Raw genomic sequence first — 144,179 nt, 5'->3', positions numbered from 1 at the left:
ATCCGTCCGTGGACTCTGCAGATGTTACCGCAACACATTGAAATAATTACGTGGAAACAATTTGCAAACATTTACACGGTCGTTCATAAAGACCAGGGGAATTTGCGACAAATCGCTCATTGTCACAGAGAACTCGTGGAGTGGAAAATCAGGTATATCAAAGTTTGCCGTTGTCGAGCAATTTTGTTTGAAATTTCTGCTTCGACGGCTGTTCGACACGATCATCTCACACCCTGCGCATTCGAATCATTCCTGCTCATGTTCATTGCATGTACTTGGGCGGCCTTTTTGGCGCACACTAGAACATGACATCCGGGCGGTGTTCTACCTTGAGGGTTGCGACGATCGCGCGCAGATTAAAGTGTTGTGTAACAGTGACGTAGCTAGGATTTTACTAGTGGGAGGCACAAGGGGGCACCAGCATCTTATGGGGAGGTACTAACTTTCACTGGTGTGCTTTTTTTAGGCGGGACAAGTTTTTGTTAGCCTTATTCAATATCCATTCCTCTGTTCTATTTATTTATTTTTTTGGGGGGGGGGGAAGTGCCCCCTGGCCCTATTGTGGCTACGCTGCTGTTGTATAAAGGCAACTTTGGGAAAGGGCCGTACATTGTGACTAGCTTCAAGATATTTTGTATAGAGGACCTCGTTACGAGCCGGGGGGGGGTTGAAAAGTAGAGTAATACTCTAATAAAAGATAACGCACATCCCTCAATAAGGGCCACGCTTGATCAATGTCCGTGACCCTTCAATTTTGGACAATCCCCCCTTGTCAGTGGCCTTTGATGTTGTCCCGACCTTAACGCCTGCTTTTCGTTAATGGTGACAATGGATGAGTTCCACTTGGACGTCTCACACCAATAAGAATCGGGCTTTTCTCGCTAAACGCCTGGACTGTTCCCGTTTGCGTGGTAACCGTTGACGACGCGCGCACGAAGAGGTCTTGAAGCAAGGTTGTACATCACGCGGAATCTCATCCCATTGAGATTGGTATCGTAGGCGTCTTGACGAAAAAAAGCACGCAAACAAGACCACTTTATATTCCAGACCCATCATCGGGCTCTCAGTCATCGCTCGAGGCCTAATACAGACCCGCTGATTAATATAAACTCCTCTGCACACGCCCCAACATAATTGGAAATGTTTACCGTGGGGAAATGTGAACACCTCTTCCTGTATCACAACAGCTATCCGCCCCTATACGCTAACCCGTGGGCTGAATCCTTTTTGGAAGACGTCAATATTGTTTTCCATACCTTTTTTTCTTGTTTTCACCGATGCATCTCATTTCCATCAAGTTAACTAATTGTCCATTCTGAACGGTGTGCTGTGAAAGGTTTCGTTTTATATTATCAAATTGCAAAGATCTACCGGTCAATTAATTGCCTTTTTCAATGGTGAATTTAGGTCCTTGATTTTCATCCCTTGGATTCTGAACTGTGATTGCGTCAGTGAGCATTGTTTGCAGGGCATTTTAAAGAGAAGCACATGAGAAATAGGGCCCTGCCTTCTGTGTCATTCTTGATAATAAGATTAGTTTAAATGTTTGTTTATTTAGTTACTCCTCAACATCTTGTACTTAAGTGTGTTTTTATCAACTGTATTATAACAAAAGTCATCTTCATTTAGATTAGGAATACAGTGTATGTAGCTGGGCACAGATGTGCGTTCACTTTCAAAAACTTTGATCGACCCTTTCAAATTCTTCTTTCCATTAGAGAGCCCCTCTGTGAAAGTGTAGCGAACAACTAAATCCTTTCTAAACACAGCAACCACAGTGATAAATCTGGCCGGGCTCACGGTCTTTTCAATTCTCCAGACATGCAATTTTGACAGGCCCTATATATTCTTTCAGAACCATACCGCACAAGACAAAACCCTCCATGGGCGTCGCAGGGGAGGGGAGACACTTGTCCTTACCATGGAAGAATATGAAAAAAAGAGCAAAGGGAAAAAGAAAGAAATTAAAAAAAAGTTAAAATAAATGGGAATGAAATCACCATTTTGCTTGAAAGACCTCCAAATGGGCCCCACCGGATGTGAATGGTTTATCAGTTGTAACTCATGAGTGATCTGCCCCCCATACTCACCCCTTGGAAATTTTACCTCGTGGAAAAACGTGGTTTGCCACCCGGGAAACAAGCTTGGTCACGCCCATGATCCCCGTGAGCATGTTAGCACAGCGATTTGTTCCCAGCATGGCTCATATCAAGGCAGTAACTTTTAAACGTTTACTAATAAAAAAAGAAACTTTCACTCAAATTTCTCCTAAATGTTTGAACAGAACCCTGTTTTAAAGGTCTGGCAATATCTCTGGCTACAGTAGTGCTTTGACAACGTTCGTTTTGATGGGTGTATGGTTAATTTTGACAAATGATTTTTACCTTTTCTTAAGTAAAGGTAGGTAAATGCTCCTATGCGTACAGTTACCACCAGTCTCGAATCCATTTAAGGATTTCTGATTATCAAAAACAGATGAACGAGCACACTGTTGCTTGACTTATACAAAACGATCTTCAAAAAGATGATTAAAACTTGTTTGTTTGACGATAACAAACGGTACTGCTGAGGTGGTCACAAGTTTACACATTGTAACTACATCATGCTTCGTGATATACGATGCTGACACTGGTTGGTATCTTTTAAATCGATTACAACAACGGGGAGGTGTACTTATCCCACTACAGTCCTTCATCATCTTCATACCTGAGAGACCTAGGGTACACAGAATAAAACGATCATTTACGGCTAAAGAATCGATACTTGGACGAACCCTAGGGAAGAAAGACACGCAGTTGCGTGACACGGGGCTATTCAAGACTCTATCCAACAATCATGACCTACAGATCAAAACCGACGTAAAGACTATCACTATGCTAAGTTACCATAAGGTTCAAAGAACAATATAGATTTCGTTATGTATGAAATGAAATACCCCAATCACGATATGCACGTGGATACAGAGGTTGGGTTCCCTGGAGGCAGTGCATTGGCAACGCATTTTCTATTCTACAGATACCATACATGATTTGCCTCATTGATCCCTTTGACGATGTAAACAGTCGGAACCTGGTGGACTCAAATTAAACGAACATTGGCCCTTTCAAGGTACATGCGCCCTAAGAGGTAATGACCAAGGTTGCAGTAAAATCACCTCCAAGGCAGACACCCAACCTGGATTCGAATGCTAACCCTCATCAATCAGCGAACTATACGAGGGAATACCATGACCACTATGAGTCTTTTCAAACGGATAGTGATGTAAGTTACTATGGACATGTGATGACAAAGACCCATTTAAAGACACAAAGAGTGGAACCCCACGATGCTTAGCCAACGCCACGAAAAGTACAGCCCAATTTATTTTGGCTTCCAATCTTGAACATAATTCACTGACAACTCATTCGTTGAAACTGAATAAACTCTTACGAGATCTGAACTCAAGCACGTTTACAGAATTTCGCTTACCCTCTACAAAGACAATGCAATACGTTGGCTTTGTGGATTAGTGCTGGAATTTCCACCAACCCAGACCCACTTTTGTCAGTTTAAACTACTCTGTTAAAATCATTGACAACTATTTGGCTCCCTCTTCATGGTCTTATTGCCATGAAAGAATTAACAACAGTGCTGATGAAGGCACACTTGTTTTACGTATGTGCTTTTCCAATGGTGCTCAGTGGACTGTGGGCCCCCACTGGCTCCACAGGAAAATGCACACATGTAAACAAAGTGTGACGTCATTAGTACATAAGCCTATTTTCGGACTGCTGAATGAAAATCTAGTTGCTTGAAATGTCCCTCGATCTGAAAGACTTGAGAAGTTTGCGGGAAGGAAGAACAAAATCCACAAATGGAGCAGGAATTCGACCCGACGTCTCCCCAGGATAAAGGCTGAGTTTATCACGGCTGTTAGCCTAAATAACAAAACGAAAAAGCCACAGCGAGCGCAATACTGACTGTCGGGGCAGCCATTTGTCATTTTCTGTCCTGGATCAAACTGTCAAGTGGTCGATCTCCACAGGAACGCCTGGGCTATTATTGATGGGCAGCTTTTGAGTTGAGGTATAGGTACTCGGCTCCACCATTTTGTTTCTCCCCGTGAGCTCGATGGGAAAGACCATCCTACGTGCGCGTTCTCGTGGGAGGCGGCTCCCCCTTCCTTACGTCAACACCTGAATAGCATGGTCAGACGGTGCATTACGTGCAAAAGAGCTGATTCTAAAGTGTAGGATGATTCTCACGCACAGACACTAGAGACAGTTAACATATATTGATAAATAACATCGAGCATTATGAGCATATTTGCGTTTTGATACCCATCAGAGGTGAGAGTTCAACCACTCTGTGTTTTTGAATTTTATAGAATCCACTTGGTAAAGTTCGCGATAGGTCCTGAAATTCGACCTCTTCCTCAAAGGGTATCAACATTTGCCTTAATTACGATTTCATGTTAAAAGAATGACTAATTTGAGATGATGAACGGCGCAGAATAAAATAACTGAGCTCCAGACACTGAAGTCATTTTGGAATGAATAACGCTGCGATAAATTTCGTCATAATGGTCCTATTCGTTGATAACATGCATAATCCATTAATAATGGTATCTGCGCTGCAACAACAGTTTAACGATCCAATTTGTCACGAATGTCACCATTACGCAAATGAACCAAACAGACTACTATCAACTGTCAGTGAGTGAATTCATTTTTGATCATGTTGTCGACGGTCTCTTGAGGAGCAGTTTCAAGAATATTTACGACTATATAGACAACACTCCAACACTTCCTAATACCAACGTTTGTCAACTTAATTCCTTGAGGATTCGGTTAAAGAACCCTTTAATAAAGAAGTGAATGGGTCCAAAATGTAGGCCTATACAATGCCCCGCTCCATGAAGACAATTGGTATGTATAAATGTACCTGTGCGTCGAATCTTAGCAACATTTATGGAGAAGTTATACACGTGTGTAAGCGATTTACAGATATACCATTAGGCAAAATACGACCCCACTTTGTCAATTTTGGAATGAGGGAGCTGTGCAGGCTTTCAAGAATAGAACTTATCTTTTTTAACATTACAGGGAGAAAACGATGACTTTCAATGCCATTGCTTGAAAATTCTTGCAGTTGGAATAAACAGAGTTTATTGCTTTAAGCTATAATCATCCGTCTCATAACGACATAATGATTCCATGATGGAACCGTCAGTGAGCCAAATGGACGCGTCTGCATAAATTCTTTAAGACTCCCGTACTTATATCTTAATCCTCTAATGATCCATTGCCCATCTTGTGGTAGCCTCGACTCAAGCCTGAATCATCCGATATGCGGGAAAGAAGAAATGATGGATAACAAAAAGAGGACACACTTGACACTAGTCTACCCCTGTACACAGCATAAATGACACGATAGCCACTTACGAAATAAAGTGCAAGAGTTGATCATTTGGGCAGCGACCAAATGAAAACGTTGTTCCACAACAAACGAACTCGGTGGCATAAGCATGGGGACCCTATCGGGAATCGAACCACCCGATGCGACTACCCACCGCTCTCAACAAATGAGGCATTTGACGAGAGTGCCCTTATTGGAACAGGGCCAAAATATAGTCAGGTTGGCCTAGTGATTCTTTCCTCGCCTAGCACCTCTGCGGTCCGGGTTCACTTCCCGACTCGGTCCACATGTGGATTGGGCTTCAGTCCCCACCCTAATTTCGTGGGTTTTACTCAGAATATTCCTCCGGAGTTTCTCTCCCACCTCTAAAACTCTAACTGGTTCTCATTGTCTCCTCTCTACAGGTTTCTTCAGGCTTGCAAGCTACAGTACCTATAGGGCACTTTTGAGGAATCCATAGTGTCATTACCAGAAATAAATAAAAATATGATATTACCTCAATTACTCATCGGTTTCTGCGTCATTAGCTGGGGTCGTGGACATAAAAGAAAGGAAAAAGAAGTTTGGTGGAGCTGGCTTGCGCAGTGGGCGAGGAAAAGGATTAGTGCTGTGGTTGTTCTTGGTTCGTATCCATGAGGGTATTTCAAGTTTGAAATGTTATTGTATTAACTGCCCAAATTGCAGCCTTGAAGTTTATTTTATTTAAGGACAAAAGCTCCCTCAAGGCGTTCTTGATCAAGTAATGCCCTAACAATATTTCGGCTCGGCTTCGAGCAAATGCATTTCTCTGTAGGCTATAAAAGCCTAGTCTGTTATGCAGCAGTGGGTTGTTGGACCGGGTAGTGGCAGCATCGGTCCAGGAGACTGAGTTGCGTCTTGCGCATACAGCTTCAGTCACACTGTTGCTGAACGGGGCTGGTTCCCTGTCGATCGTGTACGAGTGTTGTAGGCTATAATCAGCGTCCAGACTGCTCGTATGTGATTTGAAAGATCGCGCTCAATGAACGGGTGTTTGATGGCTGCGCTATCCCTCAGGAAATTAAGAGGACTAGCACACGACCTTTATCTGGTCTTTTAGCCGAGGCCAAGGCATGTATAAGGACTCCTCAATAGGGCTCCATTCATTCACAATTGCTTAAAGAAGAAAGTGCATTCACCTGGATTATGACTAGCGAGTCTTTTTAATATCAATGCCAAGTCAGACAAGCATTTTATAAGTATGGTGACTTTTCTTATCTCAAGGAATACAATTATAATAGAACAACCCTTCATATTGCACCCTTGGGTTTCAATTAACTTTATATTCAATTTGTGTTCTGCTATTTTAAACTGGTAATATTGGACTCTTCTTAATTAACATACTGACGCGAATGTGCATATTTATAAACAAACTGTCATCCCAGGTACTGGACCTATATTTTGTACTGGTTTGTACTAAAAAAGATGCTAAAAATTTTGATATTTTGCCGTCGCATATTTCTAATTAATCTGGGGAATTTATTGTTGTGTAAGTACACCGGTAAGCAACCTTTTATCGGAATTTTTTTTTTAAAGAGCGAGTTTGAACGTGAAAATATGTAAACTGAAAAGTGTCGTCTCTGATTCACATCCCAGCAACAGCGCCCTCACTTCGACGATTTCTAACGTTTAAGACGTTCAACACACGTAACTCCAGAGGAGTTCAAACAATTTTCATATATTGAAAGTGTATACAGATGCACACATCGATGACACATCGAAGATCAACAAAGCATACGGCAATGGTTAAGAAGTACTGGTTTTGGAAATCTTATATCGATGCGTGTAATAGTGGTATCGTGGCATGTAAATGTGTGAGAAAGGAGGCGAGAAGGGATTTGATAAACTGCTTCACAAAAGGGCCAATTATTGAGGCTGGTCCTGTAAAAATTCATATGTACTTCCTAGACACTGACTTCTTTTCCTGACGGCATCGATCAATATTTAGTGTTTGTCGCTCAACAGCAGCCACGTTTACCCAGTTTGTCAACTTTCTTCCGCGAAGCCTTCAGTGGCCACATGAACAACACGACCAGCGTTAGACACGTAGTCGCTTCCCGTTGAAAGTAGCCCGTGTTTTCGCGGTTGCAGCTATTTCAAATTATGGGTCTTTTATGGCCACCTTTCTCAGAGATGGCCACCTGTTAGTGGCAGCCACTTCTTCAGGCAGCGATCGCATTTCACCATCATTGTTTACGGTGGTGGAATTTTAATTTCATCCTCGTCATTTGAAAATAGCGCCAATCAATAACTGCCTATACTACAAGGCGTAAAGGGCTGACACGATCAGCTTATGGAAACTCTTTGAGTTTTTGAAGGTCGCCTCAATAATTGTACTATTCATGAGGACCTCTCGCCTCCACTGTGTTCTGCTAAATTACATTACTGCAGTGGTGATTACAGGTCCAGTGACTGTTGAAATTTATGGCGTCGTTAAATCGACGACCTTCTGGCATTATGAAATTTTTATGCTGTTTTCTTCAGGCTCATTTTCTTATTACGGCTCATGGTGGATTGTTCTTGCAGTTCGTTGGCTGTACACGCAACCACAGTCTTTGCTTAAAATAACGCACATGCGGTCAGTGCCAATTTCGCTTTCCATCTCCGTTCCCAGAGATTTTTCGAGATCTCCTTTCCCCCCTGCCTTCTTTTGGTTTACTGCGAGACATAGATCCAACGGAGACACTCTCAATGATTTTTTTAAAATTCGTTAATTCTCTTCTTTCATTCCTGATTTCAATTCGCAACCCTTGTAAAACCGCCTTCTGGGTTCTGGTGGCGCTACAATAGCCTACCTTCTCTCCCCCCGTTGCTTACCAATACAACTCCATCATTGTTCAGTAATGGGTACGATTAGCCTACCGCTCGCACGCTGTATCAGTCCCTGGGTGTTTTCATCCTTCTTTCTTGCCGTGTACATTTTGCAGCTTTCCTGCCTGACCGACCTGCATACATCGACTCCCGACGGACGTAACTTATCGTCGGCTATTCTCATTAGCAATGGGCTCATATCCTATTTTGACACGCTCTGTCGAGTTTTTCAACACCTTTCTCATTCCCGGGCAGAGTGATATATAATTTCATTGGACATTTCGTGTCCCATTTCTAATCGGCCAATGAGGGTTCGTCTTGGCGCCTGGCGAAACAGACACGAGCAGACGACTCAACCCCTGTCAAGTTTGCTAAATTTGGCAAGTGGGCTCATACTGCATGGGGTCTTTATTCGGCGTTGCATTAAATCGAATGCTGGAATTATTGAGCCTAGGTCTGAATGAAACATCCATATTTAAAATGTTTACTAAGAAATACATATATTTTACGACCTCCTGTCCGGATCAATGCTCTTAAAAAAAATTGGAAAGCCTGACATAGAAGGACATTTCTGGCGATCTATAACCTAATTAGTATATGGTTAAAGCTTGAAACTTTACTAGAAACATATCTCTTGCTTGATTCTACGCCTAGAATGTAATCATCTCTTTGTGGAAAGGCTTGTTGCGTAGGACTATTAGTTTCATTTTCTTTTACAATTTCTTACAAATTTTTGACAAATCTAGAATGTTTTAACAAACAGTGCTTCAACCGTTCAATTACGCATCGGATACACTCTAATTTCAAGGGGAAAACTAAAACGACAGCTCTCTTTTCGAGTTGCCCCTCTGGGATTTTATCGAATGGCGACGATTAGTTTCAAGCTTAGCTACCCCTAATTCAGCGAGACGGTTCAATGACATCACTGTAGAGATGTGGAGCAATGTGTATTGGACGGCCCCAGGACACATTGGGCTTTTGACAAACGACGCACATGGGACGGCACCACACGCTCAAGCCGCGATCCCAAGATTTAATTGTCTCAGCACAATTCATAACCGCGCCTGCGCTAAACATGCTCATTTATTTCATCCGCCTCTCCCCCGCGTTAGAGCAGAAAATAAACCACCACTACTTAATAAGCTGGACCTCTTTCCATCAGCGTCTTGCGCTAAAAATCTCCGACATCTTATGAAATTGCATAAAGTTAGTCAGATGGTACTGAACTTGATTGTTATGAACTACAAAGCGAGGACGCAAGGACGCCATTTGTTACGGAAACATAAATACACGTATCCTTTTGTGTTTCTAAGCATGTGATATTTGGCGAGAACTGTACATGTGCAAAGACTAAATATACTTGTTAAGGCTCGGCATGGAGATTTTTGTTTCGATTTTCGTTAAAAATGAAACTTTAGTGGAAGCTTAGAGATAAATTCGCTTTGATTGCAACATCCAAGTCACACGACCGTGTCACGACCACCCAACCCTGATTGATACTGCCTCCCTGCGCTACACATCGATTTTAGAAAGAAAACAAGATTGATTTTGGTAAGATGGCCGCGCGGACAATTGTATTGATTCTAGTTTAATGCGGAGTATCGTCTTCCATAAAATTCCCGAGACCAGATGAATGGCTTGAAAGTTCAACGATTTAGTTCCCAAACTGTCCAATTGTGTTCGCCTTTTGTGCTCAGTAGGGCTATGAATCAGGGGTTATCACGTTGGGAGTTTGCAAGACATATCATTTTCAGTGTCTTGGATCTACGGCGGTGATTTTGTCAGTGGGCTGTAAATTCTTTCTCGAATGGATGTTGACGCAGACTGCGGGCCAAACAGGAAATCCTAAAGGCAGGACGATGAAGCAATTCCCCTCTCCAAATATACCCCTCAGTTTTGAGACAGCGACAAAAAAATACGGATTTGATAACCATGCAGCAAGTCCTCTTAGAAGGAGGCAGACTATGCAATAGATTCAGACTCGATAGTTCACGTGCCGCCATTGTGAAAATCAAACTTGCCTGTGAAAATGGGGCAGTAAATCACCGTAAAAATGTTCTCAGTACTGCCAAAAGTGCATTTCTGATGCCCTGTTTCACTCAATCTGCGGAAATTAATCACCTTCTACGAACTGTTGTTCATATAACTTGAGGCCTGAGATACGAGAAACATCACCGACCTTAATTATCCCCTATGATTCATACTCATGTTGCGTTCCGTTACATTTTACGTACCTCTTAATCCAATTTGTTCCTTGCATGTCCACTATCCGACATTTCATATCAAGCAGAAAGTAAACAGCGCGATCAATACTGCGGGAAAAGGTGGAATCATTCTTGAACTTTCCACCTTGGTACAGTCTTCCAAACACTACAGTCTACTGTAGGTTTATTTCAAATCATAGCAAACCAAAAGCTCATGCATCTGTTGAAATTGATCTGTCTTCTGGATCTACTGATGTAGCCTATGCATTTTGGAAATCACAACATGATGTAGAGGATGATGGGATGAAACTCAACTATGGAAAATCTTTATTTCAAAACTAACGGTCCAACAAGATCTACAAACGAACCCTCTCCAAACTTTTAGGTTTATTGACTGAGTACCGCCTTTTCTCATTCTTAAAAGGCCATCGATGTTGACCTTGGTTATGATCGGCAGAAAACAACTTATTTATAATAAAACTGAATTATTCATGATATTTGCGATTAACAAAAATTATACCTCTTAAGTGTTACAGTAGAAATTGCGTCTGCTATCCACCAAGCGCACGCATTTAAATTTACGGGAGGAAAAATCTTTGCCTATTACCGATGTTACTTTGTCTTTCGGTCCAGGCATTACCTTCTCTCGCCGAACGCAATTTTCTAACCAACCGCGCTCCTCTGTTGAAACCACTCTAGCCCTAAACCAGGCTTCGATCCCAAGCCACTTCCTAATTTTGCTTATGATCAAAGTCTTCAAGCAGGGACTTATGGATAATCTGAAGTTGGAACGGCTGCGAGCCAGACGAGCCTTGACGTAAATTAAATTGATTTCTTATTTTTTCAGTCACCCTGGCTTTATACAGAGAGGTGCACGCTCGTCAATTAGAGCACAGCTTCAACAGGCTCCAATCAACCCAGCTTACTCAAGGTCCAGTCCAATTAATGAACGGGTCTTTCATTCCCGCCACAACCGCTTGCTAACAGGGTTACAGTTTGTAAAGTTGACAATAATCGAGGGGCTACCTTTGCCCCATCTTCTAAAGGGAATTGGGGCCAACACGTCCTTTCGTTGGGCAGATGTGCACGTGTTGTCTAATTAAACTCTGCGCCGGGTATGTCCCCTTATCAAGCACCAGGCAGACCCTTCTGATCGCAAGAGCAATTTTAATGAGGGATTTTGCCCTGGGTGAGTTCACTGCACTAAATCTTGAGATATAAATTACCTGCATTTTTCGTTGCCCGGTTTGGAATCGATTTCCGTATATCTAAATCTAAAATGTCTCAATTCGGAAATTATTTTGTCATCTTAGCCGCCAGCCAAATGTCATGTAGCAACCTAGCAAGATTTAAAAAGACGGTGCAAAAGCTACATTGCGTTACGTGTGTTTGACAAGGCTGCCTATACAATCTTCTGCTTTTCAACCACACAAAAGCCACCAGGCCACAAGAGTACTTCCGAAACTATGTAAATTCCGTGAATAATCATATCTCCACAATGGTAATCTACTTTAATGCTGACGCTGTGAAAGGCAGCTTACAACGTTTCCCGTTCATTCGTTCAGTTCAGTTTCAGTTAGAAGGTTGAATAATTTCACTCGATTAGATTGCACCTTGCATTTTGAACACCACCGCCAAAGCAACAAAGCTTTCCCCGGAGAGGCTTGGACAACACTTACCCGAAATTGGTTGCACTACCTCTGATCTGCTGTTGATGAACTACCTGAGCCGTTGGTTAATGTGTGTCCACTCTTAAAGCATTCGCTGCACGATCTGCCGACTTGCCTCCTAGCGATTACCAAGAGAGAAGTGAGTCCCCGTTTGTTCTACGTTAGTGTCGTGTCTCGTTACGCTCACACACTTTTAACCTATCAGTGGTGACAGCGTCGGGTTTTATAGCATATCCGCGCCAAGATCGTGCGGGCGGGCTGCCGCATGCGCATGGCTGGTGATGATAATGATGTAATTACTCTCACGATTGGCTCTGGGTAATTGGCTGTCCAGCAGGGGAACCGGGTGAACGATGAAGACTGTATTGTTTCGGCAAAGTGGCGGAACGGAACACACGGTATCAAGACTCGTGATGTGTACAGCGGACGCGGTTCATCCGCATTATGGAAGTAGCACTCTTTGCCCGCACACGGGCACTCTGCCGAGCGCCGTCGCACATCTTGCTTTCTCATTGGCTGATTGCCGATTCGGGGTCAAAAGTCACGTGCAGTTTTTGGAACAACAAGGGCGGCGATGATGAATGGCCCAGACTTGTGTTACTGGATATCGCATTACCGACCTTTACGAAGGTTTTCCCGGAAATATTGCTGGCGGGCAGAGACTTTTTGCCAAGACTGCTGCTTGTGGCGTTTGAAAATTTTTTTTTTAAATCAAAGGATAGGGTGGGGGAGGGCTCGGTCAGAATGCTCACTTGTTATTGGTTACTTCAAACAAACAATTTTCGTAGTAGTAAACCGGATGTATTTTGGTAACCATTCCTATTCACAACAGGTGATGCCTACACAGCCCCCTCCTTGGAAAGTGGAGGAGGGAGGCAATAAGTCGTTTGGCGATTTGTCATTTTCTGAGCGTTGGAATTATTGATCCAGATTTCGATAAACATCAAAATCGAAGCTTCCAGTAAATGTTGAATGGAGTGCTAAACCTTGATGTCATCATCATCTTGTGGATCCTGAAGGTACAGGGTGCACCCACCTGTTTGCGTCAATTTGTGGAACTTTAAACCAAAGTTCAAAGGGGAAGTGAACCTCCACAACCCAAGCAGATGGAGAAAGTATGATCCCACTCAATCCGCGGGGGCCAACTCTTTTATGGCACTACAACTAAGTTCAGTGTTGGTTCACTCTCAACATGACAAGGGGGAGGGTCGAAGGAGCAATCTAATTTGGCGAGGACTAAAAATAAAAACAAACTGATAGTTCATTTGCTAGTACATTTCCATGGAAACAGACAATCTCAAACTACATCCACAACCTACACAAAATTTGAACATTGTCCTACCTGCCTCTGAGTAATTCTTTCTTTGGGGGGAATTTTGTTTGGATGATGTCAAGCCTAGGCTGTCTTTTTCTCCAGGGAGATGAGTGCTCCTACCGAACTCCAATGGAGATATACCTGCGACAGTTTTTACCGCAAAGTTGATTTGAAGCAATAGGCCTATCCATCGTCCGACAGACAACTGGGCCCTTCCCATTCCATTCAAGGAGTGTAATGGAATGGTCTTGCCTGATAGGTAAGATTTTCCATAATATTAAAATTATTCGACCGCATTTAGAATTCTTTGTATCACTGGTCAGTATTGTTTGCATTGCCTTTCCCCCTTTTTATTATGGAAGAAACATAGCTTTACTTTGGAATATTTTCATGTCAATGTAATTTCAATTTTAGTTTTGAATTTAATGATTATTAGTATTGTTCTGGCTCCGTTTTTCTAACCAGTAATGAAGACAAATATAGCTTACGTATAGTGCGGTGACGGTTACATTTATAATAAAATGCGCAATGTTTTGTCATCTTTATTATAACTATTTCATCTGGTAAACTATGGTGTATAGTACACCGTTAAAACGACGCTTAGAGTTTAAATACATTTTCTAACCACTTTTTGGTACCAGTTTTTTGACGTGCTTAGACGCGACATGTTTACTGTTAAGCATTTAGGAATGTGTTGAAATGCTAAGCGGATTTCCAAAAGCTAAACATGTACCACGAAAAAGCATTTAGCGTTTAAATACATTCCTAAACACATTTTAATAAACATGCCATAAATTGAACGCGTGGAAAAGGTGGATAAAATGGTGTTAAAATTCTAAGCGTTGTGTTTACAGTGTATTTGTGATGTATATGTAAAACAGTTATATAAGTCCAGTACGGTACCATGAATAGTAAGATATTTCATCAAGGTGACTTATTAATATGTCTACATTGATTACATTTTGTAATGTCGTCGCTTTCAAAATATTCACTAGAGCAAGGTTACTGTGGGTCAGTGATTTTCCCGCCAAAAGATCTTTCACTAATTAGACGGTATCTTTGTGAATGTACGGTATGAGCTATAACCTTTCGACGGCTTGCCAAACTGTCGAATGAAAAAAAAGACAAATAAGGAATCACTTAATAATCAGAAATCTGACAATCGGCCACAGGTCTTGTTTGAAGGAAAATTGAGGTAGGCCTATGCATTGCTTCGAGATTTCGCTTTACAGGGATGTTTATGAATAACGACGACTTGTCAGGACTGTCTAATCATCCTTACAAAATAATACCTTTATGGTGTGTGCTCTGTATGTATTTGTGATCCATATTGTGAATTTTCTTCGCGATTGGTTTATTGTCAGCAAACACCTTAAATTATAGCACAAATACAACGTGCCACGCAAGAATATGTGTTCCCTCTAAGGTCATTGTTTACAGGTCATTACTCGAACTGATTCCCAGACAGTGACAGTTCTGGACATTGTGTTTACATTAAGCGAAAAAAAAAACCACTCCAGGCGACAGTTCGTACATACAATTACCTCCAGTGTGAGTCATTTTGGTGGAATTTGACCATGTGTATGCAGTTGACAATAACTGAATCGATTCCGGCCACACGACTATTGCAACTATCGTCAAAATTTTGGACTGTTATTCTCAAAATTTAAACAAAACCTCTGTATGTACAATACTCTGCAAGCCAGATCCGAGGCCGATTGCTTGAAGCTGTTGAACACAAATATACGATAAACAGAAATACGTGTTAGCAAAATACCAAACAAAATGTGTGGACATCTATCGGACATTTTGATTCAGTTGTTTGAATTCCATTTTGTTCCTACTTATTCCCATGGAGGGGCTCAGCAAATGGATGACATAACCTATTATGCTCTATTTTGACCGTTAGTGGTGGTATTTCTGGTCACTTAATATTCCACAACTCCCATATGAGAAAACGTAATCAGCTTTGATGTTATCATCTTCCAATATTGCCGGGTTCTCACGAGCGCGCGGCTGGGACCGACTATGAAAATACGCAGGCACGGCGATCCTAGCAGCTGGACCCCCGATACGCCACGTAATCAACCTGGGTTGGATACGGCTTTGTTTTGCTGGGAGAGAACGGTAATACCTTCTGTTATTCCACACGGCAACTCCGTGCCCGAAATGGAATTGATCTGGAAGCAGCTTTTTAAACCTCGGTATTAAGACTTTAATTCTATTGAAATGCCCACTGGTCTGTTTACATAACTTACTAAAGATCTAGAGGATAATAGCGAAACTTGGAGTCATTCACAAATGCTATCTTACATAAATTCTTAGAAATATCGATTCCCATTTAACTGCTCCGCATTTAACCACAACGCCTCGTTTGTTCAAATTTATTTTAATGCTTCGCTTTTCAGGGATCTTTTCACGTTCCTTTTTTTTTAGAACTTCAAAAATATGTTTGCTTTGGAGAGAGATTTAGCTTGGATCACAACGTCGAAGAGTATTTTTATTTAGAATTTAGAAACATGTATTTAGTTCTTTGTTAGCTGTGTGAGATTTCAAACAGTTTGTAAGTCGCTTTCGTACTGATGGACTGCCATAGTTTATCGATCACTAACGAGCAAAACCCATGATTGTGATTTTAGAAGAGAAGACTATAATCCAGAATAACGTGATAGTGTGCTTTTGTCGTCTGACACAATGACGTCAAAATAGGCTTTCTGAGAATAAGGCGATTGATCAAGTGTTTGGTTTCCACTCCAAATGCTACTCTTGTCTATAATAATACAGCTTTCTTGGTCAAACACATATGACTTTTGTAAATTTGTGAAAATTCCAGCGGTAATAGGCCAAAGAAAAGCCTTGATCACATCTACACCAGTTGAGGTCTTACCAGAAGAAACTGGACCACTTGACTTTTGACAGGTAGAAAATTGACCGAAGTGGGTAAAAAAAAATGATTGATGCGCTGTACTTTAGCTTCGTAGCGAACAACTAAGTCGGTCAGACGTGTGCTGGTGATGGAAGACCGACACGAGACCTGTCAGAGACTGATCGTAGGATCGATTCTTTCAGATTATTTGTTGGATGCGACGTCTCCAAAATATGCTTGTTTTGATTCCACATTTCATTCCAAGGTTACCTCAGGTATGCTTTTCCTGATGATTGGCTTTCCTCAAACCCGTTCTACAAACTGGACCATTCAACCGGTTTATTTCAAAAACGGTCATTCAAAATAGCTTTGTCTTTCTTACTGTGATTTCCCCCTTTTCGTAGGACAATTATAATTCTTCAAATTGAAAGGTTAATTATCATATCTTATAGTTGAAAAACTTTGAATGCGAAATATGGACTATACAATTTAATTTATCTGAATCATGAAGTAACATTTATGAAAAAGGTCGCTCCGCTGAAAGGTTTCAACCGTAATTGTGATAGATTGTAAATTTTCAATCTTTGAACACGTGGTCCAGTAGACATTGAATATAAATTCCTAAATACATGAAAATGCGCTATAGTTATATGCTTCGCTATAGGTATGTGCTTACTGAGACACAGCCATATTTGGAGTTTTTTCTGTTACTATTTGTTCACGAAAGCTTTTTTACTCTCAGTCAGACTTTTAAAAGCGGTCGAATCGCACACAGCGGTGCCTCAGTAAGAACTCTGACTGAATCAGAAAATATGAGGCCTTATTAACCAAAGTTATCTCTTTTCCAAAGGCAGTATCGTTTTCCATAGAAACAATGCTCATTATAGGATTACGCAACACCCTGTCAAAAGAGTAGCATCTCTTTGAAATGATATCCACAGGACAATGCCGATTTTAATGAGGTCTTAGACAGTGGGTGTTTATTTTCGATCCTTTGTTCCGGTTTTAATCAGCAGAGAGTGTCGAAACCATAATTTATGGACCATAACGTTAAGCCGCCGGCCGTCTGTTGTAAAGTGGATGTTAATAACCGAACATGTGTTCTCTTTACTTTTTCTAGCTTCAAGGTAAAAACGACTCGGCTATTATGAGGCTCCGTCTTGAGGGTAGGCCTACATCTTGAGGCTGCAAGAGAGCCCAAGAGAATAGACTGTCTAGATTAAAATATGAAATTGCCATGGGGAATGGACATATTAAAAAAGTTACCAGGCAGAGATCACGTGAGGTTTATAGCTTCATATGATTGGCTATCTTATAATTTTGGCTCAGATCTTGATGGTTGAACAAATTAAGGTGCATTTACTGTCCATTTAAATGCGTCATTGTTTTTAAATTACTGATATTTTTCTGTTTGTAATGTTTTTCCTGTTGGTTTTCTTACAAGGAAGAGTGTTTCAGATCAACACTTCTTTCTTTTAGGCTCAATTACTTATTCTGAAAATAGTTCCAGGAATGCTTCATTTCTATTCATGGTGTTTATTTTTGTATATATCCACATTTTTATATTTGCAATGCACGACAAAGAAGTTTCCCTTAAACCCGGACGAAGGTGCGGATAACGCCATCAAAGGATTAACTTTCCAGACAAAACCATCGCACGGGAGAGAAGAGTTTGGACGTTCGACATCAATATGTTGTCGTCAGAGGCGGGATATCATTTCTTTTCTTCGCTGACGGACTGGCTCAGCGCTTTCCCGCTACTCTCCATACATACAAAGATTCAGTGACGTGTGTCGACGATAGACTGTCCAAGTTCATGACGACAGGGGGTTTATGGCGCGTAAAACCAGTGCTGACAATATTGAGCAGTTGTTCAGCATTGCGATGTCAAATAGACGATCATGTTTGCATAGAATGCCACCATTATTGACAATGTAGCGAAATTGATGGTTCCCCTTATTCAAAGCTAGATCGTTGGTGCAGAATATTTTTTGCGACTGTACCTACCGACATCAAACAACATTTTAAAAATTCTCCGAAATGAATTAGACATATACTTATTTCTTAGACTGAGGATTGTTGAGTTGTTTTTTATCGTTGCAAATCCTGTGACGTTATAGAAATGAAAAACATGTTCTTTTGACCTTTTCAGGACCCCCATTTTACAAGATTGGAGGTACCGGTAGTCTTACCACAAAATAACAAAAGTCAATGCAGTGACATACCTCTGAAAAACTCAGAATTCACTCAGAAACATTCCTTTGAATAACTGCAATGTTACAAAAACAATATTTTTGACACAACAAGTTTGTTCTTTGTTCCGCGCTCTAGGTTGGACGGCATAAATAGGCTACGTTCAAGAAGTACACTGAATAAAAAACCCTTTTTATCGTAGATTTTAGTGTCCAGCCCTTCAAAACGTTTCCCAGCAAGACGTGGAGTGTCGATATAGCCTCATTGGTACTTTTTAACACGAAATGAAGTTCACTCACTCGATCCGTGCAATATGAGGCCAAGTTAGACAAATTGCAACTAACTTCTGGATTGAAAGTGACTGACGAAGCGACATTTGTTAGCGAACATCTGCATCATCTGGCTCTGAATGAATTCTGTGTTTAGTTCGAAATGCTGTCACACGTAGGCCTAAACCTCGGTAGGTGAAACATTGTAATTCATTTAAAAGTCATTTTAAAAAATCGATAGAAAGGAGACTGTGCAGCATTAATTATAAGATCAAAGCTTGAGACGGTATATCCGTTGAATTTTCGGTCAGACAAACTGCAGCTTGTTTTTGATGGAGATCGCACTACATCAGGACAAAATCAGTTGCCAGTATTTCTAAACCTACGGTTTCTCAAGGTCTTCTCTTCCCTGCGTCCTCCCCTCCCTCTGTCTTGCTAGAGTGCTTTCTGTTCCTCTAATTTGATTTTCATCATCAAAATATGGGTCAGAAAATTATGACGCTTTTGAAAATCGTTTTAATTGAGGCGCAATGGAAGCCCTCGTGCACCATTAGGCCGGCTGCCAAAGGAAGATGTGTCCTCAAGAGGCATTGAATTGCAGTTTGAAAATAGAATAAATACCAAAGTCGGTGTCGTCCATATTTTATCACTCATCCTTCATATTTTACCAGCGCGCCAGTATCCATTGTAAATGCTGAAGGTATGTGAAAATGTTGTATATAATGAACTAGAAATTTTTATTTTTCGTAGCCGGACGGAATATAATTATATTTTGATTATTTAAGAACGTTAAAGAACATCCACGTCTGAAAAAATTCAAGACCCAAATGATGTAATTTGGCATGACGGTTACTTTACATTTTAATGAAAGGTTTGCCAAAATAAAACCTTCCCCAGATTTCTGAAATGTGTTTTCTGATGTACGATCAGCAAATTATCGAGTATCCATAACAATGTTTTCTTTTTGACAAAACAAAAATCGACTTCATGGGCTTGTTCACATGGAGAATGTGAATTTGAATAAAATGGACAACAATTTTTTTCTTTCAATGATTTTCGTTAAATGGAAAATTGAGGAGACAACAGAATATCCTTGTGATGTGTATGAAATTATCAAAAGTATAATCCTTGTTCAAAATACTTGGAAACTATTTGTAAGAAGACAGTATCTACGCAACGTTTCTCGCAAAAACTTTTTTCCCTGTGGCATTTTCCTGAGGCCATTTCTTTTGTGGAAAAAACATTATTGAAACTTAAGGTAAGCTAATACCCCCACATTTTGAAATGTTAGCCATTTTAATTTATCAGCATTTCAAGAATATTGCTTCATGGTACAAGCATTTTGGCAACAGGAGGCTTCTTTCCAGCACTTTGGCAAAAGACAAATCGCACAGATATTCCAGGGATCTGAAGTATGAAAAGTGCCTGCTGCAACAAACTCATAGCAGGGGATTGCGCTTGCATTTTCCATTATTGACTGAAATATCACTTACCATTCTACCTTTGTACTTTAAAATAAACATCTTTAATAAAAAGCTTAATAAATCTCAGAAATTAGTAAAAGCAAATCTCATTGTGAAGATTGAAATCTAAAATAAAGTGCTGGGGGTTAATGTGCATTTTTACAAGAATTACTCAAGGTTTCATGCTGTCTCCAAAGAATTAAATAATTTCTTTTCACTCGAGATTGGCATGTTACTCTTAATTTACATACAATAAGTAGTTCCAACATTAGGAGGAAACTAGTGATTTGATGAAAATATTTCCAGTGTGGGTTCCTTGTATTTCATTACTGATACCTTAGCTTCATGTTCCAAGCACAAATCTAAACGAGAAATGCATCACATAGGGTCATGGACATTTCCAATAACCACAATAAACAGAAGTTGAAATGTTTAGGCCTTCAATCTATTGAAGCTTTTATGACATCCGTCCTCCACTGGGTCCATTTCAAAGTAATGTTTGTGTGTATCTTCAAAGTGAGGCCTAGGGTTTGTGAGCCACGCACGGATAGCACGTACACATGCCTCTATACGTCAACAACCTACAATAAATAATTACTAGTCTCACCAATTTGGCGCCAAAATACCTCCGAACGAAATTGAATATTAATTGCTAACGCTACATGGGGTTCATTAGTATATTCCCTGTGTACTTCTCCTTGTAGTGCGCAACATTTCCCCTAGCGCTGATCGTTTTTCATGTACCTGTTCCGGAGTTTGATCCCAAATTTGAAGTGAAAGTATTAAAACGGGTAATTCAGAACACGAATTCCCATGGATATTCTCCTCTCTAAACATTTATTATATATACGCAATGATAATAACATACTATTTTAAGGCTAATAGTATCTTAGAATATCTGTCATTTGTCAAGGCACTGATATACTGCTTTTTCAAAGGGGAAAGTGATGTCCGACCAGTTTGTCGACGTTTCAACCCATTAGTAAGTGTTCGCAAAAATGCTAAAGATCATATTTTAAGCCTGAGATATTTGGTTCTGTTTAGCCAAGTACGTTTAATTTCACGGTGAGATGTAATGCCTTTCTGTCTTTTTGCCTGCCTTGGTCGATGACTATTACTGCTTAAAATTTCAATGAACCGTCCGTTACTGACAGCCACAAGCACAACCGATGCCTTGCATCCGAAAATGAGTTATTGGCAATGCAATTAGAAGTTAAAGTTAAAGGGGGGAGGTTGCGTTCTTTCATTCCTAATTAGCCAAGGATACTGGGGTGGTGCTCATCAGGCCTAGTATGATACTGGTGTTAAGTGAATGCAAATGACTGTCTTATGCTGTGCTGCCCGGTGTAGATAGTGTTGTTCAGTGCTGTTCATACACAAACCCCTGCGCTGACCAGTGTAGGGTGTGTTGGTTAATCATACTTTCTAGATATAAACTGCATCTCAGCGTTATTTGATAACATTAACAGAGTGTGTCCTTATGACGTGAATTCAAACCTCACACGACTTTAAGGTGGGATTCATACAAATGCCTGCTTTAGCATACTGTGTAAATAGGCTAGAGGTGGTGGGAAATTTTTACTTCGTGCACTGAAAAAGACCTATGGAGTGTGTGTATTGGATCCTGTGGGTACCAGAACGATAGGAAGTACCCTACAAGTCTCTTAAGCGGTACCCGAAAAAACTTTCCGAAATAGTTAATTAGCATTTCCTCCTGGGGAAATTTTCTTAAGTTATCTCATGTTTCATGAAATATTTTAAGGAAAGGATATGTTTGTCAACTCAGAAAATTGATTCAGGTTCAACTGGGAATGAGGTGAATACAGCACGTCGCACATTTATGCTTTTGGTACACGAGGAAAAACAGGGAAATAGAAAGGATAGAAAGCCCCGTCTCTGTGTATACACTGTGTAGCTCACCCGTGTGATGAGAGAATTTCGAAATAAGGAAGTCTAGATTTCCACTTTCACACGAGCTTGGTGTGGAAGTCAGTGATGTCGCAGTTCCTTTATACCAAAAGGGATAGTCCTTTCACATTGTCCGCCATATTTCACTTCAGTACCTCCGAGGCTTTTTTTTGCCATAAATCAATAATACTCCCTTTTCGCCACCACAAACCTTTCATTCACCATTCATCCAACATTCAAGGTCTCTCTCGTTAAAAGCGTGAAATGTTGATGGAATATTTATCAGAGGTATATAGAATTCGTGTAATAGGAAATTTATGACAAACGCGTAGTAGTAAAAAGAATTATGGTGTTATAAATCAAACGGTTTAAAGGGCCATGACTAAGACTTTACTTGGCAACATATTGTTAGCAACTTAATATTTATTTGACAGATATGCCTATAAGGACCCTTTGACATCCTTTTAACCTGATTGAAGTGTGCCGTTTTGAAAATTTCAACTTTCCATGTCGTTTCCATTTTCTGACGAATGAGATCGTTGCTTCTGTGATGTCATTTTGTGATGTCATTTTGAACTAAAAAATTTGCTCATCGAAAATATTTGTGAGAAAACTATGCACAATTTAGCCTACTTTTAAATTCCGTCCAGATATAAGGATAAAACGCCTGTAACATTGAGGATTTTCCGGAAATTGCATCATTTTCCTCATGTTCAACTTATTCATATTCGCCTGCATAAAATTGCCCCCAAATGCCCTTAAAATAGCCAAATAAAAATTCCAAAAATGGTTGATGGAACACAGATGTGAATATAGACAAGAAATGGATTTAACATAATACTACCCATCACAAGCAATGCACACTGCAACACGAGGGTCGTCTTCAGCAGCGGCCGAAAGAGAACCAGTACACACGAACGGGGCCCCCAGTAAGAGCAATAAAATGTCCTATCACAATGGCAATTTCTTTTCACTTTAAGAGGAGAAACACTTCTTCCCCTCACTCACTAATAATTGTTTTGTGCACGATTTCATACCTCCAGTACACCCTGCATACAAAAAAGCGTGAAGAAACTGCCGGCAAACTCAACACAACCTTTTCAGAATTCCCTCAGCTTGTGAAATATTACACTCCAATCCATGAAGATACACTTATGGACACCGATTATTGAAATGGACGGTGGGCTTCCATGAATGTACCCAAAGAGCCGCGGGAATATTAAGTACACTTTGCCAGTGGATTACATTTCGTGTAATCTGGGGACGAAGGCGGATATACTTTTGGCTGGCCTGGAGAGCAACACTCGGGTCGAAATTTATCTTCAACCTGCAGGAGGGCTTTGGCTGTGTTGTAATAACTTAGTCGCTGGTTTATGAGTTAAAGGATTTTTTTATATTTCTGGATTTTATAGACACATCAATATAATGTATAGGCCGAGACAACATATGCGTAATTCGGTAACACAACTGCAAGACAGCCTTAATTACTACTTTTTAATATAAATATTAACATAGATAGGGATTTTTTTAAATAACAACCGTAACGTTTTTACTAAATTTTGTTCCAAAGCCACGGTACACAACAGCAAACCTGTGCGCATTCAGAAATATTGCCAATTTTTTCCTAATTCTCCACACGTTTTTCTTTTTACTTTACCTTTTAATGCTCCGTTTCACATTTAAAGTTCCGATTATTTATTGAAACTCAATCATGCATTAAGCAATGAAAAATATGCGTAAAACAACTTGTCCGATTCCCACGAAGCCACGAATGTCCTTTCCAGAGTAATCATCCCTATTCTTCAAACGGCGAGAAATTTCAAAGAAGGTGGATAACTGAGAGGGTTAACTTTAGGGACAAACGTTGCTCATAGTTGAAGAACTTCTCATCATCTCAAAATGGAAACACGAAGACTTAGAAAGGTGCAAATGCAACGGAATCGGTCAGTGCACGAAAACGTAACTTCAACATGCTTGTTGCAAGAGCTTTGTCACTATCATACAAAAGCTGTTTATCACAAACGAGAGAGAAACGTCGTTAATAACAACCCTTGAACATTAAATTAAGCTGCAAAATTCTCAGTTTAATGGAAACAATTACGTAGCACTCAGTGATGACACTGAAGGTGCATAAGCCTTGTCGAGTCATTTATTTACTGCCTTATATGTGGCGAGGAACTATTTTTGATGACCTCACTTGGCAAATCATTCCTAGAGGTGAAGATTGGTCGATAATTTGACTGCCGACAATAAGATTGTGACACTGATAGTTAACTGGAGTACGTGTTATGTATATCTTCTTGAAATCGTATTTTCATCAGGAAAATGATTTTAATGCATTTTTTCGTAGCTGTTGCCATAATAGACGCTGGAAGATACAACTCTAGCAGTGCGTTACAAATTTATGTAATAGCTTGAGTGTACCAAAGAAACCAATCACATGTTACAATAATTGAAAATAAACTGCAAGGTGGCGCTGTTCGAGGCTCTAATGGTAGGAAAATCTCCAATCACCTTTCCCAAGGTTAAATGTGATTTGCCGTGTATCATTTATAAAAAGGTATCTGTGGATAGCTAATAAATAATTATGCTCATACCAGTTACTCGTCAATGTGTTTTGAGCAACTTCTGATGGTGTCAGAAAACGTCTCTTGCTTTGGTCCGATATTTTCACCGAGGCGCGCTTGATTGTTAGCTGCCATAATGAAAGTGCTTTGGGAAACTAGCTACTCTACGCTGTGTATGTAAGGCACACGTGAAGAAATGAGTTAGTGGCCATAATTATTCGCAAACAGAGGCTCAATTAATTCATGACCGATGGTACTACATGTTAGCAAAAGTAATTTGGAACATCCTGACACATATAGCACAAAATGTCAACTGCCACCTCACAACTAAAGATCTCAGGGAATTCATTTCAAAATTCACTCAGAGTTCAGAAAATTCAATTCTTCCCCAAAGCATGCACAGAACTGTGGTTAATGGCAAAAATGTCCGGGGTTTCAAAGTCGGTGCAAACGGTGACTGCTGTGCAAATTCGCCCCTCGCACTTTACGTCAGTCCCGGTCAAAGAGCGTGTTTTTTTTGAGGGATGCATCCCCCATCCCAGGAGATTTACGCCCTTACCTACGCCCCCTGTGTTAAAACTACATTCATAGCTTTTTGAGAATCAAATTTACACGGATTTTCTCAGCCAATATAGAACCGGTACTTTGCAATTCTTAACAGATATCAAACTCAAGAGAACTTTTTTTTTAAACATGCTTTTGTGGAAAACAAAATCTTGTTTCTCTCGCTGAAATCTTCCTGCATATTAACTCCCGTTACAAAAACTGATACATAGAGAAAAAGAAATAAACACCTTAGTGTGCAAATAAGTCCCCAAACAGTATACATTGACATAATTTGATAGCAAAGACACTCTTAACTTGCACATACATTTTATCTTTGAAGCGGGTGCGTCGTATTTCATTACTGTAAAGATGATTTTGTTTTTATCAGTAAGGGACAGTCGCCCTGTGTGGGAGCATTCTGTTGAGATTGCTGATTGTATAGATTGATCACCGCTGCAGTTGTGGCTAGTGGATGCAGAGACGTGAACAGAAATCCCAACAAGACGGTTAGGTATTTTGCTCAAAGCGTTCCCTGCAATTTCGTCACCCTGGGATCTTTGCCTTGGCTAGTAGTACGCATCAGTGTCTGTCAGCCGACCCATTTTCAGATGGGACAGGCTTGGCAGACTGAACAGGTAGGGTGCTTTTGTCGCTATTTCTGTAACAGTTAAAAAATGAAATCGAGGCTGTGCACGGTTAAAAGCAAATTACTTGATGTACCGCTGTAACATTTCGTTACAAATGTACAGGTGTTCGATATGCTTCTTTGGTCTAATGTTGAATATCAGTGACGGCTTTTCATTTATCAATAATTTAGCTCCTAGAGGATTTGGCTTCTTTCGTCATCAATTTAAACTGTTAAATTGTTTCTTGTCTCACAGCTCTGCAATATGCGTTAGGTGTTGTGTGTGTCTTTCAAAGGGCCAGTTCAATTAAAACTTGTGAACTTTTACAGGTTTTCAAGAGATTCCAAAGGCATAAATGAAACCACGGTGGAGTTATCACCAGGTGGTACTCATAATATAGGGCCATTAGTGTATCCCAACATGGGTGTTAATCTAACACTACAGATGTTGCACTGCACCATGGTCTCATGTCTCACGCTTAGGGATTATATTTATAAGCGGCTTTTTTTCCTTTTCCGTGTAACTACTATGCTAAAGATTAGTGTGGTTTACTGTCTGTCATTTCAGGTTGCAAGTTGTCGAGAAACCCCCCCCCAACATTTTCCCTTATTCTTTGATCTTATTTTTGAAAGCTTTCAGTTTTAAAATGAAAAGGGAAAAGAGGTTGAGCCAAGCCCCTTGGCTTTGATATTTACCCACCCTCTTGACGTTTGCCAAGCAAGTCGAATGGACTAATACCAGTCAAACTAGGGCGCTTGTAAAGCTCCAGATCTGCCACTTCTGAAAGTCAGAAACGAAAATATATGCCATAATTCACCCCCATGGTTCAAGGATAAAGCAACGAAGTCAAGTGCACAGAAGTTAGTTTTGAAATTTGTAGAACCCCTTCTGCTTTTTTTTAGTGACGTTAACAGAAAACAAATTATTTCATGATTTGAAAAATACTTATTTTCCATAAACAGCGGTGACATTCATGCAATAAATAACGATTTGAATAAATTTTATTTAATAAAAACAATTGTAAACCACCAATTTGCAGTGGCTGCAATTTATGGGTAACGAGTGGCTGCAATGAACAGGGTGTCCAGCCTTCTCAATTGATGCTTAAATCAGGTGTGCGAAGTTTAACGATTAAGACTGAAGCCAGTTCTATAAACTATAAACTAAACTACAGCTCTGTTTTCTTACCGTCTTCCCTTTTCCCAATCAAATCAAACGGGCTGATTCCGGTCAGTCGAGCTCTCTTAAAACTGTCTGTTTGTGGAAATGTGAAAAATAAAACTCTTAATGTATTCAGTACATATCCACATATACGAATAGGTAGCAGCAGTTTACATTCGACTTGCCACATTCAAAACACTTTGGAACAATATACTTTCAGAAAGAGCTACTTCTGAAGACCCCTTTCTCTTTCATTCCTTTGTCCAAATCCTTTGTATGACAAGGTTCTTGTAATCACATAGTAAATTAGTTAGTCAATGCAACCCTGTAATAATTTGAGTTTACTGCTTTTACTGCTTTTGCTTGCGCAGGACAGATGAACGTATATTTGATACTCATGATTTCGGTTAAAGGTCGAAAGGTATGTAAACATAACCTTTTGAATGTATTTGTAATTAATCATTTCAACTGCCCCCTTCCCATCAGTTCTCTTTCAAATGCATGTAAGCGGGCTAAATCAAAAGGGATTACCCTGTCATTTCAGCCAACTTACCTGCAACTGGGATAAATATAAAAGTAGTTTCAATAGTCAAGAGTTTTTTTCGGAAAATAAAAAAAAGCAACAGAGAAAAGATTCCCGTGACAAGCAAGATATGCAATGGAATGATATACCACAATAAGTGAATCCGAATGTGTCACAGTTCAGTGATTGAGTAAAGCCAGAAACACGGACAAACCAAAAACAAACCCAAGCAAAACACAAAACAAAACCAAAACAAAAAAGAGGTTAACCTTACCTTCAGCTCTCTTGCCAATTAAATCAAACGGGCTTATCCCTGTCAGCCTGGCCCGCTTCAGAACATCTGCTTTACAAGAAGCACATAAATAAATCCAACTGAAACAGGTGGCCAAAGAATAACTTTGACTCAGTTTTTCAAATTTAATGTTAAAATTTCCAAACGTTTATGTCAGTGCCTCACCTTCGTCCCTTTTGCCGATCAAGTCGAACGGACTTATCCCAGTCAGTCGAGCTCGCTTCAAATAGTCTCCTTTCAAGAAATTCCAATATGAAATGAATAGTGATGAACATGGTATTTATCGGTCTTCTTGTTTGCAGCTGTCAATTTAATCTACTGACTCTGACGAGCTTTGATTGGAATTCATCAGCATGAATATACATCAACTTCATTTGCATTATTTAAATTTATCCCAGATTTTGTTTGGTAACTAGGGTCTCCTCTGTGAACTGAGAAGCGAAGAGAGAGCAACATTTCTTCTGTTCCCTTAATTTTAAAAACATGTATATCGTACCATATGCTCTCTTGCCGATGAGATCGAAGGGCGAAATCCCTGTCAGCCGAGCTCGCTTTACAAATGCGTCTACGTTGTAAAAGTAAAGAAAAACCTTGTTGAGTGGTCACAAAGAAACCAAGATTATAGGTCAAAGAACAGACAGGCGTTCTAAAATTTGTCGGGGGAGGGCTGGCTTGAAGACACACAAAGGGACAAGGTGCGGCGGTTGACCTAAGAAAAATGAGGGGGCTTGTAAATTACAGCACAACACTCTGAAAACAGCTCTTTTATTTGAGAAAAGGGGAAACTGAAACTGGGATTGCGAGGATGTTGAGATGGCTACAAAGCCTTACGCCCCCTCCCCAACCACATCAAGGGTGGAGCAGATTTTCAGTGGTGGACCAAACAGGGTTGAATGATCTTATTTCTAAGGAGTTAAGGTTACTCAGAGCCTATTGAAATAAGGCATTAGAGGATTTCGTAAGAAAAAAAAAGTTCTGTTCGATAAAATGAAACCATGCCAAGTGAAAACGGATCGAGGCTGTTTTGACTGACTTATTTTGACTGAAATTTGTCGGGTCCCCAGTTTTTGTCAGAGTGAACTTTCTCTCTCGAAATAAGAGCGAAAGTCATAAGACCACAACATGGTTTTTAACGGGATGAAATATACCCCAAACACATAAAAAGACATAAAATTAAAAAAAAAAAACACTGACGGAGGTGCCTGGAGATTTATTTTTACCACTTTTCTGAGGACATCAACAGCTGGCATTTTTTCAGTGAAGCTCTTTTCATGAAAACGTCTAGGACGATATAAACTTAAATAAGGCAGAGAAAAATACATGCATTCCCCCCGTTAGTTTCGAGTTGAGATGTTTGAGATCAAAACCAATATTCGGCTGGTAAGAATAATGAGAATTTCATCAGCATGAAATTCAAGAGCGTCGAGTCTTTAGAATGCTTCAAAGGTAACACAATAAATTAAAGTGTTACATTTGGGTATAAAATCCACACCGCATAATTCTATCAATCGTAAATAACACAGAGTCTTATTTTAACTTTTATGAAGTTGAAAGCAACAAAAGTTTGTAGAGATATACCTTCGTCTCGCTTCCCTATAAGGTCAAATGGCGAGATACCTGTAAGCCGTGCTCGTTTAGCATCATCTGATACAGAAAATAACGTCAAAATGGATCTTAAACAATAATTATTAAATAACTTGTTCCGGCTCTTGTGAAATTTTGATGATCATGGCTTGAGTTTGAATGGTACTTCATGAGTGTTGATCTAACTCAAGTCTAGCATCATAGGTTCGCAGTATGAGGGAAGTCCCTCTATAAGCTTCATGATTGGCAGAGAATAACAACTGAGAAATTTTTGTAATCTTCTCCAAAGAGTTAGTTTATCAGGGAACTCAACATGTAAATACACGTAATTTCATGACTCATTCAGACACGTTTGATTTTGCATTTGAATAGCATTGTGGGCCAACAGAAAAGACATTTTGATGTTCACACCCCCGCTTAGTACGCTCAAATATACAAAGTATTCTTGAGACCATAAGCTCCTCAGTCAGTGGTGAAATAGTACAGGTTCTACAAACAATAAGTTGCAATAGGAGATAACAGGTGAACTTCATTTCTGTTTCCTGAGTAGGATGCATGCCTTCTCAAAGAAAAGCAAACTTACAATTACTCCGCTTTCCAATTAGGTCAAACGGTGAAATACCCGTTAACCGAGCCCTCTTGAATTGTGCTCCTGCGGGGACCAAAGAAATAGATGACTTGGTTCAAGATCTGTAGGTGTGTGTTCGAAAGTTTTGTCTTCTTTTTAAATACAATAGCCAAAGCAAAACTGCAGTCGCTGTGACAACTGTTTCCTCATAAGGGGACCTTTGCTGACCCCAGCTACTAATCCACTTTAGCTGTGAAGAGACTGGCAGGTACAAAAAAAAAAGTCGATTGTTTTAACGATGCAGAAGAAAATAATGACACGCAGAAATGTCACCAATCTTTAGAACGGATATGGGGCAATGATGCTGTATGACAGCGTGACAGCCGTGAACAGTTGTACTATTCTCTTTATTCCGTCAGTGAGTACCCGGTAAAATGATACCTGGGTTTGAGACAAACATAACCTACACATGGGTTGAACAATGCCATTATGAAAAAGGAGTCAACAGATCAGTGGTCGCAAATTGTGGTCACACGCCCTGCGGTGCAACATTTGTGTATCCAACCTTTTTGACAACTATTTTGGACAGCGGCTTTGCAATTCTCTCCTTCCATGACTTCTGATATTTTAGCTTGGCATTTCACAAGTCAGCATGGTTGAATTGGCCAGCAACAGGTTTTACAGAGTCATAAACTGTAAGAGATTCTTAAACAATTCGACTCCCATCGTCCCTTCAAACCACGGCGATTTGGTAGAAGACAAAGATCTGAAAGTGAGAACACCTGATCGATAAAAAGAATCAAAGATACAGGTGTCCTTAGGGAGTGAGAAATTAATCGGTGTTCAGAAATCACAAATGAAGTCTGACAAGTTGCAGGAACAGTAAACAAGGTCCCTGGAATGAGGAACAAAGCCGAGCCGGGATAGCACGAACCAAAGCCGGAACCGGAACAGAAGAAGAAAACACCTCTACACAAAAAGGCGCGAAATTGAACCGTCCTTTTGTCGAAAGAAGTTGCCGATACGGTGTAAAGCGTGCGTCAAGTTTAAGGTTGTAATGGGTGTACTGAAACGTTTGCTTAACCACAAAGGGGTCCAACGCCTTCCTCACCAATACCAAGTACGGTGAGCCTTTCAAAGACGCAACAATTACATGGAAAATTTTGGAAGCATCCACTTAAAATGACATTGGCATTCGTCCAACAAATATCAAAGTCACTCCTATGGAATAACGCATGCGTCAATTTTGCGCGCTTCCTTGCTCAAGAGAGAAAGATGAGCATTGGCTGGTCACCCACTGCTACAAATAGCCTACTGATAAATAATGTGGTGAACCGCCTTTCACATAAGAACAATGTACTCAATGCACTGATTTCGCATGTGGGTTTTTAATTTCTAAAGTCTTGCGAAACCCAGTGTCGGAAGTTTCGGAAGGCTACAGTTAGCGCTCCCTGTTATATAAAAGATGGATGAAGAAAAAACAAAAACAGGACAATAATCTCAAATACACGAATGCATGATAAACGCGCGTAGAACATAATCCTGCACCATGTAATGCACCATGTATTACAATTTGCAGCTACACGGAAGTCAAATGTTCAGTAATTTTGTTACACCGCTGCAACTCGTAGGCCGAAAAGATGCAAAAACCTGGCCTCAGTTTTAACTGAAAGTGGTGGACATAATCCTTTCGATTGTGTGTTTACATGGGAACAGCTTCAATACGCTAAAACAGAAAGTCCAATCGGGGGAAGTAAGCAAGACTTGCACTATTGATAACTGAAGCGGTTGTAACAGTATTGTGTTTTTCGACTTCCAACGAAATGAGCAGCGCCTTAATGTCTTCTTGAAGTGTAATTTATCTTTCCATACAGGAAGTCCGCAGGTTTGATGCAAAGATTCTGTTACATGTATGTTGTGAAAACACGATCAGGAGTTTTCTTAACAGAAATTGATTTATTTAACGTGAGTTTCATATAGAGGACATTTAATTAAACAACAAGAGCATGTATGAGGAATCTTTGCATCACTAGAGCCCTTGTGTTTATCAGGAGTTTATGGAGATGGAAAATGAAAGTTTTTTTTTCAGATATTTAAATTTTAATATATACTTAGGCTGCATCCGAATCTCTTGTCTAGAGCTAGGTCTAGGTCTTCACTCCATTAGAAATGCGTGGAGGTGCGTAGACAATAGACCTAGCCATAGATCTGGAAGCCCGTTTTGGACACGGCTTTAGGCTTTCCCAGTAGCTTTACAAATCAATCCTCACACCTTACCTTGAAGTGGAGCGAACTCGAAATGTGCTGTGTTTTGGACTGGCCAATCAGGAGACGTATTACCCTCGTCTTCGTCGGCGTTATCCAATGGCGCGGCAGGGCACATAGTGAATAAAATGCTCAAGACAAGGGAACCGATAAGACGAAAGCGAGTGATGGCCATTTTCAATGCCTAAGGATAATCAAAGTTTTCAAATTAATCGTAAACTTTTTTCAAAATAATGAACAGGATTTAGTGAATTTATCTATATTTTCTAAATGTCGAAAAAATTGCAGATAAATTTGGTTTCTCAGTCAGATATCTGAGTTTACATTGCTAAGGAAGAAAACCAAAGGACAAACTCACCGTTGAGGAGTCCAGTCCGTTGGTTATTTTGTGAAAGGCACCGACCGTAGTACAACTGGATCGAATTCTGAATCGGGTTCTGAATTGTCCCGTCCTTTTATAAACCCTCTTAAAAACCAGCATCAGAATTTCCAATCTCTGGATCGTGACTGATAATTCCTCTAGATCCGTGTGCAATCATTTGCCCAACCTGCCCCAAATCACGACAAATGTAAGCTGTTTTTGAACGTGGATATCATCTCATTTGTTATTTTCGTGACTCGTTGGTTTATTCCCCTGGGTCATTATCCTTGCAGCGTATACAACTCCTACCCATACGTCATTAAAAAAATCGTTTGTGTAGATGTTTGTTTAAAAAAGCGCCAAATGGCAAGTTTCGAGTTTTTATTTGTTCCTATGTGCGAAGAGGTCGCTTGGGTTAATTATTGTAACGAGGTAACATGAAGGGAACTCCTCTCTTTCAAATAACTGTTAAAAAAATTCTAAAATTTCCAGGTGACTGATTGACGGGGAAAGCAAATTTTGTTATATGATTAGCTTTAAGAAAACACCGAGGATATACAGTCACTATTAGGAGCAAAAGAGCTCGTCGCATTTTCGGAATAATAACCTTAATTACAGAAATTAGACTAGATATCTTGCAAATTGACAAGGTACAGGTGGATTGCTTATGAAGAGGTGTCAAAGTAGAAAATAATTATCGCATGACAATCGTTAATTCCGAGGAAACACCGGACTGGCTTTAGGCAGGATCAATTTCAGAAATGAGGTTGAAATGCCTCCGAGGGACCAGCCAGTGATGCGGCTCAAGCAAGCGGGGCCCGGATTAGAAAAGAAGGGACTAGGGACAATGACAGACGGCTGGATTAATTGCCGCGATATGGTCGGGCTGTTGCGCTGTTCATCAATCACAGCCATCTCCTCACTCAAGGTAGGCAGATGATATTGAAAGGATCGACTGTCCTGAATACGGCGGAGCAGATAGGAATGCAAATTTCATCAGCTCAATTCAAATCAATTAAATTAAGCTTAGTTTGATTCGATTTAATATTGCTACAACATATAAAGGCGCCCATCCTGTATTGTCCCATAAGGCTACCAGGGTGATTTACACAATTTAACATCACACTCTTTTACAAGCAGCTCCACAACAGTGTGTCTTTTCCTCCTTCTGTTCCCCATCTATTATTTTTGAGCAGTCGTTTTGCTCCCCTAGTTTCATTGCCAGCATTATGGAGGTCCATGTACAGAGGCCTATGGAACAAAAACCATACCGATTTCAAAATGTAGAGCCAAAATACTGAAAAAGAAGTAATCCAAATTCTCTACACCTCCCCTATACTTCCAAAGAACTAAAAAGTCCCATTTTCAGCGATTTTCTTAACAGGATTTCCTACTTAATCAGGCTTAAACGAAGTGTCACGACGTTCAAGTGATTTTTACGAGAAACATACGTCAGTTCAGGACGCAAATTCAAACAGGAGGCTTTGGGAAAATATGGCTCGTTTTGGGGGAGTTTAAAGACAGCAAGCATTGTACCAGATAACTGGAGCATATCTACATGATTATTCAGTCAAAGCGCAGTCATTACATGTATTTGTTGTGTAGCTACTCGTCACTCAAAAAACGAATGATCGGATAATTAGACCTTCTGAGATTCCAATGTGTTTTTCGAATAGTCAAACGTCAAAGTTGAGTCCAAATTTGCGACATTTCTCCCTTCTTAGACCTGAAACATGTAATCCAGAATGCTCAATCCATGTCGACCAGTTTCATTCTTGATTGAACGTCTCCAAGGAGGGTTTTTCTCACACGTCTGGATTCAGACAGATTTAGAAAAGTTTTCGTTAAACTTTAAAACATCTGGGGATAACATCTTTTATGCATTTACTATGGTAATTCAATGGGAATTAAGAAAGTGATTCAACAGAAAAGCTTAAAGAAAGGGTAATCACGAATTCGCTCTGACTGAAAGATTTATGGTGCGTTCTGACAGCATGAGATCAGTGCCTCTTATACATCTTTGAATCACGAATTTTTACTTTCTTTTGTTTCAATTTCACAAGTACCCTTCCGGTGGAGAACGACTGTGACAATCGTGATTTGAGGCTTACAGGAGTTAAATGCACCGAGATTATTTACTACAGAGGACTGACCGGGTGCAGCGAACAAAATCACGGTCGCTTGCAGTTGGTGTTGTTCATTGCCGGCGCCAATATGGTATTGACAAGGAGGAGCTTTATCTTCTGTGTTGATTCTTGTTGAGTAGGTTTTAATTATTCACGATTTTCGGCCGGCGTGTCCAGTTTTTGTTTTCAGTTGACCTTTAGCAACGTAAACAAACATGAAACGCAGAGTAGGCAATAAGATTAATACGTAAGCATATCACTCTCTGCGCTTTCCATCCCATTAGACCGAACCATGGGTCAAGTCTCTTTACCTCCAGCAGAGACGTGTTCCCCCGTGGGTTGGCTGTTACATTTCATGCCTCGCAGTTCCCTTGCCGGAGTTCTCACGTCCTGATTTGCGATTCCAGTCAACCTTGACATACTCGTGCCGGAGGGCTCCCCTTTGGCCTGGACCAGTGGGCGCCCATCCATTTTTTCTTTGTCGCTACAGGGAATGGAACGGGGATAAAATCATTATAGATATCACTGCAAGCAGGGTGTCTGCTTCGGTTATCAAGCAGACAATATTTCTGGCGGGAGGAGAAGGTGTTTGTTGCTGGGATAGGGTAAAGGCATCGGCTGCAGTGGACCATGGTCTCATAAGAATTTCATAAAAAGCTCCCAGACATTCTGTGATCCATAAAAATCAAGCACAAGAGGTAGAATTCCCCAGATCTTTCCGGTCCCAGAGACACACCTTTAAAGGCCTTAGTTCAGAATGCCGGCCAGTGTGACTTAATCTACGTAAATATCGACTCTTACAAAGAAGGCGCCCAGAGTCGAGGTAGTTATTATTCGACCAATTTTCTTAAAATTTACTTCCTGAATAAAATTTTTCATATTTTACAGTGTTCCTTGGGAAATTCATCCGATATCCTTTAAAGAATTTAATGAGGAACAAATGCCCCAGACGCCAATTTTGTTCTTTCAAGTTCTTCAGTCGATGCAAAAAGGAAAAACCTTCAGATACGGTTGTCTCATTTCATGCCGGCTTCCGTCTTCATCTGAAAATGCAAGGACGGGTAAATTACGGCAGACAGCAAGGGCACGAGGTGGATCGCAACTCTTTCACGAAACCAATTTATTTCTTGACCAACAACCATGCCATGTGAGACACGGGAAAAACTCATTATTAGCGTAGATTGGAAATAAGTCCATTTCACATGTGGGCCATGCTCCATGCTCATTTGAAACAAAGCTACGTGATCGGACTGACGTGCCTCTGATTGGGCTCTGTCTATCTTCGACCCCAATTCCATTAACCTCCCCCAGCTAGTTTATTTTCTGCAGCTGATTATCCTTCACAAACGGCGGTATATATAGATTTTGCTCGTCCCAACTGTCCTTGCAGGGCGCTGGGAAGGGCTTACACCCTTCGTAGAATTTAGGGACGGAAAAATGTCACAGCTATAGGATTGCAAAGTTGTCCTGATCAACGCCTGTACAATCAAAGCACAACTGTCTCGCAGCGCAAAAAGTCAAGTTGACCACGTTATTTATCGAATGATTTCTATTCAGTTTGTGCTAAATTACTTCATGTATCCTGAAATGGCTGCCTCTCGCAGTGCAGTCGCCCGTCAGAGCGATTCAAACGAATGAATACACTGACAGATATAAACGGTGAACAACACACGTACGCAAGCGCAATGCCCTCATACGCTTGTTTCTAGGTTACAGAACGCCCTCTTCTGTCAAATCAATCTCAGATGGGCATAGTCTGGTTCCCTGCCCAAGGATTCCCTGATGACTCTTGATAAAAAATCTTAGGTCAGGCATCGCCCACGGATATGTCGCAAGGGTCAGGGGTCAGAGATTGAGAACCCGGGTGTTTTCGATTTGTGGCAACATCTCAAAAAATGAGGCTTTTCCCATATCCAGTTGGCAATACTGCAAGTGTATCCCCACTAAGAGCATGTTTCAGGTGCAAAGCCTGCATTGGTTGAAGAAAGTTCGATTTAGGCCCTACATGTATAAAGGCAAATATTTGTAGGATGAACAGCTGCCATTAGGATACAGGAGTTTACGTTCAACAGCTAGCCTACCTACCCGACCGGGAATTACCGAACATCAACGGTACCATTCGAACATGCCGAATTTAAACTGGACGACTTCGGAATATTTCGGCTATTTCCGGAAAACTGGAGGAATTCCTCAGGTCTAACTGGTCACGTGAACGTTGGATGATACCAGACCCTTGATACGTAGAGTATTCAGAATCATCGGGTCTGGTATCGAGACTAAGATGGGCATCACTGTAGCACCCTCTCGCATGAATTATGACAGATGGCTAAACAACGGATAAATCTCCAACAATCAGAAAAAGCAACAGCTTTGATGTATTAACTAGACAGATAAAGCTGTTGACTGCTTAAAAGTGGCACGTAAACAAACACGGCAATTTACTTTTTTATGCAGAAACCGGACGTACATTGTATGGCTGACGTCACCATCTAAAACAGACACTTTTTTTCTTCCAAAATCTGCAAACTAATTACGCAGCCATTACGTGTGTCTTAGCAACCAGTTTCGGTCAATTTCATGGGCAAAGAGGTGGTTAATGATGAAGACGCTGTCACGGTGACGTCAAAGGAGACACGATCCTTTAAATAAAAAATAAAGCCAGGCGCTTCACTGAGTGGACGAAATAAATCTGGAACATTTTTGCACGCGCAGACGTTTGGCACAAAAGGAAAACGAAATGAAAAAAGCAACCTTACCCCTGAAAGCAATTCTAGAACCATTTTTAAGAAGTGGCCTTTACTGTCAGGGACATAGTAAAAATGATAGAGAAATGCTCAAACCTTAATTGCATTTCACTTCTTGTAGAACTACTGAGGACTGCATCCATTAAGTCAAGTTAACTATAAAGGAACAATATTTGTGCAGCTATTAGTCAACTTCAGAGTCAACTGTAGGTGCATAATGCATTTTAGCATGGCAAATTCTGCCATTGGAGTTAGCGTGCCCTTTGTTGTACCTTCTTCCTAATGGAATCCATTAAATGGTAGATGTACATTCACTATCAGAATAATGAGCTCGCTACAATGCTTTAAAATGTGGCAACATTATTCTTTTCTTCTACAAACCGGCGTCAATTTAATTCACGTTTTGTCCAGTTTTCTCAAGCCGTGCCCCAGAGCCTCTGCAAAAAACTGTTATTGCTCATGCTCAGAATGGAAATTGAAAGGCTACGAACCAAAGAAAAAAGAAATTAAAGAAAAGCTGTCACCTGAAAATGATCGTGGCTCCAGACATCAAGAGGAATGACTTTACTTGTATAAACAGACTGGACAATCTCTGCCCTGCAATTACTGTTCATAGGAGAGACAGGTGTATTTGCCAATGCGTGTTGTCAACATGATTTGTAAAGTAAACGTTGTCCCCATTAACGTTTCCCTTCTTCGATCTTTTTTTCCAACTGAAACGTTTTATTTTGTTTTAACGTAACCCTTTTCCAGCTTTCACAAGATTATTGTGGCCTTAATACTATTTGACGTAAATCGATAACAAGGCCCTCTTCGATTGACAAGCTACCGATTCGCGCGAGTCATGCATCCTTATATCGACAGATGGTTTAACCAAGCGAAAGAGCGATACAAGAGATATTCACCGTAGGAGCTTGGGGAACCAGGGGCGTAGCGAGGGCATTTTCCTTGGGGAAGGGGGGTACCAGATTTAACATTTCGACTTGTAACTTGTAAATCCGTACTGTAAAAACAATTGTTAATGTTTTCACGCTTTTTAAACGCCTTCCCGGTAACACTTTATCAACGTGTTGTGGTGTTAATTATCCGGAGTTAAACACGTTGTGGTGTTTATTTTAAAGGCTTGTTGGTGCGTTACTAAATTTGGACGCAAAGACACATTTGTATGTAAATAACAAGACACAAAAACGCGTTTAACGGGTGGTATAACTTTCTGAACACTGAAGCTTGCTTATTTCCAAAAAAGGTGTTAAATTTTAAACGGTTGAAACGGATTACAATTGATACAAAGACGTGTAAGTAATGGCCGTTGTTGTTGTTGTTTTTTTTTTTGCAGTGCATGGTACACTATATTTCATGCTTCAGGGGAAATGCCGACGGTCAACGTATATCGTTTTGGGACCAATTTTGGATTCGTTTGCTGACGGAAGCTTATTTGCCGACTGGAATTAATTAGGGGGGTACCACACCTCCCACACCCCTAGCGATACGCCCCTGTTTGGGAGCTAAGACGTTTTCACAAAAGGAACTCAACCCCCTCTACAAAACAAGGTTGAGGAAAGCCACGTTAGTTTGTATTGTATGAGTATGTTTGTATTGTTTTGTTGGAAGAAAGCTTTAATAAGGATATTAAAGCTTGTTTGCAGGACAATTTCGCCAGTAACAACAATGAACATTTCTTGGCAACATGTGCCCCAATTTTGCATTGGGCAACTTTTTATCTAGGCAGGCGTGAAAGTGACATAGGCGAGGCGGCATACAGACAGCTTGAAGGCAGGGGAGAGGACTGAAGGGGTGGCGCGCCCGGGAAGTAGGTTGGGGTAGGGTGGGGTTGGGGTAGGGAAGTTATCAAGTCAGCAAGACAAAACAGGAAATGACGCCAGGCTTCTAGACCAGATGGGACCAAGGTGGGGACACGCATCACCACCACCTTCAAACTCCGCTGTCCATGAACACCAGCAGGAATCGAAACGACCGTGGACTGTCCATGAACATATACAGGTACAATTTCGCTGCGGTTGACGTTCCCTGAATATGCGCTAATGGGGTTTGCCTGATAATGTCACGATCGCTTAATTAACGATACTGAAGGGCAATTGAGACTTTTCACGGAAGCAAAAACCTTGTAATTACTTTCCTGTGATTTATATTTTAAGTAAAATGGATGTTTATGAATAGCATGGTGCATTAAGTAAATGAGCACAGACGATACGGAGACTTATCTCATTAAAACCACCTTTGAATCATAGGTCCTACACATACCAGAGCTATGTCTACGTCTGTTGTCAACATGCCCCAACGTATTTGTAGGCGCCAAAGACATAGACTTAGCCCAAGAAACAAAATTCGGACTCTGTCTTACACTTTTCCCATAATACTTTTAGTCGATTGTAGGAAAAAAGGACGTCATATTTGAATTTACCTTTGATCTGTACTGACTAAAGCTAAGCTACTTTTTCGAGAAGTCGTGTCCCTTTTATCGGTATGACGTCATAGCAGGTTTTGACGTCAAATCAAGTCACACGTCACTCAAACAGACAATCCAGTTGTCACACCTGATTGGTATTACGTCGCACCGGTCATCCCCGCCAACGCTTTACAATGCAGATTTCTTTTTACGCCCAATTTCTTATCACGACTCCAGAGGTCACAGACACAACTTGCATACCGCCGTCCATATAAAATGCCACAGTCCTTGTGAAGATGTAATATCGATGGTCCAACGGAAATATTTGCTGTTGAAAAGCAGAATCGACATCCAAATTATAGGCCTGAGTAGAATGCATAACTCCGTATAACCTATCAGTCAAACCATAAATTCATTGATAAATGGTGTTTGTAAAGTTGTTTCAAGTGATCAACGCGCATTCCATTTGGACTTTATTAATATAAATGTCAACAGTTCGTTTTCACGTTCAGAAACCCAAACATAGGCCTACCTCGTTTAATTTAGTACGCACACTTAGACCTGCAAATTTTTCATTCAAGAGAGGGCGGTATTTGACAAATGTGCGCCAATGGTTATCAGTCGTTCGACTTCCCCCCCCCCCTTACTCGTGTGGTGTAGTCATGGGCTTAGACGAGCATGCCCAATTATATGGTACATGTTACTCGAAGTGGCCCAATAATAACTTCATGGTCCCGATCTATGTTCATGGCGTTCATTATCAAATAGCGCGTGCGCAAGATTTGCACTTAACGGCATAGCAGCATGCTATGTCTAATTTGGCGCGCTCTGGTTGCAAAATAAAAAAAAAAAAAATGAATGCAAATCATGAATCACATTAACCATTTTAGTTTTCAGTAGCATTGATTTTGTGCCTTGCCTCCAAAAAGTAATGAAAATGTGATTAAAAAACCCAAAAATTATTTTATTTTTCACCTGAAAAAATTGAGTGTTGCCAAATTTGACCAATATCTATAAAAAACAATAGTTTTCCTGGTTATAAAAACTAGATTCATATAAACTAAAATAATCGAATGCACTCAAAAACTGGGAATCTGCTGGATACAAAATTAATGTAAAATGAGTTTGAAGTTGAACCAAATTTTCATGCCAAATCATGTGAATCCAGACATTTTGTAATGGAAAAATACGTCACACATCTTATCTAAAAAATTTATGTTCTTATAAAACTTAATTATTCGTGTCAGGAATTGTTGCTTTGTCAAATTTTTGACGAAAAAGAGGATACCCTTACACCATACTCTGGTAAGGGCAATTTTTTAAGTGACGTTCTTGTAGCGGCGAATCACGGATCAAAGTGCAGTCGTGTGTGTGTGTTTACCAGTGTACACTTGGCATGTACATGTTCATGCACATGTGCTTGGGCGGACGCGACGACTTTGACGTCTAGGTACCGCATTGGTCAGTGTCCACAGCAGCGGATGTGATGAACAGGAAATGTTACTAATTAATTTTACGATTCTACCTTATGAAATGGTACGGTATTACTCAGTTCTAACGAAATCGGTACAGTCTAACAGAAAGTCATCATCCTCGTGTTGGATTTACCATTTTGGTAAAAATGGATACAAAATGGATTTGAATTTTCGAGCACCTTTGATCGATACGATTTTGCGGTGATTCCAAATGACGTGATTATTAAAAATTTTATCAGGTGGATTCAAAATAAATGCCTGAAATCAATGCATAAAGGGTGAATCTTTAATTTGGTGCTAGATTTCTGTCTCAGAAAACTTATTTTTTATTAAAAATTAATTGATGAAATTAGTGCAAAATTTTACATTTTTCGATTTTTGTTGTTGTTAGAAAGGGTTCGTAAAATCCACTTTTTTTTTTACTGTTTTGAGATTTACCGTTATTCAAAAATCTTACAAATGGAGGAAGATTGTGTGTTGTTCGTGGTGTTTAGATCCTCCCGAAATTTATTTATGATTCTACACTTTGGTATTTTACAAGATCAGTGGTTGACAAATTCCGCGCTATGACATCATATGCTGGCACGAAAAACCGTCTGCTTGAAAATAAAGTGCGCATGCGCGCTTGTATCGAAGGTTGTCTCTATGGGCATAAACAGTCGTGATCAGCAGGTCAAAATGTCACACATCGGTTCCACTCACAACATAAGTCCAAACCGTCAAAGCAACAGACATACAAACAAACAAACACGTCTGACCTTTTTTGGGGGAGGGGATTTTTCGCTGAATTATTAACAATAGTCTCAACTTTCATTTGGCATTTTCGACTACGCTGCCATGTTTTCGTTTGTGCAATCCTTCTCCACGTAAGGAGACTACATTTTTTTAAATTACAAACTGTTTGAAGATAAACCATGTACCTTCCCACGGGAAAGTTGTTCTATTTGCCTTGAGCAGAAGCACCACCTCGTAAGTTTTATATTTGTGCTGGTAGCGACGCGATCGTAACGAGTGCATTTCGTAATCGTTCGTGAACCAGCTAAGTGCAGTTCCGACCAAAGGAGCATCTGCTGCTCGGAAAAGTGTGTCCTTTCTTGGTCAAGCTCGGGTCTCAATATATGCCAGCCATGAGAAGACTCCTTATCACGCCTCGTGGAAGATTCCCATGTTTTGTCGGACTTTACTTCCTTAAAAAAAATTTTCCAGAGCGATGATTATAGCCTTTATTCAAGTCGAGTTTCCAGCATGTTAGCATGTTGTTAAAAAAATTGCAATCGGGCTGGCAGTTCGATGACTTGCGCAGGGTCCGAGGAAGCACAAGAATCGACCTTTTCATAAATAAATTCATAATTATGCACGCATGCGCAGTTTTTTTGCGCACAAATGGCTTTGGCCGCCAAGAAGTGTGAGCGGGCCGTTGAAAAGGTACAGAGGAGCTATCTTGACCATTTTCTCTCAGGTTTTCTGGCTTTGTTCATTTTTGTCTTCAGAAAATCCCATTATTTTTGCCATTAGTTTCTAATCTAAGCGGGATATTTAGTGCTCTGCAAAAAGACTTTACAATCGTGATTTTTCCTGAGCGCGCAAGTTTGCCGTATCTAAACCATCTCCTTTCGTGCTGTTTTATAGCGAAAACGATTTAGTGGGATTTTTAGAAGAAAATACTGAACAAAGCCAGAAAAAATGAGAGAAAATTATCAAAATCGCACCCCTGTACGTTTTCAATGGCCCGCTCACAATTCTTGCCACCAAGGCCATCTGTAGGCATGCGTGCATAATTATGAATTTATTAGTGAAAAGGTATACTCAAAGGTGTGTCAAATCAAAAGCAGTTGCGTTTGCTCAAGTAACGTAAGGGAAATAATAAAACGCAATTGTGAGTATGAGAAACGCTCATGGCGCTGACGTCGATCGCGACAATAGCGGGCGCTGTTAACAAATATTATGAATGCTCAGCAGACGTTTTCTTTCTCCGTGTTCAACCAACCAAAAAGTTGTTGTCAGAACTGACGGTTATAGTTATAGTACATGTATGCGTGTAACAAAGCAAGCGCCCATTAATTAAGCTATTAATCTTGAATCCTGTTGTATTTTCACACCTTCACTTCTCTCATACGTATGAAAAACAGTTTGGCTGAGTTCGGACCACCAAAACAAGACAAGGAAGGACAAAGTGTTGCTTTCATGCCATTATTGGATGTGGGTAGAGCACAAACGCCTCTGGATTAGGACAATGTAATACGTAGGGGATAAGGATATGCCTCCAAAATGGAGCACGATCTTGGTGATTAGAAGGCCCCGAACCGCCATAATTATCTATCGACCCGCTTTCGACTTAAGACTGTCGACTTTTGATATCCTTGAGCGCTGCCTCTTTGGCTACTGTCTAGGTGGGATACTGTGGACTATAGCCGGCTTTGCCAGTATCAGTTAGACGAATCTTCTGTTTTCTGTCAGCTGTGAGGGAAGGCTTCTTGGAGGGCGAGTACAGGAGTTTCCAAATCGGTCTCCCATGATAGCGCTGTTTCAACTTTGCTGATTACGGGACCGGAATTAGGCAACGTTACAAGGCTTGGTCAAGACTGTTGCTTCCAGGTTCCATTTCAGTTCTTGAACGGAAGTCTATTGATCGCTGGGGTTGAAGGTCAAATTGAATGTGGCGACGAACTATTCTTTGAATTCGTAAAAAAACAGATAAGAATCATGCTCGCTGGAGGTTGACATAATCATAATTGGAAAAGTCGTATTCGGTGATACTACAATTGGTTCAGTGGTAGCCTCAGTGTAAGTGCTAACCTTGAAGAGATTAGAGACTATAGATGAAGAGATTATACTTCTATAAGGAGATGCTTGACTGATAAACACAGGCAATCCACGAGGTTGTTGATCCATAGAAATACGTATGCAAATTGTCTCGCTAGAATTGTGGACCAAAACTAAATAAATGTGAAGCCATGGATCTACCTGCGTCCGTAGGAACAATAAAAAAAATCTCACATAAAACAAATCATGACGCAAGATGGCGGCAGACACTTAGCAACTTGGACTGGACCCGTCCCTATTGTACAGGGACCGGTAGCTAGTTGCGGTTTAACGTGTGCCCTGTCAATTTGAATGCTAAAATATTTAATTTTCTGTAAGGCCAATAGCAATGTTTTAGCATGAAATACATTTCAGCAGGGACGCCAATAAAATACAAATACCTATCCTTGCCAAGCCTCCGTTGATCATCGTATGCTAATTTGTTTTTTAATGATTATCATCAATAAATTTTTTGCGGCAATTTCTTTCAAATCAGTGGTAATTGTATTCATTAATTATTATTAGATAATTAAACAATTTACGGTGAAGTGATTTTCTGTAACAAAGCAAAATATTCCTTCAGCTTCTGCTTGATTTGTGCATTGAGTGGGCATCGTTTCCTCATTTACACCTGGCAGGATTCTGCCGGATTCATTACCCGGTACCGGTCCCTACGCTCGGAGGACGTCTCTAAGACGTCCGGAGACTAGGTACGGGACGGGAACCATTCTATATTTGCAACCGGTTTTACGACTCAAGAGGTTGCACTGCATCAAATACTCGCCCACAAAAAAACACTGCAAAATCGGACCAAAATAGCGCCATCTGTTGACTCTTGGGAAGAAGTTGGCCTTCAGTTTTTCACTGGAAATTCAAGATTATGGCCAGAACTTTACTTTCGTTTCAATTTTATCGGGGTTAGCCGCGGTTTTTTTTTAATTCCCCGTTCACCGAACGTACAGGTTTGTGCTTTTGGGGAAAGAAATACTCGGTACTCCGAATTATAAACTACTAGTCCAAAATTCGCGATTTATAGAAGTCTCTCGGTGACCCCTCCAGATTATGGCATGTCTTATTGTAGAAACCCCATCGGATAACAAAATATTAATGAGCATGCGCGCAGAAATACGGCCATTTGGTGGAATGCACCCTTTAATATCACCTTGAGGGGCGGTTTAGCAGTAAAAATGGCTCAAAACCAATTCCTAAAAAGGAAATATACTTTCTTGTGTTTCTGAAGAAGGATGATACAGTTTGTCTGTTGCCGTTGTCTGTTGCAGTGTTTTCTGCGCAGTGACAATCATATTCAGTAAACGAATGGAACACTGAGACAAAAAACTACCAGAAAGAGGACAATAGGATGGAATTTTTGATTCCAACTCTCTTTTTTTCCTTTCCCCTGCGCCTGGGGGGGGGTGTTCTAAGAAAAATGGGTGAATTTCAGGCCCTGTTCCAGTTACTTTAGGACGGAATTTTAATAACCTCCTCCAAAGAGGCACACTGTGCATTTCTTTGGGTTTTTTTAATCTTTACTGTTTGGACAACTTTCAAAGACAAAAATGCTTATTTTTTCCGCCTGGATTTAAAAAAAAGCACTAAACAAGGGACAGGGCGCCCCCTTTTGGTCTGTACATAAGCACCGCCATCTTGTCTTTACAGGTTCCACTGCACCGAATACGAGCCCATAGAGAAGAGTGCAAAATCGGACCGCCTGTTGACTCTCGGGAAGAGGTTGGCCTCAGGTTTTTCACTGGAAATTCAACATTATGGCCAGAAGTTCACCTTTCGTTTCAATTTTATCAGTGTTAGTCACGTGATTTTTTATTCACCTTTCACCGAAGATACTCCTAAATAGTAATTAAAACTATGCGCTCAGCTCTGAATGTAGCCACCCGCCACTATCCAAAATAGGCCCACAGGTTAGGGCTTTTTGTGAAAGAAATACCCCAAATTAGAAACTACCAGTCCCATGTTGTTAAATATTTCTATGATCCTTCCTGATTAAAGCATGGTTTATTGTAAAAGCCCTGTTGGATCACAAAATATTGATGAGCTCGCACGCAGAAATTCAACGATTTGGTGGAATGAGGTCTGGATACCAGACCCGATGATTCTGACCACTCTATACCCAGCAAGAAATGAGACCGAGGGGTACCCCCCAACATGTCCAATCCCTATACACATTTCAGACTACTGTTACTTAACACATCCCCCCAAGATGTCTGAAAGGAATTCCCCAGATTCCTGCGAGACAATGACCGACACAAAGCAGGGGGGGGGGTTCTTTCCGTCTCATACCTTGCTGCATATGCCGGAAATAGCCGATATATTCCGAAGGCGTCCCGTCTAAATATTCGGCGTGTTCGGATGGTGCAATTGATGTTTGGTTATTCCTGGCCAGGCAGGTGAGCTAAGCCTAGCTGTTGAGCGTAAACTCCCGTATCCAAATGGCAACAGTTGATCCCTACAAATACAACAATATGTGACTTAACGCTGGGATCGAATGTCGCCTTGGCCAAAATCAGTGCCAGGCGAAATGAAGAATATAACTTTATTCGACCAGTGCAGGTTTTGCGCCTGAAAGATGCTCTCAGTGGGGATACACTTGCAGTATTGCCCACTGAATACGGGAAATGCCTCATTTTTGAGATGTTGCCACTGATTAAATCGAAAACACCTGGGCTCTCAACTTGTGACCCCTGACCCTTGCGTCATATCTATTTATATGCGTGGGTGATGCCTGACCTAAGACTTTTTATCTGGAGTCATCAGGGAATCTTTGGGCAGGGAACCGGACTAGGTTGAATGCACCCATAAATGAAGGACTCGTAGATGGACAATGAGGGCGCACTGCCAGATTTACCAATCAAGATTCCAGTTAGATTTTTAGCAGAATACAGTGCAGAAATGAAAATCTGTACTTATCTGCCCTGGCAACGTCGTTAAAAGATCGTATGTTTCCTTGATTGGGTCCCCAGGCAGACTACTGATGCACGGCTTGGGACCCATATAGACGTAGCCATTTGGACATCATCGAACGTGTCCAAGATCAGTGCATCAAATATATGTGCAGAGATTGGGACTCAAGTTATTATTCATTACTCTCCCGACTTGGCTGGACAAGTCCTCAAACAAGAAGAAAATTCTTTTGCCTTGTGCTTTGCTATAAAATTATGAAAAACATTATTGATGTCAATGCTATTAATAAGTTTGTTCCTGCTTCACGAATCGGCTGAAATGATCGTAGCTTGAAATTAACTATTCCTTTTGCTAAAACTGATTGTCTCAAATATTCTTATTTTGTCCAGACAGCAAAGGAATGGAATGACCTGCCCCACACGGTCATTGATAGTCCCTTTCTGAGTATCTTTAAATTGTCGCTCCAATCTCATCCTATCGTGTAATTGTATGTTTCTTTTGTTTTGTTTTAATTTTTAATTTTTGTACTATGCATTTTATGTGCTCTCTTACTGTTTTGGTTTTATGCTTACATTCAGTATGTTTTAAGACTTTTTATTTTATTCCTGCTAACTTTTTCAGTTAACTGGTCCCTTTCTTGTTGAGACTTATCGTTACTGTTTTTAATGTTTTGTCTATTTTATTGGTCTATATTCTAGTCGTGGTTTTATATGTGTCTGTGTTATCCTTTTTGCCTAGGATGCAACAATATTTTTGTTGTTGGTTTGCATAGTTTTATTTGGTTTTTAGTTTTAACTCTTTGCTTTTTCAGATCTTAGTATATGTACAGCGTTTCTAATTTTATCTGTAATCGTTTATCATTTTATCGGAGGGAGTGATTTTAGAAGGACTTTTAGGTCTTGTTCACGGCCCTTGACATTGTCAAAAATTAATGATAATAATAATCATTATGTGAAAATCCAAACTTTGGAATTTCACATCAGTAGAATTAAACAAAATAATTTTTTAACCTTTCCTTCGCAAAACTCCAGCTTGCCATGTTTCGAGGAATATGTTACGTCTTCTGCATAGAGGGCGGGCTTCACTGCAGTTCGTGTACTCGTTCCTGTCACCTGACCAAAGCAGACACTGGTGAGGACCAGACTTTCAACAAATCACGGTGAGGACAGCGCATAAAGCAAACACAGCAAGCAGATCACGTGCGTTGTACACACTGAAGTGTTGACTCCAGACCACTGCTGAGAAAAATCTGACCAATGAGACTGCAAAGAAAATCAGCTTCTACTCGTGCTGTTGATTTGATGTTGGGTAAGAGAACGATCAAGTAATGAAGTGTGCTACAGGTGTTTTCACTGTTGAGGAACCTTAATCTTATCTGCCTAATACTTCCGATCAGACAAGGATACTTTTATTTATTGGTAGATATTGACAGCAAAGAGACCTCAAGTGAACCAAATTTAGAACCCTCTCAATTACCTACGATTGAACTGCGGAATAATTTTCGGAAGAAAATGCCCAGCCACAGCTTGAAACACGACCATACTCCTTCCTGACAGATGTTTTGTTACGTTTTGGCCATAGTTACTTCCCTTGGCGCCCAGGGCAGGACGGAAAATTTTTCATCTTCTGACAGCTTCTTAATTTGATCAAGCTCGAGTTTCTTCCTCATTCTGCGCGGTTCCATCACTTGTTGTCCAAAAGTGGGTCAGGGTTCATTGAACTTTTTAGTATGAATTTTTCACTTGACAATCACGATCCAAAATTTGATAAAAAATTTTAGGAGCCTGGGACAAGTTAATTTTTTAATGACCCCAATATTTAAAGCTTTAATATTTTTAGTTGGAAATGCTGTGAATAATTACCACTATCAAATTGAACAGCAAATATCATTTAGGTTAACATCTACACCAAAACGCTTTTGATGTTCAAACCAGATCTCAGCAGCCGGTTGAAACAAAATCGATACTATAGGTGAATTGCGGTGCCGGCATTAAAATACCATGGTACCGTACTGCTCAACTGGATGAATATTGATACCTCAGTGCGATGACTACAATGGTCTACGAGGCTAATATTGATACCCCTAAAGAAGTATCCCCTAGGTCAGGTCTCTGTTGATACTTTCTGCATGAGAACTCGCATCCGTGTTGAAATCTGAGCTGCCATGCTGCTAAAGAGAAAATATTTGAACAAGAGCAATAAAATTGTTGCTCTCAATTAAAATGATTAATACAAACGCACAGGTAGCTGAGGTAATTATCAGTACACGCCAACACATGACCATCACAGAATGTTCCTCCAAAGGCAGGTGTATGAGGTTGCTATTTTTTAATCTCTTCTAGCCAAAAGATCAAACAGACAACATAATTAAAGTCATCTTTGATTGATTGGTTCGCGCGTAGGTTCTTATTAATATTTTTTGCTACTCCGCTGGGAATGTTACAGACTTGAAGGCAATGTTTGCCTCTGAGGTTTTGGGCTAATCGAGATGCGAGACGGACTGGCAGAGATGCAAACGAGATAGCGAGTACATATTTCCAGCGCCCCGAGTGGTTGGTGAAGTAAACAGCCACCTCGTCAAATATAGAATAATTAAGCGCAGACTGATTTGTTGATGATCATTAATTTATGTACGGTGGCAACAAAGGGACAGATGACGTCAATTCTAGGAAGACAGCCCTCCTACCTCCAAATAAATAATAAATTAGTATAAAATTAGCCTTGAAATTAGAGAATGTTTCCATTTCATACATCACTCTTGGACATTTTCTTCATGCTGCGTAAAGACGACACTTAGTAAATATTCATGAAAAGTTGACACCGCGATGCATAGTGTAAGTTGAAGCACTAAACCGTACAGCTGCGAGGGATGAACCTATCACGACGTTGACTGACGTTTTTATTCGGCCTTTTCCTAAAACTGTAAAGTATGTTGTGCATATGGATGAAAGCACTGATAAGGTACTGTTTACCTTCATGTAATATTGTGGGAGATATCTTTATTGTCTCCCTTTGAAAATATAATGAACAATATCTTGCCATAAATTAAGAAATCTAGGTGGAAAGAACTCTCTGACTTCTCAATTTAGAAAAAATATTAAGCCTATAAGTGGGCGGGGTTACCCTCCGCTATTATATAGAATTCATGTAAGGTTTAATCAAGTAAGCCCGGAAAAAAGACACGATGGGAACCCAAAAATACTGTTTTCGTAGACTCAATTTGCATCATTTTTAGTTCAGAGCTGATTGTCCGAATTATTTGACAACCAGTTTAACCAACATACACGATAGACGTTCACCCTGTAGCACAATGCTGGACTACGCGCCTAAGATGCCCAAGTCCACTGGTTGTTGAGAGGAAGCAATAGATCGGGACCTGCACCTCACTGGCACCCGCGTAGAAAAAAGCCTGGATGTCGGGTGCACACCAGCGGAGGAACCAGTAGCGTATCTTGGTCTTGGGTCCAGTGCACGTATGTTCACCCACCGCTGCCAAAGCACCACCGAGTTAATACATTGGTTTGTTGGGGTCGCGCCGGACGGGCGATCCGCGTTCTGGTTGCATCTCCTACGACTACAGCTTCGGATTCTGATAACGAGGTGAAGAGCCATAGCGAATGTTCGATACTTGTGGATGTTGTACTCTCACATGGAGACGCCGCACGGAGTGTTGCCAATATAGCACGCGTAGCGTACAACATGAAAAGCTGAAAAAAATTTCTTACAGGAGTTTTAGTCATGACATACACGATAAAGCGAAAAGTATTACTTTTTAGAAAAGTGATATTAAGTCCTTTTATGCAACATCGTCATTTGGTGTCCACAGAAGCCAGTACCGATTCTTGATATACCATAAAGCATTTTTATCGATACCAGTTAACCCTATTGAATTCTATACTATTCGAATATCCACTCAACTTTCAGTTATGTAATGACTTGCTGTGACAGAATAAAATCACAGCGTGAACCAAATTTAAGTTCTTGAATCTGGCTTTTTTAAAAAGTGTAGCAAACTAATGAGCATCGGGATGGCCTTTAGTTCAGCGCTGGCTTCACCTTTATATGTTTCAAATTCTTGAGAAAACTCCAGTTGCAAGAATATCATGATTCTTTTTAACAGGAACGGAAGAAATAAACAAATGTGACCCACTCTGTGAAAATGAGTCTTAAGTTACCAGAGCCACTTTTTTGAGTTTTCATTTGTATTGGAAAGAGCAAATTGAGTTTTTTGTTTTACTGTATCACTCAGTTTGACATTCTGATGAAAGTGGATACTCCATGGTGAAAAATGCTGTGGGCCCATACTGATTTACACTGTGCAAAATTATTCTTAAGGACTTTTTACTCCTAAGTGGCTATGGCGACTTAAGACTCATTTTCACAGAGTGGGTCACAAATTACACTGCTCGAAAAAAGCCTACTGCTGCATCAGATGACTAAAATAACGATATTACATCAGACTTCTTGTTTCCATTACAAAAGCTGTGTTGGCGTTCAGTGTTCGACATACGAAGCAAACTATTGGACAGAGAGAACCCCCTCCGCCTTTGTGTTGGTCATTGTTATACTGGTATCTCAGGAATTCTTCTCAGGCATCTGGGGGGGATGTGTTAAGTGACAATAGGCTGGAGTGTGTATAGGAATTGGACTTGTTGGGGGGTACCCCTCTGTCCCATTTTGTGCCTAGTATAGCGTTCGGCCCTGAAGAATTATACGAAGTAAGATATGGGACAGAGGGGTACCCCCTACATGTCCAATCCCTATACACACTCTAGACCATTGTTACCTAATACGTCCCCTTAGATGTCTGAAAAGAATTCCTGAGATTCCGATCAAACAATGACCAATGCAAAGGTGGGGGTGATATCCGTCCCATATCTCGCTTCATATGTGAACAATAAGCAAAACTATGTGGAGAGAGTAAACATAGAGAAGTGAGAAATGATTACATTTGTTCGCCGAACGACTGTCTAACTTTTTTCCATCCATGAACAATTGCCCTGAAAGGTGATAGAACCGTTTACGGAATGCTGGGGGGGGGGGTACGGTGCGTGGGCGGGGTTTTCCCGCCTTCCTAAAGTCCACCACACAGTACCTTTATTAAATTTGAAATACAAAAACATATGGAGAGCACCGCTTGTCGGATTCAATTTTAGTGCTAAAATCTTCCACGATCGATTGTTTTTGCCACATCCAGGTGTCATGGTTCATCATGAAAAAATACTCTCCTTTGGGGACATAAACTTTCCGTCGGAGTAGTCACGTTCGGATAGCTTTTCAACTCGTTCGGTCTGGTAACCCACGCAACTCCCCGTTGCTCGCGCAATACCTGTTTAAAGGGCACACCATCATCGCGTAAGACACTAAATTGGAGGGATGCTGTTTGTCAAGCTCTTAGCCAGGAGTGTCAACCTTAAATCAAGTTGTAAATGAGCCTTAACGCGAACAAACCCATGTAGTAAATCCCATCAACCTGATCTGTGTGGAGGTGTTCACGCGCTCATTGCAGAACGGTGAGAATTACGACGGTCAGGAAGTAGATGCACACAGCACTTATTGGTTTGTAAATGTTTCATTACTCGAAACCGCTCCGCCTTTCTATGTTGGTGTTAGCTTTTCTTGGTGGTGTTTACGCCTTGTGTCGCCTGTGCGATCATTTCCAATACCCCGCCACTGCTGATTTTAAACTCAAACCAACCACCGACGTGGGGGGATGACTGTTAACCAATGCTGCAGGGAAATACACGCACTAAAATTCTTCTGAATGGAAGAATTCAGAATTATCACATTGCCTATGTCGTGGGCCTACTGCGTTTCAAAAATTTTATGCTTCAAAGTCTAGTTTCTTTTAAAATTATTATGATATTCTCCCCTCCTAATCTGTTGGTTTTACTTGCCTTTCGTCCACGGTTCTTTGTCCCCGTTTGTCGCCGACATTGTCACTGACAAAAGAAATATCATCCTAATCCTTCAATTTCCATACAAATTAAACGTAAAACAACCGAATTTAATTGAACACCAGTCAGCCAGGGACGGTCCCTAAACCAGCTTCCTGTCAAAAGCGTGACATGTCCAGTCTTTGGTCTTTTCTTCCATTTTTGTCTTCCATTCATTCCTCAATTCCTTTCTCACTTTCATGTCTACAAACCGATTTCCCTGGACTCTTTCAACCCCCGTCCATGTCTTACAGGTTTTTCCTCCTTTTGTAATCAGCCCGCGTGATTTCTCCAGAGTCCTCTCATCCTTCATCTTAATTCCATCCTACCCATCTCGACTATCCTCTCCACACTTCCTCTTTACGCGCTCCACTTCGCCCGCGAGTTGCCTCGGTATTAGAATATGACATGGCTCCAGACGCGCGCCAATTCCACTACAGAAAATGGAGCCCCGCTGTCTGAACATCCATCCAATCATATCGTCATCATCAACAAAGAATTAGCTTGTCAGGCTCCTTTCCCCAGGGAGTGGCCACTAATTTTTTTCTCCCAAAGCCACTACCAGTGTCTTTTTCAACTCCCGGGGCCAACCTAATGGACCTGGTGACGCACAGTTGTGCTTAGCGGAGAAAGAGATGCGCTTAACAACTGTGGGTGACCAGCCAGAAAAGTCATGAGACAGACAATATTGTGGTTGGTCCCTAGGTGACTCTTAATCAGAGAGGAAAATTCGCTATGCATTTTTTTATAAGAACCTCTGCATTCACGAAGACAGCACTCTAATTCGACGCTCATAATTTTCTCTCCTAGTACGAAATCCGAGCCTTACCGATGGATTCGAAAAAGCTGGGGAAGAAAAAAAATGCAAAAAAAACCCCCCAAAAAAACAAAAAACCAAGGTTTTATTTGCATGATTTTCAGTTCGGTTGTTTTAATTCCGATTTCAATTTCTTTCCCAAATCAGAACAAAGTTATTTTGACATTGGTTTCCTGCCCACCAATCATTTGTACATCAAGAATCCAGAATGCCGATTGGGATATGAACTGAGCTTTTTGGACGTGACGATGCTACTGAGGAGAACAATAGAGATGACCTCTCTGTGTGCTCTGGGGTCATCGTCACTTAATAGCACTCATTTGTGTCAGGAGGGAAGACAAAGGCCGCTTGCCCTACCCCAAAAATATGACAAAAGGAGGGAAGGATATGGGAAAACTACGAAAAAAAGAGAGATGAAAGGGTATGAAGATGGGCGATTTTCTTGAAAAGGAAAAAGCAAAAACAAAGCAAAACAAACAAACAAACAACCCAACAAACAAACAAATAATCGAAATTTACCTATTCCCCTGTTAATGGTTTATCAGTCCGTTGCTGACGACTGCCTAGTTCACCCCCCCTTCCCCCGGGCAGAAAAAAAACCTAGCCAAACCCACGTTGCACTCCATCAAATTAATTTGCTACGTGCACGCCCATGGACATCGTGATTGATGCTACATTTTTCAACGCCTTACAAAGGTCATAACTCATCAAGGCTATTCAAGTTTTTGAATCCAATGAGCCTCGACTTGGACCAAGGGAGGGCGCAATTTTCTTAGCAATGGGGGCTCTTTTGGTCGGAACTGAACTTCGCGTTGAGGTCGATCGCATCGCTACCAATAAAATGAACACTCCTGACAAGAATGGCTCTTTTAAATCGACGAGGGGTGCTTCTGCTCGAGGTGGATATAGTAGCTACAAAGGCTGCTACTGATTCCCTTTTTTCATTTTCCAGCGACATATAAGTAGAATTCTCATTCAAACAAGAGCAACTCTTGACTCTTACACAAATCCAGTGGAGAAGTTCAGTTAGGCACTTACCCACCCCTCACCCCACAACCAATTCTCAGGGCCGGTTGGCTCCCAGGTACACAGTATTTTTTCTATTCAAGGGAATAAGTTAAACAGGAATCATAACATCAGTATCAATGGAGAACGTATTTGCTTTCTACTCCTCTTAAATTAATGTAAGAATAGTGCTTGGCATCCCTTTAAAGTTAGTTATGTTAAAACGTTACTTCTTAATGTGCACTTTGAGTTTCGCACATTTTTCCTGGCGATCGAGGGCGCTATTACTGTGATGTCATTTCACGGGGACACTGCTCATAACAAAATGTTTTCAATTCAAATTTTAGACCCAACATTTACTCATCGAAAACATCTCTCAGACAACTTTGCGTACTGGTCTGGTGTCTAGACTGAATCATAATGGAATCAGTAGCAAAAAAAGAACATTTCAGGCAGCAAAAATAATCGATTTCCTGGTAAATCTTGGTGCTTAAATGTAACATTGGGGATTCTTCCTAAAATGGCATAATTTTTCTCGCTCAGGAATATACAATTCGCATCCGCATAAAATCCCTTAAAGTACCAACGTTCGTTTATAGTGAATCTTTCATTTAGTATACATGATCTTGCACTGGTGCAATCCAATCCGAGGGACACTTCTGCACAACTTCCAGAAATGTGATTACCAAGGTATGAAATTATAGTGAGGCAATTTCTCTCATTTTTTTTCATCAACCTATCTGCCTGGAGAGGGGCCAGACGGCTGGAAAGGAGATTAAGAGAAGTGGCAGGGCAAAACCGAACGGACATTTTACTCTTATGGCATACTCGACTGTGATAGATGGGACTTGGGGTAATAACGGAAAAACCGAAGTCACCCTCTGCCTCTATTTCGCGTTGATTTATGCCGCTGCGCGCTACAGTGGACGCAAGGGGCAAGATATCATCTATAGAAGCCAGTAACTGAGCGAAGCGCATGTATAAATAATCCTTCTCTTGGTCAGAATCCCTCTACAACCACATCGATTCATTTCCTCAGATGCAACTTTGATTAAATTCCGTTCTTGCTTTCAGATATTTCAAATATTTGGTACATGCTTTCATACCATTACCTTGCAATGCGAAGTTCCACTTATGTGGATATTATGTACATTTTGAAGTTAATGGCGTCAGTTGGAAATTCATCTTCTAAAGCCCAATAAATGTTGTAGATTCTTTTTCTCAATACTAGCTAATGATTCTTTAGGATAAATTAATGGCTAATGGTATCATATGCGATAACTTTAAAAACAAAAGGCCAAAAGTGATTATTCAAATTTCAAAGTCATGACACGAGGAGTATAAAAAATTTTGTTCTTACACACATTTTGTACACCCGCACAGGGTGCAAATTTATTATGATATCGATTAAAACTAAAATCCGGCCAAGTTTTGATTTCCAAATTAACAGTGTTGGCTTCAGAAGCTGTTTTCTCTTGTTATTAAAGTTAAAAATGCTAACCATAAGGACAGAGTAGACATACTAGGGAATATATGAAGCAAATCGTATAGACAACAGTTTTTAAACATGTTCAAATACTTCCAATAGTTTCTAAACATCATTAAAAAGTGAAAGCAAGATTGTGCTTAAATGTTATACACGGTTGGTGAGAGGGATCCAAAAAGGTAACCCTCGAGCACAATTTCTACAAAAGTTAAACACTGCTTGGCCCTTGCCAACTGCTGCGAAATCTCTGTGCACCAACGCCGAGTATAATTTGTTTGAAACGATGCTCGCGTCCGTCTGTTTGTGCTGCAAATGTTGTAATTGAGTTCTTCATCGCAATTCAAATTTATTCATTAATTAACCCAACACCGCCCAAGGGAGTTTTGCTGACCCGTCTCTGAATATTTCGTGGTTCACATGCAGATTACGGTAAGATTGAATTGATAGCTTTATATGAGGCTGTACCTGTACGAGAAGGGTAATTACCTGAAATGAAGATGCTTTGAAGCATGAAATGCATTTATTATACTTCGAAAAGAATATGATGGAGTATGTAACACCCCATCTTTCCCTCAGGCGTGGCAAGGGTCTGTTGCAGTCCCATTTTATGCTCTGTCTTACACGAGAGTTCATGAGTCCAGCACACTCGTTAGTAAGATTCATATCACATAATATACGACCTTATTGGGATCTTCGTATGTTGTGTGACGTTTGGACACAATGCATGTTTGAAGTTGAAAGAACAGAAAAAGAATTCAAATGTTTGGCAACTTGTATTGAGAGGGCCAAGTATTAGTGTTTTAAACGTGACCGTAATCTTTCAGAGGAATCGGTGTGAAATCCATTAATATCCCCGGCAGAATAATCGCTTATTTTGGAAATATCTATCTCAAGGTAGAGGAGCTGAAATAAAGCTTCCCCTTTCTCATCAGATTTTCGTTGATAAGACAAATACAAAAAGTGTCAACTGATTCAGAAGATTAGATGACTTTTTTTAGCAAATTAAAACCGAGAATGAGCCAGAAATAAATGGCAAATAGACCAACCAACACCTTTGACTTAGTTTTCCACGATGTATCCCATTGGGTATTGAATTCAAATTTCTTCAGTTGATCAAGCGTCGGGAACGGGTCATGCGACGGGGTATAGACATGCAGCTTTTTCCAACTTCAGTCACACTTTATTTTTGGATTATAATTGTGATAACCTGCAATGTAGTATAACAGCACCTTAATGCTGTTTGAGGTCTTGTGCTTCAGACGAGAGCGCAACATCGTGTCAGGGAGAGGTTCCCCACGCTTGTGTGTGTGACATTCACACTTTCGTCCGCCCCTCGCCGCACCAGGATAACAGTGTAAGGCTCATGAATCACCTGCCCCAAACCTGAACGAAATTTAATAGACTGTTTGAACTAACGTCACGTTTCTCTCACACATCTCCTCGACTCGCCATCTTTGGGTCCTTGGTCTATGGTGTCACATCGTGTCTGGTAAGGGTGTTGTTATTCTGAGGAATAACAGCCAACAACCCCAGCCACCTAATGGCAAAAAAACATGAATGCAAGTACTTTAAAAAATTAGTTGCAAATTTTGCCTGGCACAAAGAAAATATAGCTACTATCAAGATTAGTGGCGTCACTACGTGGGGGAGGGTCAGGGGGGCACGTGACCACCCAGATTATGCCAGTGCCCCCTTGGTGCCCCCATTTGAACTCTGTGACTATAATCTCCGTTGAAATGTAGCTGCAGCTTATTTTCTTATGGTGCCCCCTTGAAAAATGTGTGCAGCCCCGGCTGCCCCCGCCCCCCCTGATAAATAGTCCTTGTTAGGCCACTGATCAAGATCGATCTTGAAGAGGTTGTGCATTGGAGCCATCTGTCAGGTAAGTATTTTTCTTATGGACTAATCAGGGGCGGATCCAGGATTTGGGTCAGGGGAAGGGGTTGAACCCCAAACCCCACCATCTGAGCCTGAGGATAGCACAAACGGTCTATTCCACGTGGAACCAAAGCTCTGACTGGAAAGGTGGCTTCCACTCACAACCGCTATTAATCGTAATCAAATTAACAATCAACACTTCCCTAGAGCTCGCATATTATGCTTCATGAGTTTCTTCGTCCAACGGTTTTCTTTGAAATGGGTTAGGAAATAAGACGTACTTTGAACGGTAACTTTCAAAGTCGGAGCGGCTTCCTGATTAAGTATGAGCAGGGTTTATTTTTTTCAGTGTTTCCGAGAAACCAGGAAGCTTATAATTGGAAGCCCCGAAGCCAGTTTCATTGACTTGTGTAGACCGAAGGACAAGTCGTTAATTTTTCGTTTTTCTCCCTGAACATCAGGCGAAATCCATCGGCACGGCTCTAGTGTAACAAGCTAAGTTCGACTTATCCAGCAAGTTGATAAATACGACTCACAAACACATGTGTTCATCCATAAGCTGAATAGGGATTTTTTTTTTCATTTTAGCAGATCTTGCGATGTTTAATAGCACTCGTCTAGACCAATTATGTTTTGAAATAAAATGTATCATTATGAATTACTCTGCTTACTTGAATCAGCGCAACAGAGTTCAAATCCTCGAAGTATGGACTGTATGTAGTCATGCTGTCCTCAGTAGGCTGGTTACGAGGGTGCCACTTGGAAAACACCGACTTGCTAAGTCTTGTCTGTAAGTTGATTATATTGGTTACAGCTTGTAGTTGCTCAGGATAAACGGCGCGTATTCCCAGTATCTCAATGGCAGGTTCTACCGGCAATTCTATCTTCTCTGACTCCATATCGAATGGTTACGTTTAATAGTAAACGATCGATTGATAATACACAATAATGAATACAATATTTAATAAATAATAATGTAAATATATATTTACTCTGGAATCACAATCAGTTGAGTGCTTGAATAGCCCTTGTATTGTGTACAACTCACGTCAGTTCTCCCCAAGTCGGTTATAGGCCTTATTAAAAGGTAGGTCAATCAATGAACAAACGTAGAAATACTGTAATCGTGAAGATATAGTGAGCGTAGACAACAATACCAAACCAATTACCGACCGTGGCTTTCAGTTAATGACCTGTATGGAGTTTGTATCGTCGGAAATTCAAACCTGTATCTTAAGATGACATCGTAATATAGACTTTTACCGGCAAACACACATACACGAAGCACAGTAATGATTATTTTTGTACGATTCCAAGCTTCCGCATGCCACCAAAATTACGCATTCAGAGCCCACTCCAGCGTGAGGGAATGCCCACAGCTATCAAGAACTTGAGGGAAAATGACAGTGTTGCTGTTACCACTTTGTAATTTTTTTTACTCAAGGTGGAGAAAAAACCTCTGCTTTGGGTGTGCGAAAGGTTAAGGGAAATCTTCCACCTTCAGACGTGCTTGCGGTGGGAAAACAAAAAAAGCGCCGGCGCGTCCCTGGACTCAGAGAAGTATTTTGCACTTGCTAGCTGTTGGTTAGTTTGCCCATGAAGGAAGCCACGACTTCCCGCCCATTGAAAAGTTCTGCCTCGTTAGAACTCTCGAGTGCCAAGTACATACGATATCGTTACACAGGAAACCGAAAGGTGACCCGACTGTTTCAGTGAACTAGGCTATAAATTGCCAAATTGGAGTTCCACTTCTACATGCATCCAAAAGGATTCCTCGGAGAGTTAGAAAATATCCGACAGTTCGTCGTCTAACTCTGACCGCTTTACAAAGTCAACTAGGTTGTACATTTTACATCAGCACTTGATCATGTTTTATATTCATGCAGTTTCAGAGCGGAAACGCCAAGGTATCAAGTACCGTTAAGAATCGACTTGACCACGATCTTGAATTAAAAAAAACACATGTACAGAGCTGACGCTTTGGGCTTTCTAAAAATGGATGAATGAATATGACCCAAACCGAAATGGATATCGATTGTCATTGGAATTGATGTATATTGAAATCCCTAAGTATTTAATTCATCTTTTCTTATGGAAAGAAAATGAAAGCATGCAACAAGTTACGATGTAATCATGGTGGATTTTGAGGATGTTCTAACATCCAATGAAATTTTATGAAATAATATAAGAGGAAATGTTTTCATAATGAAATCTCCATTATCGCGGTGGTGTAAAATTAGTCGGAGATCGCAAGAGGAAACACCGTAACGAATGTCCTCCGGGTAACTCCAACGCGGTGCCTGAACATTTTTGGAGAGGCGTTGTGATGCTCTCACCATCGAGATCGAGATGAGATGATTTTTGAAGCAACATCGGACCTTAATGGGTTTGATTAAGGTGGCCGCAAGTCTGCGGCTGAAATCTGCAGGAGGGTGCCAAGCGTCACCGTGTGAATTATAGTCTACGTCCAGCGTTACAAATGATCGCTACAGAGAGACCGCGGTTCCAACTCATTGCTTGCTGTAACCATCCACGTGTAACGTTTTCCCTTGGTTTTTGTTGAAGTTGAGAATTTTTTCTTTAGCATAAAATACCCAGTTCATATGATCAAGATGTGTTAAAGGTTGCTTGTGACTTGACTCAAACTGAGCTGAATGAGAAGTCGACCAATCATCTTCTATACCATCGGTTCACTGCTACAGCGGGCGTTAGCGAATTACTTGGCAAAATCCTTTAACTTAGCTAGACCGTCACCATCAGCATGATCAGCAACAAGGAAGGCGTACAAAACTGGGTGTTACCTTTCAGCTGCCGTACAAAAATCATCTAGGTCTGAAGACAAAAATTGAGTTCCCCTTCCAAGACTTCGCGAAGGCTTTAACCGAGGTAGACTGGCACCTGGCTAAATTATTATCACTTCTGTCCTTGCTTTAATAAGGGTGTTTACCACACCAAAGCAGAAGTTGTCTGTTTTGTCTTGTCCAAATTTATTCAGACCCGTGTATTCCTAGGAACGTGATACTTTATACAAGAGAACGATTCTCTGAATTGGAATGTACGAGTGCCATTCCTCACGTCGTTGGCATAATTGGTCCATTATTGTCGAGCAGTGAACCCGCCTTGTTAAACTAAATACATTGTGCAACGTTCACTCAGTAAAAAAGAGGCACTTGACCTTCGATACAGGGGCACCCACTGACAGCAACCGTGAGGGAGGTGTAGTAATGGTAACAAGTTGCTGCTACTCAAAGGGCCCACGAGAGGACACATTGCACGCAGAGCCGTTTTTTTCATTTTCCGTCCGTTGTTTTCAGTTTGTCATTGTGGAAACAAAATAGCGTCATACACAAGCTTTATGTCACAGTTTTATGTATACGACGCTTCCGGGTATGACACTTTCCTACCTTTCGCTGTGCGAACGCAGTCGCCTATATACCGGTCGATGCCTTTTAAAATGTGGCCCGGTCGTTGTCTAGCTGCACGTCGGCTGTCATATCCAGCGATGTATGAGGCTGTAGAAGTGGACCGCTGCAGGTGGGCAGCGCAACACCACCGTACTCGGTCTTACGCTGTGGTCTCCCAAGAATTAACGAGGATTTGGAAGGCTTGTAATTCACGTTTAAGGATCCCCTCAGGGGCGGATCCAGAATTTCCCAAAGGTGGGGGGAGGGCGTGAACTAAAGCAGCAATGGTAAAATGCCCGCGAGCGCGTAGCGCGAATTCCTTATTTCGGCTTCTAGGCACCTTGTGGTGCGATTTTGGGCAGTATGACCCCTATTTCTCCTTCCCCCTCTTTTTCGTTTTTATTTATGTGTTAATTTATTTTTAAATTGGAGGGGGGGGCTGAAAAGGGGGGGGATGCGTGCCCACCACACCCTGAATCCACCCTGTCCCTGATATAGCAAAGTCTTGGATAACCACGGGGGGGGGGTAGTATTAGCCAGCTCCCGGTAGATGTCATTTGGCAGACCGCCATCCTCTTGTCATGTGGCAAGACAGGTTATGACAGAGAGCTAACAGCAAGGCGAAGTGTATGATATACGACAATAGAAAAAAATCTTGCCCGACGCCTTCAGTTACAGTATAAGCCTGTTTTCAAAATGACTTAATTATGAATCACACAAATGAGTACAAAAGCGTCTGTGAGTAGCCCGCCAGAAACTTAGACTAGCAAACAACCAAAACAGTAATAGGGACCTTTCTTAACGTGCGCAAACACTAACTCAAAGACAAGATCTCACAGGCCCTAATCAACATAAACCAATTTCACCATGTGCAACTGCACTGACTACGTGTGACGCATAAAACACGCGTATCTTGTTTGCAAGTTGAGTTTCCTGAAAACCCCAAATGATGTTGCACCTTTAATCTGTCTCCGGAATAAAGCCAGTGTATGACGTCACTTGTCCCAAATCTATAAAAAGTCCTAGACTTGGACAGCAGGCCACTGCAGAGTAACAAGTGCCGCAGAGTAGTGTGTGTGTGTGTGCTTTCGCTCCAACTGGCAGACGACTGAACCGACTGACTTCGTGGAGGTTTTGGGCGCGAATTAGCAATTACTGTTCATTTCTCTAGAGCAGATTTCTCCTAGCAACCGGATAAGTTATCCCAACCGCAGGTAAGATTTTGCCATGTTGTATGCATCCTTTTCACAGCTTTATTAAAATCTTCCCACCTGTTGTGTGAGCACCTTTATCTTCTTCGATAAAATCATCTGCGTTTTGCTTGAATCGAGTGCTTTTACTTGTCAAGATGGGACCGTCTGTCTTTCACTCATACTAGCTTTCTCATTATCACCTCTGTGACAGAATCACTACACCACATAATTTCTATTTCGGTAAAGACGATGAAAATGGATGTGTGCATCTGGGCATTTTTTAGCTGCTTAAATTCGACCGAAACTGGTTTCACTGCGCTGAGTGCAGACCTCGGGGAAATTCGCGCTGCTTTTTGTACGGTTTTGTTTTCTTTGCCTTTATCGGTTTAGGTTTGTTTTAGAATTTGAAAAAACACGTGTTTTGAAACGACACACCTGTCCAAATGTATAGAGGTAGATAGACGCAAAACCAGAGTGTCGGCTGGCTTTATCGCTAAAAATGTTCCGGTGAATATTTTGATTCTCGACTGACCGTATTAAATCTGACAGTTAATATCCAACCTAAGTAAAGTGTGTGGTTTGTTGACCCATGTTTCGATGTCCACTGAAATAAAGGGTGTCGCGAGTTTCTCCGAAGAAATCATTATCCAAGCGATTCTCACTTTTAAACCAGTGATCGCCATAACAGCATTCCCATGTAAGTCTGGCTGAGGCTAATGAAAATAACATGAGACTCAGGCTTGTGTCGTGTAGGTGTGTTTGGTTTACTATGGATCACCACTTTCTTCAATTCCTAATAGATTCAGCAAAATGGAATAAGCCCAGAGTGGATGTATCAAACTGAAGAATAAAAAATTGAACTATGTACAAGTGACCTGACAATTCAGTAATGTTAAGGGGAAGATTGAACGTCTAAACCTCTGTAACTGACATGACCATGAATTCTGATGTTACACAATAAACCGAATTTAAACCAGTAAAATAAAGGACTTTCGCTGGGTTCCACGAAGTTATACCAAAGAAATAAAATAAAATTACAGAAACAGTACAGACGTAATCTTGGAGAGGCAAGGGGCAAATTTAGAGAAAATGTTAGAGTAAAAGGATAGTAACAAAGTCAGACTTTCTTCTAATGAAGATCTGTAAAACCACAAATATAAGAATTTAATCTCGGGTTTTGCTGTTTAGTAGAAAAAAATTGCAAATAGTGGGGCTGCGGGGACAGCCTCGTTATTATCAAGCAGATGTTTTCTTGTGGGCTTCTTTGGTACGCCATCTTTAAGGGTTAGCTTTCGAGCCAGATACATGTACCTGCACTTTTCGAAAAGAAAAATTAGTTGATTCATGAACTTATTGCCAAGCACTCCCATGTGACGCGACAATCTCACACCAACTCGTTCATTTGCACGTTGGCAAATATGTTTGTAGTAATGACAAGCAAATGTTTGGAATTGTTCCCTCAAACGGGACCAGTCAACTCGGTGTAGAGCTAATTACAAGAGACCGTGGTACATTATCGCTCGATTTGTTCAACTCGCTGAAAAAAATGCTCTCAATTTTGCAACCTTCTAATCACCAAACTTTGGGGAAAATAATTCTTATTTAAGATTTAGGCCTACATGAAGATAATTATGGATTTTGTGTTAGAAAATGAATTATTTCTCTTTGGAGTTCTATGTAAGCTGCCCTACGGCGACCCTGAGAGGCATAGAGAGAGGTAAAAGACATTGGATAAGCTTAACTTGTGTTCACAAATTGTAATTTGATAGAGAGGACGCGTGAAAGCCCCCGGACCAAGGTGTTTGTCATTTATCGCTCACATATATCAAACAGCGGAAGAAGCACTTTAAAATTGATGTAGATTGCATTTTGTAACTAAAGTAGATTAAGCAAGCCTTGGTCGAGATCTTAATGACGCCATGAATTAACCATTCAAGGTTCCGCTTGAACTTTTAAGTGCTCGACTGGATGGGATGTCCCAACCACAGTCGTTAATTTTTGTGCATGTGTTGAATAATTAATGCGGAGCCCATACATATGAGGGAATTTGTGGAATTTGCGGAAATAGGCGTCTTCCTCTCTCTGACGTTGACTTTGCTGAATGGCTGTTGAAAGCACGCACACAGAGTTTCGTCCTTGGCAAAAATGGCACACTTCTTGCCACTTTGTGAACAATAATTATCAAGTTACCAATAAAGGTCGAGTCTGATATTCAATGGCGTCACTCGTTGGGGCGGGAAAATATGCCCCTCACTGTTTTTTTCGCCCCTTTCCCATAGACACCCACATGTCGTAAGTCGACCCAGGTCCACTTACTTGCGAGAAACGAGTGACGCCTGCACTCATTACTGAACTCGATGTCAACTTACCTGCTTGTCTTAACATGAAATAGATTGAACGTTAGGTGTGTCGGTTGTGTACAATATGAATAAGTGAGAAAACAGTATTATGGTATTACTCAATGAAACGCCGCCCATCGTGACCAAAGTATTTTAAGAGAAGTGGAATAATAGTTTGGTCAGCCACTAAAGGTTGAATTCGTATTTTTAGTGGATTTCTACAAAAACTAGCCCTTCGATTCATTTTTGTGTCGTTTGTAAGTTCGTTGCCCGTCTGTTTCCCACGCAAAGGTTCATTCAAGCACCATGGCAAACACTGGTGTAACAAAGATGGCCGCCCTGATCCTCATCACGTGTCTAATCCATTGCGCACACTCAGTGCCTGCCCAGGGCCTACGGGAAAGGAGAGAGGCTGATCAGACGAGACAAACTCAGGAAGCGGAATCCGGTAAGTTAAACTTCGACAATGGTAGAGTTTTATTTTGAAAGTAATTGAATTCAAAATATTTTCGCATTTCATCATCCAACGCTCGCCCGTGTTACTTCAGTTCCGAACATAATAATTCTTGGAGTCAGGGTCTCTTCCGCCATCACATTTTTGAACCATTTTAAAAATATACTCATTTTATAATTGGATAGTTCATCCTCCCAAGGGATGTGACACAGGAAGCCTAATCATGGTCTTCTTTGTACAGCTTTATAGCTTACACTCTTTCCTGAGGGTTGAATTTAAGCCACAATGGGCTTGGCCGCCAATTGTACCGTCCAGAAAAACAGCCGCTGCTATGTGCCTTTGAGTCTCTTGTCCAAAGGTTTAGGGATAGGTTCCAAGCATCCCTGTGCCTGGAGCTGCACACAGATATCTACACTAATTTCCTTGGAGATTGTTCTGAAAATCTTGAGAGAGGTTGTTGCTGAACAGAACGTCTGCTTTGAAAACACGCCTTCTTGAAGTTTTTGCGGAGGCGGCATGCTTTTCACGTGGAAGGAAAATTGGAAACACAGCACTGCTACAGGTTCACAGACGGACGACTCGAAAACGTAGCCTGACATTTCGTCATCATTGTTATGTTAGTAATGGGATTTTAAAAAACAAATTCTCCCTAGGGAAAGGGTTTGATATTTTTTTCTTCCAACGGTGGTTCTACATAGGTTCTTCTTCTTCTGCAGGTGATTTTGTTATTACAGTATCTCTACCTTTCCTTTCTGTTTGTATCGCGCGGAATGGGATGTCTTCGCAGCGTGGGCGCCTGTAACAGAAATCAACTCTCAATGATTGCCTGCGGGAAAGGTTAGAGTCTTCCGATGACATCAATGCAGTCAGCTTTTTCACATTTCGGATATGATGTCCCCTCCTGATCCCGGAGTGCGCAGAATCTGCTTGCAAACGCTACCGTACTCCAGTAGTCCACTTATGCTTAGTGAGGACTACATGAGCCTAGTTCATATATGTAGACTAGTTACAAATAATGAGAAGTATTTAAATGTTCGGAAAAATGTTGCTTGACTTTTGAGTTGCACTCATTTTGAGGGACACAATATCTTTGCCAGTGTGTGTGGGTGAGGATTAGCATAATACAACTTTCCAAGAATTTATACCCTGGAGGATAACGTTTGTATTTTAATGAGGAGTATTCTTTTAATATGCACGACATATTCCTCATTAAAGGCACTGTTTGTTCAAGGATGCACAGCCCACGCGTTCGTACACGTATACGCGGACTCGTCAAAATCTCCAGAGGCTCTGGCAAGGGGTGTGAATTTTTTTTTTTGTCCTCGTTACGGATGACCGAAAGATGATGAAAGTTTGTTTACTCCCTGCAAGACCGCGTGTTGCTTTGAGTGCGTTTGTGCAGTCGAAAACTGAACCCTGACGTATACCATTGAAAGAAAATTCAATAAAAGTGTTGCAGTACACTGTTGTTTGTAAGGAAGTCTGTATCTGTCAGCCTTGGGCACAGATGTCAGAGTCGACGTTTATAATACGTACAGATCCGGTAAAAGACGTGAGCCATCCACATTTCAATCATCGGGGCGTAACCTACCAGAAAACGTCTACCAAATGCTCAAGTGCCAGCTGACGGCCATCGACCAATCAACAGCCTTGGCGCCGTCTCTTCAAAACGGCTTTCACGCAAGCAGTTACAGTGTATACATTTGACATTCATATTTATCAGACGGTCTTAGGGACCGAGGTTCGGTTATGGGCAAACAAAAGATGACTCGAAGTCCATGTTTGCATGCAGGAGGAACGGGAGAAGTCATTCAAATCGTAACCGACTGACCGAAATCGGCGCACCAGACCTAAAACATGGGGGGGGGGTTAATCTGTACAATATATCGCATCCATCATCGCGATACGGCGCGTCGGCCGTGGTACTGCTCGCCATTGTGAAAAGTCAACAATTACTAGCACGAGGATAGAGCCGGCCGTGGATTAAAATGAGATTGCAGGCAAACAAGGAATTTGTCCCGGGTGAACAAAAATTTCAAGAGGACGCTAAAGTTGAACTGTTTCTCCAAAAGCATCGGCCATCTGAAATGATACCGATGCTGGATAAACAGATGTCCCCCGAACCCAGGAAACCACATAAACCTTTCAATTTCGTCACGAGGGACTTTGAATGATTATTCAGAGTACCTAGAAAAGTTAGCCTTTTCTGATTGGTCCGAAGTTCGCCATGCCAGCAGTTTTACCTGAGCGTTTATACGATCAACTTTGAACATGCTGGGAAACCGCATTGATTTATGGCCTATATTTCACGGAGAATTTTTTTATTAACTGTTGCAGACATTTCATGTAGTAGTAGTGCTTGGGACAGAGCAATTTACATACATATAATCAAAATCGTTTCGGCAGTGTAGTCTCGATGATTTCAACAATGAAGTGATTTGTGATTCAATAACCATGGCCTCTTAATGAAGCGTCAATGTGTCGATTCGCATGCCACGCCTTTAATTCCGACTCAAAATGAGCCATGTTGTTGATTGCTAATGCCGGCAGACCACCCTCACTCAATTTCGCAGGATGCTTTCGATGTCATCGCGGACATCGTCTTAAAACCGTCCTTTCAATCAAATCCCAGAGATGTATATACTGAGTCTAACATCGAAAGCGACAGGAAGCGAAACACCCTGGACCCGGCGACTTGTACGAAATCGAGGCATGTCACTCAGCAAACACGATAAACACGCTGCAATATCCTTGTGGTTTATGTCTTTCCTATGAAGCGCTCGCCCAATTTCACTAAATTGAAAGGTGCCTGTCTTGCGCGAAATCCCCCGCGACGTTCGGGAGTTGCACAAAAGGTAGTCTCGGTTTTGGCCAAACTGATGGCTCTGTCTGTTTTCAAATTCATCTCGCTCTATCATTTTCCAGTTACATGATTTTGCAAGAGCAATCGACGCGGCCAACTTCCTGTTTTTCTTTTTGTCCGACAGCAGATGAGGCTGCATGGGACGGGGGAAATGCATAAAACATCGAGGGAAGATAAAGATCGCATATGCGCTGGCCTGGACGGCATGGTTCCGAATGTCAAGTTATGAAAGGTGGCAACGTCGCGACATTTCGGAAGAGCTGAAATGAGATTAACAGGTTGGGGTTTGGGAGAAAGAGGACATGGCTGAGCGCGTGAGAGTAAACTTTGCCGATGGCCTCTCGAGAACATGCAAATACATAGGCCTAGAGATGCAGGGAGGCAATGATTTGCACTTGTGAAAAGCAAAGTACACCGAAAGCTGCAAGCTATAAGTCAGATGTGAACTTTGACAAGAACGTGTCGCTCCGAAGGTGTCTTTGCTAGTTAGGACACGAATTTACATCGGATGCATGTCCAGTGCTCACATAATGGCACTGCAGAAGAGTTGTTTTCTAGTTTGAATCGATTTACTGGGTTAGTTAAACACTAGCGTCAATATAATACTGTGGCTTTACACCATTTACGAAACAGTTGTGCAAATGACGTTCCGTTTTGGCACATATGGGGCCCACGACAGCGCTAAATATGTCTGCATTTAATTATAGTTCTTTACAGTCTGTTTCGTACAGGTGAATTTCAGTCCTTTGACTGGGCATGTGTTATACCGTATCACTCAAAGGATCATGGGAAATTTCAGATTCCACTTTTTATGACGGCTTTTCCATCCACTGCTTGAGACTTCGTCAGGTTGTCGTATACACGACCGCACCAGACTGTACAATTTGACTTGAATTTTTCAAGATGTATTTTTGCGTTGGGGAGATGTTAATTTGTATAGCGGGTTTTGCCCTTACCCAACGTATATATTAATAATAAACACTGTACGCTCAGTGCTCGTCCGAGAGCTTGCGAAAAAAGTCACAAGCCTACTCGGTTGGGACTCGACCCCAAGACTTCTTGCTTACTAGTGCAGACGAATGTTCCCCAACCTTCTACTGTGCACGTGCTACACTGCCCACACATAGACTATCATGGAGATGTTTGATTCTACGTTACAACCGTGACAAAACCCACGCCAGCCTCTTTATGGCATGCTTTATTCTTTTCTTTTTCCCAAAAAGTTCACCTTTTGTCATCTTGGCGTATTAGAAGCATTCAGATGAGGACCTAAAATTGGTCTGAAAACAGACAAATTACTGCAGGAAAGTGAATGAACGGTAAACTTCCCTCCTTTGACTGTGATGGAGTGAGTCTGTCTAGCGCGCATGCGCATTGCATTCAGTCGACCTTTTTTACCCACTCTGCCCACAGACTTGACAAATTTACTCAAACCATTTCGATTTGGGGGCAAACAACGATTTGACACGACGACAAATAGGACTTTGCAATCAGTCAAGTTCCATTCCAGCACAAACGGGGATAAAAATATGCTGTACCTGGCGATATTCAAAACAGAGATAAGAGTAATGTCTAACTCGGGTTTTCCTTTGTATTCTTTCTGGTAGAATTATAACAAGCTGTTTCTAGGCATTATCCTAAATGAAAACAAAGCTAATACTGCTCTTTCACAAAGTCTGTTCAAAATTAAACACTTCCTAGTTTATTTTTCTTAGTACACAAAGCCAAGTGAGTTTGCGAGCCATGTAGATTGGCAATTTATTCCACACTTTGCCGTGGGTAACATTTTCTTTCTCGCCGTTTCAGAAACACGATGCTTTAGTGGTGTACATGACAGAGCTGGTATACTGTGCATGCTTGCGGACATTTCATCTGAAAACTAGATTGTGTCGCCCTATAATTTGTTTCAGTCGCCCTTACTCAGAATGACTCGATAAAATAGTTCCTCAAGTCGATCTGTTGAGACTGCAATGGTACTTTTTGACTCAACCTAAACGAGAGTGAGTCGCGATTCGCTATTAGCCACTCGCCATGAGCTATCTTCTTTGGAAGAATTGTGCACAATGCAAATCAGTGTAGGAACCAGTACCCTCACTACACCCAGCCTTGTGAAGTCCACTGGTAACACCCAGAGAGTAACATTAGCACCAATATAACACTTAACTTTGGAAAATTAGGCTTCAGATTTGTTTTGCGCGATCCAGTCTGAGGCTGTGTCCGAATTACTCGGTACGGCTTGAAATTACGCTCGAGTCTGTGGCAAATTCATACGTGGATACAGTTTTTAATTGTCATTGTATCATGTCGTTCCCAGGACGCGCCAGACGGAACGTGGAACTCAAGATGCCGTGGGTGATGGACTCATTGACCCAGAAAGTTCAGGCCGAACGAAAAAATGACATCCTGCGAAACATCATCGAGAACGAGAACATGTTTGCCAGGGTCGGCCGAAAGTGAAAAAGGGCTAGTGAGAACTGACGTTTGGTCACTTGCATGGAATCATCTGCCGCCAAGTTCGGTTTTGTTCTTGATACCGATTCGTGAGAACTGGATGCACAGTGGATGAGCTTTATTTCAAAGTCTTCGGTTCATTTATTTATCTTCTGGAGGTTTTCTGAGTGTGTAGGACATTTCCGCTGAATTTGGTTTATTTACTTATTTTGCGCAATTTACCGCTTTCATTTTAAACAATATTCGGGGAAAAATACATCTTAAAAAACTCTGACTCACCTAACTCAAGCGGAACACTTCAGACGAGTATGGCCTTGCAAAGGCCATTTTGTCTAGTTTCCAGACTGCCACATAGTTTTCACTGTGGAAAGTGAGAGTGCACATCGTACATTTCCGATGCGATAGCTCAATAAAAATGCGGGACTGTCTTGAAGCTGAAACTACAGGTTTATGCGCAAAATTCAAATGAATGGAAATTACGTGGTCAGTTTGAGATAATAGCAACTCTTGACTTCTTATTCGATTGTACAATGTTCATTTTAGACGCAGCACCATTCACTTTTAGTTTAAGCTTCCATTGCAAAATGTACCGTGGCCTTTCATTAAGAGTAATATTTACTGCCTTGAACGTGTTTAAATTGGAGCAAAATGATGCTTTTAACGTGCAAAGGCCAGACTTCTGCATGCTCTCCCGTGGTAATGGATATCAATCACCAGATTTGGTAGTAAAACTTTGCCGTCTTTTAAGCCAAAGAGTTCATGACACTTCATGCCGTAACTAAGGGTATGGTTCAAACACCTGCTTACCTCGCCTTTGTCTTTTTTGTGTGTTTGCTTGTTTGAGATGAAAGGCCATTAGGCGTATAGAAACATCGGTGAAATGTCACTAGCATTTTTCACCACCAAACACTGCGAGATGTGCGTTTCATTTTTTATATAGCAAGGTAGCCAATAAATGAATTTCTTGGCAATGTCAGGCTGTGCTCAGAACGATTGTTTCTGCCTACTCTCATGGATATAGACTATAAATCTGATTAAATGCCATTACCGCAGTGGCGCCGCCCTCACGCGCCACCTTGTTCCCATGGGTACGATCTGGCCGCGCCATGTTGGTTCCCACTTTGCCTTGCGCGCTCGTGAAGGAACGCACACGCAGCCCATGCAGTCGAGGTTGATCACACGCACATTCTTCAGCGCGCGTGTATTTGGCAAATCACCACACCCTATTGGTGGAAGAGGCATGTAACGCGCGCGCACCGTACCTGTCCACGGGCGTTGAGCCACGACCGTAATGACATCTAGTTCTGGTTGCCGAATTAAACACTATATTCACCGCTTTCCAAGAGTATCCAAAACCAGCAGGTTCCAGAGTATTTCATCCATCCTGGAGCTAGCTATCTGGTGTCACTAATAATCTCCAGCTCTGTGTTCAAATTAACGGTTTTAATGGACGAACTTGATTTGAGTAGATCCAGGCGCCTATGCACTCGAGCAAACCTGGGCCTGTTCCCAATTTAAAAGAAACTGCGCACAGTTAATCGTTTAAGAGTATACGAATCCGAATGAAGTTAAGAGTTTATGATGTAGAACACTGACTACAATATACGTGTTGACACTCCACTAGATTTCTCGCTATGCTGCGTTGGATGAGTGTTAATTCTGTTTTTGTCTCCTTACACGTACGTGTATATCCATCTAGAAATACAAGGGGCATGTTAAGAAATCGATCACAACGAATTTACGAATAAAATGCAGAAACTGCAAATCGTCCAAAGACTGGAAAACCTCAAATCTGCCGAAACCGCAAATCTGGTGCCTGATAGTAGCAATGCCTCTGTGAATACAGATTTTTCAGACAAGGAGTCGGAACACTGGCAGCCGGGCGCTTATTCGAAACGGCCTGTCCTCGTTATGCACAGACTGGTTTGCCTCTTGAGCGCTCGCAAACGTAACTCGAGCTGTCCCGCGTCTTTTCACACACCACTTCAGCCCGCCGGAAGTGGGCAGATTTTTGTGTGTGTGTACATGTACCAATGCGATTCGTACCACGTGTTCCCTGAGAGACGAGGACCCTTCCCCTGTCGGCTCAGCAGTGCTTGATTGCCTTCTCCCGGACAGTCATGAAGGCGTCTCCCCTCTCCCTCACTCACTCGTCTCTCATCTCGTTTTTCGAATTATTTGAAACCGTTCGGGCATGAGAAAACATTCTTTTTTCTGGCACAGCGCGTGGATTGTTTTCTTTCAATCAGTTTGCAAAAATGTTGTCCAACAACCAGGTCCCCTGGTGCGGCTTTGGCGATGATACATCTTTGAGGTTTTGTTTGTCAGTTTGGACTTTGGTTTACCTGCTTAGAGAAATATGTAGATCAAAACGTGTGGTCGTCTATTGTATAATTTCCATTATTTGAAGTTGTCATCGGCTTTAACTCACTGAACGAACCACAAAGCATCCCATATTATGGCGCGACGAAGGAAAAGGAATGTTACATTGAAATCAGGAAAACAACGAACAGGAGTAATTTAAGACAACTGGTAGTAGCAATCTCGTTTTGATAACATTACACGTGCTCAGAACAAAAAAATGTGTTTTTATGAGAAAAGAATGCTTGATTTTTTTATGAAACGGATTTAAACGCTTAAAATGCTTTTTCTTCATCAGACTTATTCGAGTAGGCCTATTCACTCCACCAGACAGCAAATATTGTAGCAGTTGGTTTGCCTCGATGCGGTAAATGTATGAGAAAACAAGTAGAAGAGCCGCCATTATCACGACACATTTTTGGGGCTTTGAGAGAGATTAGCTCTTCTATGATTTCTGACCAACGTAGCTTCGTGGGTGGATATGCATAGTCTCCATCTCAAGTTGTGCAAGGACAGGCCCAACCACGAAAACACTTTGGCTGGCAAATATTCATAGTCTCCCGCTACCCACCAACTCCTGGATATATCCTTGGCCAAAGCTGGTCAGCACGCTCTCTCTGGCTGGCATTTCGACCTAAGCGCACTTGTGACTGTTTGCAAGACCTCATATACAAGTAAAATCTCAGCAATCTTTAATCATTTTGGGATCGCGTGGGAGAACAATTTCCTGTATGCTCCTCAGGGAAACGATGATTTAATTCATGTTCAAATCGGAGCAGGAAGTGGCGAGCATAAAAACGTTAATGGACCATTACTATATTTACACATATGGTGTTCCGTACGGAAGCGTACGGTATTCCTTAGACATCGAAATTGACATCGGCCTTATTTTGCATTTTTGGGGGAAAATGCAGAACGTGTATAATAATCAAACTGTCATTGGTCCCATGATACACGAAAGCAAGACGCTGTACACAAACTGCCCGTTGGCAGTATTGTGACTATTGCAACTTGACTCTCACATATCATTTAAGAGGTTCTGTTTCTGATGTTTCTGCTGATCGCCAGTATGTTGTCAAAACTTTGCCTTGCAACACAAAATGTGCATCTAGAAGAAATGTATCAGTTTTGAAAAAGGACGGGTACACCACTTCTATGGTGAATTAATTGTGGTTTTCTACTGAAATTATGAATTCAAAAATTGCTCATCAGAAACATTTCGGAGAGAGTTGGTCATTAGTTTAATGCCATGTAGTTACAGTCTTGCACAAGCATTGGTCACCAAAAAAGTGGAAACTTAGGACAGTATAATATGAAAATTACGAGCAGTATAATATCAAAATTACGAGCAGTTTTGTTTTTGTATGATTTCCGCAAATAATGTAACGTTGGTGTCTACTCCTTGAAATGAAATCACTGTCTTAATCGAACTTTTCTTTACCGTCCAAACAAAAAGGTACTAAAATACCCCTTTAAATAGCAAAATAAAATTTTAAAATAAAATTAGCTGAATTTGCAAAGATTTTAAAGGGCTAATTTTTTTTAAATAACGCTGCATGGCCCCTTTAAATATTTCAGAATTCAGGTGACAACATCCAGATTTCAAAGCTTTGGAGGGGGTATTCTTGCGCCAAAAAACCCCCAGAAATCTCAGGCATACCAAACGGAAATTAGAAGGTCGAAGCCAGTCACGTGACCACCAATTAGAATGTCACGTTTCGTGGTATTTTTCACATTACTCATCAGGCAGGCACGGAGTGGGTGAGAGCCCATCGACATTTAGCGGTTCAGGGAAAAGATTCGCAGGCCGATCTGAGAACTACACCCCGGAGGAGATGGTTTGTCTTCACGGCATCTTAGCGACACTCGTAGGCGCTCCCATTGCGTGCGGCGTAAATGGACTGTACCCCCACTACTTGAGTGGCTGGCTTGTACGTGGGATTGGTTAGGAATAGCAGTAAGAGCCTTTCTCCTCCTAGCAATTTGAGCCTTTCAGGCGCTTTACTGTTTTAGTGTCTGAGAACATTCGTGTTTGAAAATTCATGATTTGACGCTCACAGTGTTTCATGTGGTAAAAGAATTGCCCTAAACACCAGTACACCAACAAACTTACCTGTGGCAAATTCTTGGGCTTGAGATTTCAAGGGCATCCTATAAAGTAACCTACAAAAAATGTGAATCAGTGAAGAGTTTGGAATAGGTCTAGTCTCCATTCAGTCGATCGTGTACTTCCAAAAAATAAATCCAGATTGAACGCAAAATGTTGCTTTCCACTATTATTATTCACGCAGTTTTTAGAAAAATTGGCAAGAGATCCAAATTTGATCCTCAATTATTTATCCAAAATAAACCAAAAAATTGTTCATCGACAACCATCACTTTGTACAGGAGAAAAAAACACAAAAACCTCCAAGAAAGTGACACTGTATTCCACAATTTTAATAAGAATTCTACGTACACAATAATAATGCACTATAAGCCTGCGTAAACTTGTTTGACTATTCCGAGAAATTTCTCCACAAGCGTCAAACCAGCGCCTTGTTTTCCGATCGTCTGCGTAGCTTTGCTTCGTGCCAGATTTCGAACAAACTAAAAATGCTTGCTTCGTAGACAAGTTCGCATCTCGTACTGCGATTTGGTTGGCAAATACTTTTGGCAAATTCCTTGTCAACTTTCGCGGTAATTGAGCTTCCACCTCATGTTGCTGCGTAGGCCTATGCGTCCACGCCAATCTTGACATCTGAACGTGTCGACACAGCCTCCGGAAATCAGCGCACAGATAGCAACGGCAAAATAATGGGTTGTCCTCCACAACAAATTGAGCAAAATAACAGAGTCGTTGTTTTTCCAGATTTGCAGACAACGCGAGGAGTTTTCCAAATTTTTGTTTATTTGTGCAATAGGAATGGTGCATCACGTGCATCCAGTGGTCTTTTTAACTTCAAGGAAACGAAAGCGCTAAGACTGTGGGCAAGACACGTGATTCCCAGCAGTGCGGTGGCCTAGAAAGGACAACGTCCTCTTTAGGAAAAATCCGTTGGTGTTTTACCGAAGTGACAAAAACTTCAAAATCTTGCATAACGGATAATTCGAGATAAACGCATTTGAAAATACCAGCCTTTCCAATACACATTTTCGCTCACTTTTATGTTACGGATTGAGGAATTTTTTACAAAGTCCTGAAATGTATACAGACTTGGAAAGTGCTAATCCATACTTAGTTGCAGATATATTGTCTTAATTAAAGAATAATTCATTAATAAAACTTAACAAAGTTTTTTTGACTTCGTGAAAACTCAAAAGCCGGGAGGTCTTTTTTCCTATTGCATTGTACACACTTTTGTCACATCCTGAAAAAAATACGCTCTTCAAGAAAATTGCGCTGCTGATCTACAACATTGTTCGCATGCACACAGACTTGTGCATATATCGTCTCTATTTTTGCCCAGCTAACGATGTGACCTTTTGTCGCTTCCTGAAAACAGAAAAAACAGAGACCACGCTTTTTGTTAGTTGTTTGTTTACAGTTACTAGGAAAGAAAACAACATTTTGTTTTGAAACTGTTAATTTGTTCTTTGGATCAAAGGAAGTAAAATAGTAGGAAAAACTCCAGATCAAAAATTATCGAATTTCCGGGGTTTTGCCACTTCGTGAAAATACCCACGAATAGTACCACGACTGCGAAAAAAACCCAAACTGCAGAAAATAATCCACGTTAACACAGAAAGTAAATCCCATAAAGCTTTCCTGTGTACAAAAAAGCAAACCAAAATTCAAATCAAAGGTGATGGTTGGCTCGCTTTCTGTTAACGCCACGAATGAATTTGGTTAACAATGGCGACCAAGCCTTCGTATAAAGTTTGTATTTAACACGGTAAGATAGCTGCCAGTGGGCTCAGTGATCTCTGTGAGCTGAGTAAGGATTTACCTTCTATGGGAAGTCTGTGCATTAAAGAAACAGACACAGGAAGCACAAGTACCTAGCCTCGATTTTGTGACTTAGCTTTCCATCATCACATAGCCCTCAACTCCTTTATTTCCGTTAATGTATTGACAACACCTGTTTGTTTTCTTGATGCATTAAGATTTTCAATAACTGGGGTTCAAATTAATTTTGGTAATTTATCAACTCCAACTCGAGTGACAATTGATGACGAAATATAGATATCCTGCCTAAGGAAAACATCAAATAAAATGTGTTAATAAAATTACTTTGTTATATTATAACTTGAGACAATTCAAGGGAACAAAATTAATTACTCATAATGATATTGTATGGCATTACCAAAAATCGATACATGCACATGTACATGTAACAGTTTGCTTACGGAAACACACTTTACAAAACAAAAACACAACCGACATTCCATTCTCTATTCTACTACTTAAAGCTGTTCTCGCTTGTCAGTGGCTCACATGAAATTGTGTGCGGACCAGGCACGACAATTTTCAAAAAGGCACCCTGTGTGTTCGTACCTGAAAACAACATAAAGCACAGCTCAAGTAGCGAGTATAACATGTCCACTAGATTGTACAAACTAGTGTAACTTACTCTTTGGTATCCCAGTTAGGTACAAATGCTTTACAACGATTTTGAAAGATTAGCTTTATTATTGCGCAAGTCCAATTGACAGATGATTGCAAATTTCAAGCCCGAACTCCAATCAAGAATCTTACGAACTTATTTTTCTTAATAAAACACACTTCATATCTATTTACACAATATTCAACAACGACTTGCAAGTACTAAAGTCTTTTAAATGTTCTATTTATGTAAACACATTTAGAAAACTGCAGCCCCGTTTTGCTTGTTTGTCGCATAATCAGAGTGTTAAGTCGTGCAGGGAAGGCTGTGTGCACCTCGATTCGGCATGTAGTCAGGATACCCGACCCGATGATTCTGACTACCCGACGAATCAAGGGTCTGGTATCACCCAATGTCACGTGACAAGGACCGGAGAATTCCTCCACTTTTCCGGAAATAGCCGAAATATTCCGAAGTCGTCCCGTCTACATTCTGCAGGTTCGGATGGTACCGTTGATGTTCGGTTATTCCCGGTCGGGTAGATGGGCTTGTTGAACGTAAACCGTCAACAATCATGCATTGGCATATTACAGCAATGTTACAAATAACTTACTTGTTGGTGTGTGGGTGGGTGTGGGTGTGTGGAAGGAATGTTGCCGTACAAGAATTGATCAACTCAAATAATTTCAAAAAGCTTATGTATGATTTTGAATTTTCTAAGATTTTTCAAGTGCGCCTCATTGGGGAACACTCAGCTGACTTGAAACCCACCGTGTAAGGGAATGAAATCGAAAGGATCCGGGCTTTCAACTTGTCACCTCTGACCCCTGCGTCATATCTATTTATATCCCTGGGTGATACCTGACCTAAGATTTTTATCAAGGGTCGTCAGGGAATCTTTGGGCAGGGAACCAGACTATACGGCAAGTATGCATTGCTTGTAGGCCTTCAGAGGGCGCTGCTGATGCCAGTTTGTTGCAAACCAACGCTGAAGCAATTAACCGAAGCTGTAATGCACATAGTAAGCTATAATTTGTGTAAAGCACAGCTAGTAAGTTGCAAACAAATATTTGTCAGTACCACGGGTGATGTAATGAAGCACAGTTTTCTCCTCTAAACAACCAGAAATGCCACTTGGTTGTGTCCTCTATTGGCACCAAAACTAGGTCAGGGCCAACAGAAGTACACCAGGAAGGCAGCAAATACGTTGTTTTTAAACCATTTCCCAATGAGTTTAGTAGAAATCTTGGAAAACTCCAATCTTTTCGGAGCACCAGAAGATAATGGACGTATTCGGAAGGACTTAAGTAAGAAGAGTCATTTCAATTATCAGCTAAAGACTGTATTCATCATGGCGGGCTCTCTTGTGTGAGACGAACCCTCCACCATCTTGAAATTGCTTATGACCGAGATGCCGTCGCGCGACCCCTGAAACTGATCTTCTGTGACGTTATCGAGTTGTGTGGACAGGGAGGTGGTGGAGCGGCCGATGTCGCCTTGCTGACCCAGCTCTGAGGCGTCTCCCTCACCGCCCGCTGAGAGGTGTTCACCGTATTTCCGTTTGACCAGAAACCAGCACACGATCGCCATGGTGACAGAGATGACCTTCAGGCCCGTGGATAGGCCAAGATAACGGTAGAAGTATTGCGCGTTGTCGTACTCCAAGCAGGAGCCGCGCTGGTCGCTGCACGTGCGCTGCCACAGGATGCATGAGCTGTCGATGGTGGCGCCATAATAGATAGGCGCTGGAATGTAGCCTGAAATCAAGACAGAAGGATAAACCGCATCAATAGATATACAAACAGCTTCAATTAGACAAACGAACAAAATAGAACAAAACAAACAAAAAGGAATGCTTCAAACCAGCGAGACATTCAGATTACCCACTGAGTGCATAGATTAATCTCCAACTTGTCATGAGGTATTTGTCATTAAGTTTCGAGGGTATCACACAAATGTATTTTATCTTTGGCCAAAAGAAATTACGACATAATGAAGTTAGGACGTACACGTGACACTGAGGGCACTTCATCGTGTTGTGGGTACTCTGGAAAAATAATGTATATCGTAGGTGGCGCTAGTTGTGTTGCGCGACCCGGTGCAGGCAAATTCGGACGCATCAGAGATCACAATTTGGGGGCGCTCCAGAGCTGTGTACCAGAGCTGTTTTAAAGCGATATACAGCTCTGGTTACTGCTCTATAGAAAGCTCTGTCGTGTACGTAACATTCCTTAAAAGGAATTATCGGTTCTGCGCGTCTGCCAGTGCTCCCACTCTTTCAGCCATTTAGCTGAGATAATGTTTCGGCTTTAACGAAGCAACGAATTACTAAAAAAAAAAACCCACGCTGGCCGACAGCTTTTACTTTAAGTCAGTACACGTCACGTCAAGTAGTCTAATTCAGCACGGTAAACTAACGTCTTGTTAGGGCCTCCCCCCAATGATTTGAAAGAAATGGAAATGCCTACCGAAGAGTCTAATGATGACAAACTGAAGTCCAAGAGCAAATGGTCTTTCTTCCTTCTTCACGCTCCTAAAAATGACAAATAAAAATAACGTGAGAAAGTACCTGCAGACCGCGACCTTCAAAAACCTGCAGATGCTTAAACACTGGCACTAATAAGGCTGCATCCGAATCTGTTGTCTGGAGCTACGTCTAGGTCTTCCCTCCATTGGAAATGTGTGGAGACGGGTAGACAATAGGCCTAGCCGTAGCTCTGGAAGCCAGCTTCAAACATTGTTAAAGCAATGTCCGGAGAGGCATATAGAATAATCTGACTTGAGGAAAAGTGAACATGAGTTTTGTTCAAGTAATGCCTGAGACAAATGATTTCAAGTTAACCGCCAAATGTAACAAGCATCGGCAACCAATACCTCAGTGTGGTCATCAGTGCTGGCATCTGCACCACTGAAGTCACGCAGACCACCACGAGCAGCAGGCAGATGAACGGAATGAGCTTGGAGCACTCCTGGGCACACTGGCCCGTGATGCCGCCCTCCAGCGACTCGCCGGCGTAAGTGAACGTCTGGCCGTCGTAGAACACCTCCACGCCTTCGTTACGGAAGTGCTCCTGCAGATGAGCGCGGACGGCGTGGTTTGCGTCGCCAGCGGGGACGTTACCCGAGGCTCCGGGGATGAAGTTCTCGATGCAGGAGCAGTTGGTGTAATTCTGGAGAATGACAGCGACCGACTGAGAAAATTAACATTTACAAAAACCATGATAAAAATACTAAGTGATTTGGGGGGTATCTTCGGGGAAAGGCGAATTCAATTTTTTTTCGTGGCTAACCCTCATAAAATTGAAACGAAAAGTGGTCTCCTGGCCATAATCTTGAATTTCCAATGAAAAAAACAGAGGCCAACCTCTTCCCGAGAGTCACCAGGCGGCGCTATTTTGGTCTGATTTTGCACTGTTTTCTATGGGCGCGTATTTGGTGTAGTGCCACCGTAACACGTAGCTATCGCATGAACGCCATTTGGGTGTGAATACGCTATGTTAATGCACAGGAGCATGCGCTGCGACAGGCACGCGCACCCGGTATGCCTACGCCTATGCATTAACGTTCACACTCGAATGGCACCCATGATGATAACACCTTCGTGGCCGAGTTCTCCGTCTTGCGCCGCTACGCGGCGCTACACAATCTTTGCTATAAAACACTGAATGACTGAGGCGGTTCCCTGGGTGAGGTCCCCACGCGCACATTGAAGCATCTTTGACCAGGGCGTTTTAAAACTGATGCACGCGCTTCCATAATTTAGGCACGCCAGTGACAAGCGCCGTGGGTGTTATGTTGTCGCAGCAACTAGCGTCTCCTCGGATTAGATTATAAGAGAAAATTGGCAAGTGTGGACAACTACTACTAAAGGACAGTTGACAATAATACTGACCACCAGTTCCCTCTGGCCTTCGAAGCCGACGTCCGGCGGTAGGTTGTGCCGCTGCACACAGCCGGCGTGGCACGCGCTGAAGTACGTCAGGCCGTTGGAGCCGCAAATCGGGTTGTAGTCCCACTCCTGGCACTTACAGAGGGCGTTGCAGGAGCTGGTCAGGTTGACATTGTGTGGGTCCGCCGGTGGTTGCCAGTTGCTATCACTGAATGGGTTAAAAAGGCGGGAAAATGCATAGTTGCTTGTGTACTCATCGTATGTGCTTTATGTTGCATAATACACGCCATCTGGATTAAAGGAAGATAGTATTGTAAGATTGCCAATCGAATGCCATCCTTGTCGAAGAGGGGATGTGTTGCAGGTTCTAAGGTCTGCTGCACATTTCGTTTGACCAAGGATTCTAGGATCCACGCGGTGCTTGTGGTGCTATGTGGCGCCTCGATTTTGTGAAGCGTGTCATGCGTGGATTGTAATCGTTTGGTACATTCCTTTAATCACACGGACTCGTTCCGAACTTTTTTTAACAAGAAGCAAAATTTGCTCAAAAACAACCTTTCTCGAATTATCTCAAAAACACAACAAAAATAAAACAGAAACTCATCGAAGGGCAACAAACCTGTGGAGAGTTAAGTATTCGAATCAAATTAAAAGCAAATTAATTATTTGAGTTCCTTGCTTTTGTAATTAGAATTCCAATTACCAACCATGTGTGTTAGAAAAGCATGTACTTTGTTGGGAGTTAGAGGCTCTCTTGTGTCCACAATGCAGTTATAAAAACAACAAAGAGTTATCGACGCTTATGCAACAACTTCCTTCACTATTTCACAGTGCACGTGCTATCAACGTGTCTGATGAATATTCATTCACAGACGACGTCATCACCTTTCGATGCTAAGTCCGCCTCTCTGGGAAATCCATCGACCCACAGACGTACGTAGACAACATCCCTGGCAATGTTAACCTAAGTAGCTGTTGGCAACGACACGCCCTCTACCGGAGGTCCCATCACGGGCTGGTGCATGTTCATTAAAAGCCCGTGTTTGAGGATCGCCAGTTACGTAATATCCAACAAAGGCACAGTGACAGAGCTGTTTCAGCTTGTGTTGGGAGAGTTTACACTCTCAATCAACAAATCGAATGTTCGACTGAATTCCTTCCTCTATGGGATTGACTTAAAGTTCAAACTCGTATCGAAAGTACTCGATAAATCTTTCCCACAGAGCAAGAAATGCGTTACCTATGAGTGAAATGCAACAGACACAACGTGTTTTGTAAGTTTTATGTAAAGCAGTAACTTTCCTCAAGCGCAAATGTAGCTATAGCAGGACATGTTTAATAGCTATTAATTAAGCTTGAAAGAACCTGGAGAAAAATTACACTGATGCTAACATTTAGTATGGCTAGGGTGTTACAATCTCTCCATGCCAGGTAACACAGGTAAGGCGAATCAGGCACACAAAACTGTAACGCTTGCCCTAAAGCTGACGTTCAGTCATTAAAAGTTCAAGCCAAACAAAATGCTTTTAAAAAAAGTGGCGAATAATTTATTCGTCTGAAGAGAGGGGAGTTTTTCTGAAGCAATTTCGCTACAATTTCCACAAAAATTGTCTCAAGTGGAGGAGAGTCCCGTGCAATAAACTCTAAAGTTAACCTTAAAACCCTAAAATGTTCATTATTTCTTTTCTGCCAGTTGTAAAATAACAGGGAACATGGGGCGGCAGATTGTGAGCAGAAGGTGACTTTCAAACCAAACTCAGGACGCGGATGAAAGCTAAACACAGACAAAGACAATGGTGTACAGGGGACAAAACCCTTCCAAAAATCAACTGCCACGGACATACAAACTCTGGCATTTCCCGCTTTATCAGATCCAAACCTCATCCAATATTGCTCATGAAAATGTAATTTTAAAAACTAAGCAATTCTGTCACTGACTGTACATGCACGTACGCCAATTGTTTACCCTGTGGCCCTCTATAACAATTTGTTATATTCTGCAGAGCTGAGAACTGGCATTTTGCCGTAGGCTACACTGCGTATACAAAACCTTTACACCCTTTTTTGAATCGTGAGAGTACATTGAATTTCTTTTGAAGACTTGCAGTTGGTTCCCAATAGAGCACAGATTTGTTATCTCCGTGTACGAGTTAGTCGCCTTCTGCAAACGAATGTTTGTTTAACCCTGTTAGCAGCTGTAATCGTGGCATCATGTTTGCCATTAATACCCAAGTCCAACCTCTAAATTTTGTTTGTCGCATGTGTGACGTACAAGACCTTTCAGCAAACATGACAGCTTCGTAACATTCCATTCATAACCTGCCTATATGTGGCACCGTCACGTAAGGCACGCCAGCGCTATGCCCCTTTGGAGCGCAACGGGTCAATGAACAAAATCTGCGATTCAAGCACCTTCCAAATAACATCTACTAGTGCAAAGATACACGGAGTTGAAGGTGTAGTGTTATCTAACCTACTGTTGTGATCGAAAGTCTACACACTTGAACTCTACGTGTTTATTTACAAATTTGGAGACTCTGTTCTTGGCAACTAATCATCTGTTGGCGGATGACCAGAGCATATTCTGTACTTCAATACTTTATGCTGAGGTTCATGGGGGAAAGTGGCTGTGCTAGAAGATCAGTTACAAAACAATAATGGTTGATTTCAATCGATATTATTTCAGCGTTAAGCTTTGTTGTTCAACAATGTCAGATTGCAAATTGTCGACCCCAACTGTATTAAAGTATACCTTGTATGAGCACTGCCATATGTCTGTCCCTATCTACCTTTTGGTAAAAACTAAACATTGGTTTATTGTTGGTCTCGGTCTTGCATGTCGTGGTCTCGGTCTCGACCTGCAAAAGTCTCGGTCTTGAAGTCCTGGTCTTGGTCATGAAGGAGTAGGTCTCGGTCTCGTATGCCTTGGTCTCGGTCTCGGACATCAAGGTCTCGGATACAACACTGGTGTACATATAATATAAAATTTCCAGCAAACCCTTTTGCCCAAATTCCTATATCCATGTAATCCATCCATGTAAAGTCCTAGCCTATGCCAGCACTTTCAACCTTCAAGCTGATCCTATTCTGAACCTACGCCAAGCTTGTATTGATGCCCGACAGTGGCTCGTAAAACTACGGGCGACTAAAATCTCACACAATTATCAACAAACAATAATAGTACAGAATACTAAAATACAACCTTTTGTCGAAGTATTGGGGCACAGAGGTAAAAATGGAACCAAAAGAAGGGTGATCTATTTGGATACAAACAGTGTTTAGCTTAACCCAATTAATGCAGGGCAATATACTTAACTGGGAAATGTTAATCGACTGCAGTGATGCTAGATGCCATCAAAACTAATCCCAACCACCAGTGCCTTATCCCCGAGATGTATTATTGGAACAAAACACCGGATGTAAAAGACTGGGATTTTATCCGGTTTTTACATTTTTGTTCCTTTTGTTAACGTGGGACTCGACGATGGAATGAAAATCAACACCGCTCCGATGAGGTTTCTCGCCAAAATAGTAAAAATGGAGTGAATCAGACATCATTATCATGAGTCGACCTAGCTTTTTACCGACCTCTTTTAAACATTAACCAAAAAAGGTCAGAGTCCAAGAAAAGGGAGAAATTTCTCGTTTGACGCAATGTGATCAGTATAAGACAGCACGAGGGGGTACGGGCGCTGTTGGAGTGCCCAGTTCGCATTTAATTGATTCACAGTGGTTTCGTAAAACTGCATGGCTGTGCAAGCGCTGGCCTACCACGGGGACGTTCTGTGACGGGACGGCCAAATGGTTGCTCCCTTAACAACGAGAGACAAGTACGCAGGGACAAAACAGCGTAGCTGGAATGTGACTCTGTATCACGAGACTGTGACTCTGTATGACGACAGTGCAACGCTGAGTTGGATTTTAGTTACTAAGTAACAAATCATCTTGCAATACTTGCAATAGCAGGCAAGGTCAATGTTAGACGGAGAAAGTACATGTACATGATCAATGGTGGCTCAACCCACAATCGTTTTTAATTAACTGACGTTTGGCATTTCCCACAAAAAATATGATCATCAGCCATTCAGAGGTGTCAGCCGGTTCCCAGACTTGTAGTGGTATCCAAGGCAACGGCTTGCAGCCGTGGCGTGCTGATGGCAAAACGCGAAGCCTCAGCCACCAAAAAAAAAAAAATCCTACCTAATCCTACCTAATTATTAGCGCTGTCCGAATAAGGAAACGACTGGAATGAACACGCGTGTCCAGGGGGACGCAAAACCACTATTATCGGCTTCGAGCAGAAGTACCCTCCCCATCGGTTGAAAAGAGCCATATGGGTGGGGGGTGCTCATTTTGTCGGTAGCGATGTGACCGGAAAGTGTGCATTTCATAGTCGTTTGTGAACCAGTAGCCTCTGATCAAGGCGCTCGCGGCGAAAAGAATAGTCAAGACCATGCGACGAACCGCATGCAAGCCCGAAAATAACCATGCAGTAGCCGAGCTGTGCGTGTCGTGGACTGTGCGCGCCGTTGCAAGCGCCTTTGGAGCTTTGTTTCCAGCGGTTTATCTGAATTATTCAATTGCTTATGTTATGAATTATTCACATTTCTCTGAACCAATCGTGTTTTGTGGGCTAAGTAGTCCGAGCATGCTAGGCTACTAACGTTAGAGAAGTCGCTGCAGAACGATGCGGCCTAGTATTTGAAACTTTTGCGATATCCAGTTCGAAGATTGACAAATGTGCCCCGACCCTTCTGAATAGCCTTCACGGCCAACATTTGCTGTAGTTTCAATTTGTCGATCGGAATCCCAAGCTTCGGGGCTGCTTATATTGGAGGCAAACCTGGAAGAGATTGTCGTCTCTGTCAGAAAGGACGCAGTGTTGCGCCATTGTAATGATGAATAATTTATTACACGCGAGACAGAGGCGATCGTTTTGATTGGTGGAGGCTATGCATACGCATATAATCGTATCTGCTGCAGATACTGTAGCACATGTAAAGAAAAACGTAGGCTACGTGGGGCAGAACTCCAAAGGCGTGCGGGCGTGCAGTTCGTCTTGTACATAGTCTTCCGTCGTGCGTTGGTTTGGTGCTTAAACTAGTCTCCTGCAGCTCCTCGCTCTTGAGTGACTATCCATTTCGCCGCGGGCGCCTTGATTAAAGGCTAGTGAACTAGCGACGTGCAGTTCCTAACCAAACAGCTTGTGTTGCTAGAAAAAAATTCGCCCCTCTTGGTTCAACTCGGGGCTCATTGGCCCCGAACGATACCATCAAAGAGAACGGAATGCAGAAGATCGTGGAAGATGTGGTAAAAATATTTGAAAAGGATATTACAATTATCTGCTACAGTCTGTGCGACAATGCTCTCGCCAAAAATCCTTACAGTGGTTATTACAAACACGAATTTGTTTCACTGCAAATGTCGCGCAGGTTCTCTATCCCTCCAAAGATATTACAGAGTCGTTTACTATAACAACAAATTGACATTTTAACCCTTTGGATCACGCATCTGTGTATCACGCAAAGAGGTTTACTTCGTTGCACGACAAGATAGTGAAAAGGAACTAGAGAAATCCTTTTGCACGCCTGATATAAGTTGAAAGAGTGATGAGCTTTACAAATTCAAAGCTTTAATTTTGCACTGATGAGTCACTGGAGGCTGGCTGTTCAAATCAATTATGCAGTTCAAAAACGTTAATATCTCACGACACCATCACTTAAACTAATCCCACATTTGATAAAATATCAATTGTTCGTTTGCATAACGTTGCACTAGTTTGGCCTTTAAAGTAAAGCTGCAATAAATTTCACTTGAACACAATTCTCGCCAACTTTGCACTCTTCTTCAATGTATGAATTTCATTTACATTTCTATTTGGGAAAAGCGCACTTTTTGAGCACTTAATATTAACCGTGCTCTCCTGGTCACCAAAGGATGCAATAGCTGTGATGTAATTAAGGGAAGACACATATAAATACATAGGCTTTTCCGTTCAGATTGTGAACCCCAAATCCACTAAAAACATTTCTGACAAAAGGATTGAGGCTGGTATAGGAAAATAAACATTAAATCAGCAAAGAAGAGAAAATGTAGACCAGGAAAATCTACAGGTTTGCTCGTGAATATAGAATACTCATTAGCATAAAAACAAAAAAGGCGAAATATACCACCGAAAACAGTGAAACAAAAGTTGAAAGTAACGCCAACTTAGACAAAAGGCGCATATTGAAGGTTTGTTTAATTTCAAACCAAACTGATTGAAGCTACCCTTAAAATAATGTATCATTTTATGGGCAGTGATCAATGCCCCTTCTAAGATCATAAAAACATGTCATGCAACTTTCTGTTTCATTTAAGATGACGGAGGATGCGGGTTGATGTCTGTGATGTCGCCGGAATCTTATGGGGTAGGAAGTTGGAGATCGGACTATTTTTATTGTTATTATAAAGGCCTAATATTTTGTCCAAGAACTGACCATCAAATTTTATGAAAGGATTGAAAGGATTTGGGTTGAACTTCACTTGTCGGAATACTTCAAAACAGCTGCGGTTGGAACAAACAATGGTCAACCACAAATGTCCGTATAACCACAGAAATTATGAAAGCGTTTCACGTCTCCGCACAGTTGTGCATACATAATTTGCTGGCGTGGCGAGTGTTATTTTGAGCAACAACAAAATCATTGTAGGTCACGATCATACAACGTTGATTATACAGTTTATCCCACACCATTTCCCCCCATTGCAAAAAGGACCTAAAAAATCACATATTCAACAGTTCACAATACTCTGCGTGTATGGAAGAAAAAAATAATTGTGTGGCTCCCAGTGCAAAGGAACAAAGTCCACTCAATCTGTCGTGACAGGACACTATGGCATTATGACGCTCGGTCCGATAACGTCTAAAACCAAACATGCACTCCAAAATTTCGAGGAAATCTTGCGTGTTCAAAAATAGTTTGAGAGTGTATTCATACATATCAATGGCTGGGAAATGTCACAGGTGTTTCAAACAGATTGCTTTGAAAATCTTTCCTTTTTAAAAAATAGATTTATATTGACGTGCATTTCACTTACTATTTCAACCGTGTCACAATCTTAAAAACCTAGAGAACCTACAAATAAAATTACCCCTCGTTTCATCTTATAAAAAGCATTCTGAAACATTTTTTTGTAATTTCAAAGGAAAATACAACTTTGTCTTTTGCCAAAATATGATTGCAATTGCAAGTATGTTGGAGAAGAGAAACATTGCATCATTTCGTTATTTCAAATTTATCTTGTAAGTTTTCCCTTTTCATTTGGTGGGAGCTGCATTACAATTTGTAGACGATAGCTATCTCTGTCTCGAAAATTAAAAACAAATTCATATAATCTAATCAGCGTTAATGCACTACTTCATATGACCGTAACTTTGCTATTTATACCTATATGACCGTGTCTAAGCAACCATTCGCGAAACACGTTCCGCATTAGTGGTAAGAGTGAGTCACATCGTTGAAAAAAAGAGGCCGGCCATGTTTGTTTCACGTTTGCCCCTAGTTGCGCGTTGGTTTCTGATTTTTGCTGATCAATAAAAACACGTTTAGGGGTTGCAACTAGATTGACCTAGTTAACTGCTACATACTTGATTCTGTATGTCACGTGTATGATAAATGGTGTTTATCGACAATTCAACTGACAGGTAGGTTATAGACTACATGTGTAATAATTTTTCAGTTGCCTGTTTGGAGACAATTTCACACTCTGCTGACTTACACGATTCGAGATGACTAAATTTCAAAGGTTTATTAGTTCAACATGGCAAAAACGAGACATGAATGACATTATGAGCCCTTATAAGAAATTAAAATGGAAGTAATGACTTACGACAAGAAACAACTTGGCTGCTTCAGTGAAAGACACATTCCAATTATTATTTTTTGTCCCGTATGTTGTTTCCAGTATCAATGATCCTAATGCAACTCTGCCTACAAGGGGGGCATACGATGTTTTCAATATGGAACACCCAATGTGATTTGAATATGATAATTCAAGTGTTTATGAAATCTAAGTGTCCAATATAATCAATGACGGTTCTGGTACCTTGCATACATGTAACTGGGTAGAGTTAATTGACTAGAACGTAGCATACACAAACAGACTGACACAAATGACGGCTGATGAGTATACTCCAATATCTACTGCATTCAACTGGCAAGCGTGCCTTCCAACCCCAACGACCTGAGGAATTTTGGTGACTTCGGAAAGTCGATTTTTGTCTGCTTGTTCAACTGTCCGCCCGTTGTTAAGTGATTGATGTGATCAGTGTTGTATTCGAGACAACTTCCCCAATTTCAAGGTCAGGAGAAGAAACTAAAAAGGTATTCATTTCAAACATGTAAAACATGATCGTTTGAAAGGTTTGAAGGTTAAAAGTACCATTCAGACTGAAATTATTGGGAAAAAATAGATCTCAAAATCAGAGTCTTACTGACTCGAAAATAATGCAGCAGTATTCTTTTCCCTCCAACTATTTGCTTCGTCCCTGGACTTATTTTGTTTATCTGAATATTTAAATAATTGATTTAAAGTGAAACATTAATGAAGTCCGTGACGTTGAAAAGTTTTACTTCATCACCTCTTGTGAGGATGTCAACAGAAGAAAAATTCATGTATAATCCGCAAAGGAGCGTAATTTCTACAAATTTTGCATTGCGGATAGATTTCTGAGTGGCTTTTAAAGACAGGACGTACTACATTTTGCTCTGTTGCTAGACGCCATTTCAGCTGCACTGGTCGTGGGCACGGACCTGACTGTGTGATGAGATCGACTGAAATAACGTCTATTATGTCACAGTATTACTGCCTGGAGTTGTCTAGTCTTGAATAGGCTTTTCTCCCAGAAGTCACGAAAATTACGAAAATGACAAATTCATGGTCACAGTAAGTTTTCATTAGTTTGATTAGCCTACTGGTCGAGAACATTAATAAAACCGAACATTATTTACGGGAAGCAAACCCCGTGGCAGGACAAACACAAGGAAGTATGGGAATGGTACACTTTGTGATTTCATCCTTTAGAGCGATAAAAGTGTGTCCGTATATACTTGTCTATTACCTGTCTAAATTTCACTGTTTCATTGTTTCGATCACTACACCCTATACACGATGTACATGTACGCTCAAGAGCCTCATGCACACTATGTACATGTACATGTTCAACTCAATGCAAACTTCAGACGCCTCGCGTTTTAACAGCAGTCACAGGTAAAATGAAGAATAAATTATTATGACAAAATGTATTGCCGAAGAGCAATGACACGAAACAAGCGCCCCTGTGGCAATGCAGTCTGACAGTTGACCTAGAAGAGTCAAAATTATGCGAGAAACCGAGTCCTCTGGGAACACAGAATACAATATAGCCTACATGTGCAACCAGAAGTGCGCCTATTTTGCAGGTATTTTTAGGTGCGAAATAGGCCCAGTTTGTTTGCAAACTGCTGTCTCCCTTCCTGAAACGACAAACGACACGACTTACATCAACGTTAGACCCCAATACACATTGACAGAAAATTTGATTGAAATTCCAGCCCATTTATCATGCATCATTACTTTTTGGTACTCACAAAAAAGATGTCCGTGGCTACACTAGTCACAGTATAGGACAGAGACATGAAATATCGCCTTCTTACCCATAGATGTACGATGTCGTCACTCCAGCGAGTGGCAACGTTGGACAAGAACCCGGTATGAACACGAATCCATACATGATCCCTGAGGTGAGGGTGAAAATGCATAAAACGTTTATGGTAGTCATGAGGTCACGCTTAACCCGGTTTAGGATGATGCCACCGATGACCACGCCCACTGCGCCTACAGGCACCAGCGTACCTGTGGAATTAAAAACAAAAATAATTTTAACCCAGTTTAATGCCAGTAACTAAGTTAACAAATTGGTTGAAGACTCATGGTTAGGAAAGGCAATAATTTCCTCCTCTTCTTCCAACAGGATTGGGGCGTCCTTATCCATCAAGTTATTTCCATATTTTTCACAACGTATTCAAATTTTAATTTTGACAAATAGTATCCGGGAAACAACAGGGAAATGACAGCCTTTGTACCTAAAATCTTTTATTGAAAACCCATATTAAAAAGGAACAGACATCACATGTAGCACAAACTTAAAATGACAACTTTAATTCAATTCTAATTGACGGGGGTCGGGCCCACCTGTGACCAGGTTTGCAGTGGACGCGCTGAGATTGAACTGGTACTCGATAAACTTGGGCGAGAATCGGACGAAGCCTGTCACGATGCTGAACTCCACTGCAGACGCTACGTTGACCATCATGTAGATGGGGTTCTTCAGCAGGCTCCATACTGCACGGGGAAGGTCTGGCAGGGGAACAATCAAGTATTTGTTTTTCCAAAGCAGCGACTTGAAACGAGCTGCAATTTCAATTGACCTTAGTTTCATTTCTTGAAATGTTTTCACAAAGTGCATATTTGGGGTTCAAATTTTGAACATGAAAATATGAAAAACTGAACAGTGTCTTACTGTTCTATTCACCAAAAAAGCACCCTCACTTGTCTGGAGAAGCTTGGTCAATTTTTTTTAAATGCACTTACAGTTCATTTGAATCCAAATCGATTTAACAGTTTTCATCAATTGAAAACAATTTAAACATACTCAAAAAGTAAATCTAAGAGAAATTCATTGCATTGCTCCTTTAATTCCTTACACGGTGAATTCTTACATCTTCGTCTGCACACGCATCAATCAGTTTGGTACACTGCAAAGACTGGGGTGTTAAGTTTAACATCCCCGGTGTTATCAGAGGGCTACATCAATACTTTTCACTGGTCTAAACATTTAGGTGTTATTTGGTGTTACTTTTAACACCCTCCAGAGCATTGTAACTGGTGTGCAAATTAACACCAGCGGTGTTAAAGTAACACCATACGGTGTGGTCATCTGATAACACCAAAAAGAGTGGATCTTAACTCCACAGTTTTTGTAGTGTACGTACCAAGTCTTTGCAAATACACGTAATAACATCGTTAAGTAACTCGCAAATGTGAAAAGTATTAAACCTGATGGCATTAATGTCAAAATCGTCTGGTCGAATCGGCAGGCCAGTTGAGAATACAACCCATGCCGTGTGATTCCATGCGTACTGTGCAGGTCAGAGGTCACGGATTGTTCAAGGCAGCCCTTAAGAAAGGGTTTGAAAGCAGGAAAGTATACCAGGTACGAAATGGGACAGAGGGGTTACCCCCCCCCCACAAGTGCAATCCCTATACACACTCCAGCCTATTGTCACTTAACACACACCCCCCAGATGTCTGAAAAGAATTCCTGAGATACCAGTATAACAATGACCAACACAAATGCGGGGGGAGGGGTTCTCTCTGTCCTATAGTTTGCATCAAAATAATGTAGGAAGGACTGGCTATTTATGGAACAGTCTCCCAGTCAAAGTGGTAGGGGCAAAATCAACCGACACGTTCAAAACCTATCTTCATTTCTTTTGGTGTAATATAGAATATGGGGGGGCCATAAAGGATTCTACTTATTCTACTCCCATCATATCCTAAGTGTAAGTACTATCAGGGCCAACATTAACTGCTTTGAATATCACCCGGTATTACCTGCCAACCGCATCTGGCAAAATGTCTTCAATGTTTCAGCAGCTGTTCACGTGATCGCAATCACAGATAATGAACCTGTTCACGTGACATCTTAAAGGTCGTGAATCCCACTTCGAACGCTAATCCAAAAGACCCTAGTACATGACCTTACAAGTAATAAGAGCTTAACTGTTGGCAATAGAACAGAGTGACTGTGACCATACATGTACGATTACAAAAGGCATTATATCCGGTTACACATTGTATTTGGTTGGGTTTTGAGCGTGCCCGCGAAAGTTCGGAACAAGCCGTCAATAGTCAACATCGTTTCGTGGTAAATCTGTTATTCACGTACCAGTTCATTGCAACAACGTCTGCAGGACAGTTGGGGGGGGGTGTACGTACCACGTACGTGAGATTATCACGTTATTGGGATCACTAGGATAATGTGTGGATAAGAAAGGGAACTTACTTTTTAAGGCAACCTGACTGAAGGTCATGAGGACCTGCCGGCTGTCGTCCGACTCCGATCGGATGGAACTTCCGTCGGCCTGGGCCTCCTTGACGGGCTCCTCGTCGTCCGAGTCGGGCTTGGGCAGGCGGCCTGGGAAAGCGTAGACCGGCACGGCCGTGACGGCGATGAATGCGGCGCAGACAAAGAAGCCTAGCCACCATGCTCCAAGCCACTCCGGGTCGCTGGCAGACAGCGACGACGAGGAAACCACGTTGAAATCGACGTACAGCCCGAGAACGAGGAAACCAACCAAGAAGCCCACCCCAGGACCAATGACGGTGGTACAAAAGAATATTGCTAAAAGAAGAAGAGAGAAAAATCAACGTTCCACGAGTTGCGCATTGGACTTCTATTCTTTGATATCCATTTCTTTTACAGTTTTGTGTCTGAGACATGGAGGATGTCTCTTGGCGTATGCACTGAACTAATGTGCAGGATTAAGGACGACACTTGGCAACAGGTGGTGTCCAATTTCATTTGTAACTCACCAAGCTTTATGTCCTGGGAAGTCACAGCGCAAAGCTACATACAAATAGCTACCACGGTACTTTATTGGTTGATCAAGAGAGCTTGATATAAGAACTTGGAATTGGAACTATGGGTTTTTAAAATGAAATATCAGACGACTGATTCAAAACTTGGATTTCCTTCTCCAAGAATGTACTTTAAGACCGAAACAAGGGCTATCGAACATCCAAACAAGGTACTGAAGTGGAATTCAAAATCTGGTTAGCAATTTCATGTCTAGAGATTGAAATAATCGATCTTTAAAAAAGGAAGGGGGATGTGTCTTGGCCTCTTTTCGTGTATCATAATAAACAACCCAAAGCGGATGAAAAGGAATAAATTAAATATTAATCCAAATGTAAAGATAGCATAAGAATGCAGTTTGAATATATAACTTCGATAGTAAACCATGGATAAAGGGCACAGACTAGTGGTATACATTGGGATATTAATCACTGGTGAAGTTACGGATAAGTAATTTGTTTTGTTAAAAGATTTCATTTCAAGGCTGGTCAAAGGTATGTTTATTCAACTTTGTTTAGATTGCCCCTCCCTGGTGGTTTTGGCATTGCTTCATTAATAATATCAAATTGAAAAAACACTCCTGAACATTGGAACACTTCAGGAAATCTGAAGGTCCATTTTAATACCATTAAACCCAGCATACCAAAAGTCCATTCCTGAAGAAATGGCACTACAAATGGGCAATTACGTCAATACTTGATGCGCCTGCCATCAACTGACACGTTTAAACTGCTGCATGTGCTTTGCTCCACAGTTTAGAAACTAATACTTCTTTCTGTCTTATCCATGTGAAAAGATTAAAAACAAATCCTTCATTGATGTTGATAAACGTATTTCAAATCCTTTCGACCCAAAGATTGTTATCAGTGGTGAGTTAAATTTGCTGTCACCAAGCAACTGTCCCAAAATGGTTTCAGTGCGCGACCTTGACGTCTTCTTTTTCGGGGCACTGGGTTAGCTGCGTGCATATTGTCGGTCGACACGGACAAGGGCCTTACTATGGATTGTGTAAGTAGGAAACTGACGAAAACCTCCATTGTAAGTCTGGATTGCCAATGAGGCCGACTTTCAACGTAGCGATGAATGAAAACGCTGTAAATGCATGATCTTGAACCTCTCAATGCAAACTTGATTGTGGGTGATGGCATTGAACACTGTCCCCAAATATCTGTTTCCCATTGACTGATTTAACAACACCTTCAACAACAAAACCCCTTTCATTAATCTACCACAAAGCTATACACCCCCCCTCCATCCTGTTTAGACGGTCCTTGTAATGTGGCAGCCATACGTGATAAAATGCTCTCCTCATTTCTCAACCAAAATTTCTCTTAGTGTTTCTGTCTTCCTCGTTTTCAGTTCTATTAATCCTCTGGTTCTGATCTTCGATTAAGAAACTTATTAGATTGCTTACATTTGGAGGATATCACCGCTGAATCTGAATGGTTGACGTGCATATATAGGCTTATAATGATGTATGTATCTTTTGCAGTGTTCATTTACATGTACATGTATAGACAAGGTCTATTGCAATAAATGATGCAATTTCGATGTATGGGCCTATTGAGGCTTATTTTTTACACGCGTGTATAGACATGTATGTGCACTGTTTTCGAAGCCAATAATTCTTCAGATGGGCCGATTGTTCCGTAAAAAAACAAGAAGGCCTATTTCATTTTGAAATTGTAATTTACTTCTACCAAAGTACGGGAGGCAGAAATGTTGGATGGGATACTAGCTAAACGATTATGGTTGCACGTAGTATGGAAGACAATAGCACGTCAGGTAAAGTGGCTAATTGAATGTCGACGAATGTAAGGGCAGTTGGCAAATGACGGCACCTATATTCATAATTTATATCAGGTTTGTGGCGTGACATTTCGAAACCCGCAGTTTTGCAAATGGCGACCCGCATAATTTTAGCTCCTAGGATAAAGTATGCACATGCATATACATGTACATGTGCGTGGTTGTAAAATTACGCAGTGTGTGTATTGTCAGTGTTTTCACGTGAGTTTAAATGGGCAGAAAAATCAAATGACTGTCAATAAGACCTTTAAAAGGAAACGGGTAAATGGTCCAGAAATTAACAGGGTCATTATTAAAACTAACACCAAAAGTACACCCAACATGGCTGCAATGTAAAAATCCTCCAAATTTCAAAGTTAGACACGTCTTTAACTGGGTGTTAAGGTTAAAAGAATTAAAAGAAACAAATAAAATCGCACCAAACACTTCAATAATTAATACTTAAAACTTTTTTGCAACAATTATTGATTGGCTATACGTGGGAACTCTTGGTGATGTACAGTACGTGTCAGAAATATTTGTATGTTTCCGAGGCATCTATCCAGCTGAGCAGGCGTTTACTGGCTGGTTTCATGAAAATTCAGAGCACTGCTTTAGAACTATATTCTTGTCAAAACTCAGTGTCCTACTATTACTAGCGACTAAGTTATATACTGTACATACCGGTCGGTACAATATTTGACACCCTCGACTCGCACTCTAAAGTCACAAGTTTTGATCAGGTTGCCATGGGGACAGTTCTGTCTCACTGAACTCTAGTCATAAATTCGCAAAGCTCGGTTCCTGCGTCCCCTCTGCGATTTTTCGGCACAACCCTAATTTAGTTCCCAGGACTTCTGAACCCAAGCTAGGACCAAATTGAATCTGTAAAATGTAACAGCCCCACCGTTTTTGGCACCGCATAAGTACCTGACCATCTGTATATAAAAGAAACAATCTGGGCAAATCGGAATTGGCAAATTTCATTTTCAGGGATAACCTCACAGTGACCTGAGAAACAAGATGCCATATTTCAGGAGCCCAACGTATTTAAACATGAATACGTGTGCACAGTTGCAGCATAATACATGTAATAATGTTGTGCAGCTGTTGAAACAGCACAAATGAAAGGTACGTAGGCTTAAAAAAAAACTGTAAGTAACCTGCGCGAATTGGGTTAAAAGGCGCCATTTTGTGTATAGTCAGCAAATGCAGTCGACTCTCGTCGTTACCAGAATGTACATGTTTATACAGTTCATGCTACTGTTCGATATATTGGACAGCTGTGGACAGCACAGCTGTGGACAGAGTTGCGACAACTGCTGTAGTCATTTCTGGGTACAAAAAAAGGATCAGTGTACATGTACATGGCCTTCATGATGTGCCACGCGGTGTTCATTTAATCCAGTTTTTGTCCATGTAATGCAAGATGACGCAGCTCTTTTGGGCATTTGCATGTTGGATCGAGAGAGAGACTACACTAGCACGGCAGAAAATAACAATGGCCAAAACATACCGAGTGCAGCCTAAAATTGTTGACAATATGGCAGATCTGGAATGAGAATTTACACAGAGCAGCTCAGAGATTAAAAAAACCTCGCTAATTAAATTTGTGTGTTAAGCAAAAAATAGCAGGGGACCAGTCACGAACAGTAGACCGACACAAACTGTGACGTTTGGGAAGTAACGAAGCTTCTGCTTTATTTGCTGAGCAAATTATTTTATGCATTTGGCATGTTTCCCAGCTTAGCATCTGAATTAAGCTGGCCCTTGCTAGCTAGCCTACTTGCTTTGGTTTTGCTTGTAGAGTACTGGGTGGGTTTTGGAGGCCCATCGTGCACCAGTGAGAGGTTTACCCTAAAGGAATGGAAGACAATCCCATGCCATTATGACCATCCATTCATGAAAAAAACACATGCAGCTTCGGTTTGTCTGAGTTGTCGTTTAGCCGTCAATTAACCTTGGGAAGGTCAAATCGACCTCTTTTGTTATTAGGAGCGCTTTGATATGCAAAATATGAGGCTCAATATAAACGGAATGGGAATAACCATCTAGTGGCGGTAAAAGAACATGTAACATTTTGTTGAAATTATTCTGCTGTATTCTCAAAGGGTGCCACATTTTACACACATTTGAAGTAACATTACATTAATTGCGAAATCAAACTAATCGAGACTCCAGTTTGACTGAAGCTTTATCATCTGGACACAAGCATGTGTCTAAACATTGGAGTCGATGACTTTTGATTCGAATCCTGGTGGAGGCGGGAGTCGCAAGTTGTGGAAAATCGATTCTCACTGTTTTCCCCAAAGCGCGCCTGATTAATTTCACCTAATATAAGGCCAACACTAAACAGTATGAAATATACTTTTTCTTGGTTTTTTGAACACAGAAGGCAGATCTCTAGGGATGGGAGAAAATCAAAGTCACCACCTCGTCGTTTGCTTAAAGCATGTGTGCCACAACCTTTGGCTTACTTTCAGTCTTGAATTTATTTTCCATTTTTGTAAAGCCCAGGCAACGGTAAGAAGGGTGATGTCAGCGTCCTACATTCTACGAGCTTGGGAAGTGAAGTGCTTGTTGGCTGTACCATGACAGTGTGCCCAACAGCTTAAATCTTAAGTGTGAAACCACGACATGCACTAATTTAAACTCCCCGGCCCAGAGTCTGAAATAACACTGTTCTCAATCGTTGTCCAGTTTAAATTGATACTTTTCGTGGTCGACATTTCTTGTTCTTGCTTCGACTGACAAAGAAAAGTTTCATTTCGACCTGGACAATGACTGAGCCAATTTAAAGTTAGATTTGGAGTCGATTTCGGGTCGATCTGGCCCTGGATCTTTTTTTAAATGTTACATCTGCCAACAATTGGTAGTCCAATAGGAATACTCACCTAGAAGGATGGGTGCTTCATTTTTGCGTACGTAGTCGTCAATATAGGTCGTTCCTAGCGCAAACATAGAGGTGGAGCCGGCACCAATAAGAAGCATTCCGGGGATAAGGAAGGCCAAGGCTGTTGTCACGGGCTCCTGAGAACCCTGACACTCCCCGCCTGGGGCCTCGGTGGGCTGCGCTGGGGCGGCCCCAGGGTCCGAGCACAACAGGGACTCGGTGGAGTTGTCCGAGGAGTGTACGGCGTAGTTACCCGTGACGAAATGGGACAGAGGCACAATACAGGCTCCGAAGGACATGACCCAGGCAGACAAGGCGATCCACTGGGGCCGGTTTGCGGAGGGCCGTCCCCCGTAGTAGCTGGTAAAGACGACTAGCAAGGTCCCGATGTCGTAGCAACTCACCACAAACCCTGCAAAGACACACAAGCAGACTTCAACTGCAATCCATAAATTATAGCCCGTTTCCCCCTTCATATAGGCCACATTATTTGCCAGTTCAAACTTTTAACGATGCAAAACCAAAATTCACCTCTACAAAAAATGCTGCATTCTCCACAATTCAGAATTCCAGACAATGTTCTCAGAAAAACGAAAAAAAATTGTGCTCATTTTATCAAGGGACTGTTTTCATTTTCTAGTAGACGACACCAGGAGTGGCATTAAATTTAAAAAAAAACTATTTTCAGCTTCAACTTGGAATTCGTGTCAACCTCATTACGAAGTGGCTGAAGCGTCATGCGCATTTCCCCTAAACACATTCTTCACATCTTCCTTCGGCAATTGTCAAATCGGATGTCACAAATCACTGAAATGACATAAGGCTGCGTAGTATACCCAGAAGAATTACTACAGGGGTCCAAAATCTTGGCAACCTTATCGGAATGTCTTAGTAAAGAATAATCGCCACTCGCCTGGGCCCACTTTACTTGCCCTAAGATTAGCCCACACTGAGTATTTGCTCCCCGCTGGTTGAATTTAACAAGCATCTCCATCCGTTGCCATGGCAACGGACCCCTATGCAATAAAAGGCATCATTGACGGGAAATGGTTGCTGCAGAACTGAAGCAGAGATTTGTGTTAGCACGGCTCACGAAGCCGAGAATTATCAAAACGTAAATGTAACACGGATACCTTCATTGTGAACGTAACAATGGTCGCTCAAGGAAAAATTATCCGTTTGTTTTACAACAGCTGTTACAGCCGGTTCACATAATAATAATTGATTCGTGTTGACAGTACTATCCTTGTAAAAAGAAGCTTAGGTATACAAGTACGCGTAAACAGTGATTTTTTTAAATAAAGGACAACTTTTAAATGTGTGCAAGAAAAGAAAATAATTTCGAGGTACATATATCATTATATCGAGCCTAAATGTTGTTAAGGCCACATTTAAAAATACCTTTGGCGTCGAAAGTCTGAATTCTGTACTGTATACAGTGCGGTACAGTAAGCCTTTGAACATTCGTGGTATTTCATTATATTGTAATACACTATTATGAACGTAATATTTTACTTTCAAAAGGGTGTGGTTTTTGAATGATGTCCGCAAACACAAAATGATTGAATGGGTGCAATCTTTCACGTAGGATATGGGAAGATATCTGTCACACTTTATTTGTTGCCAACTTGCATCTAGGCCTAGATTTTATTCGTGACTTTTCATGTAAAGTGAACCCTGCATAACCTGCAGTGTGGAATAAACACTCTCGGTGTCAAGTGAATGCCGACGGTGTTGAATAAACACCCAAGCTTTACAGCGTATATTCTACAGTGCTAACAGGATGTACCTGTTAGCGTGCTGCTGAAGTTGAAATTCCGCTCGATGCTGGTGACGATACTGCTGATATATCCAATCGTAAGTCCTGCCTCGGCCAGTGAGAGGAGACTGCAGAATAGTACGAAGAACCTCCCGGTGGCTAGGCTCTGTAGACACCGGGGTCTCCAACAGCAGTAACCACAGGAGTCCTTGTTCTGTTCTTGGTCGGCTGCCAGCACGTTCCCATTCATCACCCCATCCACGTACACTTGTGGCACGATGTGGTTGCGCTTGGGCGAGCTCTGGTACGGGGACCCCGTCACCGAGCTGACGGCAGCGTCGACTACTGGGGTTGACCCGGGGAGGGCCAGGGGCAAGTCCCCGTCGTCCCCGCTGGCGTCAAAGGCAGCGTTGGAGTAACCATTCTGGAGACCCTGTTGACCGTTAGCGGCCATGGTGCTCAGCCTGTTTGTTGCTGTGACTCCTTCGTACCTGCTCCCAGAGATACCGTATCTAAGACCATTCAGGCCTGTGTGTTGTCATTCGGCAAACAATCATATTTAGATTGCACAAAGCTAAATCCCTCAGGTTAAATACTGCTCTGATCCCGGCTTGCATGTACACACGTGTACATGAGTACACGACGACCGCACATAGAGCTCAAAGCCTACACTATCACCCGTTACTAGGTGCAACACTCAGCGCAGTTATTCCAACTCGTGGTTTAGTCGTATCTTTCCACAGGAGAAAACCGTAACTCCTTCCCCGTAAGGTTCACGCTGTACGCGCGCTAGATGCTTTTACTAGGGATGACGCATCAATACAACACATGCAGCGAGTCCGTGATCCGTTTTATGTCCGCACAGGCCTTACAGACTGGCGAAAATTGCTCAGCACCGCGCAAGCATCTCACAACTCACTGATAAAAAGCGAATGTTAATCATTAATCGCAATCGGAGTCAACGAGAGCCTGTGCATTTTGCTTGTGTAACACTGGGAACGGAGGGCTCATCTCGCGGCCAAAACCTGGGAGGCGTAATATGCACGGAAAACTCTTTCACATCAGGTGGTTATGATGCCTGCCTGCTGTGCCATCCGTGGACGGACATGAATAACCCTCTTGTGATGCAGGTGAATGGGTTCGGTCATGCGCGACGCGTATATTGTGTCCCGCCGTATGGTTGGGCACGCTTGCACATAAATGATGAGGGGCAGGAAAGTCAGAAAGTCCGTTGACTTGGTATAGCTTAAATAAAAAAGGGCTGTTTTGGCAACCAACCCAACAACATGTTCATACTTTGTGCGTGTGCACGTAGGCCTATCTGCAAGGCTAGGGTGTACCCTACGTATCGTAACAATTGTCACTGCCCAATGCTAAATCGACAGCGAATAAAGGACCCGACTCCTCTTTGACCAGTGACCACTATTTTAAGATATACATGTACTTGTGTGTCATCGGCTCAGACTTTGACTTAATTTTATTGCATTTCTCGCCTAAACTGAGCAACCATGTTTTGAATGAATACATCTGATGAAACTGTTTCTTTACCTCCGGGTGGAAAATTCCGGGGTGCCTTGCAAGAATGATTGTTCCGTTGGAGTAAAATATTTTCTAGGTTTTCATATCTCTGCAAAAATCACCGGTCAAAAGGGAGAAATGTCCCACGTATGCAGTCATGCTAGTCATGCTAGTCAGGCATCTTTCTCTTCCAAGACAATATGTCATAGGTCACCCAAAAGTAATCTGTATGTGTCAACAGCAAAGTCTAAAATGCAGTAAACTATCTTTAAGTACATGTAGGTCCGCCAGAGATATTATATACTTCCTTGATTTTTGGTGTTTGTGAAAATTGAATAGGTAGCCTGTTGACCTTCCCGGAAGTTCCCAGACCTGTATTAGTGGTTCGATGAAGTGACCATGCTCATTTTCACTCAGACTACTGACGTGCTGGGTACTTTATCGTAACCCAGCTGCATTGTACGGAAACGTGTACAGGTCCCTCATACTTCTGACTTTTTAGGGTTAAGTGTGCAGTAATGTTCGCATGAATTCCTTTAACAAAAATATCAAAGGAAAAAGAATGATTTTAAAAATCGTTGAAAGTTCATTACAAACGAATATAAAACAAAGCACCAATTTACAATAATTTAAGTTACCAATTACTACATAAAAAGTTATCATAAGTATTTTAAAAATCCCAAAGTTCCTGAAATGTAATCTTATGGAAATTTATTGATGCCGTCAACTCCAGTCCCTTTGAATATCAGTAGAAACAATTGAAAGTGTTTGATATCCTTATAAACACTTAGCTATATTTTATGAAATTGCTTCCTCTCTGCAGATAAAAGTGTCTGTGATATAGTGTGATGTGATTTTGTTCAGGCTTTATGGCTAAAAAGTTTGACAGATTCATAAGAGCAATTTTCAATCAGTTTATTGACATTTCTGTTAATTTAATCTGCGGAAAAGGTGATTAATTAGGATAATATCTCTGCCTTTGCTCTATGCAGGAATGAAAGTGCACTTCTCGAGTGGCTTTGCATCTTCGACACAATGGTAGGGAAAATTGGAGCGGTCTGTCTGAGTCAACCCCCCTCCCCCATAAAAAGAAAATCATTATCCATTCCGACACACTTTTTTACCCAGGCAAAACACTGATTAGCCCGGACGAATCGCTAATCTGTTCGGCGAAACACTAATTTTCCCAGGCGAAATACTTATCCGCCCTGGCGAAATAGCAGTTCACTTTTTTCAGTCATGTCCTAAATACGCTTCCGTAGTACTGTTCGTAATAAACGCTGTACAGGGTGCAGTGTCCCAATTCAAGGAAGATTCTCCGCTGGGCTGAGGCGCACAAAAGTACCCCTACAGTTTCTTTCGAAAAGAGGGGTCTGTTTGGGCCAAGAAATGGTGGGATTGTGTCAGTTTGGCTCAGGATCATCTCTGTAGATTCAGGGGCACCCACCTGGGGGCAAAGCAGACAAAAATGGGATTGAAGATTAGTCAGAAGAGCCCGAGGAAGGTGAGGGATGTCATTTGAAAAATGGCCGCTGGGAAGACTTGGGAACATTCACTTTTTTGGGGGCGAGTTTGTTTTTGGCGGATCATTAAAAACATTCATTGGTTAACCGACTAAAAATTGAAAATTAAATGAAATCTAAAGGACCAAACAACATATTGTTTTTTGTTTGAGAGGCCTCAAAGACTTCAGTTGCCTGCCATGGGACTCCAAACTTGGTTGATTTTACACTATTTCAGTGGAACTCTTGTCTGGTCATTTATCTTTCAATTTCTTTTCAATTTTTTGTGGGTTAACAAATTGCATTCTTATTTATTCCCACAAAAGGAAATCACCCCCCCCAAAAAAGTGATTTTTCCGAAGTCTGATTGCAGCCATTTTTCAAGTGGCAAACCCCAGTCAACTTTCTCGGACACTTAGGACCATTTTCAACAGTAGTTTTAGTCCTTCTGCTCTCATATGAAAACTCAAAGACCCAAGGAGTTGATCCTGGCAACAATTTACACAATCTCACCATTTTGAGGGCCAAACAATCTCCTTTTTCAAAAGATACTGTGGGGGCACTTTTAATGCTAATGAGCTCGTCAGAAATTCTCACTTGAATTAATGGTCTACACCCCTATGTGTTGTGAACAACGCCCTCTAGTGTAAGGTGGCATCCACCCTATGCATCGTTTTTTCAGTTCGGTTCCATGACCTGAAGATTCCCTGACGATTCTTAATAAAATCTTTGGTCAGGTATAAACCATGATTAAATATAGCTCATGGCACAACATTTCAGGGGTCACTAGGAAAGCCCCGTTTTTGTCACGAACGTCATGCAAAAAAATAACTTCCGTGGTCTCGGCTGGAACCCTTTTCGTTTATTTATTTCATTCTCAGGGATAGGCTTATACTAAACACAATTCACAACTACACAAAATAAAGAAGAAATTATTTTTAAATTGAGACAGACAAAATATTTTAACAGAATAACAAGATGGCCCCGCTGGATTGCCACCCAAAACATATACAGGTATTTCAGTAGATGCAGGAGTTGTCCATTTAATACGTCGGTCACTTTGCTTTGTGCGGTATTTACCGCCGTTAAAATACATCAATCATGACTGTCGCCGTTTGTAAAGCATGTTTGACTTACATTCATTACATCACATACGTTATAACACTGCCGAAAATGTCCCACCAACAAAGATACTATCTGAATGTTATCAATGATGAGTTCGGTGTATTTGGGATGTATTCGGAAATCGGAGAACTTCCTTCTTTTTTGTCACGTGGCACTGAACCATTGAATCGATAGGAAGTAATCAGATTCATCAGTCTGGTAACCAGATTAGTCTTCAAATTTGTTGTTTTATTTTAATGGCGCTTTCAGCAACTCAGCCTATTTTGTTTAATTATACACTTTATTAATCAGCATCACATTACGGAGTTGGGAAGAAGGTCCAGTTTTAGAGGCAGGAGGAAACCAGAGTACCCGGAGAAAACCTGCGAGAGCGAGTATGGATTGGAAACCAAATGCACTTAAAGCCTGGGCCAAGCCGGGGGACTCCAACCCAGGCCTCATTGGTGAAAAGCGAGGAAAGAACCGCTACGCTAACCCGCTCCCCTCAACTAGTGGTTTTTTATTGCCACTGTCTGGTGTTTTGCCGGTCAGTATACCTCAAATCGCACACATGCCATACGAACAGCAGTATGGAAATCTCGCAAATGATCATCTAGGATATTTGGTGGATAGTCTAACAAAACAAACAGTGAAAGTGTGACGGAAAAAACTCAAAGAGACATTTGCCACTGCCGAACCTCTCAACACATCGGACGCATCAGTATATTACGCACATATCACCATCATTTATTCTGCGTGTATCTGACGATGATGCCGATGATGTCGATATCGATGTCGATGATGGTTCAATCTACGCAAAGAGAATTAACATCCAATCACTAATTTAAACTAAACTTAATAAGCAATAGTTAAGATTTGTATAATTTAAATCGGATTACTTGTGGTAAGGTGTAAATTCTCGTACAACAATTTCCAATTCATTCATTATCATTGAAAGAGAATAAAGAACACTTACGACATTGACCTTATCCAAGAACAAAAAGTGGCAAATTCCCTTATTCAACTTCGAAACTGCAGTAACTGACGCTGTAAATGACAAAGTGATTGTAGTACAACGGTGTATATATGAGAGAAAACCCGGCTACCACAACTGAATTATAATATTCAATCTAATAAGTACTTGTAAAGGTATTTGGGTCAACTGGCTAGTGTCACCCGGGTCAGGTCTACGGAGGGCCATACAGAGGGTCGAAGGAAAATCTCGTACTGGCAAACCACATGTTGGTCCGTCAATTTCGTGCAAAGGGTTCTGCATATACAATATCTGTACTTGAATTGAGTTAAGTTGACAAACCCCACTCAGATGGAATTATTAAACAACAACAGCAACCAGACAATCTAACTTTACAGAAAGTATTCAGCATACATCCTTCATTCCTAAAATAACATTACATAATCAAAGGTTTATAGATGATTACGTGCACCACACTTTGTGAATACGTTGAGAATAATAGTAATACAGGTCATGTGTTTAATGTAGGTTTACCAACCTGTGTTAGTTAAAAACAAAATGATACAAACACAGTTTAATTCAGTTCAGTTTAATTAATAAGGCAGACCCATTAACATTTCTTTTAAATTGAATGCTCCCTTATGATCCTCATTTGAACATCAAAAATTGTCATTCGGTTTCGTTATTTGAGCAGTAATTTGTTGAATAAATTGATTAAAATTTCAAATACTGTAGTTGTTTATTCGTTCGTTCCAATTCGTCTGATGCCTTTGACAAAGGTTGGTCACGACTTCTGTTTACTCAATCAGAAAATATTTCAACATTCTTCCATTTAAATTCGTTTCTTTGGCATAACATGCTTACTGATTCGTATTTGCAAATGTAAAAAATGAGTCTAGAAGGAATTATATATAAATGCTTTGGGAAACGAAAACGTAGGAAAAATTAAGCTAGTGGTTATCGATCTTTACCATCGCGGAACGGAAGATTTTGCGTTAAAGAAAATGAAATAAAAAATAGAGAAGAAATGTTAGAAAATAAGGCAAAGGAAAGGAAAACAAATTTGTTTTCATGCTAATATGATAAACCTGCTTTTTATTTCTGGCTTTATTTACTTTTCGTTGCGAACGGTCAGAATTATAGACAGAACTAAAAAAAGTAAATGGTATTTTCCGCATAGCGATACAACTATAGATATTCAAAATCCTTTGCATTTCGATAAATTTTAGTTTGATTACACCGGATCAGTAGAAATTTAACTTTAGACTGGTGAAAATGGAGAAACGAAAAGTGGGCGCAGTTTTCCTATAGCAATGGACTCTCCTTTGGTCGGAACTGCACTTCGCTGGTTCACGAACGACTATGAAATGCACGCATTACGGTCGTGTCGCTACCAGCAAAATAAAAGCTCCCGACCAACATGGCTCTTTTAACCGATGAGGGAATTTTTCTACTCAAGGCGTTAAAAATGAAAAAGAATGCCCTAAACGCACAAAAATGCAATAATTTTGGAAACAGAACCCCAGTATAAAACAAGATCGAAACATGTACATAAAGTTGAATATTCAGTCTTTTTACACCAACTACTTCACGTTTGCTGATTTTTGTTTTACGATAAGATGATTATATACATGTATATAATGATGTACATGTACATACAGCGTTTAACGAACATACTATAATTTTATATTATCCGACTGACTTACTTGTTTTAAATTGGGAATAAATATACACCTCCGACGACTAAAATTGAAACCCATTACGGTAAATAATTGCGGTGGCCAAGACGCTCTTGAGCAGGTTGTACGCACGCGTTTATACAAGCCTCTTCGACCAATAGGATGTCACTCAAGCCTCAGGTTTACGGGTTTAATTACCCGCAGCAATTACATCTTTCCAGATGTACAGAACCCGGCTCTCTGAAGCTAGAAATCGGTGATTTTTGTTGCACTCTCCGCGTGGCTCTGGTCCGTCACGGACACATGATACGGCCTGGTACCATGTATCGTGCCCGACGTGTCGGACGCGTCCGGCAGGTAACGCCCGCAGCGCAACTTCCCCCACGCCCTCCACATACCCAGCACGCGCCGATTGCAGACGAAAGCCAGGCAGACCAGCACCCCTTGGGTGGAGTTCAGGCCAATGAAGGGGTACCAGAAGAATTCGACGCCTGAGAAGGAGGCTACGAAGCCGAATATCCAGGTGAAGCCCATGATTGCTGTTAACTGTGCAGTTGAGGGAAGAAAGAAAAATTAGGTGTTAGCTTAAGAAATAACATACACGCCAATTTCCATGTACGCTTGTTCCGGTCGCAGGGTATTTGGACATTGCTATGGTCATTTTTATCATGGCTTGTTGGCAAACGGTCTGTCGTCTACAAGTTTATTTTGATTGGGAAATGGGTTTATAGTAGTTTGAATTTCAAAGCAAAATCTTTCATCTTTTCAAACAGAATGCAAGTGCCATAGCGTTTTCAGGGCTCACTCTCTCACAGCCAAATTAAAAAAAATTAAGGGCGCAGCTTTTGTGAGGGGATTTTCAAACAATTAGAACTTTCAAGTATATATTGGGGGACAGTATAGAGTTACCTTCAAATACAGTACAAGATCACTGCTGGACCTCTTAGCCGTCGAGCCGCTCTGTCCTTGGGTGATATTCATCCGCTTCGATATCGTACGCGTCCTCCTGACACCGGCCACAGTGAGAGAAAACAGGACTGCGTTGGAGCAGAGAATCGTAATAACCGGAAGGCCGAAAGACAGCAGGTTAGCCATGCCGTTCCCAACCCAGCACACATGCTCTGAGCCGTAGGTGACGTCAGCCTCCACGCAGCCGCAGAAGCTCAGGACCGCGACAGTGACGACGATGAGCGTTGGCGCGCCCCAGGCGTAGAGGGCGTACACACCAAAGCGCCTAACGTTGGGGTCATATATTTTAGTGCCGATGCCAAAGGTGCGGTAAATGTCGATGGCAAGCGTGTTCATCCAGAAGAAAGCAGCCAGCCAGAAGTAGTGGGAGCCAATGGCAAACATGGCACAGAGAGCACGAACATCCGTCCGGTCAAGGCCTACATTGCAATATAACAAAGCTTGAAATTATAATGTTTTGCACATTTAGATTAGACTGTGATAGTATAACAACATCTAGGAACCGTCCACGAATCACCATGGTGGGCTAGCTGGCAGCTTGCCACAAGCTCGCCGCTCAGCAGGCCTGGGTAGCTCTACATTCCCCATGATGGATAGGAGGAGATCAGTCAGTCGGTTGTTCGGCTGGTGGGTCGGTCGTTCGGTCTGTTGGTCGGTCAATTAGTCGGTCAGTCAGTTTAACAACCGTTTCGGCTCCACACGGATGGGGACTCATTAATTAAATGCGTGCATCACTGGAAGACAACTTCTGCCAACCAAAATGGCATTTTGTGTCAACGCCCATTGCAGAAGGAACATGGACATCGTGGATGTGGCCCTCTGTCATTACATATTCGAAACAAATTTCTTGAGGGCGCCAAATGACTTCAATCTAATACCGGTAGTACGCTTACTCTATTTCATTATCGATACGTTTTAACAGAAAAGCGTAATATCATGTATCAAAGTTTAAGATTTGACTTAGCTAAAACAATCGTCAAAAATCGGCAACAGGAGTTGGATTCCTTTGAAGTGAAAACCTTCACCATACAATGCGACGTACCACTTTAAATTTAGCAAGTTTTGTATTTCTAAAGGAAATTCAATATTCTTTCAAACTTTCATGAGCAGCTACAAGTTCTATCCAATGGCACCAGAGACTCTAGAACCCTTTCGTAAAACAATTGTCAAGGGAGTTCGCAAAGCACCATCGTAGCATTATGTCTCAGGGCACGTTTGACAAGCTTCCACGGGGAACCCCCGGCAACCTGGGTGGCCGTCTATGTGGTGTGTGAAACAAGCAAGATGGTGGGGCGCTTGATCATACGGATACGGCGATTCTGTCCGGTGAGAGCTCGAATAAATTTTCCGAAAGTACAGGTCAATCTTAATTAACAAGTGAGAGAAAGTTGCTGCTGGTGCTGGAAAAACGCATGTGTGAAAGCCTCAGGCTAGCGGCTGTTTCCATCTGCGTTAAGTCCAGCCACAGCCACTTTATTTGGACACAGCCGTACTCGACTCAGTAGACAGAAAAGGAAGACACGTAGAACGCCGTCGTCATATGCATATTGTGCTCAGAAAGTGTACAGTACGTATTGTATGCGTCCTGAGCATAATATGCATGACGCACGCCGTTGTACGTGTCCTCCTTTTCCGTCTACCACTCGACTCACCTATAAGCATTGTCAGCTGGGCGAGAAAGAGCGCCACCACCAGACTCATGAGAGAGCGCCCTGCAGCGTTGCGGCGAAGAGTCGGGAACGCGACGTAGGTGGCGATCGTGACCACCACGCCCACGAGAGACAGGCTGCTGCCCACAACGGTGAGGATGAAGTGGGCGGAGTTTGACATCTGCATAGGTGGGGCCACAGAGGGCGCCACACCTTGAAAAAAGTTGCAGACCTCGACTTCTCCGTTGGCCTTCATGTTGAACTCTCCACTGCGAAGCATTTGGTTATATGGCTTGAGTTTGATCGAATCCTTGAGAGCGCCTGTGATGACGTAATCGTCTTTAGAAAATGTCAATAGAGGGCACTCTACATCGACCTCCTTGCACGAATCATTCTGTAAGATTGTAAAGGATCCTGAGTGGTTGTCTAGAATGTAGGCAACTTTTGAGGTGGCGGTGGATCCATTATTGGACTCAGTTTTATCCCGGGTTTGGTTTGAAAGAGATTCACAGAAAGTGGAAATGACGAAATAGTCAAGTTGTATAGTAACATTGCCGAGGTTGCTCGAAAGGCACTGCCCAGAAATTATTTCATTCCCGGCAATGAATTGGTCAACAGAGGTTGCCCCACTTTCGAACGAAACATTTACTTTACATGTGAATGTGCTGCCGGTTAAACATAAATCCGAGGAATCTAAGATGGCGGCATCCATTGCACACACTCTAACAATACTGGCGTTTCTGCAGAACTCGCCGTTTTGTTTGACCTGGATGATATCGGTAACTTCTTCTGCGACTCTGCAGGCTGAGATGTTTGACTGGTAATTTTTTGCAGTTTGGTGAACAATTGCGTCCCAAATGCCGTCTGAGGTCAAAACTCTCCCGTCGAAACTCCCTTTGACGGTGAGGGCGACCTCTATCTTCGAAGTCTGGTCATTTGCATTGCCCTCAGTCTCGTAAATTCTTGCGCACCCGAGGCCACCTGCTGTCAAGACAAAACCATCCGGGCACGTTAGGTATCGGCAGACATCCAGGAAAGGGTCGTAGATCTGATAGGGTGTGCAGGATACGGTACCCATAAACTCCTTTCCATAGGAGCTGCTTACTTCCACTCGGTCAGAGAAAATCAGTAGCGAGATCATCGACGATTTCCATCTGCTTAGGACGGCCATCGTACTGGGACACCATTCTGCTTGGGCAGGGTGCCCCTGACTTCCATCGCATCGAGAACACGCTAAGTTCCTGAAGGTCGTGCCGTTCGCTGCAATTGGAGCGAAGTGCTGACGACAGAGGGAGTTGGTTTGGGAGTGGCTGATTAGACAGGGTGATCGGTCGACAATAACGCATGTGCGAAGTGATGAGTCCGAGGAACGCTGCTGGTTTTCTTTTCCAGGAGGCTGGAGGGTCTTCCAGAAACCTGGATGCAGAGATTGACCTCTTGCAATCTGAACCGCTTGGCTTGTGTTCACATCTGCCACCAGACCAGATGTATACGAAACGGACCAGAAAGTAATGTTACCACGAGGTAAGCCATGACACATAGCGCAGTAGACGTTCCTATAGTGGCGTCCATCCGTGCCTTCCACAGGAATAGCATCGAATCCGTCGATTCCAGCCGTGTCCTGACAGAGCTCTCGGATTCCGGGATCTCCGGACCAGTCCATCGGACAGACAGCTACAAGCCAGTAACCCTTTCGGGGTTCGTGTCCGTCAGGGTCAAACTCGGCCGTCTGGACACACTTTGTGACATTGCTTTTCAGCCATCCCCGAACACTGGACTTCGCTCCAGCCGTCGATTTCACATCCGGAATCGTCCCATCCGAGATATTGGACGAAAATGGTGACAAATCAGCAGAAAACCTTGCAGTCTCATTACCAGAGCTTTCACCCTCTTCGCCTCCGTTAGGGACTGTAACTTGGTCACGATCAACACATGCTTCTTTGTAGTCTGGGCAACAGTCGCTATACTCCTCGCAGAGCTCGTCGCAGTGGCAGAACTTTCTTAGCCATTGAGGCTCCGAACAACCGCCAAATTGGCACGAGTGCCACCACGGATACTCAGCTGGGCAGGCGTAGGTAATCTCGTCTCGTGCCGCTGTAGTCGCCTCATCGGTGCCGTAGAGCAGCGTTGCAGTGGGTTCTGTAATGTGGCCGATTTCTGAAATAAAAGTAAAAATTGAACACGATACTTACTAGAAAATGTACGTACATGCCTACCACCTGAGAGTAGGCTGGGGGAGGGGCTGAATCTTTGTTCAGGGGTTCAGAGGATAATGCGCTGGCCTGCGGGTTGGGCATTAGTCGTGTCCATTCTCCTAAGCCGGTCGTAAACGCACATCTAAGACCGGCCAAGCACATATTTATTCCTTTATTACGTCTCTACTGAGTATGGGGCTATTTATTCACATTATTATGCAAGCAGTTACTCTGAACTCGTTATGTTGACCATACAACCCCCCTCTGTTAATGAATGAAGGTTGTAGAGCGGATGTCACTGATGAAACTTATTGGTAATGCATAATAATAGCAAAATGAATTATGTAACAGCATCTTCTGCATTATGCAGGGTCCAGACACAATAGAGGGGAACAAAGACGCTGATCGATTTTAGCAAAAAAAAAAGCGTAATAAAAGCAATAGTGTGGAGAATGTCTGTGATGGTTCGACTCTAGGAAGGTACGTTTTTCTTTTTTTCTTGTTATTTTATTAGGCATTTCTGGTATAATTTCTCCAAAGCTCCCTGTGAACTGTGGCTCACAAGCCTGAAGAGACCTGGAGGTTAACTTTTTCTTAATTTGTAAACGGATAAACTAATTTCGGTCTCCCGTTTTAATGTCAGTGTTTACGTAAGGACTACCATTATAATGCAACGACTTTTCATCTGTTTACAAGTATCCAGAGGAGGTGAGCGGTCAAGTTTTGGAAATTCTGTTTCAGGTTAGACTTTCTTTTACAATTCCTGTGGATTAATATGCCAAAGAATATTTCACAATAAGGCCTTTTGTTTGCAGGTGGTTATAGTCAGAGGAAAGTGAACGACAAATGATTGTAAATTCTGAAATTTGTGCACGTTAGGTTTCTGGAAGTGCGCCACCTGTGATCAACTTTCGGGCTCTCTTGGCAGCGGTAGCACTGGGTAGTCGGATCGGGTGATGTCGGCCTCACAAGCTATACATGAATGATGCAGCATTCATGGAGCGCCTTCTTTACGCGATACTTTATCATCGCAATAACTGGTGGTTTATTTAGATTTAATAAGATTTTTTTGGGGGGGACTGGGCCTTCACTGTAAAACGATGAGCATTTTTTGGCCAGATGAATCGTTTAACTGTTGGGTAAACAGATAACCCAACCGCGTTAATTCTCTCCCTAAAATATTGACAAACGTGCCTCATTTTAGCCAAGTTTTGTAGAAAATGTTATATTTCCAAATAGGTTACTTGGGAGACATTTTATGGTAATTGTTTCAACATTAGGAGACATGGGTCATTGAAATGTCTCCCTAATGCTCCAGCTACCAAAAGGAGGAAAATTTTTATCCTCCACATTTTGAGAGATGATAGATTAGGGTCTGAAAGGAAAACATGCAAAGTTTGGTTAAGATCGGATTAGGGAATATTGAATTATGGGACGGTAAAGTTTGAAAAAAAAATCCTATGGGAATGTCTCCCAAGTGACTCATTTTTGGTTATTTTTATTTGTACTATTATATTTTAAACCCATTGTCATTCTTTAAGCCTAACAGTTAAGCAGTTATTGACCTGGTGCCTAACATTAGGCAAAAACAATGCTTGGGCATAATGATTCTCCATTAACTTTGATACTAGGACAGTGGCCTAAACTTTAGAAATGATTGGTCGGAATTTTCCAGCCCATTTCCCGGAAAGGAGTTTGCAACGGTCTTTCCCTACAAACAGCAAAAAGCACATTCGAAGAGCACAGTTATTTCTGGACCACACTCCGCTGTGACCACACTTAAAACCAAACGACGGGCTCTTGATCTGAGCGTGCACATTCTTACCTGTTGTAGTCGATAAACCATACGCATCTGCGCACCAAAGCCAAGCGATGATAAAACCGAATCGTTGTAGGCGAATCGCCATTTTCAGAGTTAGCGTCACCAATAAAATCACTTGATTTTAAATCATTTGGTAAGAGGGTCCAAATAAGATGGTGAAACGCAAGATGTCACACTATTTTCGACACCGTATCTTTGCACGTCAGAGCAACTGAAGAGTGTCGTCCACTGACGCGTTGACTTTCTTCAGAGTTACGCTCCGCGTGAATGGCGACTAATAAATGGACCTGTTTTAGGAAAGTGGACAATTTATGCTTTTTGCCTACTAGCGCTGTCGACGTGGGTTGGATTTATCAGTGACCAGTGCTGCATGACGCACTGATTGGTTATTCTGGTATGTGCCCATTTCCCCATGATAATGTACGTGACAAATTGCCAGGGCAACTGTTCGGTGTTTGGGAAGCTGTTTCGCGTTCTTCAGCATGCTCATAAAAGAACCAATCGACCAACCACTGAGCCCGGTTTGCTAATGGCCAAGCTCACTGTCTGCCAAGCCGTCCCCAACCTAGTAATGGGAATCATATCGATTGCAGCGAACGATGACCATGACCAATGCAATTACTGAAGTAGATTGAGTTGAAGAAGACACAATTAGTACCAAAGCCCACATATAGTCTGACTTCCAATTTCTTTGAAAATCCCACGAGGACAATAGCGTTTTAGTAAACTGGGATCCTATGAAGCAAAAGGAAAACTGGACAGCAATACCAACCACTGTCTTAACCAAGAGTTTGAAGCTTTCATTGTGAGTAAAACCTCTCTTTCTCGTCTGTCCTTTTGCGTACGCCCTTTGCTTTGTTACCAAATCGTGTTTCTGGGTTCTTTGTGATTATCAAGACCACTCTAGTTCTGATTTTCGTCTCGTTTTCTACATCATTTGTCGACCTTTTCAAGCTTTAGAATTCTTTTACTGTAAATTATTGTCACCAAGAGTATAAATGAATAACACAAACTTAAATGACGTGAATTTGGATGTTGGGAATTCATGACGACATTTGACAAGCAGTGACACAGTATTTTGTGATAAACTTAATAAACTGACAAACGCGTATATTTTGAAATAGGGCTGTTGTGGGGTCTCTGCGCGTGTGCCGTGTGATTGCACATCTGGAGAAGTGTTAGTTTATAATTTGCAGACTCAAAGCTTAATACTGAAACTGTGTGCGAAAGCGGGAACCATCGGTCCAAAGATCTCTCTAGGAATCGTCAGGAAGAATCCATTGTAAACAAGAGATATCATACACTAAACTTAGCAATCAGATAACCTCTTACCTAGATTTCTAACTACTGTCAAACTTCATTAATAAGAGGTCTCTTGGACTTGACAGATCACCTTGTTACAACAGGAACCTTGTATTATCAGGAATGAAAACAATGAAAAACAAAGGATTTGGACCCAAGATTTTATGAGCAGAATCTTGTTATAAGCAGAATCTTATATCAACAGTGCTTTTATTTAACGAGATTCCATTGTATCTGACTGCTAGAGAAGGCTGTTCACCAGAAATTTGAAGACCGAGTCAAATATCTAATGGCGCGCACACCATGAAACCAAAACGAAACACAAAGAACTTTCTAGCGTAAGCGCAATGTATTTTCTACTCCACAGGCTGTATAAACGCCAGTGGTGATCTTCATTGACCGATAATTTCCCTGACCCGAAGATTGACACGACAGATAAGAATGAATGAAGTAATGGATTGACTATAACAATCCGAAAAACCTGAGGGATGTTTTCGCGAGTCGTGGTGAAAAAGAGTCGCCAATATTAAGTACATGTAATAGATTTCCAGTGGGGTCCCAGCTGGATCAAAAGAGGCTCGGAGGCTCGTTCGGCAGTAGGCTAACTGTTCATTGTTGGTTCACGAACGACCATGAAATGTAAGCGTTGCAGTTGCATCGCTACCAACAAAATGAGTACTCCCAACCAAAATGGCTTTTTCAACCGATGAAGCGTGCTCCTCAGGGGTGCCAATAAGCAGGTAATCAGTCAGTCACGTGGGCAAGTTTGGACCCATTAAAAGGGAATCCTGGCTGTAGTCAAAAAGGGGAACTATGATGTAAAATGAACGGTTATGCCGTGAGTTAAAAAGCGATGCCGGTAGTGAAAAAAGGATGCGAAGTAATAAGATTATGTTGAATTCTGTCGTAATCAAGAAGGAATGCGGTCAAGCGGCAGTTTTCTGAGCGAGTGTAAGCACATCTCCTTCAAGCGAAATTAATCCACCCTTGGTTAATAGCAGGCATGTATGTTCATGGCGCTCATTACCAAACGGCGCATGCTCAATACATTCACTTAACAGCAGAATAGCAACAGGCTATGTCTGATTTCTGATGAGTGACTGCAAAATGAGGTGGTATTTTTGTTAATTAATGGATTTCCAGGAAACGGAGTATAAATAATGACATTTTTCATGACAGATGCCAATTACATTCACTGTTTTATTTTTCAGTAGCATTGATTTTGTGCCCTACTAGACAAAAAGTAATAAAATAACCCCCAAATGTTTTGTTTTTCACCTGAAAAAATTGAGTGTTGCCATATTTGATTAATATCTATTAAAAAATAAGTTTCCCGGTAATATAAACGAGATTCATATAAACCAGAAGACTGTCTTAATCGATTGCACTCAATTTTGCTTTTTTTTAATAAGATTTTGAACCAAACATTCGCGCGAAATCGTGTGAATCTAGACATTTTATATTGGAACTATAGGTCACATATCTCATCTGAAAAATTATGTCCTAATAAAACTTAATTCTTCATGTCAGGAATTATTGCTTCGTCAAAGTTTTGAAAAAAAAGAGGATACCATAGTACCATACTCTTGTAAGGGCAGACTTTTGAGTGACATTCTTGTAGCGGCGAGTCACTGGTCAAGTGCACTGGTCAGTGTCCACAGCAGCGGAAGAAGTGATGAGCAGGAAATGTCACGAACTTAACGATTCTACCTTAAGAAATGGCATTAGTACCTACCAAATCTGTACAGTCTAACAGAAAATCATCATTCCCGTGTTGGATAATCATTTTGGTAATAAAAATGGAAACAAAACAGTTTTGAAGTTTCGTGAACCATTGGATCGAAACGATTTTGGGGTGATTCAAAATGACCTAATTATAATACCTATTTAAAATTTTATTCAGTCCATTAAGGACGAATCTTTGATTTGGTGCTAGATTTTGTCTCAGAAAACTTATTTTTTTTATGATTATTTGATGAAATTAGTGCAAAATTTTGCATTTTTCGATTTTTTTCGTTGTTAGAAAAGGTCCGTAAAATCCACTTTTTTTTACTGTTTTGATATTTACTGTTATTTAAAAATCTTACAAATGGAGGAAGATTGTGTGTTGTTCGTGGTGTTGTGTTTAGATCCTCCCGAAATTTATTTATGCTTTTACACTTTGGTATTTTACGAGGTCAGTCGTTGAAAAATTCCGTGCTATAACGTCGTCTGCTGGCACAAAAAAAAGAAGTGCGCATGCGCGCTTGTAATGAACGTTGTCTCTAGGGGCATGAACATACAGGTACATGCATGTTGGACTGCAAGCTTCTCATCGCTACTTATAGAAATCAAGGTGAAGAGACTCATTATATACCTCGTTCACAAATCGTGTCCTCTCAACCTCTTGCCAACATCCTCTTGTGGTGGAAGTACACACATTGCTTTCGGTTATTGCCAGGACCATTAATACTTCACTCACACCTGGTATTTTCCCTACAGACTGGAAAGAGTCTCTTGTGACTCCCATTTCGAAAAAAAAGCGATAGCCAAAATGTAGAAGTGCTTGAGAACTGTCGGGGTCTGTTAGCAATCTTCCATTTATTTATAAATTAATTAAAACGGTGGTATGTAACTAGGTTCATGACAGCATGAATATGTATGATCTACATCCCCCATGATGATTAGCACACCAGAAAAGTCCGAGCACGCAAACAACTACATGTATTATTAAGTCGATAAAAAATGACGTTTTATTTGGAATGAAATTTCAGTGTGTGCAGTTCTTGTTTTTGTAGATGCCACGGAGTGCCACGTTTGGCATTGTTGTTCAGTCCATTCTCTCAGGTCGTTTTGTATACATAACCTATAAAGAAAGGAAACTGTCAAAAAAAAAAACACTAACGAAACCAAAAAAGAAGAAACGATGGACACAACTTTGAACTTCGAAAACCAGGAGTAAAATATACTGGAATTATTGCTCAATCCCATTATACCTCGTCGAAATTCACAATCTCTCTCGAAACGGAAACAGTCCCCCGGAGCCTAGCCCAACGGGGATAACTTCCTTAAAAGCAAATGAGGGCTTTTTCCCTGAGACCCTGAGTTATGGCCAGCCTTGTGCGGAGATAAAAGGTTTCTTGTTCTGGGATTTGGTTAATTGAAATGCACCTGTTCTCTTGAAAAGGAACTAGGTTGCTTGAGAGAAAATGATGAAGGCCTTGAGTAATAAAAACTTAGAATGGAGTTGAAGGTTACGTATAAATTCTGATATCAACAAATAGGTGTAAAGAGCAGGTGAAAGGCAAGGAACAGAATTTAAAAGCTCTCCAAAAACCAACTGCCTTGTGGCACGGAGGTACATGTACAGTAAAGTCGATCATTTTATCTGCTTGTAATGGTGCGAAATGTCGTGCAAGAATATTCGGGGTCAGCTAGGGAAGAACATTGCTTACTCGACAAAAAAGGGAAAAATGACCTCAAACGTTTTGTCGCCAATTAACATTCGTCATGTAAGGAGACGAACGGCATGCAGGGTATAATTTATCGACACAGAGAGAGCGTTCGCCCACACATGCCGTTTTTCTGGGCTTCGCTCTTTCAAAAACAGCGCATTTTTTGTTCACTTTTGTCATGGACTGAGGACTCCTGTAGCGTAATAATGAAGTAAAAAGGTATCTCACTAGCAGGTCATCTTAAATCGAATTATTTTTGCCTTTGGATATCTTATAGTGAACTCTTAATATCTCGTCATAAAAATGCTGAAGTTTATTAATCCTAGAAAACGAACTAATGGACAATTTTATCACCGACGACCGAGGCTCCAGCTAGGGTGTCAGCCATCAGCCTCGAAGCTGAGCTTGGAAAAGTTACAAATTGACGCTTGTCAATCTTGGCATTCAAGCACACTCTGTGCACGCGTGATGAGCTTGGACCCCGAGCAAGTTATTGTCGTGTAGAATAGCTGCTAACAAAGACACTCAATTGGTCGTTGAGTAAGAACTCTGAATATGATGACACTTGTTTTGACCAGAGATGAAATTTGATATATATCATTATTCTCGTAAGTAGCTTTACCCCGTAAGACTAATATCTGTTTCCAAGGGCACACTTGGTATGCTATAGCAACATCCAGACAATTTCACCCACGTAAGAGCCGCGAGCAGATTTCTTGAAATAGCACGCATCCTTCAGTGACCCAGGGGTGTCATAAAATGTCACGTCAAAAAGGTTTTGCAGTGATTTAAGATCTCGTCTTCAATGAAATGGTGGCTTATTTCCTGAATGTTATCATGTGTTATAATGCACGTGCGCAACTCTCCAATTTGCACGGTTTATATTGTAATGTTTTGAGTTGGAAAGTACAAAGATGCACCCGTCGATCTGTTTCTTGAAAGAAGTTTTAAACAATCAAGATGGTCTATTTTTCAACCTTATTTGAAGGAAAATACAATGCATGGCTTGCTGTTATCTTTCAAGATGTCTCCAGACAAATTATTGAGAGAAACCATAGAAGAGGAAAAGTACGTTAAACTGAACATTTTCTGTATATTTGCTGCGAAAGCCCGCCTTTGAAGTTCGGGTGGAAATGATGTCCACAAGTTTCTCCTGGCGCTACTCTTTCTCTTAGTTTTACTATTTTGCTGTAAACGAAACACACGTTTCTTCGAATAAAGTCGTCAATTTCCCGTCCGCTGTAAAGTGCAGATGAGCCGACTTATAGTGCAATCTGCTTTGCCATTGTGAATGCAGTCATGCGCAAGGCCCGACAGGTAAAATCACGGGGGGGTGGTACCAATCAATTACGCCGCGAAACAAATCAGCGAGTGGCAACCTCTTTTCTGCAAAATAATAATTCTCCTCAGTGACAGTTTCCATCGAGCAAATTAATTTTAGAGCCTTCCAAGATGGATAAAAAGCAGTTGATAGGATTTCACGTAAGTCCCGAAGATGAAAAATAAACACAGGGATATCGCAACTTGTTTACAAGCTTCCCTAGTTCCGTTTTTGTGACTTGAAATTATGAAGAACTTCGTCTTATTGATCTGCGGCATTTCAATTAGAAAATTCCTTCTTTGTGAGACAGAGATTACAGGACCGTTCCTTGCGGCAATGACAAATTGGAAGTAGATCCGATTGTGAACAAGACTCGCAACTGGACAGGGCACAATGACCATTGTCTCATGCCCATGGGCATTGTAACCTTTTCATGGCATCTTCCTCCAGCTTAGAGGTCGGTCAGTCCAAATAAAGAAAATGAAGGAATGCTCAGTTCGAGGGCAGAAGAAAACCTTAACCTTGTACAAGACCGAAATGACATTCTGGATCGATCCTCCGACAGTTTCAATTCCATTACCAAAAGCAGAAAATTTCATCCAAAACAGAAAATTGATTTTGAGACGGCACATTTGCACTGCAAACCTTATGCCGATCAAAGTATCAACCCATTTCGCACTGCAAAATTCGGAGTTCATTTTTATAACTTTAGTTTCGAAAAAAAATATTTATTGAAAAACTCATAAAGGCTGAAATTTCCGTCTAAAAGAATCATCAAAACAACTTTACCAGTCTATATGTAGGTCTAATCAGAAAGGACAATGAACAGGAAATCTGAACCTCGTGTACAGACACAGGAACAAGGCTATGTTAACGTAGTAAACCAGTTACATGTACAGCTAAAGAAAAACGAAAGAACGACGGAACAAGGTTACAAATTCGACAGGCCAGACGAGCAGGCGATTGCACGACCAGCAATTTTTATTTACATCACAGTTCAACCAAGAGAAGCGATATCAACTTGAAGGGAGTTTAATATTGCAGCACCACTGATTGGGTGCAGCGGACACTGTATGCATTTTTGAAATACAGCAACTCGAAGACTGCATCCCATAATTTGAGACTTGGAAACGCTGCGACATGGTTGATTGGTCTTCCTTGGTGACAAATGCGCATACTCATTGAGGCAACAGACGAAGTACGTGTAATACAGATGGCCCTGGGAGACTTTTTGAAGGCTTTCCTAATATCATAATGATGTGCAGCAACCTGGAAACATCTGACAGAGTTACTCGCCGCTTTCTGGTTCAAGTAAGCTAATTTTGTATCAGAACGTTGACAGGAACTGAGTCTACGAGTGTACTCTACTAGTCTCTTGACGTGCATTTATTGTCTTATTTTTTCCAATCCTGCAGTTATACAAAAACATGTATAAATACAACTTAACTGGAAAAGTTAATGTTACACATGCAGTTTTGGGGAAAAAACTCACGTTATATTTCATATTTTTAAGAAACAAAGGTTTAACACGAGACTTTATTGAAACTTTACTTTGAAGGCGCCGTTTGACATAGGTTAGTTACATGTTTACTCACCTTCTTAGAACTTAAACAGATTACCGGTGGCAATCAATACTGTACACACATGATGGAAGCTTTTCAAACTGCACAGGCTCCGTTCTATCTCTTTGTGAGAATATTGGAAGATCTTTCACTTTACTCCTTGAAGTGTGCATCTAAGTTCTACAGTCACTGACACAAGTCATATCTAACAAATACGAGTCATACCTTCAAATACATCTGGCAAAGACGGCCCCTCAATCATACATCTAAAGTAAACTATTATAGGTCTACTTATTAATGCAAAGAATATGAATTTTTCATTCCATGTTTTCATTATGCATATATTTGTTTTATTGAAACCACAAAACACTTAGTCGTCAGTGCAATCGATCATGTTGAGCAGTTCTTGTTCCAGTATGTTAAACGCACAAATATACGTAGCCTCGTTCTGATCACCAAGAGATTGTTCACACAAAACAAGATGGCTGCATGCGTACAAGGCAGCTTACGGCCTAGGAATAGGCTGGGTTTTGGTGTTTTTGTAATTAGCTCATTCCGACGAGTTAGCCAAAGGTTTCTGTCCACAATGGCCGTAGTGACAACTCTCAAAACAGACTGTGCTTCTTGCGGCCAACGGTGCCGTTTTCCGAGCTATATATGCTGAAGGGACGGATGACATTCGTCCCGTTGCTGACGTGTGACATCTGCGAGGTGTAGGAGATGTACCTGCTCTCCTCCCATCGGCTGGTACCATCTCCGGACCAGCTGTTGTACATGTAGATATCTAGGCCTGGACCGTCCTCCTCCGAGAGCTTGGCCGGGCAATTCCACGCGTCCACGGCAAAGATGTTGGTACGTGCCCGCTCCTGAATCTTGTAGCTCTGGCCACGAACGTTGCACTCGATGGGAAGGGCCTTCCGCCAGGCCTTGCGGACGTCGGTGGAGCGGGCGCAGAACAGGACGAAGACCAGGAAACCCTGGACAGAGTTGGCGAGGCAGAAGAGGAGCTGATAGGCGAAGGAGCCGAGGGTGATGGACAGGAAGCCAAAGCCCCAGGATAGACCCAGGAGCACGGATATGCAGACGGCGTTCTGCAAGCGGCACGTCACCTTCTCCATCTGGGTCTTTTGCTTGTTGACGCTGCCACCCATGTCGTTCTTGATGAAGCTCCGGACAACGAGAACAAAGGTCACAATATTGTGGAGAAGTACCACCCCAATGGGTAGTAGGAGCCCATAATACTGGGCGGGGCCATGGTACAGGAAGCATCTACAGAATGAAAGTTCAGAAATACAACATAAACTCAAGAGATACATCCAGCCAAATGCCATTCTCCTACGGCGTGATTAGTGAATTTAAAAAACGGTGCAAAACTACAGAGAAAACAAAAAGGTTCAAGCACATCGTCACAAGGGAGATTAGTTTAGAAATCAATAATCCCAAAATAATCATCCTAAGAAATCTTATTCTTCGGTCATAACTGTCTTACTTGCCGTTGACTCTGAAATCAGGAATGATTCCAACAATTCAGTGACATTTTAATAGTGACATGGTACGTGCTGAAGGGATTTATAGGTCAACAATTTATTTCCACAATATCCAACCTCTTTGCATTCGACAGAGGGGTGTGGTGTGCCAAAGACACCAACCCTCCAACACTATAAGAACAATTCTCAAATGCATGTATAATTTGGCTCCTTTTACTGAGGTTAAGATCTTCTTTGCCGATATTCTGTCACAAATTCATTTGATTTGATTGATGATATACCAGACACAGTTTTCTAATTGCTTTTCTTTTCTTTTTTTTCTTCACGCATGTCTGATTCAGAAAGAGCTAACAACCTGCCATTTGTTGGATTTAATCTTTCTTAATCTATGTTGCTCTCTGTCTTCGTTTTCTCAGCTGTACCAGTCAAAGACAGCTTTATAAACAGTTTACAATAGAAAACCTCGAGGTAGGACTTTTTTGCCACCCAGAAAATTTCAAATCCTGTTCAGACATCCCCTCGGAATTAAAAGAATAAGAACTGGCCTGAACAGCCAAGACCAGATTGGATCGCGGCGTTAATGGTATACTGAGTTATTCTGAGACGGTGTCTATTATAAACTGTGGAAAGAGGAACGACCCCGTTGCCTGATGACAGAAAAGGCGACCTTTATTTAGTCATAGGGCTGTGACATTATTGCACTTGGAAATGTTTACAATTCGCCAAAAAGGCCGTCATTCTCTAATGATTTCCTTGCTTTCCGGTAGTAAAATTGATGGTGGGGTGAGTGTTAGGCCTATGTCTGAAACGGGAAGTCCATTGGCTCGAGGATAATACAGATGTAACCATATGCAAGCTTGTATACACATTCGTGAAATTTAATGCAAAACTATTTGTCATCAATCAAGGCTGTTTCGCGCCAACGTGTCAGCAACGTCTTATCTAGCTACGGCTGTTCCATGCATGAGTCTGTTACTTACAAATCTTCACTCCGGTAGGTTCCCATAGGAAAGGTAACACCAAATGTGATGGCTACAATAATCAGCGGTGCGCCTACAAAAAGAGGAAAAAGAGAAAGAAATAAGGATGTTTTAGTGCAACGCAAGAAATCACTATTCATAAATCAAAAAATTAAGCAATGCATGGAGCGTCTAACAAAGTCTTCTGGTCTGGAGGTTGATCTTGATTCATCAAGAACCCCCCCCCCCACATTATTCATTTTTGCCCTAAACTTCAATTCTATTACAAGTGTTTGAACACATATCATCAAGGTGCTACCATGTGGTATCGATGATGAACGAGCGATTCAATATGCACATGTGAATGAATTACAGCAATATTTTCCTCGTGCTTAGACTGTATACGTATACCGAAGTCTCACCCCAGGCGAATACACAAGCCTTCATCATTAAGCGAGACTCCCGACCCTTGAAGACCCGGACAAGGAGCAGGTACATGTTGTGGGCTTCCACACCCATCCAGCACATGGAGGCCAGGGTGAAGTAGTGGATGATGGCGGCCACGGCCGTGCAGGCGGCGCCGTTCTCCGTGGCATCTATCCCGGCCAGGAACGCCACGTAGAGGCACAGCAGCGCCGTACACAGGTGCATCAGGATTTGGCGGGAACGGGTGGCGCGCAAATTTCTGCCGGAAACAACGGGGAAATGTCTCATTCGTTAAAGCGGCCCCAGCTAATATGACTGAATACTTTAATAAGGCAAAACGCACACGCTGCGCTTAGCAAAAATGAACAAAGTACCAGATGAGTATAAGGTAATATACGCGGCATTGCTTGGCGTGTTTAATTCTATTGTTTCTCTAGCAAACAATTTCTTTACTAGGCAAATTTCAAGGATGGATCGAGAACTGAATTTTTAGGGGGGGGCCGGAACTCGTCACCTTGAGGGGCCAAACATTTGGACATTTTTTCCCAGTAACCTTTTATAGCCTTTCTGAGGCTACATTTTGGGGGCATTTTACACGCTTTTGAAGAAAGAGACATAAAATCGACCAGGAAATTTGCCTTTCTCTCATGATTTTCAAATAAAAGGCTTCCTTTGGGGTGGCCATGCCCTGTTGCCGCCCCCTCCCAAAAAAACCGCCCTTTGGAGATTTTTGTAACTCAGCAAGGAGATGAAACTTGGTCATGTTCAGTAAAGGTGCGTAGCTTATTAAACATGATGTAGTGCTGTGCGTTAAATAATAAGCTGAACGAAACAACATTGGCAGTGTTCCCGAAAGTGGCTTTTTATACGCTATGAAGTCTCGTTTTACATGTAACGTTTTGTTTGTGAGATTCAGTGTGGACAAATACGAGTGTTAATGTTCGCCCAAATCACCGTCGCGATGTATCAGGTTCACCGTCCTTTATCACAGCGCACCTTAGACCAATTAAAGTCTCTTACCCAAATACGATGAACGTGAACAAAGTCAAAGAGACACCCGCTATCGACAGAGCGCATCCAACCGCGCTGATGAAATCCAGAACGAACTGCTCGACTAAGGTGAGGGATTCATCTTTCATGGCCTGTGAAGTCAGAGTCAACCAAAACAAACCAATTCATACTTCAAGTCGACCACCGTATAATGCAACTATTAATCACGCCACTGGATCTGAAATGGGGGGATTTTCAGGAGAAATCGTTTACGGATCACTGAGCCGTATCATAATACCTTCTGGCGTACGAGGAACCCAAGCTCAGTCTGTTTATATTGCCTTACCTAAGTCAAAATCCAGTCCCTAGTCAATTTTTTTCCAAGTGCCATGGACATGGAATCTTCATTGCTTTGAACACTTGAAAGAAGACTTGAATTAAAGACTATCAGCACCTACCATCAGTACAGCAAAGTTTGTGAGATGTTTGCAGTGACAGACGATACGACCCTCGTTAAACTCAACATACGAACACCCATCTGACGACCAATCACCGGTGCCGTTGTCCAGACTAAAATCCCAGAAGACGCACTCCGCGACTCCAATAGACTCGTTCCAGTCCTACAAAAAGTACGATAATGGAGAAAGAAGAGGTTTCAGAAGAAGAGTGAAGTCAGAAATTAGAAGAATGATTTGATATTTTTTCAAGTCACAAACTAAATCCACACACCTGATGAGGAGTAAATTCCACGATGACCGGCTGCGAAAGGTTTACCAGCTGCACGCCCTCTACGGTAGCGGATATTACTCGTCCGGAAGTGAAATATTCGCCGGTTGTGTTCACGGAGAACAAACCAGTGGCATTCTTCAAAGGGAAGAGTGCGTCAGTCTGGTACAAGACGAAACTCACATGCAGCGGCCCAGGGTCGTCTGGGGACGAAAAAAAGGCGGGAAATACGTTCCACAGTTTTCACCCCAAGACACCCTCTATTGATGTAGACATGTTTGCATCCTCAAGACAAGGAAGGGTCTTCAAACATCTGGTTTGGTCGAGCGGAAACGATATTTCGGTAATGACAACTCATGTTTTGTTCGAACAGGATGACATCAGCCGGTAGTATAAACAAGTCTATGGAAATGGTTGCAGTCACTAGTTTGTGGCTTCCGTGGGCGCAGGTGTTATTTCCTGCAGAAACCTTTCATTCCGACGTGACTTCATTTTTAATAAGTCCATTAAGGTATAACTTATCAGTGCACTTTTTTGTGGTTAACCTCGTGCATGTTTTTTACCGGTGCAATTTGCTTTTGCACTGTAAAATGACAAATCCAGGTGAGGAATCCTAAACACCAACACGCTCAACAAGACAGAGATTTCAAGGAAGATTAGGGATATCGGGCTGCAGTCGGCTGCAGTCACCACCGAGCGTCGTATTTAGCGTGTAACGGAGATCCGCAGTGCCAAATTGGGAGGAATGGATTATTGGTACGTCTTGTGGCTTGACTTGTGACAGCGAGACTTGTGATTTACTCGTGTTTGCCTTGTGACTTGTGCCTGATTTCAGACGACTTGCAATGACTTGTGACTGAAATTCACTTATGATTGACTTTTATTAGTGATGTGACTAACGATTGCTTGTGACTGACTTGCGATTTATTAACGACAACTTGTGATAATCTCCTACTCACTTACTAAAACTTGGTGATAACTAAGTGTGTCTTACCATATCCAAGACTTTCCGCTGCCTGAGTGCCTAGATCAGCCGGCATGGTGATGGATGTATCGATCGGCCACGACATACCCATAGAGTCCCCTCTGGCCTTTTTTGGTACTGTCTGCACATCCCCGTCCTGGAGAGTGGTGGAGTCGGGGTCATCCTCGTCCAGCACCGACAGAAACTGCGTCTCCTCATCCTGCTGGTAGGGCTTCAGGGTGACCACGGTGACAGCCAGACTTCGCTGCGTGACTTCCAGGGAGGTGGCATCATCTGCGACCAATGAGATTTGAGCCTCCAGGGACTGGACGATACTAGACGAAGCCTTGCCGCTTGAGGGCGCTTCTTTGTCTTCTCCAGACCTGTCCAAGGTGCCTTGGCGACTGACTGACATGACAACACTGTCTACGGTTTCAATTACTGCCTTGGTGACCTATTCCATTAAAAAATATATATATTTGGGAAAATACATTGATATCATTTTGGTCCTGCCTAAGTCAACTCTTCAAAGATGGAGAGACTTCCTACCTACCTCAACTGATGGCGAGCCGGCGTTGACAATGTTCTGCAAGATGCTAGCGACAGGTTCCAGGTTGTCGGCAAGTTCTGACGTCATGTTAGAGACGGTCTTGGCCACGGCTTGAGAAACTTCCATTACGTTACCTTCACCAACAGAGACCTGTTCGTGTTAAGGTCAAAAGCACAGAGTTTATTATCTGTGATATCCCCCTTTTTATTAGGCATCTGGTATGTAGCTGTTCTTGTACGAACGCGCACGTTCACCGTTGCCAAGTGCCATCACAATGGCCCCTGATTGAGCTTTTGAATGCCAGACCGGTTATATAAACTTTCAGTTAAAATTAGACCTGCTACTCCAGGAGTTTTCATCATTTGGAAAAAGCAAATGAGTGGGTGTAATTAACTCTTCCCTTTCATATTGAACTCGGGCATGCGCAAGACTGCTTCGTAACGGCAAAAGGAAGCTACAAATGCTGCCACGAAGAATACAGATTCTCTAATAGATCTACCGAGTCTGGGCGCATATGCTTTGGAGTTTAGCTTGGTACCTTTTGGAGATCGTCCAAATCGATGGAGTCTCTGACTTCACCACAGTCATTTAGCCTCGGCTCAAGCCACACTGCTCCCTGATCTTCGTCCGGCATGCACTCTCGTAACGCACGAAAATTGCCAGCTACATCAAAACGATTCGAAATAAAGTTCATTTTTGAAAAGAGTATTGAGAATGAGACGTCAAAAGGCACAAATTTTGCATTGCACTAATAATGATTCCAAAATGAGGAATTTTGAACTATTGACTGAATATTTTTTCTGGGATTGTGTTAAGCATGAAGTGTGAAATGAAAGGCTATACAATAACAAGCTGAATGACCGATTCGTGCATATCTATTCATAATGTGTTACCTTTTTCCGTGTAGACGGAGCACCGCTCTAGTGAGGGTTTCAGCTCATGAGGAAAGGCCGATGTCCATGTTAGGACACCCTCAGAAAACGGAGTGACCTCATCTTGACACTGGGCTACGAAGGGAGAGAAATAGCAATGAAAACAATGCATAGATAAATGTTTCTATCATGATCATCACGATTGTCGTCTCCATTTCACTGTGACCTGCCATCATACCACGAGACATCAAGACGTCATGTAACTGGCTAAGCAGAAAACCCTTACTTAGCAAAGTTTCTCGATAAAATTTTGTTCTTGTAGATTTCGAGTGGGACTAGGATCATTCATCTTTATCCATCAACAATATCACCTCAGCAAAATATAACTTGATATTTTCGATTTTTCCAAGGTGATTCCTGCTTAGTATATAAACTTGCTAAGCAGCTTCTGCTACAAAACAGCTACATACAGATCAAGTTTAGACCACAAGACAGTATTACAGTACCGACTAAAAATGGCATGCGGTGGACGTTTCTTGCGATTAGTTCGCCGTTTTGTTTTGGTTTGTGCAACTCATGAATATTGCTCACCACTAGGAAACTTTATGAGACGTAGGTGGCATGAACCGTGAAGTCGTTTCAGCTTTGGTCATTAGTTACGCATTTTCTTGACTTGGTTATGCCTCAGTCTGTGACGTCATTGTTCCGACCAACAGAGAACTAAAGGTTGGAGTTTGTTCAATGCCGGTTTAAAATGTTGGAAAATAAACAGACATTTCAAAATTTGTTGTTACATACACAAAATCGAAGAGATACTTTCCTCTGGAACGTACGTTAACAAAGGGGACAGCACTGGTAAGAAACATGAAGAATATTGATTGAAAATTATGTAAATCAACAGTGTCGTCTGCTTCCTAACGTTTGCCTCTGTAGGATGATGTAACCGTTTCTTGTTCTTCATATTCTGTAGGCCACCATTAAGAAATTCCTGGTTATTGCTTTGACGTCACGAACATGTATAACATGTTTCTGGTTAAGGGTAGCCAAAACACACTCCAGTCCACTATTGCTTCCTTCAGTTTGAGCATCCTAAAATTAACTCAAGCGTCGCGAAAGCTGTTGGGACCTGTGTCACATCTCGAATTTGGACCCTGCTCACCTATCTTGATCGTCACGTTGAAGGCGCATGTCCCATTGTTACCAGCCAGGTCCCGGGCCGTGTAGGTCACGGTGTGCGTTCCCAGCCCGAACCGCTCACCGGGCGTGTGCGACGGCACCGTCGGGCCGACGATATCGATGTTGTCCCCCGCGGCCGGCCGCCGCCAGTACACGGCCACCTCGGTCTCGTTCTGGCCCAGGTAGTGTGCCTGGCTGGCAGGACAGTCCGCGAACACAGGGGAAACTTTGTCTGTGCAAAAACATTTTTGTTAAAGGATCAATACAATGACCGCGCATAATGCAGACTGCGGTTTTTGGCAGTGGGCATGCGCAATTATTTATGGTAACTTGAGCACGTGAGGCATGCTCAGAAATTTTGGTGGGTTTGTATGTCTGTGAATAAGCCTGCCAGATTATACAAGACTTGTTTAGCGCAAGGAAAGACATCGTGTTAATCATAAATGTGCCCATTTTCTTTAGCATAAAACAAATGATGCTCCAAATATAGATTAAAGTAGCAAAACTAAAATTGAAATCAAGCGTAACTGAAACACATAGGTGTAAATTTAGGCAATGTGGAAAAATAATTGTTTGGCGTGTCCCTTAAACTCTGGAACTTTGCTGAACACTTAAAGTTCCTGACAAGGAAATTGGAAGGCCTTGAATGTTTTCTTTGGGGATGAGGATAGTTTTGGAGGACCATATCATGTTGCAACTCTACCAAATCGTCGATAATTTTGCTGTCAATTTCCGACACACTGTACGACTTGTTTCAAGTCAGCCCGCAAGTTTCAGTGTTTTCTTTCGCAAAAGGAGACTTTAGTAGCTAATTAAGAAACCCAGTTACAAAATGAAACATTTTTTTCTCTGAATGGACGCCGCATGTGTTTTTGCTCCACTACAAAGTAACCCGGATGTCCGCCCTTCGTTGACAGCGGCTCAGTGGAGCGTACAGTGCCCCAAGCACAAAGACACGCTTCATACAGGGAAACTACGTATGGGCATTGCACGTTTGCATGTTGCCGTGGTGTAGCATGTGGCGAATATTTCCAGTACAGTTTTGTTCCTCTTTTGGTCCCAATCATGGCAGAAATCATTATTGATACAGTTGGGAAGATTAAACGGTGTTAGGAGTATACATTTCCAGATGAATGAGGACTGCTGCGTTGTGTCTGAGGACAAAACACAATGCAGAAAGGTCACGCAAAGTGTTTTGTTTTGTATTCTGTAAAGGTAAAAGAGTGAAAAACTCACTCTCAAAACAGTGAGTCCCTTGTAAATCCACTCGAAAACAGTGAAAAGCACTCTAAAAGAAGAGCCATTTAAAGGACAACTCTTTTTCGAGTTTTCCTTTGTATGGCTCCTTGGCAGGGTGTTAATTTCACTCTTTGGGAGTGGTGTTCATCACTAGATCTCGGTCTGTTTATGTGGGTTTTATGAGTGACTCACTCTTTTTGTATTTAGAGAGTACTTGCAAAAGGTGTAAAATTTCCCCTGTCGAAAGTCTAAGTGCAGGCAGTGGTCACATTGGACCATTTTCAATTTACCATCAGCTCCATAAAAACTCTTTGGAAAAAAGGTCCAGTGCGGACAAGGTTTTCGTCGTGGGATGTCTGTCTTACCGAGAACTGTGACCTGGAAGACACATATGTTCTCGTTGTTTGACATATCTCGCGCAGTGTACACCACATCCGTGGTCCCATAAAAGAACTGGTTCCCAGGCTCGCGCGTGGAATGAAGGCTGTAGTATTCCGTGTTGTCCGTTACAGTGGGTTCCGTCCAGTAGACTGGCACAGAGTTCACAGACATATTCGTGATGCTCGCAACAACGGACTGAGGACAGTTGTGAATGGTTGGAGGTTCGTGATCTGGAAAAGTATTCCAAGGTGAATTAGACACGAACAATGTAAAGCATCCTCTACTGTTTATCCGTGTCCAGCTGAAAAATAACTTATCGTTTCAGGTGCGTTATGTGTATTCAAGTGATTTTAAAGTTGAATTTTCAGTGAGATAAACTTTAGTTATCACTTGCTGAGACCGTTTTTTCTGATTTTGCACAAAATGAAGAAGGTTTATCCAAAAATACATCGGGAAGAAATCACTTTGAACGAGCAAACCCTCTCACTCAAATCACTCAAACAATGAATTGCTCTTAGCATGGGTGAGTTTAATTGATTAAAGAAAGCGATGTAAAATGACATTTATCCATCTGCACTTAAATTAAAAAGAAGGCTACATTTCCTGGTAGTTAGTATTAATAAAGAAATGACGAGAGCCATATGATTTCAAGCAAAGACGAATCATTACAGCTTGGAGCGACAACATAAGTTCATTAGCTCACCAGAAACAGAGACCGTAAAGTTGCAGAATTCAACATTGCCGGCTTCGTCTCTTGCCATGTAGGAGACGAGCGTTTCCCCTGTAGGAAAGGTGGTACCAGACTGATAGTTGCCCTCCGGTGCTGAGATGACACGGGAGTTGTCCAGGGCAATGATTGAAGCCCAGTCTACCACAGCCGTAGCAGAGTCAGGATCTGTCCCTACGTCGAAGTCGTCCGGGCACCTCAGGAAAGTCGGTTTTTCTTCATCTGCGTAAAATGCGGACCCGAAATAAGAATACAGTACTCCAGATTTCTAATGCTGGATTTATTCATTATTTATCAATTCCTTTTATTTCATCATTTAAATATTCATACTCACCAATGACAGTGATGGTAAATCTGCAAACGGCAACCTCGTTAGCAGCATTTTTAAAACTGTAGACGACCGTTGTTTCTCCAATGGGAAAGATGTCCCCAGGCGAATGAGTATTATTCAACTCCACTATCTCAGAAGTTGTCTGTAATGATAAAATACGAACAGCTTCATGCACGTTCTCTACTGCAGGGCACTGACAGAACTCTGTATTTCTTAGCGTAATCTGACTCAGATCATATCACGCTTGCATCGGCACCAAAATTTTTTGTGCGAGTTCCTGATGCGTGAAGCAACCTCCCACATCTCTGATATACACACTTTATCAGTGGTTCCAATTTGGTGGTCCAAATCTGGTTTGTATAGACCATTATTTTCGTTGTGCAAGGCAGACGGAGTAAACTAGGACAAAATATCTTGGGAGGCATAATATCCTAGGCAACCTGGCCAATGTCATCCGGGGTGACAGAATCTCCATCAATACTTTCCCCACCTACTTTGGGCAAATGGCGTCCTCTTGCATTAATAAATAGGGTCCATGTCCAGCAGTTGCAGCTGCGCCTGGACATAACGCTTGCGGCTATGGAAACCACTGGCTATTGATGCTGCATATGCAGCCACTTCCTATAGACACAGTCGCTGCTTAGGACACAGCCTAACTGACGGTTTGCGTGCTCACGATCTTAAATCTCAGTATTCAAAGAAAAGTGAAATCGGGCGGCAATTTTTATTTTCAAATGACACAGTGCCTTGAAAGAAGTCTAACATATTCAAAGAGGTTGGCTATTGGTACTAATGCAATAATGAACATACAAGAGCTGTAGGCTCCGGCCATGTCACCGTTGCAATATCCCTCCCCGGATCAGTAGCCTGGACGATGTCAGCTGGGCAGTTCAACTGAAGCTGATTTGACAAACTAAACTCTGACGTTGTTGCAGAAAAAACAAAACAAAGAGGTGGCAGTGAATTTCCATATGTCATTTGCATGCCGTCACCTTTTCGCCTCTTGTACTGGGTATTCCCTTCTTATTATTAATAACTAGTAGTACCCCGCACGTAAGAGATTAGAGGAGACAAATGTAAGGTCTCAAAAAATCGGCTGACGTTGTGAGAAAATATTCAATCCACAAGACAGGTAATTGGTATTTCTTACCACCTCGGAAATAATATAAGGCGGGAAATAAATCAGCTTTGTTCCTATAATGCACGTAGTACCTCTGTTTGTGACAAAATAAAAAAATGACGGTAACACATATCCATTCCATATCGGAAGTAAACTTTCAGTGTGTTTAGAATGGTCACGATAAAGGTCTCTGCTTGACGAGCTATTCAGATATGTGGTAAGCGCTTTGTGACAAAGAATGTTGATCATTTGGTCTCTACGAATAAGCAAAGGGAGGCACTGTGCTTGATTGATTGCGCAGTGGTAACTGGTCACAGCTTACCTTTGAACTCGATTCGCAGGTTGTTTGGGGAGCTGGGATTGGCAGATTTTCTGCATCCAAACTCTCCAGAGTCTGTCGCTTGAACCGGGCTGAAAGTCATGTAGGATACCCGGCCAGAATCACCTCTGATGCTTTGCATCTGGACTCGGACGTTGTCAACCTATAAAAAAATAATATAGGTTTTCCCGGCCGAATTAGTCTATACAGCAGTCGAATTGATGAACATGCATTCTCATTCGAGCGATTTCGCAAAGCCAATTACTCCTTTGGTTCATTTTCCAAAGTTTGCGCACTCAATTTTGTTTGTAGACGTCGAATAGTGTACTTTCACTAATTCAGTTTTGTAACAGTGTCATTCATTTTCACTTTGCACAAGTGTCATTCAATTTTGCTCTGGGTGACTGGAAGGTGGATTCGTACCTTAATTTTACTTTCATTTTCGTCAATGGGCACTGATATTCGCAATGCAAGCTTTTAAAAGAACGCGTAGCCTAAATACTGGAGACAAGATTGAGTTTAGCTGTTCAGTTCCAGAAATGTCTTGATCGCTGGCGATATTTGCCCTGAAACTTTATTACCTCAACCTTTTCATTCAACTTTATAAATTCTTTTCCTCTGTTAAATGTTTTCCTGGGGATAATGTCGTCTCGTCATTCTTTCTTTTCCAGCGCGAAATTTCGAATTACACGAAAAATTTACCACTGAAAAGATTGAATATTTTGTCTTTTTAAAAACCATTATTCAACCAGAAAACAAGAATGCGATCATTTGTTGTACTCGTTTTAATTAATGATTCAAGCAGAAACAAACGCGTAAATTATAGATAAACCTTAGACTTTGGTCTTAAGTATTCATAATTAGCCTATCAGGTTTGTATGATACATCTTGCGTCTTCAGCCGTCAATTTCTTGGCGTGCCAAGCATCTTGGCATGTAGGTGTTATAGCATCGATACTTTGCACCGCAACCTCTCTCAGGAGGTCGCATCTCCACTGTTTGAGATTGATTCCAGGTCGCTGAGCTGCCAGCCTGTCTCCGACTCGTTGCTGCCACTCCGGCAGAGCAAGGCTCCTCTTCACAGCGGCTTTGAAGGCCGAGTGGGCCATCTCAGTCATGTTAAAAAACGGTGAGAATGGTAGAAGCAGCTTGGTCTGGATGTTTGGGTTGACTCCATCAGGTAGCTCAGCTCGCACGTGTGGTCTGGCGTTGTCGTACACGAGGAAGATATCGTCATCCTCAGGAAATCATGCCTTGCATTCCTCCACTGTCTCGGCAAGGAACTGCTGAAATGTCTCCCGTGTCACAGTCTCAAAAGCAACTCGATGGTGCACCAAACCAATGGCACCATACACCGCAAACCTGATGTTACAGTTGCATCCCCGCTGCCCATGAACAACTCTACTCGCTGGAATGCCTCTTGGGGCTGTACCTTGGGTGCGTCTAGTCCAGGTGTTATATCCAATTTCATCGATAAACACACAATGAGCAAGAACCCCATGCTCGAGAACAAGGTGATATTTAGTGTAGAGAGATATTTCTGCCAGTGAAACAGGTTTTCTTCATGATGTAATTTGAAGAAATTACTCAAATCTAAAACATGCCAAATTTGTAAATCAGACTTTGATGAAAAACATCACACGGATGTCAGAAATGTTTGCCCATACACAAAATCGAATGCATTTTACGCTTACCACGGAGTGACCGTGCGAATCGGACTGCTGTTTCTATGACTTTCTAAATTAAATAGCAACTCTAGTGGATTTGTTTAACAAGAATTTACAATTGCATGCTCATAGAGTGAAATTGAAGGATTATTTTGGCCGATTGAATGTTGATCTGGATCGTCAATCGATATCGCGCTAAATTGAATGAGTCTAACTTTTTTGGAGTGCCAATTTTAAAAAGTTGCGCGGGAAAACCTATAATAAAAAAATCCCAGAATACGGGTGATTCATAATAGTGCGCCTCCAAGAGCTTGCAACACGTTGGCCAATCACAACGCGCGAAATTTGTCGACCATTTCCAAACGCGCATTGGGTTGACAGATTTTGCGCATTGTGATTGGCAAACGGGTTGAAAACTGGAGGCGCACTATTGTGAAACGCCCGTATTGCGCCGACTTATTTTGGTTGCACTCTATGCTGTATTGAATAGCTAGCTATAAGGACGAATTTCCTCAGGCTGGGAAAGGGCATGCTAAGATTTGACATCAACAAAGTATTAAACTTGTTCAAAAATGGGTTTGCGCCGGGCAGATGTAAAGTAACTTTCAATTTTTGCCCTGCCCGACGTGTATTTAACACTTCATACTCAGTGTATGTCCCCGAAGGCTTGTAAAAAAAACCACAAGCATACTCGGGTGGGACTCGAACCCACGCCCTATTGCTTGTTAGTGCAGACGTCTTAACCACTCAACCACCGAGCTTGCCAGAATCGGTTGGCTGGTTCGAATCAGATGTAGCAGCGGGTACATCTGTTCGGAAATTTCAGCACGACTTTAGGGGCTTTGTGTGGTAGGACAGTTCATTTGTTCCAAAGGGTGTGGACAAAGGAGGTTCCCCTGTGGAACCAAAGAATGGCTCTGCAAGATGGCTACTAAGCAAAGCTTCTAACATAGCAAGATTTGAAAGGGAAACTGAGCCACAGCAACAACGGTTGGCTGGTTATGACTGCCTTGGCTAAATCCTTGAAACGCAGCCGTGATTGTGCCCGTACAGTCTCTCGTTGAGCACACTTGTAGCCTCACTTCCAGGCGTCCTTCCCCTTTTTCATATTTCCGCTATCAACTTACCGTTATGTGCGGCGCTTCCAGGAGGGGCTCTTCCCTGTCAATCGAGCAGCGGACCTCCACGTAGTCGGTGTTTGATGAGACGAAAACGGTCAAACCACCATCTGGCATGACGCGCTGCACAGCGCCCCCAGTGACGCTGATCCTCCTAGTGACATCCCCTAGCGGATGATTATAAGAAAAATACTCCCCTATTCAATAATCAGACGGGGATCACTTTGAGGATGCATACTTTGGGCCAGATGGAAAAGAAAGCAGTTTGTCATCCCTGTTTCCCATTTTCGTAGTTTCTCTTTTTTAACATATTTTGTATTTGCAACGTTTTTCAAAGGTTGACTTATTTCTAACAAAATATCTAGCTCGAATTGCAATATTAAACCCTCCTACATGCGGTGAAGTCTCCTTGAGACAGAAAATCACCAGCGAAAGGAGAAAGGATCAGTGTCAACAAAATCCTTTCAGAATCGGTCCATTTAAAAAGGTCTAGAAACTTTTTTTACCGGGCCTTTAAGTGGTTTATTTTTCTTAGAATGCTTAACCGTGACAAACTGTCTGGGAAAAATAAGCGACAGATTGAAATCATCAAAAACTTACCACAACACGGAGGTTGGCCACTCCATTTGCCATCGCTGCGGCAGGTCTGGCCGTTTCTGTTCCCCATCAGGCGCATTTCCCCAGGGGAGCGACACTGTGCCGTCGCGCGGGTGCCGACCGGGTACCAGTCTGCGCTCTGACTGTTGACATCGACGCCGTTGATGAACTGTACGAGTTTGGCGACGGGCGTTGGGGGTGGACACCCTGGGGCCGCAGTAGTCTGACTGCGCACTGACAGGAAACAAACAAACAAACATAACTTAACTGTGAGTTATTTTTCAGGGTCAGGACGATCAGATCAGATCCGTAGCATTGTCCACAAGCAAGCCACTTAACGTCAGTCAGCTTGTATGTAGGAAACATCTGTTCAGATTTCAATGTGTCTCATGTTCTAAATTTGAATATTATAGATTTTGTTCTTTGACCAAAATGGGCTACAAGGGTAGAAGATCGTTACTGCTTGAATAAGTTAAGACCTTGAGCATCTTGCAATTTGGTTTCTTTGTTGCGACCATTATTGCCAAATTTCAGATAATACGTCATTTAAATTGAGTTTTGTACCGATTGGCCCACACTGTGATGCATACTTGTATAAACGTCACGAAAATTAGAATTTTTCAAAAAGATAACATGCTTCATATTGAGATACGCTGTTGAAAGAAAAATTGACAGTTGCACATGTCCATCCGGAAATAGCTTAACAAGAGAAGACAGACATTCTAAAAATATGCACATACTGACGTAGCACACGATTGCATTTTTGGCGGGTAAACAGGACGACACTTTCTTCCCGCAACTTCTACAGCGCTGCTAGGTAGCTCGCGGTCAATGCATGTGGCTGCACGTTTTCTTAATGAGGTCGAAGCGGAAGACAAGTTGGGACAATACCTCTCATTAAAAAAGTCTAGCAAACTTCCCAAAATAACAATGTCATTAACTTCTAATGGAAAGCCATTGGGTGAACCATTTCCTTTTTTCAAGTCTGAAGGTATGTCTTCAAGATTCTCTACATGCTTAAATTGCAAACAGTGCTGAAGAAATAAAACACGCCTGCGTCTAATGAAATCATTTCATCTTGTCAAATATTTACAAAGTCTTTTTTTTGTTAAATCGGAAGTCTCTGTACCTGCTAAACATTCCTTGTGTTATCGACCAGAGCAGATTTTATGGAGTCCCTAATATTTAGCTCCTATAAGTAATGCGAAGAAAACTTACTTAAATGTACCTCCAGGGGCTCCATGCGACTCTTTGTCCTGGTTACAAATTCAACTTGGGGAGAACTTTTGATTTGTCCAAGAGATTCGGGGTCATTTTTGGTTGTTTTGGTAGACGAATAGTGAGAATATAGTAATCGATTTTCCAACAAGTGCGTTTACATTACAAACATTTCTCTAACGTTTCCCAGAAAAAAGAGCACGTTTACCAATGCTCTGCTCCCAACAGCACGTAGATCTTTTCGAATCACTTAATTAGTTTGAGTCTGGGAATTTCCATGAAAAAATTGTTGGATTGCGATACGTTGATTTTGTATATACCTATATTTAAGGTGCTGATCATGTATTGTAGGCCTAGGTTACCATTTTCTTTCAATTTAGGCTATTTGTGCACTTTATCAACCGCTGTTTTCATTTCCTCCGTCGTTCATCTTTGGCAATTGTAATAATGCTTCCATTGACGTACAATGCGAACTATCAAGATTTATATTTCATGGTGTGAAAAGTTTGACGTCACCCACGGTGCGCAACCCTGACAACAGGAAGGCTGCGTCGTTTCCTCAGAGTGGTGAGTCGTAGCCTCGTACTCCAGCACGGGACTGCACACGTACAAACCCCCTCTGTGGTTTCCGTTTGCGTGCACAAACATTCGAGGTCATTTCGATCGGTGGTCAAAATTAAACTTCTTACAAATGAGCGGGTTGTTTGTTATTGCTTGTTTTTCTCGTTAGCCAAATGAAAGTCCAGGTGTGCAGAAGTAACTGCATGGTCATTACAGATTTCTACTTAATTCAGCTGAACTTTATTTGAAAATCGAACAATTCGTAGTTATATCATTATTACTATTCAGGTCGGCTAAACGAAGTAAGTGCTTCAAGAAATCTTGATGTGTAAAGTTAATGTGTTCACAATAAAGTGTGGGACGCTTTTACCAACAAAATGGATTTTAAGTTACTTAATGGTCCGTTGAACACGTTTCCTTCTAAACCTGTCTTGGTTGATGCGACAATATTCCAATTGATTGCTGTTTTTCATGTTGAATTTGTGGTTATTTTCGCAAAGGTTGACAGCATAGTTGTAACAGTCAGTTACAGTGGCCATGTGCTTCTCGGAGGGGTGGGCTGGCTAGGGCTCACTGGACTTTTCCAAGATAAAATAAATGACGTTGGATATTCTAAATGATTCTCCCGACGTAAAATCGATTGACCGCTTTTAGCTGTTGCATGAGGTGCTTAGCGTGGGAAGATGCTAAATTTCAGTAATGGCTTTTGCCCTTACACCATGGCATTATACACGGTGTACTTAGTGTTTTTCCGAGAGCTTGTGCAAACATTCACAAGCTTTAGTACTCGGATTGGACTCGAACCCACGACCTCCTGTTTACTAGTGCAGACGTCTTAACCGCTTGACCACCATGCTGGGGTCGGCCAGCCGGTCCGAGTCAGATGTAGTCAGGCCTGTTGCCTGACCAGAGACGGGGGGGGGTTCGTCAAACCCAAAAGTGGAACTTTGGACACTGTGAACACACATACTTTTATACAAAGGCCTATCATAATGTGCTTTGGAACACAAAATCAAACAAAGTTCCATGTTTGTCGCGAACCGAAGGATGCATGTATACCCCGTAGACTTGCATAGGTCCCCTACTTCAGGTGTTAATATTCACGGCGTATTGTAAATTGGGCCGGTATATGAACTTGCTCTTCACTCAGCACCTTGAATCGGGCTCTGGGTGCCGGTGACGAGTGAATGATATGAAAATAATTATTAAAAAAATCTCAGAAAATCACACAAAAAATTTCAGAAGTTCTAAAAAGTGATAAATACTAGTAAATCATTATTGCCTCCACTCACCTAACTCAAAATGGTAAAAAAAAATTTCGAGGTGCATTTCATTTTGCACTTCGGAAAAAATTATCGGATAATCGGACCAAATTAATATGTCATCAGAACTTTGTAGCGGTTATATGAAATAGACATTTATGAATCAGAATATTTGGAGTCTGATTAAATTCCACCTTCTGTGAAATTGGAGGTAAAATATTGCTTCGTACATAAACGTTCGAAGCGAAAATTGGAAGTCCCCATAGGGTCCGCGCCACTCTCCGGCGCGCATTCTTCAATTCGTAAAGTGAAGCAGCGCGCGAACCAGTGTTTTCATTAAACCTAAACTTTCGTCCTCGAAATTATTTTAGTGTCCTTGCTGGGTAGGCCATGCAGCAATTCTTTTTAAGACCAGTACAATGATAAACAACATGGATTACACAACTGTAAAAGACAAAAACGAACACACGTACCACACAATTTGTGAGGTGTGAACGGCACTTATGGTGCATTTACGAGTCTATTCAGTTCTTCTGGACGGGTTTCCTTCATTTCGGTCACGTGAGTACAGCCAATGTAAATGGTAACCAGTGAAAACATGACTGCCTTGTCCCCGCGCCCTTAACGCTGCACCGCTGGTGCGCGTGGCTGGCCGGCTGCGGCGCGCGGCGGCGGCCCGGGTCCGGCTGCGCTAGACAAGGCGCAGAGACATTTTCCGAGTGAGAATCAATGTATAAAGTGCGGCTTATATTCCGAAAATTACGGTAGGCCTACATTAAAATTATGTATTTATAAAAAAAAAAAAAACACCAACGAGCGGATCTGGGAAGCGAGCAAAGGGGTTCGTTTGACCCCCCCGCCTACGGATCTATACCCAGCAAGAAATGAGACCGAGGGGTACCCCCCCCAACATGTCCAATCCCTGTACATATTCCAGAATATTGTTACTTAACACATCCTCCAAGATGTCTGAAAGGAATTCCCCAGATTTCTGCGAGACAATGACCAACACAAAGCAGGGGGGGGGTTCTCTCCGTCTCATACCTTGCTGCGCGGCATATGTACGGGCCTGTAGTAGCAGCGGATAACGGAAGCTATTGTCAAGATGTACTTTGCGTCGGGGAGTTGTGTCGTCGAGGAGCCAGTGTTGTCAAGTCAATCTGAAGTCCAGTCACAAGTCCTTTCAAAAGATTTGTCTTAAGTAGCAGGGTGAATAATAACAAAGGATTGCTTTATTTCTCATAATTCATTTTGAATAGCTTGTGTCTCGGTTTAAGACTGGATGGGTCGCAGGGACTTGTAACAAACGCGACAACAATGCTTTCAACGTATGGGTTTGACAGCGACAAACCGGTAACAACCAACAAGAACAGGCTTGGTTGTTGCCACCAACCAAGGAAAGCTATTGATGGTAGGGGAGAACTATTCTTCGTCTAACCAAGGATTTACTGACGCACATTTCCTCCACATGGTGCATATGCTGCATCAAGTGAGCAGAGCACATTTTTGATAATGTAAATGGGCCTTGTTGATCAACCAAGCCGCGATTATTTGGATTTTAAAACACCTTGAGGAAAACAGATCGAATCACCAACAGCAAATGGTTAAATTACAGGAACATTCTAACGTTCATAGGTAACAAGGCAGACAAGTGAAATGAGGAAGACTGTCCACACCCATGTACTCGTCGGTCAACGCAGCTGGATACTGTAATTTAGTGCTTCCCCAAATCTGGTAATCGCGAATTGAAAATAGATTACTTTCATCCATCAAGTTGGCAGGATAGAAAAGCAAATGTTTGCTCAAAGGAATAAAACGTAGTTTGAAGTGGGTATCGACAAGAAGTAACGAAACTGTTGTTCCGTCAGCTAATGAATCAAGCGGTCCTTCGAGTCTGTTTCGCCGGGCCTTTCGGATCCCCCGATCCATCATAGCGTTTGAGAAGGGTTTAGCTGAATTTAGAGTCTCTTGAAATTATTAACTGGTTTGTCTTCAAAATGGCGAAGTTCGCATTATAGGAACTTAGCAATGAAAGTATTTGCATCGCCGACTTATAAGGATTCAGGGAAATGTCATCGGTAATTTTACCAGAGACGAGCTTTGGCCGAAACACAGTCTTAAAAGAAGCCGCTTTCTTTAGTAGAAATTAATACCAGTGGGGAGTTTCATTAAAATGGGCTCGAGGATCAAAATCTATGCAGTAAGTAGAGAGAATGGGGGTTATAAATGGTTCACTTACCGACGCTGAATACATAAGAGATGACGATCAGTTGCAGTACCGTCTTGTTCGAGAATGGAGCGGGAACTTTGCTGCTCATCTTGGAAAACAATCTAGACTCTGATTTCGCCCAAAAGGCTGGAAGCCAACCTTGAAAAGCCCTAGTTCCCTTCAAGCGCAACTGTCGAGTCGGACCTCTACAGTTATGGCAAACAGATTTCCTGTAAAGGTCTTGGAAATGCTGACCCCAGAAACCCAAAGCGAAGAAGTCTCCAACGGTTATATAAAACAATGCCCGTTTTTCGCCCGCACTGTTCGAAAAGCAAGGCCGTGACAGACGATCCCACCTCGCACGTTCACTTCTTGTACACGTTCAGAAGTATTCTTTTGACGCAGCAAATAGGAGCACAAAATGCGAAGGAAGAGATTGTGTCCCTGTTCCTGGCTGTAACAATGATCATTTGGTATTCATAATGGTTAGAAGAGCATGTTTTTAGCAATGGGTCTAACCGAGGAAATGGCAAGCGGACATCCTGTGTAGACCCAAATGGCTGCCTAGGCCGACATGTTTTTGTCATCATTTGATAGTCATGGGCTTTCCTCACAGCGATAGTGTTACACCATGGAGCTATAAAACAGACGGACGCGGTGGGTTCCGTGTCATTCCACGACCTGCTTTGCTGTGTCTGTCTTTTTCCGGAGTGTGTGGTTTCTAACAGGCTTACATTTCAGTTTGTTTCCCCTAAAACCTCCTCACATCATATCATTAATACACAAAGCAACGGTGAGTAACGCATTGGCTCTAAACACCCACCTTTTGTACATGTTCCATCTAGGAGAGAAGACAAACAGGACCATCCTTCAAAAAGACCCCCCCCCTTTTTTTGATAAAAAAAAAGAAAGGCGATTTTGGGGTTAATTTCATTTTCCTCCCTCCCAAAAGCGTAAAAAATGTCTAAAATGTAGCCCCATCCCTCGAAACGCCGTATATAAGGTTATTTGCAAAAAAAATTCCAAATTTACTGCCCTCCAAAACAAGCTCCCCCCACAAAAATGGATCCGCCCTGACGTGTCCTGTACTTTAATTAGAACCCAAAAGTTGATATGATACTTCGCAAACAAAAACTGTTTTGATTTCAGCATTTAGTATTACTAAATTAAACTCGTTTTGGGTGACGTGCTTCCTTGTTAGTTTGTGAACATTCATAGTAAAATGTTTACCCATTTGCGAGTCTTTTTTTCAGAACAGACACTTGCTTCAATATGGCTGAATTATACAGAAACTGTACCTTGACAAAATAAGTGAATATTAAGTGTGGCTGGAAATACGTCCAAGCGTAGACATTTGTAGACACAGACACTTGTTTATGGACGAGACCATTGACATTTCAGAAAACTTGGACAGGATGGCTGTGTTGTAAGTTTCTGTGAGCATAAAAATTGTCAGACTTTTCAGGCC

At 41.7% G+C, this 144,179-nt stretch overlaps 5 protein-coding genes, 2 long non-coding RNA genes and 1 pseudogene across 11 annotated transcripts in view; 1 reads left to right on the top strand and 7 right to left on the bottom strand.

Moving 5' to 3' along the window:
- The window catches only part of LOC110985777 (uncharacterized), a 34,442-nt gene extending 21,952 nt beyond the window's left edge, over window positions 1–12,490 (bottom strand). Inside the window, exon 1 of the mRNA XM_087133541.1 lies at window positions 12,110–12,490. The gene's annotated coding sequence lies outside the window, so the exon portion shown is untranslated. The remainder of the gene's footprint in view (window positions 1–12,109) is intronic.
- Window positions 12,491–24,177: 11,687 nt separating this feature from the next.
- On the bottom strand, window positions 24,178–32,759 carry LOC110985770 (uncharacterized). Of its 3 annotated transcripts, none has more exons than XM_022247073.2 (10): window positions 32,605–32,759; window positions 32,259–32,430; window positions 29,997–30,065; window positions 29,408–29,473; window positions 28,326–28,394; window positions 27,995–28,063; window positions 27,812–27,880; window positions 27,042–27,107; window positions 26,549–26,633; window positions 24,178–25,885 (listed from the first exon to the last, which is right to left on the bottom strand). In XM_022247073.2, the coding sequence occupies exons 1-10, from the start codon at window positions 32,725–32,727 to the stop codon at window positions 25,807–25,809; spliced, it is 867 nt and encodes a 288-aa protein (XP_022102765.2). In that variant the 5' UTR covers window positions 32,728–32,759; the 3' UTR covers window positions 24,178–25,806. The 3 variants fall into 3 exon arrangements, with proteins under 3 accessions (XP_022102765.2, XP_022102763.2, XP_022102764.2); XM_022247071.2 differs by having other exon boundaries at window positions 26,553–26,633; XM_022247072.2 differs by having other exon boundaries at window positions 26,553–26,633; window positions 27,812–27,877.
- A 23,440-nt stretch (window positions 32,760–56,199) lies between these two features.
- Window positions 56,200–61,769, bottom strand: LOC110985768 (uncharacterized). Of its 2 annotated transcripts, none has more exons than XR_002599038.2 (3): window positions 61,607–61,769; window positions 58,874–58,990; window positions 56,200–57,861 (listed from the first exon to the last, which is right to left on the bottom strand). It is a non-coding gene; the product is annotated as an uncharacterized LOC110985768 (long non-coding RNA). The 2 variants fall into 2 exon arrangements; XR_002599037.2 differs by lacking the exon at window positions 61,607–61,769 and adding an exon at window positions 61,004–61,173.
- An 861-nt stretch (window positions 61,770–62,630) lies between these two features.
- LOC110985769 (uncharacterized) lies at window positions 62,631–71,882 on the top strand. The gene is made up of 3 exons (XR_002599039.2): window positions 62,631–62,820; window positions 65,430–65,586; window positions 70,770–71,882. It is a non-coding gene; the product is annotated as an uncharacterized LOC110985769 (long non-coding RNA).
- Window positions 71,883–77,245: 5,363 nt separating this feature from the next.
- Window positions 77,246–101,971, bottom strand: LOC110985765 (solute carrier organic anion transporter family member 5A1-like). The gene is made up of 9 exons (XM_022247060.2): window positions 100,814–101,971; window positions 99,026–99,436; window positions 93,771–94,109; window positions 91,898–92,062; window positions 91,360–91,558; window positions 81,686–81,890; window positions 80,668–80,963; window positions 80,262–80,326; window positions 77,246–79,550 (listed from the first exon to the last, which is right to left on the bottom strand). The coding sequence occupies exons 1-9, from the start codon at window positions 101,235–101,237 to the stop codon at window positions 79,123–79,125; spliced, it is 2,532 nt and encodes an 843-aa protein (XP_022102752.2). The 5' UTR covers window positions 101,238–101,971; the 3' UTR covers window positions 77,246–79,122.
- A 2,714-nt stretch (window positions 101,972–104,685) lies between these two features.
- LOC147799794 (uncharacterized) lies at window positions 104,686–114,456 on the bottom strand. Its single transcript, XM_087133711.1, has 4 exons — window positions 114,198–114,456; window positions 110,181–112,334; window positions 108,469–108,947; window positions 104,686–108,105 (listed from the first exon to the last, which is right to left on the bottom strand). Exons 1-4 carry the CDS (start codon window positions 114,277–114,279, stop codon window positions 107,806–107,808), a joined length of 3,015 nt encoding a protein of 1,004 aa, XP_086989837.1. The 5' UTR covers window positions 114,280–114,456; the 3' UTR covers window positions 104,686–107,805.
- A 7,158-nt stretch (window positions 114,457–121,614) lies between these two features.
- Window positions 121,615–143,421, bottom strand: LOC110985781 (uncharacterized). 2 transcript variants are annotated; one of them, XM_087133393.1, is made up of 19 exons: window positions 142,742–143,419; window positions 137,465–137,695; window positions 136,874–137,031; window positions 134,084–134,243; window positions 133,452–133,561; window positions 132,645–132,783; window positions 132,287–132,532; window positions 131,568–131,813; window positions 129,947–130,195; window positions 128,809–128,922; window positions 128,454–128,578; window positions 127,919–128,065; window positions 127,396–127,819; window positions 126,405–126,604; window positions 126,134–126,295; window positions 125,706–125,827; window positions 124,682–124,944; window positions 124,281–124,353; window positions 121,615–123,082 (listed from the first exon to the last, which is right to left on the bottom strand). In XM_087133393.1, exons 1-19 carry the CDS (start codon window positions 142,818–142,820, stop codon window positions 122,419–122,421), a joined length of 3,912 nt encoding a protein of 1,303 aa, XP_086989519.1. In that variant the 5' UTR covers window positions 142,821–143,419; the 3' UTR covers window positions 121,615–122,418. The 2 variants fall into 2 exon arrangements, with proteins under 2 accessions (XP_086989519.1, XP_086989520.1); XM_087133394.1 differs by lacking the exon at window positions 131,568–131,813 and having other exon boundaries at window positions 142,742–143,421.
- LOC147799793 (uncharacterized) lies at window positions 134,256–136,854 on the bottom strand (annotated as a pseudogene).
- Window positions 143,422–144,179: the final 758 nt, after the last annotated feature.

This window comes from Acanthaster planci, linkage group LG02 (assembly GCF_054643075.1).
Source record: "Acanthaster planci isolate LZ-2023a linkage group LG02, COTS_SCS, whole genome shotgun sequence".
NCBI classification, from domain to species: Eukaryota; Metazoa; Echinodermata; class Asteroidea; order Valvatida; family Acanthasteridae; genus Acanthaster; species Acanthaster planci.
Note: the sequence above shows the minus strand (reverse complement) of the source record. Positions and strands in the feature narration are given on the sequence as shown.

What these genes read in the sequence shown, in the direction of transcription:
- LOC110985770 (XM_022247071.2), bottom strand. Translation starts at nt 32,727, where the DNA reads ATGCTGGTTTTTAAGAGGGTTTATAAAAGGACGGGACAATTCAGAACC. An exon ending in TATAGGGAAGCGAGACGAAG is followed by an intron (nt 28,395 to 29,407) that starts GTATATCTCTAC and finishes TTTACAACGTAG; the next exon opens with ACGCATTTGTAAAGCGAGCT. An exon ending in GCTTGGCAAACGTCAAGAGG is followed by an intron (nt 25,886 to 26,552) that starts GTGGGTAAATAT and finishes TAACTGTTACAG; the next exon opens with AAATAGCGACAAAAGCACCC.
- LOC147799794 (XM_087133711.1), bottom strand. Translation starts at nt 114,279, where the DNA reads ATGGCGATTCGCCTACAACGATTCGGTTTTATCATCGCTTGGCTTTGG. An exon ending in CCAGCTGACAATGCTTATAG is followed by an intron (nt 108,948 to 110,180) that starts GTGAGTCGAGTG and finishes ATTGCAATGTAG; the next exon opens with GCCTTGACCGGACGGATGTT. An exon ending in ATCTTGTACTGTATTTGAAG is followed by an intron (nt 108,106 to 108,468) that starts GTAACTCTATAC and finishes TCAACTGCACAG; the next exon opens with TTAACAGCAATCATGGGCTT.
- LOC110985781 (XM_087133393.1), bottom strand. Translation starts at nt 142,820, where the DNA reads ATGAGCAGCAAAGTTCCCGCTCCATTCTCGAACAAGACGGTACTGCAA. An exon ending in CTCTTATGTATTCAGCGTCG is followed by an intron (nt 137,696 to 142,741) that starts GTAAGTGAACCA and finishes GTTTCCTGTCAG; the next exon opens with TGCGCAGTCAGACTACTGCG. An exon ending in GGCCGGAGCCTACAGCTCTT is followed by an intron (nt 132,784 to 133,451) that starts GTATGTTCATTA and finishes TTATCATTACAG; the next exon opens with ACAACTTCTGAGATAGTGGA.
- LOC110985765 (XM_022247060.2), bottom strand. Translation starts at nt 101,237, where the DNA reads ATGGCCGCTAACGGTCAACAGGGTCTCCAGAATGGTTACTCCAACGCT. An exon ending in CACTGCAAACCTGGTCACAG is followed by an intron (nt 91,559 to 91,897) that starts GTGGGCCCGACC and finishes TTAATTCCACAG; the next exon opens with GTACGCTGGTGCCTGTAGGC. An exon ending in TGTCATCATTAGACTCTTCG is followed by an intron (nt 79,551 to 80,261) that starts GTAGGCATTTCC and finishes TCTTGATTTCAG; the next exon opens with GCTACATTCCAGCGCCTATC.